Below are 139,839 nucleotides of genomic sequence, written 5' to 3'. Positions count from 1 at the left end.
AACAAAAATAGGGATCAAGTACAGACCACATGCACAGTCACTGCTGTCTTATGCTTTCTCAGTCTGACTAAATAGATATGATTAAGCTCTCCATGGATACAAAGCTTCTAGTAGTGTTGCTCCAAGCTTCAGCTCAGCTTACAGACAGTATCATTACATTTTGGAGTGAAAGGCAAGGAGCTCTGAGGTGAATTTCATCAATCCCTCTGCTGCTTAAACTCACCTGCATGAAATCACATCATGCATCATTAGATATCCATCTGCTGATCACCTCCTATCTGGTCCAGATAGTAACACACAAGGACAGAAGAAGTGAGTCAGAGTTTGAAGCTAAGTAATTATTTTGTATTTTATAATTTGATATGAGAGCAGGTGCCTGCAGCTTTAAATAGTGTATACAGTTATCCATAGCAATTTACTTTCATCCTGTAAAACAGTACTCTAACTGCATTAAGCATTTCAAGATTCAAGATTCAAGATTCAAGATTGTTTATTGTCATTCCACCTATATATATATATATATATATATATATATATATATATATATATATATATATATATATATATATATATATATATATATATATATATATATATATATAAACAATACATATAGATGAATGAAATTGCGTAAAATAAAACTACGGCATACACATACACACTTAATTTTTTTAAAATCCCTAAACTAAGACAGACATAAAATCAGAAGTGATTAATTCATATTTATAATTATAATTTAAAAGTCAATTTAATATATATCTGACATTCCTTGATGTACTGCCATAACTTTGCACTTCAGAGAGGGGATGAGTATATCAGCACTCTATAAATCAGTTATAGGAAGAGTAGAGATGAAGCAGGGTGAAGTCAGATGTGTAATTTGAAGTGTTTACAATCAATATTTTTCATAAAAACTCAAATGGCAGTTTGTAATATCAGACATCACTCTTTGTGATGAACCCACAGAAAATGATCACCCAACTCTAGAAAGTTTTATGACAAGTTTCAGCTCATTGTTTATTTGTCTGGACCAAAACGTAACTAATTCACTCTCATTGCTGTCATAGCGTTGTTTTCTGGCACTAGCAGGCATCCATTTCTAGAGGAAAAGCTCTAAAAATCTACTGTACTCTACCTGTCCAGTACCAAAAAGCAGGCGCAGATCTATTTACATTCATAATTTTACTTTTGAGCTGTTGTCTAAAGGTAAGATCCAATAGCCCCCAGTTTGTGCTCACCTCATTTTATGTCACCTGTTATTGCCTGAGATTCAAATCTAGGCATTCAAATATTCAGAAAATGTTCCTTCATTGGATTTATACCCATATGCAAAAGTTACATACTCCAGCTAAGCATTTTATAGCAAAGTAACTGAACTGTCCATCAAAAACACAACATCTCCCCTGCTTTGAAAACCTAAAGTTTACTCTAACCATCGAACATCAAATTTGGCAACATTTAATCAAAACTATGATCTTTTATTAACAAAAGAGCTTTTGTTTCCTAACCCTAACCACAGATAGGATTCCAGCTCTTTTTACGCATATTTGAATATTCACATAATTTAAAGGATACAGTGTTGTAGCATCAGACAGAGGAGCTCCCGACCGCCACTGGCAGCATAGAGTTCAGTCTCGCTTGATCAGCACTTCCGGCAGTGAGCAAGGAAGAAATTATGCGCTATCTTGATTTGCAGTTCTAATTGATTTCAGAGACTTTGCACTGTAGAATAGCGTGCCTTTATATCATATGAAACTATTGAGCACTGCATGTGTGAAATGGCTGGTTCACTCAAATAGCAATTCAGAAAGTAGTATGACTGTCTGCTTAGAAGATTCTTGGTAACACTTTTTATGATGCCCATGTCTTTAATGTATTATAATCTGCTTATAGCACTGTATTATTATAGTAGTATGATATTTGATAATGTTGCTGATGTTGTTATGTTAGATTATAATGTACTCCAACTAAGAGAATATAATGAACTATGATCCTTGTCAGCCAACAATTATGATACCTGACATTATGATATTATATAATGCTTTGATTTGTTTGATTATTGTTATAAATCATCATAAATATTCATGAATCCTAATTATACATAGATATAAGCAGATTATCATGCATTATACGTATGTTTACTGTGTAATGCATCATAGACATGAGCGTCATAGAAAGTGTTACCACCTTTTCTTCACCTCCGAAACTATTCGATTTTTAGTACAGACAGTTGAACAAAGACGTTAAAGAAACGTTGAAATAGGTTTTCAAATTGCCAATTTTATATCTTGCGGAAAATTGTGAAATTGTGTAGGACGATGGGTTTCCGACGTGTGAATTGGCTCTGTATTGGACCTTTTTATCTATGTTGTCACTTCCATTTCTATATAAGTCATGGACTTATTGATGTTATTGAAATTCTTGCTCTATACATGTCTTTATAGGTCTGTCCTCTCAATACCATAGCATATAATGTTACATGGGTCCACTGGAAGAAAAACACTATATGTTTGTGGTCCACCTGTGTGCATAACACATCTGTGCAGCAGTTCATACTTTGAAGCAATAACTATAAAAATCACAATTGTCAAAAATATAATGTGAGCTTTGATGCTCAGAAGAAAAAAATAATAGTGTTGAGACAACAACACTTTCAGAAGTTGGACATCCTTTTATATTTGTTATATTTTTAAACCACAGTATTTGAACTGACTAGGTAATTCCAAATGGTAATATGAGAAAACAGCACATCAGTCATACTAGCTCTCACACTCACATGCCCATAGGAAAAGGGCAGCATTTACACATAACCCACTGGCTGTGTCTGCTGTTAGGAACATCCCGTTACAAGTATGTTTAAGCTTCACGTCAGCATATTGACCTTTTGAATGTCCTCAAGTAAAATGTTAAAATGTTTGGCCTTTCTGTAGAGTAGAGAGTAACAGTAAGACAATTGATTTACATGGGCCAAAGAGTGTGCATGTTTTTTGGTTGTCTGTTTTACAGTAACTATTGAGGACTATGCCATGTTTACTTTAAAAACATCCCCATAATAATGCCATAGAGCAGGGTTGTAGTGAAAACAAGTGGTAGACACAGTGCTGAAAATAAGCATCACCTTTGCTGCCACATTTTGAAAATTACTAAGTCGCTTCCCCATATGTCGTTACACTCTGCACAGCTGTCCTTTCAGTCCGCACTACTTATTCAAACACATTAATGAATGATAGGATACACAAAAGTGCACACACAGAGCTCCTACAGTGGTGTTCTTTTTTATTACCTAGTTAAGTGTGAACGTCTGAAGTCTGAATTTTAGCACATAGCATATTCTTAAATCTGATTTATACTCAATATGCAACTTTTCAATTTGGCAAGGAGTTGTCTCTTTAGTTCTGCTCTCCTTAATTGGTCCAATCCTAGCTCGAACTCTTATTACTCATCTTGGTGAGCTGTCTGCCTTGAAACACCATTGCCTGAGGGTGAGACAAACAGTATCTGAAACCACCACAGGAGCTAAAGGAACAGATGGTGAATGCAGGGGATCTGCAATGAAAGAAAAGGCAATGCTGTTATGCACTACTGTGTTGAGCAAGTCTGATTTGCTGCATGTTATATTGTGTCTGACATGTTTCTGTTGTTCCCAATGCTCACCTGTCTTTTATTCAGATACTGAATGTAAAAAAAGATCCACTGGATTTTAGCTTTAAAGCTCTCAAAAGCAATTTCACACATTGGTGGCCTCAAAGCAGCAAGTATGAAACATTTGAATTTTGAAGACAGCATTACCTAGAAATCTTGTAAAGCAAAGCCATAACCTGTGAATTTGTTGGATCCATAATTGCCTTATGATGGGGACGGTTGTGGTGGGGAAAACTGTTTTTTTCTTCTTACTAAAGCACTCACATACTTCTGTGAGGTTGTTTTTTTTGCTCTCAAGTTTCAGTTTACTAACTCATGTGCAACAGGTGGATTCTCCATCAATTATCACATACAATACCCAGATAATTCTAAAAATGTGGACAGTGCAAACTAAACATAAATCAGGCTATTCACCTACTCACTACAGGTTAGATGCACATGTGCAGCCATTATTTTATGCAGATTTAAACATTTATCATTTTGGAAAACAAATGCAGAAATCTGTATTATTTTTGGATCATTATTTAGGAATTGGCAGTCAAAATGGTGGCAAAATTCTTCAGTCAGTTAAAAACTGAAACCCAATCCTTGGCAGTGACCTATGTGACACTAAAGTGGCTTTTTGTGATTCTCAGTTATGAAAAACATATTTGTATTCTGCTACTATAAAAGCATGGGACATATCCAGATATATAGTCAATATTTTATGAATTTAGCTTGTCTTGGGTTTGGAAAAATGTATCAGTATTTTGCTCCACAATTATAAATAAAACGGAGGCCTCTTGTCATGAGTCACTTTTACCTTGACATTTTAATGTATGTCTTTAATCGCTGCAGAGCTTTACAAAGAAGCTTTTCATACAGTCTACGTTTGATGACTTCTTTGCTAAACATTTATATCTTTAAACCTTTTTCTCTGTCTGAATATGTACATTTGACAGTGTGTACAGTAGCTTCAGTGAAAAGCTTTACATTGTGGGTTATTTGACATTTGTTTGAGAGCTACAGTATATGCTGCTTCTGTCCATCACTACAACCCCCTTCACTTTAATGCAGAGCAAACTACCACCTGACACATGATTCACTTCTCTAGACAATTTAAGACAATTTTCTCTTCAATGTAGGTGACAGAAAAAAGACAACAGTTTGGACAGATTTCATCAAGGTCTGCCATGTTGACAATATATACAGTATCTTTCTTTCAGCTCTGGGGAAGAGCAGGATTTATGATGGAATCAACTGTATTTTCCTTAAATTGCAGAAGAAATTGCCAAAGAAGAATGGCAAATCATTCTGAAAAGATGTGCTTTGGGAGTACAAAATGTTTCTTCTTTATGCCTTCTGAGGATTTATGAAGTCAACTAAGAGGAAATCCTTAATGTCACTACATTATTTTATTATGTACCCTCCAAAACTCCTGGGAAAGACTCATTCTAAAATCATATTTTTAGCTGACCCCAGAGAGAATATGTACAGCAATAATAGAGACATAAATGATAATATGTCAGTGCTATTACTTTTAAATAAAGTAATGATAGGCAGGGAAAAAAAGAATAATAATAAATAATATTTTTTCAACAAACTGCAAGGTTTCAAATTGGAAAAAAAAGAACTCCAAACAAGTATTTTTATAATTACGAGATTATAATAAATATAATAAAAACTGCCCCAAATACTGTTTAAAATATTCATATTAATTAATGATAATTCACTTTGTCATTAAAGGACCATTCTTTATCTAATAACTATTGTAGAAAAATATATCCATTAAATTAGGAATATCAAATACTTTGCGCTCATAGTTCCACATAAGATATGTGTGTATACAAAATTAAATAGCAGTATAAAAACATTATATAACTGTGTTCCCTGCCTGGTGACAGTGAAGCAGATGTTGAGGCAAACTCAACTGAAATTGATCAAAATGTGCAATATACATCAAATATGCTGTATATATATATCTGAATCTTCAAGATAAGGTACATCAAAGGCTACACAACCATATTTAAAAGAATATTTATGATGGTTATACATCACATCTCCAATGAGCACAGTGGGGGGGGGGGGGAAATGGGTCAAAACTTTTTAAGTTTATTTTTTTCCATACCACCTGACTGTACTTTCACACCACACCACACACTGCACTCCAGCCAACTATTTCTTCTTCCATAACATCAATGGCTAAAATTGCAGTTTATTTCACTCATTTCTCTTGTCAGTCCTGGAGCTTGATCCCCAACAAAAAGGCCACAGGTTCCTTTTTAGTCCAAAGTCGGCTCCCTGGAGGGAAAACCACCTAAACGTTTCTTCATCTCCAGCGGACACAGAAGGAGATGGAGCAGATAACGAGCAGTAGGAGAGAGATGTACAGCCTGTCCAATATAACTAATCACTGAGACTGCTGGAAAACCTTAAAAGGATGAGTTCGATTCAAGCTGGATAAAGATCTGTCAGTTTTAATAAATTCAGTCCTCTCTGGACATAAAATAATCACCAACTGCTGTCAGCCCTTGAGGCCTCAGAAGACATAAAGTTGTAAATTCTGTCCCAGAGGAACATCTTCTACATATAGCCAATCAGAAAAGGGAGCAAATATAAAGATAATCAGATATTAATATAGCTCACACATGTGATGCATCTAATTCATAAATTACTAACTGAATGCTATTTATCTTTTGCTGGGGGATAGAACTGACACTTTGTGATTAGAGCCATTCAAGAGCAGTGAGAATATAGCAATAAATAAAGTGTTATTTTATTTAGTTTCACGGTGGTTAAAGCACATATTAACGCACACACACCTATGTACAACATTGCAGGAAGGTGCTGCATTACTGGATTTGTGACTGCAACTTTCCACGTAACCATGTATATGAACAAAGTCTACTTTGCTTCAACATCTTCATATTACAGTTTTTAATCGTGCATAGCCACAAATAGATACATTACGTTACTGCTATGCATCCAAGAAGCTGTCTTTAAATAAGAAAAAAAAAATTGTGTCATTGTTTCACTTGCTTCAAAATGAATGTATGCGCTAGCCAGATCAAGATTTTTACAACACCGGACAGAAGTGCTGATGGGAAATGCAGTTTTTATTCTGGGAAACAACCATATTTTAAAAAGTTAAAGCACAGCCCCCACTGAGGGCTTATTTGGCAGATTTTTCCTCCAAGTGGTAAAAAGAAATATGCACATTTAAATATGAGAATTTGCATTTTCCAGCAAAGTGAGAGTCATTTAAATAATGTAATTATAGGAAAGTCTGTCTCTATTCTCATGACTCAAACTGACATGCTCAAGTGTAAAATGTTTGCAGGTGCACATGCTCCTCTATTTTACTTATGCAAAATACTTCAGAGCCAGTCTCTTTTTATGCATCCAACTACACTTGTGTCATTGCATTCATTTAAAATCCTGTCTGCATACAGCATTAAATAGTGCACATTGTGCAAGTTTAAAATATAATTTGCCTTATTAGTATGCATACTTATGCACAGAGAGCACCTAAACATGAGAGCAGTGACACTGAAATACCTATGGAATTAGATTAAAGTTATTTTTCTGTGTCAAACCCACTACTGCACTCTTTCCCAAAAATCTCATTTGCTAATAACTTATGCACAAAACACAATAGACATTGCCTTAAAGGTATCTGTAGATGCTTAGACACATGACAGCATCATCAAACTGAAATATAAAAGTGTTTTCTTTCAGTAACTCAATTATAGGATAATCTCATTGATAGTAACTTCTAGCATCTACAATCTCACAATGTTGCTCATTAATTAAAAACGTATTCGGAGGGGAATCAAAAACACTTTTCCCCCCTTTATGCATATAAGTGTTTGAGTAAAGCATGTTACATTTCATTTGCTTTATAATTTTAACTTTTACTGTTACTTTTACTGTTACGTTTCCATCATCTGCTTTCTTTAGCCTGCATACATCCTGCCTGTGTCTCAGGTTGAAGAAGAAAGTGACACTTGAGAGCTGTGTCCTTTGCAGAGGTGATTTGATGATGAATACATCACTGTGTGTCAAACCTATTCTATTTCCACTTTTTCAAATTAGTTTTACTCTCTATAATATATTACATCAGGGTTTCATTTGATTTCAGTTTCAGTTTCAAGTTGATTAGTTTTGTGAACAATTGAGGATTTCATTTCATTTTAGTTATTTCAATCAATCTTTTGTCAGAGACCTAATTCAATTTAGTTTTATATTGATTAAAAGTAAAGTAGGTAGTGGGGACAAATGAAATATTTTACTTCCTTTACATACATTCAGTATGTCAAACAGAAAAAAAGACTTTATCATCAGTGCTCACTCTTCCCTCTTGTACATGTGCTGACTGGTTCTGACCACTTAGGCTGTCTCAAATTCTCAGCTATCTTCTGGACACCCTTTTATCCCAGAAGACATCCCACAAATGCACCTCAATAGCAATGTTCCAGATATGTTTCTTCATTGCATTATGATTTGGTTTATTCTCATTTGTGTTTGGAAAGCAGTGTTGATGTGAGACTAGTCAGAGTGTGTCTGAGAAGAGGAAGTTAGTCTCAGCACTGAGGGACTTATGGGACTCTTTTCTGGGCTCAGCAGCTCTTAAAGTTTGGAAATCTTTGGAATGGAGGGTTTCTAGGGGGCTGGATTAGAGGTGATTAAAAAATGTAAGTACTCTCTTTTGAATGTTAATTATCAGTGGGTATCTGCTTAATTCTGCTCTAAATGCATTTGTTGGTGTTTTTCTGTGTGTGTGTAAAATGTATCTGCAGAATACTGCATGTAAAGGTTCTGTTGAATTTGTGTTCCAATATGCCCACAACAGCTATGATGACTGAGTGAGTTTACCCCACACTTCATTGCCACACAGCACAGCAGTCAGGATGACACTATAGAATATTTTAAGACAGATTTTAATTGGAATTTGGAAATTATAAAATGTTGTTTTAATTGCATGTAGAGCTCTCTTAGTTTTTTTTCTTTTAGTGAATTCACTGCCATGTTGAAACTCCCTGATACTACTTGATGATAATTATATCAAGGTAATATAACAATATTATGAATGATAAAAATTATTAATATAGTAAATAAAAAATGGAGGGAGAGGTCAGTAACAGCACATTGATCCAATTATAGTATAATTATAAACACACTAAATAAAGTTGTACTTTAATTGCAACCCAGACAAACACATTTTCTATGTGTGAATTATTCAGTTTGTCTCTGGTGTAATCTGTGAGGATATATGTGGTGAGCAGTGCCGTGTTTTGGGAAGAGGCTAATTTGAATTTTACTCCAGGATGGATGTTCGTCAAGGAAATCTAGTATATTTAGAAAACTACAAAATAATTTACTGACACAACTGCTGACATAGATGCCATGGTAGTTACCAGGGTCTGAACTGGGCTCACTCATGAGTGGGGGGAAATAAGCCCTTTGCACCAGATGTCAGAAAAACATCCTGACTGTAATATAATATTGAATAACTCCAACCCTGAACCCTGCATAACTCATGGACCACAAGCTTTCCTTGGCCCCACAGATTTTGTCTGCCACTTTAGCCAATAGAAGCTATTTTCTAATTGTTGTTTTTTCTGGGTTTTTTTAATACTGCATACACATTTCCTGTATTTTCTGGCTGTATTCTATTAAAGACACTGATAAATAATTATATATGGTCTTTATAGCATTGCTTAAACAACAAATCTAATGGTGACGGAAGACTTTTGCACAGTACTGTATATCTGCGGACTATAACCAAAGTGATGAGGTGTGTCAGCTGGAAAGATGATGTGGAAATGTCAGATTTTTAACTGAATTTGACAGATTTTCCTGCTATTTGCAGATAATGGGGGCCGAAGACACACAGTCCTCTCTGACAAGTCTTAGGCCACCATTAGATTTGTTGTTTGGTTGGTGATGTTTTTTTAATGGACTTACATTCTTGATTAAAGTCACTTCCATTTCTGTTTTATAAGGTCAGTTTTAATAGCTGCCATATATGGGTTTTAACAGAGATAAGTCGTTTTTTCAATTTATGTGTGCTGTAGGCGTAATTTACTCTCCTACAACTGATAATTAATAAAATGTCATGAAAAAAGAAAATAAGTAATGTTTGAGGGAGCTGTCAATCTGAACAGCAATAAGTTAATTGCCTAAACTCAACTTAAAGATCCCTTCCAGACATGTCTCAATATATCTAAAAAATATAATCTCATTCAAAAATCCAGAACCTATAAATATGCAAATTGTGTTTATTTCAAAAGCTGAACTGACAAGCTGGCTCCTACTTAGTGTATGCATTGGAGGCTTCAATCATTGATCATGATTATCATGTGATGTCACAAATCGTGCTTTTAGGTACACATCTTAAACCCACACAAACATCCCCTATTCAGATGAATGCGGTTCTGCACATACATCATTCTGCGCTGAAGAGAACAAAATCCAACTGAAGAAACAACAACACATTTTTGAGTGGAAGGGGACTTCCGACTGATTTTTTCAAAACATTTGCAGGTGTTCGCCTGTGCCCAAGAATAGGTATTAGTGAAAGTGTTTTTATTGGTATATATATACAATTATATTGTTAATGTTTACTTTTGTGTGTGTACTCACATGTAGCACAAATGGAGACACATGACTGGATTGTACGCTGACTGCACCTCATAATGGTTCTACAGCGTAAACACACACAAAAAATAGATTTGATTTAAAAAATCACAGGCCCATCACTCTGAATTATAGTCAATTAGAAAAAGGAAAGAATAAGACAGGGATAATTACACATGAACAAAATTCAAGCAATAAAGGAAGTCAATCAGTGAAGGAGGATAAAGGAGGAAAATATGAATAAAGGATGGAAAAAAAGCAAAAGGAAGGACACAAACACAAAAATCACTTGGCTAACTGGGTTGAAAAGCACTTCAGTAACATTTACCAGACCACTTTTCTCAGAACTACTGATGACACTGAAGGGTTTAAACATTATAACAGCGTGCCTCAGATACACAATTTTTTAGGAGAATATTTTGGCTGAAATGACGTAACTGTATCGATGAGCCTCTCTGGAATGATTTTTAAGATTTTATTTTATGAAAAAAGTAAACAATTTGGCATGGGCTTAATTGGTTCTGTGACACCATTTAAGCCCATGTGTGCTCTAAATAAGCCCACGTCATGATTTATTTACAAAAAAAAAAAAATTAATGTTGTTTTCAAAAAATTAAAAACAGCAATATTTGTATTCAGTAACATTTTAAATATTAAAAGATGAGGAAAAAACCCTCCTCCTGAGCAAAATATTAGAAGTCTGACTTCAGATGCAAGCCCCTTTGTAATCATCAACATTTCCATAAGTAACTTTAATTTAATTACTTTTTTCGTTCCATGTTGGAATATTTGAGGGCTCTGTATAGTGGAGATATTTACAAACACTCAGCATTCATACACAATGCAGTGCGCTATGGTATCCGGACACAGCCCAGGTTTACTCAAAGTCTATCATTTTAATGCTATTGAAAATCATACCTTTGGGATTTCTAAATACCCTGGTGTACCATAGTACCATCAAAGCCTAGTTTCCAGGTGTTGGGAAGTTTTACTGCATGTGAAAAAAGTAGATTAAAGCCTTTTGTGTCTTTAGAGGGAGCAGTGTGAAATCTAAAAAATGTCCTCAAGTTATGCCAGTTGAGTCAGGCTGAAGACTACAAGTTTAAAAATTAAAAAAATAAAATAAATCTGGAAGCATTGAGGTTGTCAGATCACCTCATCTCTGCTTGAGGCCATTAGCCACTACTATGAGCGCAAGCGTAACACCTGATTGTCAGACCCAACTGTCAGCCATGGAGTTTCATTATGAGTAGTGTTGTGTAGTGTAGTGTAATGTAATGTATGTGGCATACTCTTAATGGGTTTGATTCCGACATGCCCCCTCGCTGTCTCAGCCAATCTAAAATCTTAATCAAATCACATTTAATTCAAATTCAAAACCCCATGTGAATGTCTCACATCTTGATAGGTGGAGGACACCGGGAAAACTTTTAAAAAAGCTACATTTTCTGGCATTTTCCAATGTTTTCAATTGTATCTTATAGTATTACCGTGGGGAAGTGTCAAAGAATGTGTGGTAGAAGGCAGACTCAGACTAAAATAAGATTATCTATCCACACAGTGAAACCAAAAATAGATGTGTATCATCACAGAGATGAAAAACAAACTCTATTTAACTGAGGAAAACTGACTCACTAAACATGCAGCATGCTCATGTGAACGTAGACAGATACTGCCCCCTCTCCCAACAAAAAACAACAACTCCCTAAAATAGGTCTTACAATCTATTGCCTAAACAGTTTAGTCAGAATTATATCTCTCTCAGGGGTATCTTTGACATAAAACAAGTAAATGACAGCTGATACTGTATCTGTACAAACTTGATTTTAAATATTCCTTTACAACTTGCCAAGATGTCAAATTATGCTCAATAAGCCACAATATCCCCAATAAAGATTTGATTCAAGCAGGAAACATAATGTAATGTGATGTAACTACAGATAGGGGACAAATTAAAGGAAAAAACGGTTCAGGTCATCAGATTTCAACCCTATTGAACACCTCTTAGAGAAAACACAAACAAACTCATCACTAGCAATGCTACAGATACATATTTAATCCTGGCTAAGCAAACACATTGCATGCATGGTTAAAAGTGTGTCAAAATGTAAATGGAGCAGGGGATTTGGTGTTTTTCAGAATTATACACCATATATACCCTGAAAAGCATTACATTTACCATTGTCCATTGTCAATAAGTGATGAGGCTCAAATTATTCTACTTAAAAACTGATATAACACCCAGCAATTTTGGCTCCTGGTGCTAATTATGCCTTCAAGATTCGATTGGGATGCAATACAAGTCCAGTTACTTGAATTGTGCCCTGACAGCAATTACTATGACCCTCCCTTTTTTGAGTCACCAACTGGCTGAGAGTAGGGAGTAAGTACTCAAGAACTAACTTATCAAGTATAGTTTTCATGCCCTTCCACAAGGCAGCATCAATTTGGATACTCAAGCTGGAAATCATCATTGCACAAAATCACAACATTCTGCCCCTCTCAGCCCCAGTTGCCCCATTATCTGATGGTGATATTCATAGCCATGTTTGAGGGTATAGGAACCAATCCTCCCCTCTAACTAAGTATGGACAACTCCTGTACTTGCCATTGTTCGGGCATTTGATTTCCGGAAGGCTGTCTCTTCCTACAAGGTGTGCATCCTAGATGGGGGGCATTTGGATTCAGCACAAATCCACCTGGAAAATGTCACTGCCACTGGCTCCAGCTCGACTCCTCTTTTCATTTCTTGTCTGGATAGACTTCTGTTTGTGTAGCACAGAGGTCAGACATTCAAAGTCTCAGCGCCTGGAGCAGACCCATTTAAAATTTGATGCAATTATGCGTTCAGATCATACCTCATGCCACATTTTACAGGTGTCTCATTTCCTCCTCAAGTCATAGAGCTTCATCATGGGGAAGCTTGCACCCTTCATAGACTTCAGACAGCTCCTTGGGCAGTACAGTGGAGTAGTAGCATGGCTGAGAAGGGAACATTGCCAGAGAGGACAGTGGTGCTCAGGGTCTGGTAGGTGAGAGAAGATCCATGTGGGAGACCACCAAATTCAGTTGGTTAAGTAAAGTAATCTGGCAGTTGCTTCCAGTTACTTTAAAATTTCCAAAAGGATAATTTGCAAAGAAGTCACATGGCAGAGGTAAAGGGAAGGGACAACAGACCTTTGGTTCAATACAATATTTTGATATATTTTGGTTTTCATGTGTCTTGGGTGGTTTAATTGTGTTAATCTTCAGGAAAGTAGCCGGTTTGGGGTTTATTTATAATTTATGTTTGGGGACATGCCAAGTCTGAGGTAATGACTGACATATAACTTAATTTGCTGTAATGTGCAATAGTATAGGAGGCCAATAAGATGTGAGCAGTGCCTGAGACCAGCTTTGCAGGTTTGCTGAATCCTCTCAGCTACAGTTGATAATTAATCTTGAAAAAAAACAATGACATAAATTGTTAAACAGTGATCTAACCTAATTGCACATATCCCAACAGACATGACTGTACATTATCATGAGAAAACAAATAACAGGGTTTCCCACAGGAGAGTAGATAGTGGAGCTGTTAAGCACCCTGAGGGAGTTGTCCAGTGGGGGTGTCTGTAACTATAAATGAACTGTAAGTTTGCCCTTTTGAACAAAACAGAAGCCTTGTCTTATAGCAAACGTATCTTAACATATTGCTAAACAAACTCGTTAGGGAGGCTCATTTTTAAGCATACTAGGTTTTGCCTTTGCCCTGACAGTGGTGGTACTGCTACCCTCAACTTCAACTGAAATCAAACCAAACCTGTTTGTAGTAAAGTTATGGCATTTGCTTTCAGACTCCTTCTATAATATTACATTCCAATGTGAATCAGAAAAGACTAGAAAAATTACCACTCACCAAATAAGACAACAAAAAGTTAACAGTGCTGCATTTGCTCCCCCGACGTATTACTGTATCACTGAACTGTACGGTACAGTTGGAAACTCAGAAAAAAGTATTTCCAAGGCAGTCTAGATAAAGGTTTACTGTATTTGTTAGCAGCAACCAAATCACTGTGAAAAACTTTAAATACTTTGAGCAAGAAGACCAAGATTAGTCTGGCAGTCAGCCAACTATTGTCAATTAGTGTGCTCTGTATCTTCCACAACAGCACTTCTGGATATAAATGTGAAAATAAAGCTGCAGAGGAACCTGCAGCATGGTTTTAATCAGCTACTTGTAGGTGGAAGATAAGCCAGTGTCTGTGCACACCTGCAGGGTTGGACTCAACACAAGTTATTCAACAGAATGCATTTCAAGACCAGGACCCCCTTTCCCCAAAGCAAATTTAGGTAGCAGTAAAATCCATCTTACAAACATTTTTGAGAAAGATGTTTCCCAAAAACATCATAATATAGATGCTCCTAGAAATGATCATAGATTGATGGGTGCCTTCTATTCTAGTATTTGTGTTTGTATGTGAAAGTAGGAGCAGGGTGGATATTTGTGTTTATGTGTACATTTGCGACAAGTGCATGTATTGGTATTGGTACCACAGCACATGCTTGTGAAATCACTGACAATCTTACTGTCCTTGGGCAGAGGAGAGCTGAGAAAAAAAAGGCCAAGAGCGGGAATTAAAACAAACACTACCCCTACAGGGTACTGTACATGGCAGAACGATGAAATGAGAAAGGGGCTCTCCATACAGTTCCACACAGTGGGTGGACATGCACAGTGAAATGCTTTGGATCCAGCTGGCTATTCTGTATGGCTAAGGCTCAGAGAGAGAACCTTCCTAATTCTCAAGCAATTACCTAAAGCCTATAGGCCAGAAACCTCAGTGTCATCTTTGACACAGAACTAAACTGCAAGGCTCATGTACGATTTATCACCTAAATGTCACGTAAATCATATAACCAAAGTGTGACCATCTTTTTGACCAAGTGTGACAAAAAGAGATTAGCTCATGCTTTAATATCCAGCAGGCTAGACTCTTGTAATGTTTTCTTATCTTTCATAACCTTTCTTATCTTTCATACCCAAAAAATCACTCACAATTAAGTCAGAATTGTGCTGTATGAGTGCTAACTGATATCAGAAGTAGAGAAAACATGATCTCTTTTTAAAAGTCATTACATTGGTTGCTTGTCAGTTTCTGGATTGATTTAAGAATTATTTCCTTTTTTTTAAAGCATCAGCCTACTTGTCTGACATGCTTGCAGTGTAAGAAACATTTAAGTCCCTCATGTCCTGAGGTACAAGTCTTTTACTTGTTCCAAAGTGCATGACAAAAACCTTTGGTGAAACAGCTTTAAGGTTTTATGCTCAGAGCTATTGGGCCTGAGGATGTGAAAACAGCTAAAAGTGTTGACGTCTAAAATGTAAAAACTACCTTTTCTGCCTAGCTTTTGATTAGAATATTTTAATACCCTAATTTAAAAAATGTCTCATTTGTTTTTAATCCCTCTCATATATTTTACTTTTCACTTTTCATTGTCTTTTTATCATTCCAATCTAATTCTTCAGTCATTTATCAGTTAAACCCACAATGAAAATGTAGTCTACTGCAGCTTCACAGTTGTCAGATATACTGTATATTAATTCATTAAGCCACCCTCACACATTTTTTCCCTTACACAGAGTGGATTCAAACTCAACCTGGGTTCAAATCTCATCACCAACCACAAAAGAGAAAAGTAACTGAAGGTCATTATTCCTGTGGAGGTTAAGGCCAAAGAGGTTATATTGTTGGACATGCTGATCATGCTGTGGCACACTTGATATGAACTGAAGCAATTACTGTCTTAGTGTTGAAATTCAGCTTTCAGAGGTGATCACATCCATACTGGGTATGTGCGTACAATGAGTGCATGATACTTCCCCTTTAAATAGGAAAACATTTCAGTTCATTTGATGTTGACATCATCACAATCAAAGCTGAAACAATTTCAGTGTGCTTGAGTACAGAGCCAACAATACCTGTCTCAATGTGCACTTCTGTCTATGTGTAAAGTGAGTGACAGTGAGTCACAGTAGTGTTCTGCCACATCTGAGCCATACAATTTTCAAATGTCAAAGGAATCTTTATGAAACACATTTCAGTTCAGAGGTGTAGCTGTATCTGATGCCAAGATTCATCTGCAGAGCTGCTGGAGATGAACCTTGAATTCTATAAGTTCCATACTGTAAAATAGTTGTATTTTCATAAACACCTGCACATCCATAATTTCTTTGCACCTGCACGCTGCTTGCTCCTATTTCTTCTTTTGGCCTTGGACATGAAAGCGCTTCCTTTTCTTTTTTTCTTTTTTCTTTTTTCTTTTTTCTAATGTAAGATGTATACATCACTGCAGTAATTATGTCTACTGTGATTTCCGTGATGGCATACACTTGGTCGAAAAATGTATCTATCCTTGTAGAAGATGGCAGAGGTCTTGCTTTGAGACCTTCATTCAAAGTTATATTATTTTTCTGCATGGGTAAAAGCCAAAATCAAAATTTTGTTCAGGTTATCAGCTACTATAATCTATCATTTGGAAACATCAGGGTGTGCATCCAATCAACTGATACACACAATCATCATCATCATTGTGTTTTTCTACCTGGTTATAGTAGTGAAGGAAAGAAGGAGTGAATAGGAAGTGAATTATGTGTTGGGTCTCAATAATGTGCAATTATTAGTGCAACTGCAAAGTTTGTAGGTTCATCAATATCAATATGTTAAAAATGTACATTGACAGCAGTAACAGTGGTGTTAACAGAAAGTAACACTACCATGTTAAGGGCATATTTTCCCTGTGTACCTTTATTGTTTGTTATGTGGCATACAATAGCTGGGATCCTGCCATATTTGTCGGAACAGCAGCACAATCTTAAATACAAATTGCATTTAATGACAGACCCTGAACCAGTACACCTTGCTTCACAGCTTTGTGTTGTCAAGCATTGGTCATGCTAGATGGGCACACAACGAGTATAAGAGTGTTGCAGAGGTTTTTTTCTTCTTTTTAAAAAAAAACATTGAGTATGAAATCATTTTTCATCATATCCCATCATAGTCATTCATTTGGGATAAATCAAAATGTTCATCACATTTCTTCAAGCTGGTTTAGATCATTTAGTCTGAAAAAAAGGAATGTCTCCACAAATTCATCATCATTATCTGCATTTTGCACCTGTGAATGTGTCCAACTAACTGAAGATGCATTGCATATGTGGGACTTGTTGTCTCCTTATCCTTCTTTTTGTATAAATCATGTTCAGTCATTTATATAACTACTACTTGCTACTTCAGATTCAAATACAGTGTAGTTATTTGAAAAGTTTAATTTCAAAACACCATGACTGGCTTTGGTTATCCCATTATCTTATATCGATTCCACCGCCATACATTTTACATGCTTTCAGTCTTTCACTTTCTCACAACACCCACAAAATAACCAAACCTACTGCAGTCTTCATTACAGTGTATACTCACTGAGTTTCAGCCTTTATTAACTTCTGTAATCAAAGATCTTCATTATGTAAATGTGATCTGTCAGTCAGCCCTTCTGCAATGCTACAGATCACTGCGTAAAAGATAAATGTGCAACTGAAGGCTGAGATTGTTTCGCTGTTCCAGCCCTGGTGCTTACTTGCAATCCCCTTATATCAATTTACATGTCCCCCTTATCTCTGCACCATTTGCAGAGATACCGGTAACACATTCATCCTTGACCTGTGTTCATTCTCCAGTGTAAGAACTGACTAGTCATAAAGAGTATGGCCTAGACTTGCTCTATGTGAAAAGTTCCCTGAGCTTACTTCTGTTGTGTTTTGGTGCAATATAAATAAAATTGACTTGACTTGACTCATACATTTATAAGTGCATAGAAAACATATGGTAAATGGACTATACTTATATAGCACCTTTCTAGTCTTTTCGACCACTTGAAGCGCTTTACACTACAACTCACTCACCCATTTACACACATTCATACACTGATGGCAGGGGCTACCACGCAGGGTGCCAACCTGCTCATCAGAGGAAGCTAATCATTCATACACCGTTGGCGCAGCAACGGGAGCAATTTGGGGTTAAGTGTCTTGCCCAAGGACACATCGACATGTGGACTGGAGGAGCCGGGAATCGAACCGCCAATCTTCCAATTAGAGGACGACCGCTCTACATCCAGATATACTGTTGGTATACTATACAAAACTTCCATAGACAACGAGACTAGATGGACTAGTTTCACTCTTACCTTCAGGTATATGATAACTTTTTAATTGGCCAGCATACTCCTGCAATTTTCAAGCATAATACATGCTGAGGACCCTCGTTCATATGTTTCTTTTGGAGAGGTAAAAATTAATAAGTAGAGGGGATTTGACGGTATAGCACAGGTATAGCACACTTAAGACTCTAAATTTGGGAAAGAGAGCGTGTCAGTACTTATTATTGGCTGATTATTTAGATATCTTGAGTTGTGGTATTGGAATTGGTATCATGAAAAGAAGTTGGATTATAAATCCCCAGAAATGTCATCAAAGCCATGTTCTCTTCAGATAAATGGTTATTCAATATACATCTAAGGTAATTAAATGTGGATTTCTCTACTATTGTGGTATTATTATTCTTATTCTTATTATTCTTGAACAATAGAATAACCCTATAAGCCTTCATTTCATTTGCAAATGTACCTTGTACCAGAGATAGGTTAATGATGTGTGCGACATAAGATGTTACAATTTCAGCAGCGTCCTTCAAAAATCTTGCTGAAATATTGTCGAAACCTGTTGCTTTGGAATAATCAAGCCTACATACGTTCTTTTGGACAGGTAACTCTCTTAAATAAGAAGGAATTTGATTTAACCCCCTTTTGGGAATAAAACTTCTGCACCTGTCTATCTCCAAATTGACAAGAGTGGATAAGAAGTTTATTAACCAGGGTTCTGGCAATGGTAGTAAAATAATTATTCAGACTTACGGCAACCTCTTTTCTGTCTGATGAGACTTTACCATTAATGTTGAGGCTTAAATTGTAAGACTTGATTTTACTGTTAGTACCACACAACCGCTTTAATGACTTTCACAGTTCTCTGGGATTATTTCTGTTCTCTTCAATCTTCAAATTAAAAAAGTTTTTCTTCACCTACTTCATCATTTCAACTACCAAATTCCTGTATTTGTTGTACTGAGTAAAATAATTTCCTTTCTATTTCATCTGAATGTATGAAAAAGAATATTTCTTGTAGATCGTGCTTGGAAGATATAATTTATCTACTTTGTTCTTTGTGTGATTCAAATTCTTTTTTCTGTGACCAGTTTATCAACTGTCTCTAAAAACATGGATTTGAAGGTACTCCAAGCCATATCCACTTCATTACACTCTAAAACACTAGAGCAGTCAGTTTTGCTAAGGCATAAGACAAATATATCCTTACTGTATCTCTTTGTGGATCTGGAGGAGATTGCATTATAGCAATTAAAACAACTCTGGACTTTCCTTGTACAAAAGATGATAGAGTGAAAAGAGAGTAATCAATTACCCCCCTGTTAGAAATATTTATAAAATTATATAAAATATATAAAATATTTGTAAAATTAAATCAATGATGGTCTGTGTGGACCTTCTAAAAGGCTTGAAGGTGCTACAGAAGTTGGTGGTGAGGATCTTTCTCAGTTAGTTATAATGTAACAGAGGTGCACGTGGCTACAATAGTATTTGTCTATTTTTTTTAAATGTACTACAGTAGTATGTTAATTTATATCTGTTTTTGCATGTTTCTATTGCACACAATGCCAGTTAAACTTGAATGCAATTTTTTTTTTTTCACAACTAGGAATGAATTTAACATCTGCACGAAATACTGCTAATGTTGGAGAAGATGCATGACCCCAGCCTGATGTTTAACATCATCAGCCAAGTGTTATTGGATACACATTCACCTGTATCTCCTGTCCTGGGCAGCTCTCCGGCTGCAGCATTACAACCAACAGCCAGCGATAGCAACTTCAATGTGCTGCTGCACATGGAGGCACACATAGGAAGGGAGTAGCTGAGCCTACAGACAAAGGGGAAGGCAATAGACACCTTTTGCATTTCAAGTATCTTGGTGTCCACCTCACCAAACGCCTGACCTGGAATATGCATACTGACATACAATAGGCAGTCCTCTACCCTGCACACATAATATGTACACTGGGGCAGCAAAAATAACTTTAGAAGAATGATTAAGTATCTCACCCCTGTGGATGGCCTTTTCTTCCTGCTGTGGTCGGACAGAAAGCCCCTCGATACACCAAGTCAGTACTGAGAGACTCAGGAAGAGCTTCTACCCTCATGACACTTATATCCTTAATGACGTCACTGACTAAGATAGATCATCATTCCACCTAGGATCAATTCCTTCTTTATTTTCTGTTGGACAAGAGTCATAATTATGTCCTGTTATTTTGTCACTAGAGCATAAGCAGTTGTTTTTTTCATTTGCTAAAACAACTAATACTGTCATTTTTCTTGAGAGGACAGTCTCAACAGAAACCACTGGATGTTGCAATGCAATGCAATACAACCATGCTGTAACTACTGCCTTTATGAAACATAATGTAGTTCAATATAGCTGGCAACATAAAACAGGATTTAAAAACAGACACTGCACACATAGCAGGTAAATTGGTCAGGCTACATTCAGTAACAGGAGGCAGGCAGAATCAGTTCAGTAGATCAGAAGGCAAACAGGTCATAAGCAACAGGTAATCAAACAGTAAATGGCTTTTAGGTTGATAGCAGGCAAGCATAGCAGGAAAGCAGGAACATGGTAAAACTGTGACAAACAATCATTGTCATCTATTTATAGAAGGCATGTACTGACATCACTTCTCTTAAGAAATCGCATTTATCGAAAGGGACATCCCTGCTTTCTCGAGCACAAGGACATTAGCACATTATTTCTTCTAATTAAACTGTATTTATATGTATTTAAAGGAAAGACATCAAGGACTGTGACTTTATGAATATTAAAACAGAGATAATAAAAATGTTTATTACTAAAAGACCATATTTAAGGCAGAAACAAAATCAGAGAAACTTTTAAATAAAATGTCCCTTTCAAGCTAGATACAGGACAAATTATACTAATTATTATGCACTTAAATTAATTCTTAATCATACCTGAATGAGCCAAGATGAAGAAAAAGAAGAAAGAAAAACAGTGAACAAACCCACACAGACAGAAAAAAGCACGATTCATTCGTCATTGAGCAAATACAGTTTGCCCAATCAGCTGCACTGACAAACCTCTAAATAATTGGTAAATAGAATAAATTATTCAACATTAAATTGAACTATATTTCATTTATCAAAGCTTTGGAGGGCCTCCCTCTTCTTGGTCTACCTGTATTATGGTAGACTTTGATCGATTCACAGGTCACTGGCTACGTATAGCTAAATGAGGCTGAAGTGGGGAAAGGAGATGATGCAGGCACAATAATGAGACAGGTATTGATTCAGCTCCTCTTTTAAAATTTGAGGGTGTGTACTTTGTTGTATTAGTGTTCATATTGTAAGATGGCAGGCCTTTTACTGTAATTTACTCACAAGCAATGCAACCACAAAATAAAGCGTCAAAATGTGTCATGGAATTGAACCAACATTAAAAAAGTTTTATGTTTGTTGTAGGGCTGTGCCATTTCATAACCTTACATCATATAGGCCTTGTGTGTGTGTGTGTGTGTGTGTGTGTGTGTGTGTGTGTGTGTGTGTGTGTGTGTGTGTGTGTGTGTGTGTGTGTGTGTGTGTGTGTGTGTGTGTGTGTGTGTGTGTGTGTGTGTGTGTGTGTGTGTGTTTGGTATAGCTCTCTGGTCCTAATAGCCATGAATTGCACATTATTACTCAAAATTACTTTCAGCACATAATTAAACCATATAAATGAGGGCATTGTAAGATGTGACATCACCAGTTGGTTTGCATTGGAGCCTGTCTGAAGGCCAGAATATGTACTCATGGAAATTAAAACGATTATCGATAGCTTTAGAATAATGACCCATCAAAAAACGTTAGCCCTATTGTACAACTACGTGCCTCAATGTACACAGGTAAAAGCATGGGGACGGGATAAACTGGGTCCTCTAGGGGTAAATTGTTCCACCGTTAAATGCTGAAAAAATCAAACAATTTTAAGATTATTTTAAACTTTATTAATGCCATTAATTTATCAAAGGTAACTAAAATCAACTAATACTTTTAATAAAACCATGTTCGTCCCCTGTTGTTCAGCATGTTACCGTAACATTTTCATACCAACATTAAACATACAGCATGTTTGTGCATTGCTTAAATTTAATATTAGTCAACAAATAGGTATTTTTTGTCTTAACATTTTAACAGTGTTCTTTTAACAGTGATCAGATATCCACCTGAACTTGTAACAGTGACACACAGGAAGTGTGTGTGTGTGTGTGTGTGTGTGTGTGTGTGTGTGTGTGTGTGTGTGTGTGTGTGTGTGTGTGTGTGTGTGTGTGTGTGCGTGTGTGTGTGTGTGTACAGTTTCAGTGTGGCACAGCACAGAACCACTGTGCCTCACTCCACACTGCACTTTTCAGCAGTGCATGGAAAGGTGTTTGATTTTCCGTCTAGTTGTTGTGCCAAAAGTGATTTTCGTGACATCCTCTCTTGGAAAGGTTCCTTCATCCATTGATTGACTGTGAAAGTTGGTTTGTCAAGCATAGGGCACACTCTGCCTCTCTTCAAGAATTTTGCCTCGAGCTTATCCTCTGAAACCTTTTCAAGTAACCTGTTGTGGTGATATATTTTAGATTTAGCCCTACCAGCAAATTTGACCACAACAAAATCCCCTACAGCAAATGTTGTCAAATCATCATCACTCAATTCTTTCGCACTTACATCATCTGTGCAGTCCTTTAGGACAGCAGTTGTGTCACTATCATTTGAGATGCTTTCTTTTTCAATAGTTTGCTTTCAGTCCTCCTTCCCCCTCTTCATAAATTGCGTCTCAATTTGTTCTTTGGAGCCTTCTAGTGTGGACTGTCTATCAACATTCTTGTTTTGACCCTTTTCTTCTCACCTTTTTTTCTCCCTTTGCAGATGATTTTTTTGGTAGTGGTATTATTATGGTGAATGGATTGGATTGCAGGGATTTGTCTTTGTGTTGTCGTGTATTTTGGCATGATGATTTTCCCTTCCAGGCTCAAAATCTTTCTTTTTATTTTAATGGATGAGATGTTTTCTGTGGACATGAGAATTTTTACATAATACCTCTATACACACATGAAGCTGGTGATCCAGGCCTATGCTATTTTGATCATGGCTGAGTAATTCCTTTGTATCCACCTTTATACTTGAATAGTGTGCATGGTCATATTTTCATTCAGCTTGTAAGCTTTGATTTATTTGTTTACATACATAGAGGCAGGAACTCTTTTCATGCATTGCAGTCACCAAAATCCAGCAATTTCATGCATCTGGTTGGGTTTTTGTATTTCCTTTTATTTTAATCTGACTTGGATATTGCCTACAATGTGGGTGACGATTTGCTTATTTTAATTTATTATTAATGTAGAGTAAAACAGTGCTTTTAGAAGGCTGTTCTGTTGGATTGATACAGAGAGAGCAGACTCTGTAGTGAGAGTGAAGTTTATTGTTTAGATACATTATTTGTACTTTTTGATGCTATTTTGTATTATATCTGAGTCAATTTCAGTTCTAATCAAAATGTCATCCCCCTTTACTTGGTTTAAGTTCCTTAATCCTAAGTGATTCCTCTAATTTTGTGCCCTGATTCTCTTGTAATAAATCTGATTGTAACCTGTTTATTTAAGTGTATGCAAAGGCACTGACTGATGGTGAGGATTTGACACTAATAATACATGTTGCTCAATGTTCAAAAGTTCATGATTTTCTCACGAGTATATGAAATTTGACGGCTTATGAAAAGCTTTTCCAAACAGATGTCTCTTTCATTTTTACAAATTATATATTTAATCCTGTATGAGAACTTTGACAACTTTTACTCAGCCCCATAACTGTGAGGTCATGTGTCATATTCAGAGCACCATCAGTGGTTTGTCAGTTAAAGGACATTTCAGTAGGGAATGACTGTGCCACAAAGGCTTCAGTATGCATCTTTCAGTTGATAGACAGCCTTTCACTCTTTATGGCACCCTGCTGCTTGCTCCCGCTCGCCATTTTGTACAGTGTGTTTCCCTCTAGCAGTGTTCTGTCTCACATTTCCATACATATTGGCCAAAGCTTATCAACCAAAACTTATCTTTGCCTCTTTGCTTGATTTTCTCAAGTGAAGACATTTTAAATTAACCTTGAAGATGCTACTTTCTCTGTCTCTCTCTCTCTCTCTCTCTCTCTCTCTCTCTCTCTCTCTCTCTCTCTCTCTCTCTCTCTCTTCTCTCTCTCTCTCTCTCTCTCTCTCTCTCTCTCTCTCTCTCTCTCTCTCTCTCTCTCTCTCTCTCTCTCTCTCTCTCTCTCTCTCTCTTTTCTCTATCTGCATATAAATCCTCTTTCAGCAATCAGGAGATTTTTTTTTTCTCCACCTAATGTAATTTATATTTTACGAAAGAAAGCCTAAAGTAATTTACCTTCATTTCTCCAAACAGAGCTGTCCTCAATATGAGGAATGTTAATGTAACAAAAACTAAAACCTAAAGTGAAACGTTACTGATGCATAATTTACCATTTACTAGTTTTCAAGTGTCTGTCTTCAAATGAAAAATAAGCAGACAATAGACAGTCTTGTCTTGCTTGATTTCTAAGACCCTGACAACCTTGCTGTGAAATTATTGCGTTATTGGTTTAGAGCGTAAACTGAGACACTGATGAAACAATTTTATATTTAAGTGCGAGTGTGGGCAATTTATACCTTCATAACCGACATATAATATCAACTACAACAACCTCATTGGAAATTCACTCTGGAATATTTGACAGCTGTTTGGTTTGTGTCTTGGGCCATTTTGTTGTCTGCTGGTTTATGTTTTCTTTTGTTACACCAATAGTATGATAATGGAGGTATTTTAACACAGCCCATTCAATCTGAGCCATTGAAACTGTGCTGAATAAACATTGGGTTTAGTGTCCAATAATAATGATCGGCGACAGTAGCCCTGGCTACAGCCATCGTAAACCAGAATGCAATGCCATCAGAACAGACATTTTCCACTTTGAGTGATGGCTAAATCATGTCTTCTTAGATTCATAACCTGCAGTGAAATGTTGTAAGACATTCCTGGGCATGAGGCTGTTCAAAATATTTCACATACACATGAAGAATATATATGCAGGCAATTTAAAAGAGTGAAAATAAGAGTGAAAATGCAAAATCCGTCACCTAATCCTACATTTTTTCATTAAATATAAAAAAAAAAAAAGATGGCATTTGGTGAAGATGAACAGTGCTATCGGTCACATCAGCAGATGTCTGAAGTGTTCCAAAAGTGCGTGACATGATAATATGACAGATTCATATTGAGGTTGCCCGCAGGAGACTTCATCGCTTTAGGCTTGTTCATAATCACTGTCTTGTCCATCACGTGTGTTTGCCTCTTTTTTCCGCAGCTTTTTGAAGTTTCTTACATAAAACCACTCATTTTTATTATTTTATTTTATTGTCACCATGTGAAGTCAGATGGAGAAGCAGGTGCGAAAGATTACAATAAAGGAACACAAAGAGGCACACAAAAAAGAAAAGTGAGGGGATTGTGATGGAAAAAGTGAAAAAAATAGGAGTTTGCACATCAAAGACCCTTCTTGGCTATTAGATATTACAATAGTTTGCCATTTTGACACTGAATCTGAAGTGTTTGTAGATCTATGACTTGTCTCTCTCTATTGTCCAAGCCTTTCAAACAGCCCCTTGTAAACAGAAGTGGTCCATACTGTATCACATTAACACAATTTCACTATAAATATGAATGTGCTAAACATTTTTCATATCATAACAACAATGTTGAGACATGTTGGCCTAATTAATTCATGATTGCAAACAGCAGCAACAGACAGCTGAAAAAGTTAATATTACTGCCAGCTCCACTGTGGAGGAGTTAGTTCTAAAATCAGGGAGAGACTTAGAAATGTGAATATAGATAACTAAAATAAACTCTGGTAACATGTAAACCTGTGGGAGGAAGACAGCGGCAAGGGGGCCAAATATGACTCTCCAACAAAAATATTTAGCCCTTAAAAAAAGTTAACTTTTTAAAGATTACATCAAACTTTTTACATGTCTGTTCATAAATCTGTAGTAGATGAAAATGAGGCTGCTGTAAATACCAGTAAATGTGACATTATAACATAAATCAAATCAAATCAAATCAACTGTTTATTTATATAGCACTTTACACACAACACAGTTGATCCAAAGTGCTTCACAGCGCAGATAGAGGAAGACAAAAACAAAACTTAAAGAGAAATATCTGGGCTGAATTAAGTTAGAGTTAAAAGCTAATGACTAAAAGTATGTTTTAAGTCTTGAAAATCTCAATAGTGGGGTGAAATCAGATGGTGGGAGGAAGACAATTCTGTAGTCATAAGGCAGCAAGAGAGAGAAAACCCTGTCCACATAAACTTTGTCCTGGATCTTGCTCAGATGATCTCAGCTCTTTGACAGGGTGATATTGGGACAGGAAGAGGGCACAAAGCCATTTAACACTTTAAAAACAAACACAAGGATGTTAAATTCAATTCTATAGCCAAAGTGCAGCCAGTGTAGGGAGGCAAGAATGGGAGTAATATGCTCTCTCTTTTTCGATCGTGTCAATACTGCATTTTTGGGGAGGATAAACAAGATAGTGATACCAAAATATAATGAGATTCAGTAATCAAGGCAGGAGGATATAAAGGCTTGGATGACTTTCTGAAGGTCAGAAATACAGATAATTATTGTTGTTTGTCAAACCTCAATCCAAAATCGAAAATTTGATTTTTTTTTTTTTCACTTAGGATTTAACAGAGCGAGCCATTCGGCCAAGATGAGGAGAAATAATGTTGGTCAAATGTTGCGGTCTAAAAAATAAAATATCTTGTTTTATTCTTTATAAGCAGTGTAGTGTAGTGTAGTCATTAGGCTCTAGGAAAAGGTAGATCTGAGTATCATCTGCATAAGAGTGAAGAGAAGTGATTGGTTTTTAATGACCTAGTGGCAGTAAATAAACGGAAAAGAGGAGTGGACCAAGTATGGAGCATTGGGGGACACCACAGAACAAAGGGACTGAAGAAGGAGATTAGTTGTTAATAAAGACATTGAAAGATCGGTTGGACAAATATGAAGAAAATCAGTCTAATGTGGAATTATGAAAATAGAATGATCTACAGTGTCAAGGGCTGCAGTTATGTCTAGGAGCAAAAAGACAGAGCAGCTAGAAGGCGTTCATTTGTTATTTTCTGTAATGCGCATTCTGTACAGTGATGAGCTGTGAAACCAGATTGGAATTTTTCAAAAATGCAGTTTTAGTATTGAACCCTAGCAATAAAGACAGCCAGTTGGTATTTCTCCAAATGATCCCTGGATAAAGAATTGTAAAAAAGTTAAAAACCTGGAGCGAAGAAGTGCAGGGCACACAGTAGCAAATCAAGTTAAAAAATGATTGCCGTGTCAGATTGGTGAAAAAAATCTCCGTCACTGGGTTGGAGATAAAGATATCTGAGGAAAGAACTAAATCAAGGTTGTGTTGTTTAACATGAGCTAGGCTATTCACAGATTGTTCAGACCAAAAAGGATTCAAGTAAATTAAAATCTTGGCTCATAGGAACAGAGGGACAGCAAATGTGGATGATGAAATCTCAGAGAATGAGAATATTGTCATATTTTGGAGCAATGTGGCAAAGGAGAGCAGAGAATTTACTGTTAAAATATTGGGCTTAGGGGGTCTGTATAGCAGTTGGCAGAAGATTGGTTGGGTGTCATCTATGACAAAAAACAGAAATACAAAAGATGAAAAGTAGCCTGAAGGAGTGGCTTCAATGAGAGGGGAGAGGTCATCAGGGGTAAGTCATGAGTCAGTAATGAAAAAAAAGTTTAGAGTTCGGGATTTAATAAAATTGTATTTGTTAGACGAGCGATCTTACATTCAGTAGCCCAACCTTTTAGGGAGGAAGAGGTGATGGAATTATAGTGCTTGTAATGGTAATAATATTGTCATAATTTTACTGAATGGGATACTTTGGAGACAGAATTATGGTGTCTGAGTATTGGACCGATAGGGATGTGATTTACAGGTAATGAGGGTTTAAAAGTTTTCTATGCCCCATTAGTGGTAGGGGATGAATTTGGCCTGTTGTAGAAATTTCACTACCAGTAGATTTATGGTGGCAATGAACATTTTGATCATGTGTGTGGATTACCTCATGGCACCATGGATTGCCTCAAACAGTCTGACAGGCATTTTGCAGGTTAACCAGCATGGTCAATGTTTGCAGAGAGCATCCTGTATGTTTGATGAAACCCATCATAATCCCAAGACACTCTTTAATGTATTCAATTATATCACGTCCTCCAATCCCACATCATTTTGAAGTGCCCATCTCTAAATGTCAGGATTTCTTAAATTTCTTTAGAGATAAAGTAACTGACATTAGAGCTAGTATTACTCCATCTACTAATAGTGTATCAATCTCCTCTGAGAACACTGCAGTTCTAAATTCTTTCCACTCCATCACTCTACCTGAACTTCACCATATTATTTCTTCTGTGAAGACCTCCACCTGTTCAGTCGACATCATTCCCACTAAACTACTCAAAGAAGTTATTGGCACCATTGGCCCCAGCATCCTCTCCATTATTAATAGCCCTGGAAACCAGCCATGTTCCCCAATCTTTCAAACAGGCAGTTGTTCAGCCACTTCTGAAAAAAAAGAAAGAATCTTGATCCATCGGTCCTCAAAACTACACGCCAATTTCCAAACTTCCTTTCATTTCTAAAATCCTTGAAAAAGTAGTCTTTAATTAACTATTAACCCACATGGCTCAAAACTGCATTTTTGAAAAATTCAAGTCTGGTTACAGAGCTCTTCACAGTACAGAAACTGCATTGCTGAAAATAACAAATGACCTCCTTTTAGCCGCTGACTCAGGATACTGCTCCGTCCTATTACTCATTGATTTAACCACAGCTTTTGACCATTGGCCATTATGTTCTGACTCACAGGTCAAATAAATGGGTAGGAGTCTCTGGTTCCTCATAATTATCCAACAGATCCTCCAGTGTTTCGATTGGTAATTCCTCCCCTTCTTCAGCCCCCATCTCCTGTGGTGTCCCCCAAGGCTCCATACTTGGTCCAGTCTTTTTTTCCATCTATTTGCTCCTGTTAGGCCATATTATCCAAAAACACAACATTTCTTTTCACTGTTACACAGACGATACACAGATCTACCTCCCTGTAGAACCACTACAATATACTAACTGATCTCAATAACTGTCTTAGAGACATTAAATCCTAGATGGCTGCAAACTTTCTCCAGCTCAATGAAAATAAGATTGAAATTATTTTCTGTGGACCACAACATCTAACCAACATCATTTCTCCTCATCTAAGAAATGTAACCCCCTCTATTAAACCACATGCAAAAAAACCTGCTGTCATTTTCGATTCAGGACTAAAATTAAACTAAAAATAAGCACATCAATAATAATAATGTAGTTAAATTAAGTTTCATGCAGCTTCGGATCATCTCTAAACTCAAATCATTTATTTGTACTACCGACCTGGAGAAAGTCAGTCATGCTTTCATATCATCCCGCCTTGATTACTGTAATTCATTATACTTTGGTATCCTGCAGTTTAGTTTATCCCATCTCCAAATCATTCAAAATTCTGCAGCAGAGTTCTCACAAAATCAAAAAAGAGGGATCACATTACTCCCATTCTCGCCTCCCTACACTGTTAAGTACAGAGTTGATTTTAAGTTACTAACAATTGTCTATAAGGCCTTGAATGGACGTGAACTTGTTCACCTTCTGTTCACCTTCTGGAGTAGCTGGCAGTCTTCACAGGGCATCGTAGCTCTAGATACAATCAGACTACTGTAAGAAATAATGATGTCAGTCTCACAAGTAGCAGACCACCACTGACACAGGGAAGAAGTGGAGTCTTGGAGAGATATGACCCAGTGAAAGTCTCTGCCAGCTAAGATTTTCTCTTGCTGCTCACAGCTGTATGGTGTCACTTGGCAGATGGTGCTCCACAATCAGTCTTCTCAGCAAGGATAAGAGATAGCCTATACTCCTCTCCCAGACAATTTTGACCAGGTGATTAAAACCGGCAAAACACTGGATGAAAAAGTCTGACAGAGGTACATACAGATGCTGACGCATTCACAGATAGACATTACGAGATGAATGACACAAGTACATAACATAATCTGACCAGGTCGGTTTTTTGTCAATAACAGTTAATTGGTTTCAACCATAAATAGAGCAGGCCATTGATTGTGTGTGATCAAGCTGTCAATTACATGTCTGCCTTCAGATGCAACCCTAAAACTATTTTACATAAAACTAAGAAATTACAAGAATAAACAGACATATAACATATTAGGCTATGTTTTCACCATGTATGTAAAATAAACTCAAAAAACAGTGCCAACAAAATTGGCTCATTGTTGAAAATAATTGCTGAGCTCTGACGTAAGCATTGTACGAAGTGGATGCAACGCTTATTTTGAAGTCCAAATAACCTAACAGACTTTGTCCACTGCTGCCTGCTTTCTGCAATGAATAAAAGTATTTTTTAGTAATTTTATCATGACATCACAAAACTACCCTGCAATGTTGGGGTATTATTTTTAGGCAATATTGCCTGCCGTACTCATAGGATGATTAAATAAATATCTTTGGGTTCTACATCATTGTGCTGTGAGACTGAAAAGAAACAAAGAGAGAACATATGAGCATGTTTCTGATGTTGTGCCTCCATATGTAGTGCAACATTGTTGTATTGTTCATCAATCCCCTTTGAATATGTATGACAATGACCTATCACCCCTATGTTTAGGGTTGGGTTAGCTAAAACTATTTGGTTTCAGTTAAGAAATGTTGTTGGCTTTTGCCTCTGAGAGACAACCACAGTCATTATTCTGACACCCACAAGAGTCCACGTGTCAGGAGACAAAAGTGAACATTTATTTTAAAAATGAAGAAAAGGACAAGTCTTGAGATTCCAGAGGAAAAAGAAAACTGAACTATAGTTTCTTATTAGACAAAATAGCCATTCATAACCATGGATACACTGAAGTTTAGTAGATATAATTTGATGGCTGATGTAGACAGTGTACAAACACAGTTCTCGTCTTCTCATCCCATGTCATTATTCCTGCATAAGTAGCAGCAGGCTGCTGCTGCCGCTGCTTGAAAAAACCATACATTTTTTGTATACTCCAGTATACTCCTTTGATTTAATTTGCAAAAGCATAGTAATTGTGTCTCTACAGAAGTAAGATGAGAATCCTCAATGAATGTTTCCTTTTCTTTTATTCATCATGAATATCCCTGAGGAGAAATTTCTCCTCACAGACTGCTGAATAGGAACAAGAGTAAGCCCATATAAATATAAATTCACAAATGTATGTATTGTCTTGTTTCTTTCAATTGTACCCAGCCGTGATTGAAGTTAGGATCCTCTAGCTGTTGAAAGCTGAGTGCAGTTCCAGATGAAAATGACGTGATTTGATTTAGTCATTCATGAGATTCATCCAGCTCAATAATCTGCCTCTCCATTTTTACATTCTAATGTTTCAGTTTCTCAGTTTATATTAGTTAGGCATAGGATGCTAAATGTATCCTGCCAAGAATCATTACCATATACAGTACAAAACTCTCTTGTGCAGAGCTCAACCAGATTAGCAGATCAAAATCTGCGGCTTTACACATTAGTACCACCCAAAATGCTTAGTGAATACATCCCTTAGTTGCCCTACATAAATGTCAGCTAAAGAAGAAAAGTATTTTCTAATTTCTGCTTTTTGGGTGACCCTCAACAGTCTGTATCTGCACATGGGTGGCAAACCCCTAACGTTATTGTTAGTGTCAATATTGATCCACGGACGGCCATCTAGAAATATGAGTGTGACTGAACTGCAACAGATCTTGATCAATACCGGTGATGATTTCTTTTTTTTCTTCAGTAGGTTACCATTGATCAGATTAGATGTGGCAGCCACCTGGAGTCCTGTCAAGGCTCATTTCCGGAGAAATTAGTTGTTCTTCTGTTATACAATATGGGGATCAACACTCTGAAAACATTATCTAATTTAACTGCCCAAAATCTGCCTTTTTGCCAGTGTTTTATTTTAGCACAGAATATAAAACATTTTGTTTCAGGGGTTCTTTGATTGGCAAGCTACATGAGAGGAGAGCTACAGCACTGTGGCAGTCTGCGGGAATCCAATTTTAGACAACCTGTGTTGATGGCACTCATTTTTATTTAGACTTTTTAGCTGTCTCCTTTTCTGAGCATTTCAACATACATACATGAATTAAATTATGTTCTAACTTGTCAGTTAGATATTGGTTAAATGACAGTTAAGGCCAGTGTCTGGCAGGTTACTTGAAAATTGCAATACATTAAGTGTGGCTTAATTTTAGTTTTGATGTCTTTTTTGTATCAGTGTCGGTTGTTTTGTATAGGTTCAGATAAAGAGTGCTTTATTAATCCCAAAGGGATATTAAAGTGTTACATTAATCAAAATACAAAAACAATGAGGTAGATAAACAACAATTTTAAAGGTTTTTTAAAATTAATTAATAATTTGCTTTTAAACACTTTTATTTATTTGGTATTATTTTATACCTGGGTTTTAGTAGTATTGTATATTTATGTTTAAGGTGTTGTAACAAATTATTCTTTGACTCTCTTTTTAGTGTCCAGACCAGCTGCATGGTTCCCCTTGTAGCTCTAAAGAAAACTTAGAAACCAACCCCCCCTTTACCCATCATTACATGAAGAGCAAATATAATTAACTAAGAACTTCTGTGGCATTTGTATCTCTAATTGTACAGCATTTTTGCCTGTGTAGGTGTAAAGAAAGCCTGTATTCACTCTTTAAACCAAGCTCACATGACCTGATTTATATATCTACATTGTATTATACACGTATATTACATATAACGTCTGTGCTAAGCAGGTAGTCTACAGCAATTCAATCAGAGCTTTTCGCTCTCAGTTAATGGTGTTGATGAGAGTCGTGAGACTGAACCAAACAGTAAAGCTGCATCCATAAAACCAAATCAATAAGTCGTCATGTCAGGTGATAATTATCTGCAGGTTACGTAATTAGGATGCAAACGGGTATCCAGGTACAGTTACAGAAAAAAAAGACGTAATCAAATTGCAGGTACATTTAATAAAAATGGGGATTACTAAACAGGGTTACACTTTTAAAGCACAGTTTACAATAAATAACGATATACCACCATGCACTGTAAAAGTCCCAAAAGTGAGCAGACCACAAATGAGTGGGCAAATTAACTCGCTGATCCACGATGGTGGGGATAGGGGATGATACCGCATGACGTTGTGCAGGCGCATGTCATTTGCGTGCACGTGAATTCAGACTCACATTGAACTTAACATTTTGGAAGGGGCGTTTCTTACGCCCTGTGGCCGTCCCAAAGAGTCTTATAAATGAGTTAAAAGAGAGCTTGAGTTTATGACAGCTTGTCGCCTACATTATTGCTCCCCTCCGATATGACTGTGTGTGCGTAACGTGTTCAAAGCTGACAGTGTCACTGGACGCCAAACACGTTAAATACTGAATGAGCCAAATAAAACTCGGACTCAGACATCACACAACCAGCAAGCCAGGCGCTGTTTCAAAAGAGGCTTTCCCTAAGAATGTTACAGCACCGTGAATTGCGCAGTATGCACCCGCTCTTTATTCCGTTTTATGGTACTAATCTGCAACTGAGAGCAACAAGCAGCTGTCTGTATGTCACAGCTGGCTGCAGCACTATACAGCAGCTTAAACGATGAGTGAGTCTCCAAACTAAGATAGAAGCTATGCGCAGTTACGCACGCGGTACAGGACCGGATCGATCAGGACTTGACGGTGATTAATGTTCTGTGTTCTGCTTTATATCTACACAGATCAGCTGTTACACACAGACTCAGGTATATAAGTGGGATTTATTATAATAAAGCAGAATTTATGGATGAACCCTGAGTCCCATCAGAGCTGTCAGGTTATTTTCAAGCCTTGAGAGAGAGAGAGAGAGAGAGAGAGAGAGAGAGAGAGAGAGAGAGAGAGAGAGAGAGAGAGAGAGAGAGAGAGAGAGAGAGAGAGAGCACAGTTAACACAAACCCTTGCATATTTAGTATTGAAGTAATCACAATGTAACGGAAAGTAATCAAGTTACATTACTTTCATTTTGCGATACCTGGATTATGTTACTAACTACATTTTTAACAGGTAACTAGGTAACTGTATCTGAATACATTTTTTAAATCCCAACCCTGATTATTTGTGGGTTCTTTACCATGAATGACTCCTTTCACAAGTAGTCATTTGATCTGTTATTAATATAGCAGTATTGATTGGTGCACATTTAAATTGTCAAGCATTCTTACATGTGTGTCTCACTTGCTTTAAAGATGACATAACATGGACATTTTTTTAAAGTCAGACAAACACCAACAATGGTCTATTGTGAACACTCAATAGTAGTCATATTTACTTACTTTTCCCTTTCTTTACATGAAACATAAACTCAATTTATATAAATTTAGCTCACATACATGTTCAAACATCAATAGGGGACACAACAACTGCAAACGGAACAACCTTAGCAACAAAAACTACAGACTTCAGTTCAATGAGGAAATAGAGGTATCTTTAGAAAGCACTCAGGCTGAAGTCATGGCCTTATTTAACATATACACCCACAATTATAACAGCATTATAAAAGCATTTTAGGTCTCCTTTAACAGACACAATGAAAGTGATAATAATAAAATAAACAATAAAACTTTCAGTCTAGACTTTAGGTAGATCTCAGAAGCTGGGATGCCAGCAAGAAAACTGTGCAGAGATAGTGTGTAAGGGTGGGAAAAGATAAGGCGAGCCAATAATCACTGGGAATCACATTTCAGGCATGAGTGACTGCCTGTCAGACCAAAGCCACTGCTTGCCAAGTATTTCATGTGAACACATACATAAACAGTGGCAAAGGAGAAGAAAACCTGACTGACAGCATCCCCTGGGCTTAATCTGTTGCTGATTACTTTGGAGATTTGAAATGTATAGAGCAGGGGAGAATCCTCTCAGGTAATCGTGCCTGGATTGTTTTGTTTTGTTTCCAAAGCTTCCCCAGGCAATTGAAGATAGTTTGCAATTCTCTTAAATGCGTCAGTGATCTGGACCCATAAAAAAACCCACAAACCCCCACCACCACATGGAAAGAGTGTTTTTTATAGTATCACCAGGGTTTATTCATTTTGTCTGACTACAACAAGCACCTAATGAATGGGAAAATCACAGTATTTGATAAACGGCATTTATCGGGTCAATCCCTTTTCTCCCCCCGTTGGAGTTTTTTTTTTCTTCTTCAGCACCCCAGATTAAATAACCCCGCCTCTTCTCCCTCCCTCCCCTTTTTGCGCGCTGCACCTGTGCTGCTCCCACTGCTGCTGCTCCTGCGGCAGATGATGGCAACTGAGTCTTTAGACAGCTCACTCCTCTCATCTGGCTGCACACCGAGTAAACCTCACAAAGCGGCTATAGGTCCTCCTCCTGCAGCCGCTCGACCGGCGTGTCTTCCCTGCACTGTCCTCGCGTTTTTCCACACAACAGCAGCACGGGAGCAAACTTTTGACGTCTTCTTTACGCACAGGTTCTCATTTTTTTTGGACAAACTGTCGAATTTATCGCTGCGTCTCATTCATAAATGTTAACAAGAACTTCAGGAGGTGCCATGCAAGTGTATGTGGCTGTCATCTTCGCTTATGGAGTGTCCGGTAAGTTCAGCAACTTCGCTTTCTGATATATTTATTGACTCTCATTCTGGCGCACGTTGTTTTTTGTTTTGTTATTTTGATCAATCAAATCAATACTGATTGTACAAAGTGTTTTAAGAAGTCGCCTTTTTCCCCAGAAGTATCCTTGAGGTGCTACCAAGCAGTTATCTTTTTTTCTTTTCTGCACCGATGACTAAAAAGAAGAGAAGGTTATTCAGATGATACATTTTAGGCTGTGGAACATTTGAGACGCTTTGTGCCGAAGGAGATGGCACTGTATCAGAGGGATATCAAACAACAGGCTTAATATTATTTTCAAATATATATTCGGCAAAGCCTATTGTTTTGAAAAAAAACAGGGAGCTATAGCTTTTGCCACACACTGTGCAATAGCTCCCCAGATATTGTTAAATGGTCTGGAAGGAAACACATTGCAATCAGTGGGAGGTACCTCACAAGATGTGTGTTTATCTGATATGAGACATCTTCAGTTATAGATTTTAACTGTGAAACCCTGTTTTAAAACATGTACATCATTCCTTTTTTCACACTTGTTCACATATTACTTAATGTCTTTCCCCTCCCTTGTATTTTGTATGTTCTGTGGATTAGGGATTATATCTTCTTCCATTGAAGCTTTCCCCAAGAGCCATTGCATTGTAGGGGTAGTGGAATTCTGCCTCCATCATTACTGTAACAGCAAATGTGTGGGCTGTGAAGTCACTGTCCAATAGGTCTGTGTGTATTCTGTGTGAAAAGCAACATTTTAATGAATTTCCTTTTAATAGCGCATATATCAAGCAAGGAATCTTTTATTTAGTGTTTACATCTTTTGTAGCTGTAAAGCAACAAATGGTCATGCTGACGTTTAAATCTGTGAGCATACGATATGAAGGACATTAGTTCAAATGCTAAGCAGAGTCACTGCAAATTCACAATTGACTAGAAACAGTTTGAATCACTGGAATCGGTGTATTCTATACATCTTGAATGACACTTGTACTCTTTACTCCTTCTGTAGTTTGGTTTAATTTAGTGCATAGTGCTGTTTCTCGAAGTTTAATACATTCATGCATATGTAGTCATGATACTGAAAGGCAATAGTCAAGACATGGTTATGTTACGTAACGGTTTACGCATAACCAGTGTTATAAAAATGTTTAATATTCATGGCTAACCTTGAGGGCAATAACATGTTCCTATGAGGACAATAAAGTACATCAGAATAGTTTTTTTTTTTCTTCCCATGATGCTTTTGGATTTGGAATCAAAGAATGAGAAGCTATTTCCTCTTATGCAGACACACAACATTCATGAATTCCAGCAATCAGCTGGCCAACAGCTGTAGTCTTTGCAGTGTGATCAAGTGCAACTTTTAACAAAGGACAGAAAGCATTTGTCTGTCAGTAATTGGCCCTGAAACACAAAACTGCTGGCCTAAAAGCTTCAGCGGCTGTCAACTTGGTCTGTTAGGGCTTGTAAACTGAGCAAAATGACACTTCCGAGTTTAGCCATTCATTAGAAATATTAGTCACTTTTTTAATGTCTTTTTCTTTCTTTCTTATTACTTATTGTAGTTGTTTTGACTACAGTCCTCTAAACTGCATATTGAGGTCTGTTGAGGTCATTACATTCACTGCCTGGAAAACACATAATCACTGAACTGAAAATGCAGTGCAACAAATAATTAAAGAAATACAAGAAACATTAACACAGCATAACATGTTGTGAATATGCTGCACAAAGTGATTTGCACTGTATGGGTAGCACATGCTTTTAATATTAATTTTGGAATGCATTTACAATGAAATTTCCACTGCTGAACAGTTATATGGAGATCTAAGACTTTTTAAAAAATGTTTTGTTGTGTTTTTAGCCTTTATAGCGTTTTACAGCTTTTGGGCCTGATATCGATAATGATATTAGGGAGTAAAATAATTCTGATATTGATAAATCGGCTGATAAAAACAATTTTTTTGCAATGATCCCTCAGATATGGTTATTAAAAATTGTGACTAAGATATGTAATAACTTTATTGTATAAAATAACATCAGGGCACTGAAACGGTTAATATCAGTGGGAATTTAATAATTTTTAAATAACTATTCAAAAAAACAATCAAATACACTTAAAATGCTGCCCATAATATCTTAAAAATATATTTGATTCAACTGAAAGCACCATACTGTACAACTGCTTGTAGACTAGGTATTTTTACCTTTTTATAATTAAGTTATAGTTGTTGCTTCTTAATACTCATACCCATAAAAACATGAGACACTTTCTGGTGTTTGATTATTTTGTAAACACATAATAAGTAGTTCTTGCTGTGATGGAATTCCTGGCTGAAATAATCTATCATGGTGCTGTAGGGGTTGGCATTGTGCATAGCAGATATTAGAAGATGTCTGGTTTTTAAAAGAATAGATATTTGCCAGGAATTTACTAGTTTATACTCCAGGGTTTATACTCCAGGGTGGTAATTGTTTTAGAATACAGACCTCGTAAAATATTCCTCCATCTGGCTTGGAGACAGAATAGCCTTGGTGTTGCTCATTTGTAGGACTCACGTCAGGTGGGACTTTCTATAGTTAAGTGCCAGCACTTTAAAGACTCCCCATTGTAAATGTGATATAAAACTTAAGAAGAGCCAATAATGGATGAAGATATCCTGTGCTTAAAATTACATTTTATAAGAATGGATTGCACCTCTGAGCATCAAGTAGCCTCTGCTTAGAAAAATAACAACTTACTGCAAAAAATATACCAAATGTATAATTTACAGGTAATTTTAAACCTTTGTTTGACCTTCGTTACACATCATTTCAGAAGTCTCATCATACTTCAAATTTTTTGTTTCTTGCTTTTCATTTAATTTCATTTTCTGCATTTCACATAATGTCAAGATGTCAACATTTAGCTTTCATTCATACCTGACCAGATTGTTTGAAACCTCTGTATTCCAGCTAATTATTATTTTTCATTACTGAATCTGCCAATTATTTTCTCAGTCAATCCATTAATTGGTTTGTCTTTAAAATTACAGAAATGTTGACAAATGGTGATCCCAATTTCCCAGAGCCCAAGGTGACAAAGTGCTTGTTTTGTCCAACCAATAGTCCAAACCCCAAAGATATTCAGTATATCAAAAAAGACAAAGAAAATCATCACAGTTGAAAAGATGACAGACACCATTCACGCTTAGATTCACAGCTACGGGCAAATTTTGAATTGCCAATCAACTTAAACTACAGGTTTTTGGTCTGTGAAGATGAGATCTGAGAATTCAATTTGTCGTTAAACAAGAAAAACGTTTTCTCAGGCATTGACACAAGTGGCTGTAAATTGTTTTCTCATGCTCCTTGTGTAAAATGAATGATACAAAAGTCACGCAAGTATAGCTGTAAGGGCTGATGCTGTTTTTTTTTTTTTTTAATTTGTAAATTTAGCTTAGTGACTCATTCTTGCTGCTTGCAGTTTTTTTTAATTGCACCACCTATAAATACTGTACCACCTACTTTAGGTTGGCAGTAAACTGAAGTTCAGTATTTCCCCAACAAATGATAAATTAAGTGAAATAATGGTTCTAAATCTTTTTTCTTTTTTTAAGGTTTATTTTGGGCTTTTCTGCCTATATTTATACAGTAATTGGCAGAGAGGCCGACAGGAAACAGGGAGAGAGAGATAGGGGAATGACCTGCAGCACAGGTCCCTGGCCGGATTCGAACCAGGGACTATGCGTCATGCACTCCAAGCTCTAAATCTTAAGCAAATGCATTCACTATGTCCTTGGACACCTGAGACAAAACAAAAGCAGTGTCATTATAATAAAGTTGGCACAGCTTTCTCATTTTTTCAGTTTCTGATCTATGGTGCTTCAAGGCATGGACGATCATGTCCAGTGTTAATTATGTAATACCTCGGCAGCACTTTGAATCTCATTAGCTTCCTGCTGGGACATAAGTTAAAAATGACCTGTTCACCACATAGTAACATGATGAATCAACTTAAATTAATGTGGGCAACATGTCACCTGACTACACCACATTATGGATTATTAGGGCTGCGTAAGGTGTATGTTTTTCCTCTGTGATGGATTTCTACTTAAATCACTGATTCTTTAAAATGGTGGGTCATGTAAAAAGTCTGGTCTCTGATTCTAAGGGGCCAACACATAGATCCAGTGTTTGTTTTTCATGTTTTAGCCAATCAAAACTGTAATACTACTGTATTACTGGAATTATATCACGACAACTTCACATTGTATTATGTCACCAATGTCTGAACAGTTATTCTCAGGAATAACAAAATGCACCCAGGAGCATGAGGCACATCACCAATAGCTTTTGTTTTTCTTTTCTTTTTTGAATATAATGGTGAGGCTTAACTTCTTTGACAGTGTTTGGTGTTTTTTTTGCAGTGAATGGGATGTTAAGACTGGGTGACATAATTTGAAATACCAATGTAAATGCCACTGAATCTGTGATTTTTATTGCACAGAATTTGTGGGACTGTGCAAGAAATGTCATATATTTACAGGTTGTTAAGGGTTGGATTATGGTATAAAAATACAGGTATTTGATATGTACAGAATGTCATCTACTTAGTATAAACAACAGAACAGTACGCCCTGTACAGGATAGGTAAACCAGCATTTCCACTTTACATTTCATCTTGTATTTTACTACAGACAGAAAGTTTAGACCTTCAAATTACAGATCGATACTCTGAGTAGTAGTAATGAGATATTCAAATTATTGCTTTAATGTAATACATTTTTATAAGTTGCATTTACTGAAACAACATGGTGTACCCCAAGCTCTTTATGCCAACTCCTAAGACCACTTCTTGTAGTTTGAAAGCCAGATACATCTGTGTAAATTGCTGATTTTAGTTTATTTTTCACAAAATAACTGCAATATACTATATAAACATAATGCACCTATCAAAACTGTGGTTACAAATTACTTCAAGGATGAAGACTGAGAATGCATTAAGAAAAAGTTACCTTTAGTTATTAATGAGTGGTAAAGAAATCTGAGAGGCCTCATTGGGACATAATGGCATGATAAATTGTACAGTTCCAGTCTGTTATCTGTCTCATAGATGATGAGGAGTATCATAAATTATATCCTTTTTTTGTAATTCGGATGCCAGTATAAATCTAATGTGTTATCTGCAGCTGGCTTATCATCTGCTTGTCTATTGTATTTAGAACCAGTGCCATGATAAGGCAGACTCCCTGTGGCACATTAATTAGGAATTTCAATAATCAAGGCAGGAGGAGATGAGGAAATGAATCATTTTCTCTTTCAGCTTGCATCTCATACAGAGTCTGTTTTGCGTTTGTCCGCCTCTACTGTTTGTTCAATGTCTCTGCATAATTTAGACTCTGAAGGTAAAATACAATAGCCCTATAAGACTGTTGACTGAAGAAGCATAGCAGCTTAGCATGGATCACAGAAAGAAGTCAGCAGGCGGCAGGCACTTTTCCTGTCGGGCCCTGATCATATGGAATAACCTCCCTGATGTCAGGCAATCCAAGTCTGTTGAGTCTATGGATGTGCATGAGCCCATTTGTTCATGGTCGACTAACTGGTGGGGATAGGTGACGACTAACCGAATATTCGCTGCATGCCGACATTGACGAGGGCTAAATAGAAACAACGTAAACAACGCTGAGCTGATCATTTACAATCATGTTAGCAATGAGAGACTTAACGTTAGTTTTCTCACTGCGACTTTCGTCACACTTTCGAGGAACTGTTACAAATGTTGATGTATCAGTTAAGTGATTACCGTTAGGTCCGTCTCCCTCAGTCAGTAGTTTTTCCACCCTGGACTTTTGTGTGGCTTCGTCTGCATCATGTTCCCTCTGTTCAGCTAGCCGGCAGGCTAACATACAACCAGGTCAAAGTAGCCAAGGGCAGGAGTTAAAAAATTCCCTCTATGTCACGTTCTACTTGAAGGTGTAGGTGGTTTACAAAAACTTAGACATCCCCCTAGTGGTTGAAAGTGAAAATTGTTCTCCAGTAGCTGTTAATAAACCCTTCATACTGGGCTACACAGCTCAACTTTTGATTCAAGTTTTTCAAAGAAAAACTTAAAGACCACAGCACAAAGGTCGCCATTAGACCCTGCAAATGATTATTAGACTATTCAGTTTCTAGATGGGTCCTTTAAATCTAAATCTAAAAACTCATCTTTTTGCCTTAACCTACAGTTAGTTGGCTGAAATGGAGTACTTCATGACCTAAGATTATTGATTATTCCAACTGTTCTCATTGTATCTCTCTAAACTTGTTTCTTTCTTTCACAAGCACGTGTGTCCCAGCTATGTGTGCCCCTCTCTCTCCTCTCCCTCTTTTTTCCCATTTTCTTTTCCTGTCCGCTGGTCCAGCCCCCATCCTGGAACCGCTCTGCCTCCCTGGCTGTCAGTGCCATTTCCTGTCCTCATTTCTTTTTTTCTCTGAATGATGTCTTTATCTTTCGTTCTCTTCTCCTGTGAATACTGTCTTTTCTTGTCTCTTTTCCCATGTATGTGAATGGTGTGATGTGAGTCACCCCTGTGTGCATGTGTAGTCTGTCCCCCTGCCACATGTCTATGTTGATGGATGTCACATGGCTCAGTTCCTATTCTGTTCTGGTGGCACCTGGAACCTGCTTGGCATCCTATTCATCATATTCTTCACATATACATCTTAATTTTGTTATCCTGTTCAAGACTGCATTCTATAAATTCTGTGATGTACACACATCTATTGCACATCTGTCCATCCTGGTAGAGGGATACCTCCTCTGTTGCTCTTCCTGAGGGTTTCTTCCATCTTTTCCCACTCAAGAGATGTTACTTACTGCGTTGCTGGATGTTGTATTGCTGTACATGCTGTAAAGCCCTCTGAGACAATTTTGTGATTGAGGCTCTTGGGCTATACAAAATAAAAATGATTGTCTTGATTTGGCAGAAAACACATCAGCAGTTCCCCAAAGCACTGATGGAGCCCATTTATGATGTGTGTTTGGACAAATGAACACAAAAGACTGCACATGTGTTGTGAGATCTTTACAAGACAACATGTCTCAGATAAAGATGACTGACGAAATTGTAAATTCATAATAATATGCTTAAATTTTCTTCTTTGTTTACAGCACTCAATATCACAGAGGAAAAGGCGATATGTCCCCTTGGATATTTTCCTTGTGGCAACCTGACCGTATGCCTCCCTCAGCTCCTGCATTGCAATGGCATTGATGACTGTGGAAATCAAGCAGATGAGGAGAACTGTGGTGAGTCATTGTTGTACTAATTAACTTATAATGTACTTGACACTTAGGCCAAACACTAGAGTTTCCATACATAATTCCACACATTGTATTTCCCCCTTAACAAGACAGCATATCGCACTAAATAAAAGAACATATATTTGAAAAAAATGGGTGCTATTGGTGGAGTTTTACACTGCTTGCTTCCTGCTCAGTCCTGCAATAAGCTCATTTATTTCTATGTTGGCTTTATGGTGTGGTGGCCAATTTTGTGAACCCATTCCTGTCCTACACTCGCACTCAATGCTGGATGGTAAATGGGCTGCATTTATATCGCAAATTTGTATTCCTTTGACCACACAAAGTGCTGTACACTACTGCCAGCATTCACCAATTCACACACACATTTATGCACTGATGTCACTGAAGTTTTAATGATCATTCATACATAAACTCACATATTGAGGGCACAGCCTTCGGGAACACTTTGGGGTTCAGTATCTTGCCCAAGGACACTTGGACATGTAGCTTGGAGAAGCCGGGGATCAAACCACCAATCTTCTGATTAGTGAACCACCTGCTCTAGCCACAACTATTCCAACATATACAGAAATGTTCCCTGCAAGTCAAATTCAAGATTCAAGCTGTATGCATAAACAGTCATCCATTCTGTAGCTTTTGTTGCTACGGTTGTTGAATGTGTTATTGGCATTGTTCACTCTCATATTTCAATCCAATTTTGACTTGAACGGATGTATTTGAGAAGTTGACATTTAGGGTAAAGAACAAGAAAAACCAGTTAACTCCCACCATTATAGTTTGTTGCATGGTTTGTTGACGTAGCCTCTGGAGCTGGCATAAATTTCCCCAAGGGCAGCTTCTGAGAGTTGGCCAATCAGAAAAGGCTGAGCTTCTCAGGAGGAGGGCTTTTAAAGAGACAGTAGCTACAACAGTCTGTTTCAGATAGTCTGAACTAAAGGGCTGCATGAAGGATCAGTATGAGTAACGTGGAATTTTTTCAACTATAAATCCTGCAAAGATATTCCAGCAGAGCCACAGATTGAAATTGTAGACCCGTAAATTTGATCTAAACTGTTGATTGGGATACAAATGTTAATCGGGTTGAACCGATCAAGATGCTCATAATTAATTAGGCTCAGAGTTGAAGGCTGCAAGTGTAGGCATAATAGAGTTTCCATCCTCTACAAAATCCTGCTCATGTTTTGCACAGCTGACACAGCGTTGGTACCTTCATTAATTATTGAACTCTTTTGACACAGCACCATAGTTTAATAGGAACTGACCTTCTTTACACATGGCTGCTCTAAAAGCTATTCAAAAACACATTTTTACTTTAAGCTAATCTCCATTTTGGAGATGTAGTGACCAGAAAACACTTTTGTCATTGACTATAAGAACTAGTGATTTCATGGTGTTGGATGAATGTAAAAATGTTTTTTCCATCATTTTTATTACATAATGAAATGTACAGTTGTGCATGACTGAAAGGGATTTGAAGAGTCAGTAACAATATAGTTATTAAAACAATTGTAATTGTAATTGTATGAGAGGTAACTCGAAAATGGTAACTTGGAGACACCTCACTTCTACTGATCCACAGCTCTAGTTCGACTGATCTCCTGAGTTTGTCTTACTTTTAGTTAGTTTTTTTTCTGGCGCTCAACACAAAATTGTAGTACTTATTTTGTACTACTTATGTACTCTTACTCAAGTAGAATATTTTTACATAGTGGTATACCCACAGTTATACCAACTTAGGTAAATGATCTGCATACAGTACTCCCTCCACCACTGGACTTACATTCATCGGTTGGACATAGATATGACTCCAAATGAATGCAAATGTTGCCCTGGATCTGCTGGATGTGTAAATAAGTTGTTTACCATATCAATTGTGTAAGGTGATAATATGGAAATGTGTTTACATCTTGTTGTGCTGTCATGTGTCTAGTACCAACATATAAATTATGAAGGATTACAGATATAACCCTTTTAGTCATGTTGTCATAAAACCTAGCCTAACCTTGCACTTTCAATATCCAGAAAAGAGGTAATGTCTCACAGTGCAAAATGCTTTAATCATAATACTGTTTTGGTAGTTCCTTTTTGGTTTGAGAATGAGGCTGAACTGATTTCCCCTCACAGCATGTCTTTCGTCACTGAGCACATGAACATTTGAGCTGTACTTCTGTTTTCACTCCAGTCATGTCAAACATTTATCAATCAGTTACAGACTACTGTTTTAAAAAGTAAAGCCTTTACAATATTTAAAAGCTTACTTATCTTAGGAAATATTAAAATGATAATTGAATGATTCATAACTGACAGGTTAGATCAAATATCTACGAGCATGTCTTAAAAAGAGTGATTTAATGGTGATTCACAGTAGGTACTAAGCAACAAAGTTATACTTTGAACGTTTTCCACATTAGCAAAGAGGATATTCACACTGAATTGTAACTCCAGACCTTTTGGATATTACGCTTGAGGAACACTTTGCTCACCATGGAGTCTGTCACTGATCTTTATCCTCCTTGGATAGTTAGATTGTGACTCCCCTTTAAAGCATCCCTGAGTAACTCATAAAAAGTAATAGTATAAAGTCCCAATTCACTGTGGATAAGTGTTATGGTTAAACAAACATCAGTCTCTTTAGTAGAGGTTCTGCAAAGTATTTTTCAGATGTCTTGAAATTCCCAAAGCTGCAGGCATGAAATAAGATGAATGTTTTTTGTCTCTGTCTTTCAAGCAGGCAAATCCGTCAAACTACATTCTGGTTTCTGAATGAGCCAGCAGACTTGAAGAGGGAGGACATTATTCTGTAATTATGGGCTTTCCACAGAAAAGTCTAATGGTCTCTTGATTCCATTAATTTTAGGGTGTTTCAAAGATTTAAACTCCTGCTGAAAATAGCTGCCTGCCTCAGGGGTGTGAAAAGCAAAAAATGGTTGTCCCACTTGAAGACTGTGATCAGTGGCATACTTACATACAAGACTTTAGTCAAGGCACGTTTATTTGTATAGCACATTTCAGCAACAAGGACATTCATAGTGCTTTACATAACACATTAAAAACATTGAGACAAAGTACATTAGAAACAAACCATAACATGACTTTTGAATTTAATCAAAAACAGTCATCAAAGAGCTAAGGTAATAGAAAACAAAAATGAGCTCAAATAGAATAATACAGGTATGAAACACAAGAATAAAGTTGCAGTGCACTGTAACAATTGAATAATTATTTGATTTAATAAAAAGCAGTGGCAATCATAAATGCCTTCATCCTTGATGTTAAATTAACTGAGAATTGTAGCAGACAGGCAGTTTTCTGGGAGTTATGATCAGAATGAAAACTGAACGTTGAGTCTTGACTCTGGGAACAGAAAGCAGACCTCTCCGAGATGAACTGAAAGTCTGGATTGTTCATAATGTAGCAGAACAGACATGTATTTTGGCCCTTAACCACTCAGTGCTTTATAAATCAATAGTTGTATTTTAAAATCAATTATTTGACAGACAGGAAGCCAATGTAAAGTCCTGAGAGCTGGAGTGATGTGATCCACTTTCTTAGTGGTCTTAGTGTGGACTTGAGCAGCAGCGTTCTGAATCACTTGCAGCTATATGATTTCTTTTTTTTGGGGGGGGGCAAATCCTGCCGAGTCCTAAGTCCTTTAAGCCTTGATATATTCTTAAGGTGTTAGTAGGCTGACTCTGTAATTGTCTTAATGCGACTGTTGTAATTCAGGTCTGAGTCCATGACTACACCAAGATTTCTGGCTTAGTTTGTGGTTTTTAACATTATCGATTGAAGCTGGGCACTGACTTTTAATTGTTCTTCCTTGGCTGCATAAACGATCACTAGAGCTTTATCTTTGTTTAATTGAAGACATTTTGTGCACATCAAAATGTTTCAATGCATTTACTCAAAGCTTGCATTGGACCAGAGTCCCCTGGTGTTATGGTTATGTAAATCTGTGTGTCATCTGTATATTTATGATAACATATGATGATGTTTTCCATAATCTGAGCGGGTGGGAGCATGTGCATGTTGAACAGATGAGGCCCCAGGACAGAGCCTTGGGAATTACCTGTAGATACAAAGTAGTCCCTGTCACTTAAGTAGAAATCAAACAGATTTAGTACTGTGCCAGAAAATCCAACCAAGTTTTCTAGTCGGTGTTGTAACATGTTGTGGTCAGCTGTTTCCAACGCAGCACTGCGATTCAGTAATACTCAGACTGAAATTCTGCCATTGTCTGTGTTTAAGTGGGTGTCATTGAAGAATTTAACAAGCGCAGTCTCAGTGCCTAGGGTCCTATAACTGTTGATTAGTGAGGTGTCTAGATTGTTCTTTTTTAAGAGTGGTTTCATGACGGCAGTTTTTGGGGCCTGTGAGAAGATACCTGAGAGAAGAGATGTGTTGACAATTTGCGGAAGATCTGATATCATGCAATATAAAAGCATTTTCGAAAAAAAAAACAACCTGTTGGCAGAATATCAAGACAGTAGGAGGAGGATTTCAGATGTTGTATAATTTCCTCCAGGTTTTTATGGTTGATCGAATAAAATTGTGTCATGGTATTTAAATTGAATAAAAGTGGACACAGGGACAACACATACCCTGTACCTGGTATAAAGGCACTAGTGAAGAAGGGGGCAAATTCATTATAAGTAGAAGTTCAGAGACTAATGACACAAGAGGGTTTGTCATCCTGTTGATAATGGCAAACAAGACATGTGCATAATTGTTTTTGGTGAGGTCAATGAAGGACCACCTTGCATTTTTCAGCACAAAATTATGAATGCAAATTATCTGTTTATAGATAATGAACCCAGAGCTTTGTTTTTTTGCCACCTATGTTCAGCTTTTCAATGCTCACTTTTTTTCTATTCTGACCAACGTGGCATTTCTCTATGGAGATGTTTTCTTACCAGTGACAATTTTCACTTTAGTGTACGCAAAGGCATCGATAACAAATAATAATACATGATCTACAAGCTCAATGACAGGATGAGAGAGAGAGAGAAGAGAAAGCCTGACTAAATATTTCACTGGTGTTTTCAGTGATATAACATTTTGTCATTACTTCTGTTTGAACATTTGTTTTCACGGAGATAGTGCTCTCAAAGAAAATACAGAAATGATGAGAGAGAAAAACATCAGTCACCAAAGCCTTGGAAATGTTCGGACATTTGGAGGTAATTAAGTCCACAGTGTGTCTCATGTTGTGTGTGAGCTCTGTCACATGCTGAGTCAGTCCATAGTTATCAAGAATAAAACACCGTTATTTGGTCCTTCTGTCCTGGGGGATGTCAACATGGATGTTAAAATCAACAAGAATAAATACACACTCAAAGCTGATACAGATTATAGACAGCAGTTCAGCAAAGTCATCAAAACAATTGCACTGTATTTAGATGTTTAAGAACATGCACTCTTCACCCTTAAACATTAAGTTGGGAGGGGTTGACACGAAAAAAACAGCTGCACTGCAATATTGGTCTAACCAAGATTTAATTAAAAAGATAAAATCAATACTGCTCTTGATAACACAATGATTGATTCAAAATATTTTTCCTGCCAGACACCTGACGTTTAATTAAGCAAGATTTAGTGTGTTAAAGTGTGTTATATTCAGGTGGTCTGATGTCACTTAATGTCCACACACTAATAAGTATACAGAGAAAAGCAGTTGAGAGCAATGTCCTGATTTTTTTTGTTATGTGGTTCTGAAAATAATTTAAACCTTTCTCTTTTTTGGGATATACAATTGTATTCTAAAAAACAAGAATGTAAGTTGCACAGAATCTTGCTCCAGAAGTTGCTGATTCTGTCAGGTCGTGTCCACATGGAGAAAGCAGAGATTTCTTCTGTCATTTTTCCAACTTTTAAGCTGTAATTAACAACTTTTTTTTCCTGCACAGAATAATGGAGTGAACTGTACGCATCCATGAGTTTTCACTGTAACTTAAAGAGTAGATGTAGGTGTGTTTGTAACTAAAAGAGTTGTACAGTAAGAAAAAGGTTAAAGTAAGACCTTGACACTTTCTGGTAACCTTCATATTTATATATAAAAGGGGTAGTCACCGTAAAATAATTCCCTTACAATTGTATACAATTCAATTTTGTGGCCCTGAAATGATTGCCGTGGAGCAAGAGGTTTTTATCCTTTTTTTTATTTTTATTGAACTCGTTTCTTATACAGTTAGTTCTTCCTGTCATTCCTATTGTACCCACTAAAAGCCTGTATGAAATGATTGTGGCTGTTTTGTGTTTCAAGATAGAAAATGTGAAAATATGTTTCATTTATCAGAAATACAAGTTTAACTATTTTAATAGTCAACATTAACAAAGCTAAATTCCTGAGTACAAATATGCTGATAGGTTAGGGTTAGGGTTAGGGTTAGTCATGTTTAATATCTGACTGGGTTGAAAATAATCAAAATCAAATAAAACATTTGTGTTGATGTATTTCTTACCCATTGAGCAGCAAAGCGGTGCTCCTTCAACATGGGTCGTTTTGGAAATCTCCAGTTATTGTGACCAAAATGCATAGCTTGGTTTGTGTAGCTTGGTAAATTTGACCAGCAATCGGGAATGCTAAATTTTTTTTTTTTTAAGATTGATGTGAGCAGCCAAGTGCCCCAATAATGATACATTTTGAAGGGAATGAGTTGGAAAAAAATATAATTACATAGTACAATCATTTTAATCAAAAATGTGGAAAAATAAATTAAAATGATTGTTTTTTTTTTGTTTTGAAGAAAAGCAAAAGTCCCCTGCAAAAATATTTTAATTACAATGGACTAGTGTCCAATTGTCCCTTCTTGTCCTGATTCTACATTTTTCAACACAGAGTTTAGAAAAAAATTAAAGTTTCTGTGATCTGATGACCAGTGGATATGACGGAATATGTTAGTCTATAAATCTTCATTTTTCACCGTGCATTGGAACAGATTACTTGCAATCTCCGTTAATCTGACAATGCATGAAGTTGTGTACTGCACATTTTCAGACCAATGACAAAAAACTGAAAATACTTGAAAGCAGCACTCCAGTTATGATATTAAAAATAACTTCTCTTTTTCTACCCTATTTTCCTCATCCTTCCGGTGCATAAGCAAGAAGACAAGCTGATATCATTTTAACACAGCAGTGGTTGTAGTAGAAATTGTCTATATTTATGTTATGTTGTATTTCTTCTATGAAGCACTTGAAGCACTGTTTCTATTCTTGAAAGGTGCTATATAACTAAAGTTACTTACTTAAATTTAATCTTACACAGTAACTTGGCAGCAGTTCTTCATATTGGACCTTGAAGAGTATTACCCCTGATACCTGGCATGTCAGCATAATAAATGTGGTATATATAAAGTTAGGTTACAGAGCTCTTCAAATTAAAACCTGATACCTTGATCTTATTACAATAGCTTCATAAACAAGAAAGTTAATGTATCAGCATTGCCAAGTAGGCTGACAGGCAACTGAGTCAATCCTGGCTCACTATGTACCGACAACGTCACAAGGAAAAAGAAAAAGAAAAAACAAAACAAAGTAATGACTCATCTGCTTTAAAAGACATAAAAATACTCCCACCTTTCTGCATCACATCAGAACTGCTTCATTAAAATAAAAAAGTCATTAAAATAACTCCTACACTGTACTTTATACTTCATATTGTACATACGTAAAGGCATATGACTCAACAGCTGTCTTTGGATAATCTTGACTCCTGCTGTATGCACTACGATATTTTGCTGGCTTTCAACTATTAAATATCTGAAAGTGAAATGACCTGGAGGTTTATGCACAAGCAAGAAGAATGAGAGAGAGCTGTCAAATATGAGAATAAATGTTTTTAAATTTAAACACCGTAAAAATGTATTGCAGAAAGATTGAACATTTCAGTTGTATTTTCTTTGTTTGTTTTTTAAGTCACCTCAGTGGAAAAATAAACGCATGCTTTCGAGATCTACACCAGCACTTAAAGGTAGAGTCAATAACGGGAAAGATTTGTTCAGTATACTTTTTGTCAAATACAGTAAATATCCCCTCATGGTCCACTACCTGTCCATTTTGTGTGTGTGCTGAAAAAAAATTGGGTGTTCATACACACCTGTGTTCTGTAAATAGGTATGTAAACATAGTGGCTCGGAGAAAGCCACACAACAGTATTCCAGCAAATCAGCAGGAGTTGTTTGTGCTTTTGCACTGGACAGGGAGAGGTCATCAGAACAGCTGTCTGTGTGAGGACATGACACTCTCCCGTCTCCAGTCCCTGTTGAATGATGGGGCAGACAGAGCCTGTTGCCAATTCACATAGAAAGTGATTTCTCACTGAGCAGATATGCTTGCATTTTATTAAATGTGTCAATCCACATTGAATCCCAGACGGACCCCACCTCAGTCTATTTCTGTGGTGTTTAATGAAGCATAATCTCAGCAGGCAGCTGTTTAACTCACACAAATATCCTGCTGTATATGTGTTTTGATCTTATTTACCGTATCAATGAATCAATAAATATAAACACAGACAGGCAAACAATTTTGGTTGAGCAAATTTGTGCTGACATTCAACATGGTGAATGCAGTTTGGCTGGCCGCTTTTTTCTCTGCTGTTGACAGACGGCTGCTTCTGTGGACAGAGACGCTGAATGTGCATTGAATGAGAAGTGGGGAGGCGAAGAATGTGGATGGACTGTTGTGCTCACATAAAGCCTCTTATTTTTCTGCTTGTGATTATGTATGAGAGAATCAGAAGTAACTCTACAGCTGACACTTCGTTCTGGATTCTGCCATATTACTCTTTTGGTCGTTGTCTTGGCAATGTGCAACCATGAATTTTGAGGGCTTTTTAAGGAGCACGAAGGGAGAGTCGGAGCTGGATTGGTGCATGTCACTTGAAGGGAACGTTAAATGTCTATTGAGTGTGTTAGTGTTGTCTGACTGGACTTGAATGTTTTTGAGTAGACATACTGTAGGCGGATGATTATTTCCTAGCTTTCATTAAGAGCATAAAAAAGGATAGTTTCTTTATGATCTTTCTCAGTTACCAGTAGTAGCTGCTTTCATAATAATGTAAACAGACTTTCACCACACAACAAACAAGCTGAACATACTGAAAATAAAAATGGAACATTTTATATTACAGCAAAGTCAGGCTGAAGACTTTTAACCTTGTCATCAGTGTGCCTTGCATTACCCATTTCAATCAGGAGAGACCAGAGATGAAGTAAAATAATGTTTATTATGTAGATGATTTTTGAATCGAAGGACGTAAGTCCTGAGCATCAGCATGATAGATCCCCCCATGAGTCCAGACACTGGTGGTGGTGGCTGATGACTTCGATCAATCAATCTCGGGCCAAATCACAACAAGTCATCTTAAGGCTGAGACTGATCGGGCTGAAGAAGTTGAAGTGTTGCTTTGAGGAATCTGAAGACTGGGTGGTGATGGGGAGGTGGTGGGTTGCACAAAACAGCATCAAAAGAGCACCTGAGCAGAGAGGGAGAACATTTAAATAGACAGCTGCAATATGATAGGCAGACAATGAAGGTGTGTCACCGTGCTATTGGTTAGACTTGACCAGGTGATGTGAACAGCTGATGTGTCAATTGATGCTCCAGAAATAACAGCAAGGTAAATATTAGCTTTGACAGAGATCAGGATGAGCTGTAAGAAGGATCAGGATTACTAAAGAATGAGAAATAAAAAGAATGAGCATACAAAAAGGTGGTCTTCCCGTCTGAACTTTTGCTAAGCTTCATTTTGGTGTGTATTGCTCCTGTAGAAAGCCATTTATCAAAGGAAACCTGCAGTCTGGTAGTCATGTTGCTCTTTAAGTGGAGTTTGGTAAAGGAACAAACATTTATGTGTATGCAGCATCCTTCCTTTGTAACTTTTGTGAGCTTCAAGCAACTAAAACCTTTTCCCAAAGCCCATTAAAATTTCAAATAGTTTGCTTGAGGATACACTATTGGTATAAATGGCTACAGCTCCAACTGTGGAAAAGAACTTGCTCCAACAGGACAACATCTACTGATCTGACCTCTACATTCCCCATGTAGAGGTCAAGAGTCAATCCCCATAGATCTGTTGCAGCAGAAAATTATGTAAACCTTATGCCTGGTACAAAAAAACAGCTTTGGTCTCTATAGCCTATTTCCCCATTCATGACAGTTGTATGGAGGGTGAATTTGAACTCACCCATTTATTATTAAATTATTTAGGTTAAAGTTATACATTTTTAAGGGGGTGGCCACTTTGAGTGACAGGTGCTTGGTTGGGTAACCTAGATTCACAGACTACAGGTGTAGTTGTAACTGTCACTGTTCCAGTGTGTTTTCAGGTCATGTTCAAAGCTTTTTGTTTTGGATGTTAAAATTTAGGATTAATATTAGCCTATCATGGTTAACCATAGACTTTAAATACAATGTGTTAACCAAGCTAGCAGCTAGTATTGGGGTCAGCTTCACCCTCTACTCCAACTTCTGGCTTCAAAGAGTCCACAAACCAATGGCTGGCGTTACGGTGGCTATGTCCATTTTTTTCTGGTGTTTTATTCTATGGCTGTCACTGGTAAAATTTTGCTTCACCCAAGCAAAGCAGTTCTCCTTTGAGTATTGTTAGCAGTAGATTGGTGTCATCTTTCACACGATTGGCTCTTTTGCCAGTCCAAACTTGATTTGAAATATCATATTTTTCTGACTCATTGCATGACCATTATTTAAAGCGTAACAGCTGTTCAGTCACTGTGATGTCGCCCTCAGGTTTTTTTGCATGAAATTACTAGCAGGAGTTTGTAGCAATATTTTATCCTACAAAGAAACAGATTAACAGCTCGCACAGTACAGAGCTCCAACATCCATTTATAATTTATTGCACCAAGATGACGTTTTGAACACTACTGCTCTTAATCAGATGAGGAGAAACTTCCCATTCCTCATCTCTGAAAGTCAACAAATCATGAGCTTATTCCTGGCACTTTCCTTATTGAAAATACATTAACATACTTGTGGTGATAAAAGTAGCCCTGTGCCCCAGCTGTTTCCTCCCATTATGTTGCTGAGCTTCAGCAGCCGTGCAGTTTCAGATTAGCTGTAGCACAATCATACTAGGTGAACTATTTATTGTATTTTAGTAACAACATTTCACATTTGTTATCCTCTCAGTTCCATCCCCTGGCTGGTGAATGTGCCATCCTTCCACTTGCATTTGGTCTTAACCCTTGAGGCGAGTTGCAGTCGTACAGAACTTATGAACTGAGAGATATCTGAAATGGATCTGCTAAAAACAAAAAAACTGGGTGATTACAGGTTGAGACATAAACCTTTACGGACAACGACACCCGGTACTTCAGATATGGACACAGTATTGGCTGATAGTGCTGCACAACCTGTGGAAATAATTGCCAGAAATCTTCTCAATACTCATTATTTCTACAGCAAAAGGCTCTCCCAAACTGCTAAGATGGGTGGTGGGAAAGAGATAGAAAAAAGGCAATGCATGTACAATACATCTCATGGGCACAGGTGCATAAACTGCCTGAGCAACAGAAAACTTTTTATAAAGAACTGCTGCAACAGAAAGAAAACATTTTCAAAGTTTGTGTGCACAAGAATTGATTCCATTTTGAAAGAGCTACAGGAATAAAAAGTCAGCATCCAATTTAAACAAAATGAGGTAGATGACTGAAAGCTGCCAGTACCAGTCTGTCATCAAAGTGTAAATCAAATGAAGCTGACATGCACAAACTGGCAGACTCAGTGATTGTAATGGATACCAAAGTGTCTTGATGGTCAGTCCAGGCATCACAATGTGATTATTGATTGTGTCCCTGAGACTGAGAGTGAAAAACGGTCAGAATCAGAGGAGAAAATGGTGACATATTTCAAATAAACTGGACCTCGATCATCCCCACACCTTAGGGATAGATTTAGTTCGACAAGCTGGAAAAGGTCTAAAGCAGCAGATGGCATCCCTGATAGACCTCGACCTGTAATGGTGAAATGTCTAAGGCTAAAGGACAGAGACAGATATTTTTGGCATTACAAAAGAAAGCTGAAAGGATCAAACATTTTCATATCCTGATTCAGTTTGGCAGAGGAGAAAGGAGCCAGAAAAAGAAGGAACATTGCTTTTTTATGGTATGACAAAGGTATCATCCACAGACAGCATTAAATCCAAAGAAAGGGAACTTTAACATGTGGAAATAATCTGCCAGAAATCTTCTCAGTACTCATTATTTCCCCCACCAAAGTTTCATGAGGGAACTTCAAACCAATGACATGAACATTATGGTTTATTTAATAGAGACAGATACAATATACATAGACTGGCTGAAACAGCCGTCTGATGGAAGTGTCGGTTTTTACAGCGGATGCTAATTTGCAACACACAGAAAATATATATAAAATTAGATCAGGGTGTGAGACATATTTCATGTCTCATGTCTCTTGCTGCTTTACTTCCAAAGAAAAGCTTGAAGATTTGAATATTTGTAGTTTAGGAACAAAGTGTATGAAATTACTTATCTGTTGTTTTCAAACACAAACATATTTGCAATATATGTTAGATAATATAATATATATGTTTAGGGACGGTGTCATGTGTAATGAAATTGAGGTATTATCGCTTCAAGTTAACATACTGTATCTCATATTAAATCTACTATTAGTGGTCTGCTGCTATAGGCAACCAAGCTCAAACTGTAATTATTTAGAGGCTATGGGTGAGATGCTAGATAAAGTATTTGAATTGAATATGGACGTTTTTCTACATGCATAGCTCTTGTGCAAATGACAGATGACTGGTACAGAGAGCTGGACAACAAAATGATCTGTGAAGCAGTCTTGTTAGATTTTACAGTAGCATTTGGTGTTATTGACCACACGCTTCTTATTGAAAAGCTCGAGTATCATGGATTCAGACCATCTGCAGCTGCCTGGATGGAAAGCTATCTGGAAAATAGATTGCAGACTCTTCAATAAAGGAAGTTTCTCAGATAGAGTAAGCACAATCTCCAGAGGAGTCTTCAATAAAACTGCATGAGCATGACCACAAAGGTTAAATTATTTGCAATACTCAGATGCCTTGAAATACAGCCAATGCCTGATATCTTCACAATCTCTCCATATCCATCATCTGTTCAATATGCTAGAGATCCTTTTCCGATTCTGGGATCTGATATGTCCTATGCAATACCACAACAAGCAAAAAATGAATGGAAATTAAATGCATATTTCAGCAAAATGCAATAAAGTAATCCTGAAATTAGGCAGCAAGAACAGCCTTCATAGACAACATTCTTTGGGAAAATACCTTAATTGATCAAAGTTCAACTTCTATGTGCACTATACAGTGTCCAACATAATCAGAATGTCCTTGCGAAGCTCAGCACTCGCTATTGTTATTGGTTTAATTCACTTTCCGGCCAGCCATATTCACTGTAAGCTGGTTTGTGCGAAAGCATTCCCCAAATAGCATCAATCAAGACAAGGATTAGGAAAATTTGACTTGTAAAATGCACAACTTTTAAGATGATAAGCTAATTGCAAGCCTGTCAGCAGTATTTTAATTGGAACAGTTCCTACAAAAGAGGCTATAACACAATGTTTTGTCTAATAACCATCACAATTTTAATGAAGAGAGAAGAAAAGAGACCCCCGCTATCTTGAGCAGCCCAGATTAGGACATCTGAGAAAAGCTGTCCTACTTTAATTGGTAAATTATGTGTGCAGTCACTTTATTATTATAAGTACATTGCCAAAACAGGGTGTTAAAGGTGTCCTGTGTATTTTTTGCTGGTTGGCAGCTATGGAGCAGTGTTTTCACACACATGCAAGTGGATGCATTCATGGGAGAATATGGTTGATAGGACACAGACCTGCTGCTGATTTCACACTATTCTGCTGATCAGTTGTCGGAGGAATTAATGTGTAAAAACACAAAGAAGAGATGGCAAAAGAAGACAAGATAGCAAACATGGATGTAAACAATGCAAGATGTAATTATAATATTCAATAACCCAATGCAATTAATATTTAACAAAACACCTTTGTTCCATTTCATGAGAAAGAAAACACAAACACATTCATTCAACACATTTTTAAGGCCTCAAGGATAAACTCAATTGTTCCAAAGGGGATTCACCAAATGCTCCTGACTGCAAAAACTTATAGTAAATTGCTTGTTTCAGAATGAAGAATGCCACCTGTTCATGAGTAGTAGCTATAGATCTCCTCAGCATATTTGGCAACCCTAAAATTGCCGTACAGTTTTTAAGACTATCTTTTCCAGTCCATCTGTGGACACATTTCATTCAAAAAAATTTAATGTAAGTTTGAAAACACAACTTTCACACAGTGCAACTTCATGCCCCCCTTTTGGAAATCAGCGTACAAAAACATAACAATTTACTATGGTTTTGTTAGGGATATTGGAGGATAGAAAACAAATTAACAGAAATAAAGAGAAAATGGTTTGACATGAAGTAAGATACTGAAAAATGTCTTTCCAAAACCAAAAAGTGATGTCTAATATGAGCATTGGTCAAGATGATGTAACAGTCTTAGAGATATTAGAGCAGAACATATTATAGCCTGAGGTAAATTTATATTACACTGTCAGATGCAACGGAAGGTGATACTGGACATGGACTTACAGAAAGACCCTGAGGCAGCTGTGTAAGAGAATTTGTCAGACAGCTGCTGAAATATATAATTTGCTGTGCCAAAACATGCAAATAAAAATGATAAAATCCGAAAAAACTCTCAGTAAATTGTCAGCCATGATGATTAGAATATGGTAAACAGAATATTAATTTAGTATGAGCTTGTTTCAATTATATTTGTGAAGGCATATGTTACGCAAATGCAATAATACGTATTTATTATAAGTTTCAAATAGACTTTTGTCTCTCTCTTTTGCACAAAACAGAAGTTATATCATGTTGTGGCTGCACAGTCGATACTTAATATTCATTGCTTGTTATGATCTCTCTGTGAGAATTGCTGATAATACCAGCATTATCCTTTAACCTGTGTAAGACATTTAGATTGTGGTTTGGAATTATAATGGTTATTTTCATCAGTATAAGAAAACATTTATTTTTTGCGTGTACCTGTTTGTTAGTACCTTGTCACACACCTACAGGCGAGGCTATTTTCAGTATTTAATTGCCTTCTTCTACAGACTGTCAGTCTATCCCAAAATAAGTTTTGCTTTTTCCTACAATAAACTGATACAAGGAACATGAACTGTCTGATCTGTATGGTGAAATTTCTATGAATATCTGCAGAGTCATTTATTACTTGTGTGATGAAGTTCTGCATCCTTTCAGTATTGCCTTTAAGTGTCTTTTGTGAAAAAGTTATAATGATAAATGATGAATGAAAGTATAGTTTGTATTTTACTGTGGCTTCTGTGTTTTTCACCACTTCTTATAATAGTACCTCACCTGTTATTTTGATTACTTTTAGCACAGTACAACTCCTGCCACTGTATACATTTGTGAAGATTGGCCTTGTGAGGTCAATCATATTATTATCTTAATTTTGATTAATGCATTATACCTTTAGTACCCTTTGTGGTTTGGTGGCATTCCCTGTGGTGCCTTTCCTAAAATAACCCATTGATTAATGGCAGCTGTAAGTTGGTGTGGTTTATAATGAGATACCTGTTCCTGTGAGAAATTGTGCTCAAGCCTCAAACCAGAGTAATGAAAACATAGTAAATAACCATGTGGGCCCCAAAGAATTGCTTTCGAAAATGTTATTACATTTTTGTAAAACATGAATTAATCATACAACCACTGACAAACACTGAAGGACAGTAACATACAGTATGAGGCTGCCATGTCCAGACCCATGGGTTTAAATGACATTTGTATTGAATGTCTCTTCGAATTTGTGCATATTATTCACAGTATGACCTCATGGCTCTTCATAAATGTTTCTTCTGATATCAGAAACTTTGGAAAGATATTTCAATGCAGTTTCCTCAAATCTGAAATAAGCACCTATAGTTGACATATATGCAACATATATATTCTCAGTTTCCATTTTGGCCCTGGATGTGAAAGATTTCTTAACATTGTATCAGCTGTGGCTGTTTGTCAGAGTTTGCTGGACATCAAAGCCAAAATATTCAGTATCTGAAAGCTGAGCTGATGTTTTCACCCAGGGAATTGATGAGCAAAGAGTACTTGATATGGGATCAAAGTGAGGAGGATAAAACAATGTTACATTGTGTTGTCACTAAGAGAAAAAAGAGAGTGAGTAAAATGCTGGGAGGTTGATGTCAGCGATCTTGTCAACAAGGTTCCAAGTTTGATCGCAGCAAACTTAATGTCTTATTTAAGCATCCCTAAGAAAGATACTGAATATTCATCCACTTGCTACAACTACCAGGAAAACATACTGTGCAACATAACACATAAGTATATGTCTCAAGAGACCGCTCTTTAAAATCATGGCTAGATAGATTTGATCAGGGTATTATCCTCCTCCAATAATGACGAATGATACACAAAAGGATATATCATATCTAAATTTCTTAAACAAGTTAATATTTACTTGATGGTTGAATTACTAACTATTGGGAAGGTGGTGATTAGTTTCAGTGGCATGTGTAGATTTAATGCTAGAGCCAAAGAGTGGCATTCACATCACGAAGGCTAAAATAATCTAATTAAAGACACTTCTCTCATTGTTTAATTAAGTGTGTGTATGTTCAAACATTGCAAAACAATGAAAAGTCAATGATGCAAACAAAAACACCCTTTGAATTTGGTCCTTGATTTTCATAAAATGCTCGTTACCCCATGTTAATAGGAATGTGAGGTCTGAAATTGCACTTAATGGGAACCTTTTACAGTCAGTCTCTAAATAATGGTTTTAACTCAGTGTGACCTAATGTTCTGATGAAATGAGATGTTATTGTATAACCAAGTGACAATCTTCACTAACGAGAATATACTGACTGATAAATGATCAAATGTTTTACTCCAATGTTTTACTGAAACATAGTGAAGTCATGTTAGGTGTAGCTATTAATCTTGTTCTGCTGGGACAGTGCTACATTACATTATAATAGTAAGACCTTTCACAGTGAAATGTGTATTACAGTGTATTTACAGTTTTAGACGTTTAATGTAATGAAACAACCATACAGGATTTGTGTTTAAATATCTTGAAATATATAGGAATTATAGGCAACCTGTTTTTTTTTTGTTTTTTTTAGACTATATTTCAGTCAGGAACACTCTTGTTATAGATCAAACCATTTATTGGAAATTTAGTTTTGCTTGGTGTTAAAGGCTCCACTCTTGGTGCTAAAGGCTTTCTGGATTAGCCCGCAGTATGCTAAGATGATACAAAAGCAAAAGCCCCCATGCAGAGTGGGCCGAAAGCAAGACATGATTTATGCAGATTGACCCTTGAGCCATGATTGGACACTGAACCAAAAAGGTGGAGGCAGGGGTGGTGGAGGCAAGCTGCAAGGAGGGAGGCAATGGTGTAGCATGATCAGTGTAGGTGGGTGTCATATCTAAAGGGACCACCTTGTTGTGAGAATGACTGTGATGGTGTGTGACTGACAAGGTATGCTGATTGATGTCTAAATTAATGTTTTGGTCTGAACGCTAACTTGAAGCCAAAATCCAAACATGCACTGCACACTCTTCTCTCTCTCTCTGTCTCTCTCACTCTCACTCTCACTTTCACTCTCACGTATAGTCAAGTCAAATCAAGCTGGTTGCATTTATTTATCCCAAAAGCACAACTGTATCTATACTTTCACATTCCACCAACTGTCAATACTGAGACAAATAGGGTTTATATGACAAGCACACAGTCTATCCCCACAGATAGAGCAGACCCTAAAACGATCATAAGCAAACCAGCAAGCTTATTTATACATTTAAAAAAACTGAGAAGAACACGATGGCATTTTCACACATTCTCCAAAATCACACCTTGGAGTATCTGTTATATATGCTGAGTGCCCATTATGTTCCCAATTGCACTGCATGCCTATAATCAGCTTCAACAGGCTAGTTGTGTTGCTCAAGAGCAGCATTTGTTATTTCTGTCATCCTCAGCTCCAGCGGTAGGGTTTTTCCATGATCCCCCCCCCCCCCCCCCCCCCCCCCCCCCCCCCCTCAAACATACACTTAGCTTTCTCTCTGCTGCCGGAGACCGGAGCTATGTTTTTAAAGGCTCTCTGTGTTCTGACTCTAAATACCTTTGTAGCGTCTAAATGGATTATTTTATCTGCTATGGTCCTGTCTGTACTTTCAGACATCTGCTTTATTTTACTGTTGTTGGATCGCTTTAAGCTGTATGGGAGCTGCTTTAAGTTACCACAGATGAAATTCCAATATTTCCTGCTCCATTGACAAACTATATTTGGAGCTTTTTGGTCAGTTAATCAGTTCTAAATACTGCAGGGAGGAAAAGTTCAAGTTGAACCAGCCACAGTGAGATGCTAGATGAAGAGCCACAGGCTATCAGTGCATTATCTGCAAACAGCACACCTCCAACAGATAAACAACAGCTTTTATCTTGCTGTGCTGTCTGAAACACACTTGCACTGTGCCAGCATGTTTGCAACTATCCCAAAACCATGGAAACATCCTGTAGATCTACCACACCAAGTCCAAATCTTGCCTCTCAAACCTGACAGGTTTGTTAGAAATGTATTTATTCAACACTCCTGTGGTGTTTTAGTGCTGAATCCCAGTGTTTGCTCTCTCTTTCTGTTGCCACTTAACTTCTTTCTTCTTGGGTTTTCTTTTCATGATTTGAGTTTTTGTATGTCTGTCAGCCATTGTTGAACAGAGCAGAGGTATGCTCTTTTATTCATCTTAATCTTAGTTATTTTAGTTGGCCTTTCTGCAAGGTCAGAAGCTGCACATTTCAGAAAACCAGCTTCAACGTGTGTGCTCACTCTGAAGGTAAGCATAGAAACTGCAGTCAGTTTGTTTCAATGACTAATTTTGTCCAATGAAATCTATTCAAACAAGACGATTGTGTTCTAAACTATGTCAATAAAAGACAGAAAAGCAACATTACTTTGTGCAGTTTTACAATGAACAGAGAGTAGTGAAAACAAAAGAAAAATAAGCAGCCACAGATGGCTGGAAGACAGAAAATATAGTCTGTCTGTCCTGCTGTGAACTTTAGTTTCACACAGAAGTCTTAATCAAAACGACTGTTTTAGCCCTGACGGAAAATGTTACTCGAACAAGCACTACATTTTATAGCAGAAAGAGCAAGTGGATATATCAAATTGATTGTCCAAAATCGTTTTGACAATTGTTAGACGTTGTGACTCAACAAACAACATGTCGTAGAACAATTAGAGCCGACTCTTAAGCTGCCAACAGAACAGTGTGTGGAGAAGCGGAGAATGTGCTCACACACGACATAACAGTCCTGAGCAGGTGAGCTGAGGCCAGACTTTGTTCTTAATGTGCCATTTCCAACTAATAATTTTATTTTCGGTTTGGATGGTCAACAGTTGACAGTTTCTTTGAGTCTTTTCTTTTCACTTTTCTACACAGTTTGGAAAATGTTCTGTGCAGAGTGAAATGTTCCACTCCACTTTAGAGTGCCAGGAGTTTCAAAGCTTTTTCTCAATTATAGGGACAGGTGGTTTTAAGAGAGTATTTTGTGGCATATCAGCTCTATAATGGAAACATAACTCACACTGACATATAATTTCAGGAACATTGTGGATCAAGCTGCATGTGTGAAAAGGGCTTAAGTGTAAAACCTGGGGTATTTAAGTCAAATCGCCTACTGCTCATTTGTTCCAGATTGAAAATGAATTTGATTCTGTTTTTTAGCTAAACCTTAATGCTAGTGGCTCAGTTCACCAGTGTGACACTGGTCTTAGCAGGCTAATCCTCCTAGAGAAGATCAGGTTCAGTGAAGTGTGAGGTCACACTGAGGTCTGCTGTGCCTTTAGTTTCCATGGTTCCGTACAGTTTGCATCATTTTAAGCCTGTTGTGTAGTATTCGTCATTTTGAAATGAAAATCAAAGGAATGCATTTGCATCAAAGGGGATAACGTGTTTTGTTTTGTTTTTGTTTTTGTTTTATTATGAGAATTGATACACTCCAATGTCCCAGGTTACTTTGTGCCAGTGCAACATTTATAAATGCTTTCCCCTGCCACATAAATAGTAGTTTGTATATAATAATCCTCTTCCGAGATAAAGTTTGAAGTGTCTTGGGTTATCAAAGATGTAAAGGCTCCCACTTGCCCCAGGCAGAAAGTCGTCTTCTACCGAGCATTGTGCATATAGGGTACAACTCTGCTCATTTAAACCTGACTACTTTACTCATCACTTGAGACAGCTGTTTTTAGTTTCCTAGAAATGTGAACCAGGTGCAATTATGATAAGAAGTGGTTATACATAGCTATCAGCCAATGGGACACACAGTACTGCTGCTGTTCTGTCCAACCAGCTACCTAATTATATTTACTAGGCGTCTCACGTAGTAGCTTGAATAAAAACCAGTGTGGGCGCCAGGTTGTGAGAACCTGAATCGAAGACTGAGAGCCACTGCTTCCCTGTGTAATTCTAATGCAGGTCTGTTTAGGATGATGCCAGGAGCACTGTCGATCACACCTATTGTTTCAAATCACATTTCAGTATTCTTTCGATAAATCTGGAGGGTGTTCTTTTATCATATTCACAACAAAGTGTTCCAGTCCACAGATGAGCATGTAGCCTAATTCTACTTTGTTTAACACACCAACAGATGGTTGAAAGGGAGATTGTTTTCAGTAAGAGGTGAAATTGTTTTTTTATTTCAAGTTTTCTCTGTGTATCCGCAAGCGTGTCATTTTAACTCTTTGAGTTTGACTTCAAATAATGTGTGGGTTGCATGGCAGTTTTCCCACAGAGTTTGCCTCCTCCTCATGTTGTATCACTGTGTTTGTTGATCTCTGAGCTGCAATGACACATTCAGTTTTCAATTATTCAACTGATTGAGCATCAGTCTATTTGTGTAGTTTAACTTATGTCCATCATCACGATAATATAATGAGTCACACATTAATCTGTCTTTGAAGGCAAAGTTCAAAGTGACTCAGTGAAATTGTGATAATTTCACTTCCATGGTTTATCAAACCGTGGAATCACATCCAATGTTTTCTGCCCCTCTCACTAATGCTGTCTGAAGATAATATACACTCAATATAATTTCTCACTAGATGGAGTGTCAACAATAACTAATTGTAAAAATGTAAATCTCCCCTTGGATGTGGTCTTCATCATGCGTGACTGGCAGAAACAGAAAGTTTATAATTCAGTAACAGATTGAAAAATAACACAAAAAAACATTAAAACTTTGGCCATAGTTTGTCTTTTTCCTTCTCTAATGAAATTAGCAACTTCATGGTAAAAGTGATGCTGAACATCTTCATGCATTATGTAATAAGGGACAACCATAGCGACGCTTTCTAGGAAGATGAGTATTTTTTCTGCCGGTTGAAGTATGTGCAATGAGGCTGTGTGGTTTCTAATTTAAAGGAGCAGAAATACAAAAGTGTGGCATATAAAGTTCAGAGCCATGCAGTTGCACTTCAGTGGTTGTTCTGTCTCCCTTAAGATTAGGTGTGTGCGCTCTTGTTACATTAGTGTATATTTTTAGGGGGTTGGATGCGTGGTATTTAGGGTGGATGAGTTTATGTATCAGAACATGTGGGTAATGATGGTGTTATAGTATCTTCTCTGTCTCTCTCTTATGTGTGCCTTTCTTGCTTAATTTGGACTCCCTGCATTCAGACCAAATCAGGCATGGTGGTGAAAATGCCAGTCCATTTGTTTGAATGGGGGTAGAGCATTTAGGCTGCAGGGGTTTTGGCTGCAGCAGCGCTGTGCTGGTCTGCAGGGACAAAGTTGATCCAGAGTCAACATTTTGAAAAACACAACCTGACATCACGCTGCCATAATCACAACAAGCAATCAGACTGATCAGAGTTGTACAACCCTGCCATGAGGTAGCACAAAGACATGACAAAGAAGAAGGGAGGACATTTGTCTTCTTTTGATAATGTTAAAAATAAAATTAGACTTTGATGTTGACTTGCTAACTCATTTTAAAAGCTGGGAGAAAAAGAGAGGAAGGGAAAGCTGAGAGTTCAAGCGAGAGTGAGAGCAAATGTGGGTCGGGTGAGCTAGATAGTGAGTGAAAGGAGGGATGGGGTGGTAACGAGAAAGTAGTGTCAAGATCAATAGATCGTTATTTTCTGATTGTTTCACAGCAGTTACATTCTAGAGCACAAAGAAACACTCCCACACCCCCACACACCTCTGCTCAACCATGCAGTGGTTTGATGATTTGCTCTGCATACATCCTCAGGGGACATGGTAAAGGGTTCTTATAACCCTCAGCTTGTTGTCCAGTATATGGTGAGATTCAAGAAAGGAGATACTGATTGTTGTGAGACATATTTCAGTAGCCGGGCTTCCATCGTCTCTCGTAACCACCACAAAAAAACAAGCCTATTGTCTGCTGCGTCATTTTGATAATTTAACTTAGTACGTTAATGTGGTCCATGATAGTTTGCACTCCGATTGTGTTATGTATATCTGAAAAGTTTTGTGTGCATGTGCTGTAAACAGGGCAAAACTGGTGAGACATCATGCTGCTCTAGTGGGTTTAAATAAGTCCATCCATCATTGTCATCCCCCCTCTCTGTTTGTCCTATCAAATCAAACTGTCTTTCTTTTCCACATAAACACTGGTTTACACTTTAAGATTGATTATTCTCTGTCTTGTTACAACAGGACACATGTCGCATTAAGGTACAAAAAAAGGTTCCATCTCATGAGACCTTTAATGACACACAGGTGAGCCGATATGTGACAACAACTTATCAAGGATTAAATGGAAACCCTCTAGCAGTCCACTCTGTATGGATTTAGCTCTTAACATGACCTGGATGACTGAAAATCCTCATGGACACTGAATCCTAATTTTATTTTCCAGACGTCTGACAGAACTAGGATAACAGAGACAAAACACAAATCAAAGACTGATGTCTTTTATAAAAGTTTAACAACTCACTTGACCAGTCATAAATCATACATCCCCTGGCTCCTGCCCAATGCTGCTTTCAGTTGGTAGAGCAACACCTAACAAACGTATAGTTCAGATATACAGCTTTCTTGGTAAAATAGAATAAAAAAGAATCACCCCGAAAGTAAGGTGAGTTACTATTTACTACTATTTGAACATGAGGCACTCAAAAACACGTTGTTTTTTTTCATCATTATTTCGCCGCTTGGCAAGCATAGCATGAATATTTCAACATTTCATTCCCAAAATCAAAACTGAAATCTTTTGTGACACATGTCTACAAATATTCTGTGTACTACCTTTTTGACATTTATTTTTTACCCTTGGTGATACTGTTTAATCTTTCTATACAGTTGTCACTTTACTTTGGTGTGGTGCTGCATTAGATTGCATCTGAAAAGTTTTATGTTTTTAGAACAAACTAACAAACGCCTCATCCTAAGTCACAAATTTGTTTCAAGGTGTGGCTCTGTGAAACCCAGCACCAGTGTAATAATGCAACCAGCTCTCAACATACTACTCTATTTAAGCATGAGGATTTATCCATTTATCTTTTTTTTTAATTTAATGCAACTTTATTGTCAAGACACAGACATACAGGAAGAGTCATTAATGACAAAACCAATCAATATGAAAATACATACTAGGTCCAGAAAGCTGTCATAACATGATCCAACATGTACTAATGATTAAAGGATGAGGTGCTTCAAAGACATCATCAATCACCAGGAAATACTTGAGTCCAATTAACCATGAGAGTTTTTTTTAAATCAGCCCATGAGAGGAAAGGGGAATTGAGATGAGTTAAATTACATCACCAAGCCTGAGTCTTTGGCTTTCATGTTAATGAAGCTAACGTAGCGTAGGTCACAGTTTATCAGAAATTACATGCTCACTCCTTTAAAAAATGTATAATCTCTATTTATAGCAAATATACGTATTTGTAGCACTGTGCTCGTGAATCTGCAGGCCTTGCTTACAAGTGCTGTACGCTGTCTACATATGCTTTCTAATTAGAGTGTCTTTCAGCTTGCCAGACAAGCTAGTGATATGGTGGAGCATCAATTTTCTGCAGCAGCTTTATAATGTCGAGTGCTAAGCTGCAGCACAACTGGGAAATGCACTCATGAACCTAATCTCAAGCCAGATATTCATAACCTCAGGGCCACTGTGCTCATTCAGAACTGTTTAATTATGCAGGGAAGTATAAACAATTATAGTAACGTTGCTTGGAGGTTTGAACAGACAGAGTATTGACTACTTTTGAAGAAATTCTTACATGCAAGTTACATGCATCTATTTAAAGTTGTGTGCTTTTCATATCATTCCCCTGAAGATTTAGAAGTGGAAAAATGTAGCCTATAAGTTGTAGGTTGTCCAAAATAAGACTAGGGCTGCAACCAAAAATTATTTTTTATTGATTAACTGATTACTTGTTCAGTCTATAAAATGTCTGAGAATGGTGACACTCGTGGCACTGCACCTAACTTCATCAGCATTGATAATAACATCATGTAGGTGTACCCAAACTTTTTCACCCCACCTTTTGATGCCGCAATAACACATATGAAGCATCACCATTTTTGACAGTTACCATACATATTGATAGTGTCTTAACACATTATGTAAATGACTGTAAACAGGAATAAAGGTGCAAATGTTTTTCTTCATTTAAATCACAACACACTCAACAAGAAATCACATTAACCTCAATTTAAAAATACATTTAAAAAGTCCTAATGCTTGACAAATTCAAATAAATAAATTAAACTCAAATAATACAAACAAAAGTGTGTGCTTCTGCCGGGTCCCTATAGAATATCCCCTTCAGTTGGCCCATGAACCTCAGACGAAATGGTCACACTGTGTGTAATCTGTCACCAGTCTGTAACTGCTTGATTCCACAAGACATGTCTGCATTGCGTTGCATTGCAACGCGGCCATCGGAGCTGGTTGCTGTCACTTTAGTTAAAGCTTGTGATCCCACCAGATGTGCTGCAGTGCATTTCAGAAGCATCCCAGAGGTGGCTCTCCGCTCCGCTCTGCTAAACATATGTACGAGCCAAGTTTTGTTTTGATGGAAGCTGCGTCAAGCTGTACAGAGCAGATAAAGCAGAAAGTCCGACACAGGAACAGCACAGAGCATCCGTTCAATAGTCAAAACATAGCACCCTGTGCAGACTCCCGATTGTATATCACATCAATACATCATAATTACATTATAACTAATGGCACAAGGCCAGTCAACCTGTCAGAGGATATTTGTCACCATGGATAATGAGAGATTTGTCTTGGAAAGACTTTTATATGACACCAATGGTGCCATGAATTTATCGGTCCTAGGCTTCCTCTCCTGGTAGAGGGGTGGCTCTATTCTCTGAGGTGCTGCCAGAGCAGATTGCTCCACTTCTGAAATGTTCCAGGTCATGCCATGCATAGGACAACAGTTTAAACCATCTGAGGCCTCACTTTCATTAATATGACATCTATTTGCGGAAAGGCCATAATATTGGTCAGAAATGGTCTCTCAGGAGGTCTCTTCAATCTCCATGTTGTTGCATTGTTTTGCTTTTTGTTAGTATCCGGCCATCAGACACCTACTTGGCAAAGAGGCCAGTTCAGGGTCCAGGGATGAGGCACTCTCCTTATTATTCATATCACCTACTTGATTTGAGATTAAAGAAGGGTTGTTTCATCCAAGAAATTAAAGATGCTGTGCCCTACCACAGGTGACTATGGCACTGGAGGTAGAGCAGATCTTCCACCAGTCAGAAGATTGGCAGTTCAATTCCCGGCTCCTCCAGTCCATATATCGAAGTCAAGATACTGAACCTCAAATTGCTCCCAAAGGCTGTACCATCGGTGTGTGAGTGTGTGTGTTAATGATTGGCTTCTCTTGATGAGCAGGCACCTTGCATGGCAGCCTGCCATCAGTGTATGAGTGTACAAGCGCTTTGAGTGGTCCGAAGACTAGAGAGGCGCTATACAACTGCAGTCCATTCACTATTTAACAGTGCAGTCCCAGCAAGGCATTATCTCCAAATGTTATAATGTTGGGCTTTTGGACAGATAATATACTGGCTGAGACCTGTATCTGAAAATTAGGTTTTCATGTTTTTAATTGTTGCTCTCTGTGATAAAGAGTTCCCGGGGTATATCTCACTTTGCTCAGTGTTTGAAACTTGTGTGTCCTATATGTCACGGAACACATTCACATTGATGGGAAGCTTATCAATTAGTTCCAGGAGCACTATCTTTTTTATCATAGCTGCTTTTGTCACAGCTGATGGAATCACAGCAGCACTTAAAAAAAAAAATTGCATTTCACACCCAAATAGCAGCGAATGTGTGAGAGACTTCCCACCACCTTTGAAGTACTGCTACCAACCGAACAGTGAAATGCTAAACATAAATCTAAATGACAGAGGGTGGGCAAGGTTTCACTGCCCCACCACTCTTACTTCAGTGGCTTTGATCACTAACTTCAACAAATTGTTAGTGCTGCTACACATTTTTGGTATGTTTCACAACAGTTTCACGAATTGGACTAATCCTATGCATACAAAGGCTGGATAGAATTATGAAAACAAGACATGAAAAGACTTAATCTTTGAAGTAACTAAATCTCTAAAATTTGTCCAAAAGCATAAACTTGTAGATTCTTCTTCATTCAAGAATTTACAAGTCTAGCTGCTCTTGATCACGGATGACTATGAATCAAAGACAAATCATTAAGATAGTTTTTAAAAAGCGAACTAGAGTTTAACCAATGTTCAGTCACTAAATATAGCAGATGTCTTGTTTTTTCATAAGGATCCAAATTCCCAAACCAACATTTTATGCATATGCATTCTTAAAGGTACCCTGCAGAGTTTTCATTATAAACAAATGGCTACCACTGCACTGCTAATAATTACACAGTGAACTAGGATGCATAACATATACAGTCGCTAAACATAGCAGATCTCTTGTCTTTTCATGGGCATCCAATTTCTTAGCCTGGCATTTTATGCATGTGCATGTTTTAAAGGTACCCCGTGGAGTTTTTATTACAAAAAAACTGCTTTATTTACATTCAACAATTCTCACCAAAACACCTGTGGTTCCTAAAGTCCCAGCAAACTGGACTTGTGTGATTTGTACCTTATAAAACATTTAAAAAGCCTTTTTTTGTTTGTTTTGATCAGCAGTGGTCTTCTCTTTCTCCCCTTTTATTGGTTGATTCCTATCTTTTTACTACCACTACCTGTTATTACACTTTTTGCCTGAAGCTTGTGGTGTACATCCTTGTATGCTTCTAGAATACCTGATAGACACAATATGGAGACCCACTTATCACATTTGCAATACTACTGTATGCTATTTAGCCTACTTTAACTCTAGTCAGAATGGGTAAATGTGACACTGAGACCTGCTGTCATTTGCAATAATCACAGAAGTCATCCTTGGGTTCAATTTGTCTTGTCCAATCTGCAGCAAATAGAAATTACCCTGGAAATAATCGCAAAATGGCATCAGATAAAATGAGTCCACTGTTAATCAGCATCTCGCTAATTTGGGGTCTGTTTTTGTTAATGGAGCTGTAGCGCAAAAATTAAAAGTTTCAAGAGCATTTTGGCTGCAAATTCAAGAGGCTCATGCAGCCACTCAAGATAGAGACCTATTTGAGGAAGGACTACACTCCAATTAGTAAGTAATTATATTTCACTGAAACAGACTTTGTGTATTTTGTATTCTGTGCGCATTGCACAGATGTGAAGACTGGATCTCTAATTCACATGAAGTTCCATGGTAATTCTACTTCAGTGTAGTAATATCAACTCAAGGAACATACTATACACACAGTTATGGGGCCTGTGGGTGTCAACGTTGGGACCCCATGGGTGTCTGGAGCTCCTGACTGCAGTCATTATTATTTTCAGTGGTGATTGATTGTTTGTCACTGTGCCACTCTCTCCTCTCTCCCTCTTCTGCCTTTCTCCCTCTTCTCTTTCCCTCCTTTTCCCTTTCTCTCTCTCTCCCTCAACCCCAACTGGTCAAGGCAGATGGCTGCCCACCTAGAGCCTGGTTCTGCCTGAGGTTAAGGGGAGTTTTTCCTTGCCGAGTACAGTCTAGACCTGCTTTATGTGAAAAGTACCTTGAAATAGCTTTTGTTGTGATTTGGAGCTATATAAATATTGATTGATTGATTGATTGATTGATTGATTGATTGTGGCTGACAAATGATGTTTTAAGAATATACAGTTAGAATCTCTGCAAAAAGTTTTAGATGTGTACAATTAAACACCATGAATTCAAAGAAATATACTGTACACAGTGCTTCATACGGCACAGTAACCACCACTGAACTGTAAAACAACACACTTGTATATGGAATATGGGAATACTAAGTTCCCATATTGCCCATGATAAATATTCACTGACAGAAGAAAGATGTTCCTGTTTTTTGTGTTTCAGTTTGAAAGTGAACCTGCAAGCTCTAAGCAATATTGTTGATATCCAGTCTATGGTGTTAATAACTAATTGGACACAAACTCCAACATAACTTAATGTTGTACATCATGTGTACCATCAAGCCTGGCCCTGTTTAGTTCAAAACCAGCACAGTCTCTGTTGGTTGGGTGTAGAGCCATTCATAGAATTCAGGTCAGTGACAGCTTGTCAACTTATGGCCTATATTTGTTGCCATCCCTCTGTTTTTTGCCTGACTTCCTGCATGTAGAATCTACAAAAACAGAATCAAATGAGACCTACATATACAGCATTAAATACACTTATTAAATCTTTTAGGTTTACCTTTCAGAATTTGCAATTAACCAAAGTGTAAAATACCTAATCATCTTTTGTTGACAGAAACACAACCATTTTTAGTGACAGCCTAATTAACGGTTACGACCTTTATGTAAAACCTGAAAATTAGATGGGCAGCATTATATAATAAGATGTTAATTATTTGTTTCTGTCACATTATATCAACAACTATAGCCCTTTGTGCTTCACCAGCCACTTACTCCAAATACTGACTAATGATTCAGAAATATTAAAGTGATCAGATTATAATGCTGATATAAGTGAAGATAAATAAAGTTGCACTGGGATGTGATCAGTTAGTCTCTTTAGAGAAGAGTCACCACTCTGTGAGACTGTAATCCACTCTGTGTCATGCATTGGTGGTACAGATTAATGTGACGTCTAACTTATAATCGTCTAAAATAACTTAACAGACAAACCACTTAATTTAGACGTTACACAATTGATTAGTTACAGCTGATCTAATATGCCACAAACGAGTGGTCGGCAAAAATGAGAAGCCTGCTATCTCTGTTTTTTTGTTCATGCCCCTACAAAATAAATATCTAATTACTTTGCTGATCGCTTAACTTTCACATCTAGCATTACAGCAGGTCACAATTTTAATGCTTCCAATACTGCTTCATGAACAAATATTTGCAAAACTAATGGCATTCACTTTGTGCTAAGTAGCAAATGTTAGCATGCTAAACTAAGAGGGTGAACATAGTAAACATCAGCATTTTAGGATTGTCATAGCGATCTTGTTAGCATACTGACCTCAACCCTTAATACACAGAGCCAGTAGCGTGGCCCCAAGTCTTGTTTATACATTCAAGAGCTACTAAATTCATGCTGAAATCAAACCGGAGCACTTGGAAAGTTTCAGAGGGTAAATGGGGTTCCTACTGCTTCATGTTTCATATTCAAATATTGTTCTGCATTATCCAGTTTGTGCTCCACTTCACTAAAACCACAAAACCCTCATGCAAAATAAGAAAATTAAAAAAAAAAAAAAAATGTGTTATGGAGGTTTCACTCATCCATAAGCTGGATATAATTAGTACATAAAGTGCTACTTGGAAGTTTGTGAACCCTTTAGAAGTTTCTGCAAACAAATGACCTAAAATGTGATCAGTGCGAGTCCTAAAACTAGATAAAGAGACACCAATTAAACAAATGAGACCAAAACCTTGCACTTGCTCATTTAGTTATTAGGGGAAATGATCCAGTGTGAGGCAACAAAAGTATGTGAACCTCTAGGATTATTAGTTAATTTGAAACGGGAAATGGAGTCAAGTGTTTCAATCAATGGAGTGACAGTCAGATATGAATCTGGGAAGCACGGCCTTATTTGCAGAAGATAAATCTGGGCCTTCACTATCAGTGTCTGAGCTTTACAACACAGGTTTGTGGAAGTGTGTCATGACTCAAGCAAAGGAGATGTCTGAGGACTTTAGCAGAATAGATGCTCATACTTAATTAATTCTGAGTCTTTACAAGCTAATTCTACAGGAATATGTCATGTTATCCATCTGTGAACTTAAGCTCAATAGACAGTGGGTCATGAAATAAGACAATGACCATAAACACACAAGTGGCCCTACCAAAAGATGGTTAGAGCGGAAGAAAGTCAATCTTTTGAAAAAGCTGAATCAAAGTCCTGAAGTAGGTGGTTCATGCCAAGAAGCCCATCAACATTCCTGAGTTGAGACTGGTCTGTAAGGAGAAATGGGCTAACATTCCTCCAAGCCGATGTGCAGAGCTAATAAACAGTTACCAGAAACATTTGGTTGAAGTTACTGCTGCGAAAGGGGGTCGCACCAGTTATTGAAAGTAAGGGTTCACATACTTTTGCTTCACACAAATAAATAAATGAGTTGAATGTTTTCATCTTGTTTGTTTAATTGGGTTCCCTTTATCTAGTTTTAATACATGTGTACATGTGTAAAAAGTTGCATATTTATGCAGAAACAGAGCAAATTCTAAAGGGTTCCCAGACTTCCAAGAACTGTATTTCAAATGACAACATGTTGAATTCTAATACAGACAAAATTCAATAAGAAAAACATTGATTTTAAAAGCCCTGTCCTTAATGGTGTAGAGAGCACTTTGTACACCAAGGTCACATAATGGAGGAGTCCACTAGATCCGCATTTCAACTACACTCCATTGTAAACCGGCAGGTTTTTTAACCATGTGAACTTCACGTGAATTTAAATCCAGCCAATTCCCAATTGTGTTATTGTTCCATGGTCATGTTGTCTCTGCCTATAGAGGGATAGAGCTTTGTCCAAGGACTGTACCTTTAAATCAATACTGCCTGATTGTGCTGCAGGGGAGTCTTTTCATGGGGCAGTTTCTTTGTATTTCACTATGAGCATTATTCTAGTTCATGTTCATGTTTTCAGGCTCAAATAGTGATGTGTAGTGAGGTTTATAAATAATTATTGTACATTTCAAATACAGAATTTGTCATGTTAATTTAAAAAAAACAGATAGCCCTTCCTTCAGGCCACACAGGACAGTCTGATTCATGGTGTGGTTATTGTCAGTGCCACTGTGAAGTTTTTTTTAAGAATTAAGTTATTGGCGTAAACAACCTTCTTTTCTCAAGGATGCTGTTCAAGGGCGGTTATTTTATTTAAGGCACGTTTAGACTGCAGGAACTTTCCCCAGGGACTAAGAACATTATTTCCTCTGCCTGCATTTTCCCCATCCACACATTTCCAGGGTTTTGTTTTTTTACTCGGGGGGGGGGGGGGGGGGGGGGGGGGGTGGTAGTGGGAGGTGCTTCAACTTGTATACACAGCTTCATTCATAAAACGCAGAGGTGCAGTGGTATCGATTTAGGACAAGAGAACAATATTTCTCTTCATTTGTTAACTTTAAAAGTAAAGTGAGGTATTGTTATTGGCTTCCTGACTCATTATGAAAAATAGAGATAGATAGTGCGACTGAGCTGAGAGCACGAGTGACAGAGGGAGAGAGAGAGAGGCATGGTGGTCAATGAGCTAGAGAGTATAGAGTGACTAGCGGTCATGAGAACAAAACCGGTGTATGAGATAAAATGAAACATTCTTTTCTGATTGTTTCATGGTCAATACGCAGAAATAAATAACTATGAAAACATGATTTGCTTCAGAGACAGACATTTAGTTTAAGTTTAATATTCCTCCTATGGATTTCTCCTTTTCAATCATTAATTTAGAAAATAGAAAATACTTTATTGTCATGTCCTGCATGAAAATTGTCTTTGGTGTCACTGGTAAGAATAGTATATAAAACACAGAGTACATAAAATAAACACATTCATTCCATTACACATAGACATATGTCCGCGAGATGGACCCAGCACATCACATGTACCTCATTCCTCCCAGCCCCCACACATATGCATGCGATTTTTTTTCCTTGCCATATGTACTTTATAGCGCCACCCTGGGGGAAGCAACTTGCACTCAGAATGGAGGGGGTGGGTGTCATCATCAAATATTTTCATAGTTTTTCTGTGTACTGCAGTGCTGTGTAGGTTTTCTAGTGTTTTTTGAGGTCTTCCTATAATGTTCCCTGCCATTTTGACAATTCTGGACAACTTGTTCTTGTTAAATAAAGTCAGGTGACCATACCAGACAGAGATGTTGTAACTAAGGACGCTCTCTATCATGCTGACATTTGTCCTTTCAAGAATATTACAGCTGACTCCAAAGTCCTTTAGTATCCTAATTTAAAAAAAAAAAAAAATGGTTGGCTTTTTTGCATCTAGCATCAACATTTTCAGTGAAGTTCAGCTTATCATCAATGTGTGTACCCAATTACCTAAAACAGTTAACAATCTCCACAGTTTGACTGCTTAGTATCAGTGGTGTTGGAGAACCTGTTTGATTAAGAATTAGCTCCTTTGTTTTACCTGCATTGATTAAAAGTAAGCTAGTCTTACACCACTGTTTGTAGCTCAAAAACATATTCAACATAATCAGATACGCTGTCATTCTTGTGGAACTGTCCCACTAGTGCCATATCATCTGCACATCCTTGAGGAGCCCCTGTATTAAGCACTATTTCATTCGAGGCCATGTCCTTGACGCAGACTCGCTGTGGGCGGTCAGTTAGGAAGTGCTTGATCCAGTGCGCCAAACCCCCATCCACCCCTAAGTCAGTAAGTCTTTGCAGGAGTATATAGACTTGCATTGTGTTAAAGGCTGCAGTAAAATCAACAAATAAAATCCAAACATAAGTCCAATACTTATGTTTGTTTTGCAAATATTTGGAGACTATGTTAACCATGGTGAGAGTGGCATCCTCAGTTCCTCTATGAGGCTTATAAGCAAACTGTAGAGGATCAACTGAGGATCAATTTCATCCAACTCATGCAACAGTAAATAAAAAAAAAAACAGCAGGATAAATCTGTGTTCTTTCCTCGTGTGTGAATGCTATGTTTCATGCACCACCATCATTTTTAAATTCCTCATTGGTCTCATTTTCATGATCTATCTGGTTCCTCAGATGTGGCGGTATAGGGAGGACAGCTTTGTTTGATTTTGAATTCCACAGGACAAAACCTTTTTTTTAATTCCACAAAGAGAAAAGTTTAGTGTTTTTTCCAGAGTTTCGGATGAGCCCTTTTATCTCTCACAGTCTCACAGTGGGAGTGATGGGAGTGATGCTGGCCAGACCAAACACTGGGCTCTCAAACCCCCTTTAAGAGACAGATGTCCTGAAAAAGATAAAGAATCAACAACAGGTTGCCAAGACATTAAAATGACTTATTATTATTATAGCTGGATATGAGATTGAATACACATACCCCTCTTTTCATCCACCCCTCTCTCTGTGTCTACACACATATTACTCAAATGCAAACAAATACACGCACGCACGTACGCACGCACGCACACACACACACACACACACACACACACACACACACACACCAATGTAGCACACAGCTGGACCCCTGCTGTTAGATTTAAAAAACAAACAAAACAAAAAAAAACATCAGACTGTAAAAAACGAAAGAATAAAACCAAACATGGACTCTAATGTATAATGTCTAAGGACAGACACTTAATATTGCATGTTAATATATCTAGTATGTAAGCCGGCAGTGTAATTTTGTATTGTGTAATTAACTTAGTGTTGTCTCTAAGTCTGTGCATCTAATAGCAGTATTGGAAATCCTCTTAATGGCTGATTAGCCACAACTCACATGCTGTGCAATGCACCACATTATACACATACAAAATACACAAAGAAGTGCTGCCAAACAGTGAGTTTCCTGAATATTTCATGCAACATGCTTTTACCTACAATTTATGATAGAATAACTATTGACTGGGCATAGTGATGGTTAAAATATGTGAATTTTTGTGTGTTTAAAAAAAAGGGGGAAAAAGTATTAGAGCATTTAAGGTTGCGGTGCAAAACACCTGGCTGGCCCTGATCTCCGCTCACCAAGGAGAATTGCTTCAGTTATCTCATTTTTTCGATGACGTCTTCCCTTTTCTTCGTTTGTTTCATAATTTTAACCTTTTTCTAAAACAAGCCTTTGTGCAGCTCAGTATCAACTGGAGGAACTAGAGAGAGAGAGAGAGAGAGAGAGAGAACCATAAGTTGTTTTATTTATGTATGTATTTAGTTAATCAATCAATAATTAATCAATAATGTCACCCACAACTGCTAGTAGTTCTGCATGTGTGCAAGAATGAGAGGAACTATCTATTGTTGTCTGACAGAATGGAACATTTGAACTACCTCTATATAAAACATGTTAGGTTTGAAGGATAAATGGGTTGTAAACTGTGTTTTTGTCTGTCTTATTTTCTTTTTCCAGGAGATAACAACGGATGGCCCCATCTTTTTGACAAGTATTTTGGAATGCCCAGTCATAACACTGGAACCAAGTCCAATGTATGCCGTAAGTATTTTGCTGCAAATAAACTGTAAACTGCAAATTTCAGGATATTTTTTGCTTAATTGTTGCTCATAAATATAACTTTTATACTACTCTTCAAGATAACATAAGTGTCACTGGAAAGGCATTGATATGAATTTTTCTCCTTCCCTTTGTTTGTCTTTTAAGCTACAGTGGCAATTAATGCTTCATGCTTTTGTCTCTATGTGATTTAAGTACAAATCACTTTACATAGCTTCCTGTGCATCAGGGTTTTTTTCTTAAAAAGACTCTTCCAACATTCAAATTTAGGGCAGCAAGAAGATAATAATAGTAACATAGTTGACATTTATAAAAGGTCAGTATTTCTTATGTATTAAAAGAAACGGGGCAGGTTAAAAACACTCCACAGAGCAACAGTTTATGCATGATCAAATACAGTAGCCTGTATTTGCTGGTGAGAAGTCAGTGAGGCATCATGTCTGGGTGATTCCTACTAGTTGATTGGGATGTATTTGTGGAGGAGATGGGGTCAGGAGGTAAATGCACAATGCTCTCTTAGTGAAGCCTCTCACTGACAGACAAAAAGAAGCACCAAGAAGTTTATAAAAAGGCAACCATCCATATAGGCAAATTCTTAAACACTTATAATTCTGGATGTGGTTGTTCAAGACTGGCATATAGCAGGGTGCACATTTAGCTTTGTGAGCAAAATCAAAAAACAAATGTGATCGAATGGACAATTATTGTGTGATTAGGAAATTAGCTTTTGTTTTGTTTTTTTCCATCTCTTTATGCTGTTAATTGACTATTTAAGTGAACCTCTCAGGCTCATTCACTCTCAACAATCACATTTTTCATCAGAGGTGTAAAAATGTAGCTTCACCAATTGTCTCATTCATTAAAGTCATATGAAGTGTTATCTATTAGAGCCCACATGCTGGCAAACATAAGCCCGTCGAGTCATGAGACAAACCAACAGACACTGACAGCAGCTACTGAAAGACCTTGACAAAACTAATAATAGCAAAAGTCTTGTTGAGTATCTACAGTGATATAAGAAAACATGAGGAAAGAAAATGAGCAAAACCTTTAGTCATGATGCTGTTTAACTGCAATTCTTCACACAAGAGAAAACAGAAGAGACAGTGAAGCTTAAAAAGGATAAAAAATACAATAACTAATGCACTTAATATAATATGATTTAAAAAAAACTCAATTTCAAACAACTAGAAAGTGATGAAAATGCATTACATTAGTAATTAAATGGATTAAGGATTAAGACAGACTGTGCTCATATAACCTTACCTCACTGGCCCAGGAAGAAAAATAATATCAAGTGCACTTGATTTGGTTGTTTGTGCAAACTAAATACGAATTAATCCAACTCCGTAATGAAAAATAACTGTGTGTAGTATATAGTTTATTTTCTCCTCATGACAGCTCCAAGATTGGTCCTTAAACATTACAGAGAGTGTAAAAGCTACATTTTGTGTGGTTTTAGCAGGTGGAGGTGCATACTGTATACAGATCTCTCCTAAATTACAAAATGCCTTTCATGTATGTTGACTGTAGCTGTTTTTGCAGAGTCTGTAATGCATCGATTATGATTATGGTAACATGCCACTGAATAATCCAGGGTTTGAGTACTGAAGACACTAGAGAAATGTCAACATAAAATTTGCCAAATTCATGTTACCAAACACAATATGTATATACAGTACAAATAAAAGGTGAGTATACATGGATTTTTGGGTTTGGATGAAATTTCTTCTAAGTGTATTTGCTGTAGCTTATTTACATGTAATACTTCACAAATAGTAGTAGCATGGAGCAAAGCCACGTGTCCCATGAGTATCTGTTGTAGTGCTTTTTGCAGGTTAAAAAACTTTCTGTTTACCTGCTTCCAGCAACTGTAGCAGGTGTGCAAATTAAATTAAAGTAGTATTAGGACTGCAATCACTTTACATTATTTTGAATGATTTTTGCCAGGGACATTAAATCAAAGGTATTTAATTTTGATAGCTTTAAAATTAGCTGGCCATTGATTTGTCAGACTTGATTTGTGTAAAGATAAAAAGGGAAGCATGGCCTAATTGTTGACATAATTATTGCCTTCATTTGCCATCTGTACTAAATTACAAAGTCCCAAACGTTCAAACCAAAACAAGTCAGAGGAAGTCAAACTGTCACGTTTGGTTTGGCCATACCCATCAAGTTTTATGAATTTTCTCCTCACGGTAAAGTTCAAATAAATTTCTCTCAGCTCAAACTCTTTGGCTCTCGAACTCCTGTGACAGCAGTTTGAAATGTAACATCCATACTGTGTTCACTGAGAATCCAAGCCATACATGGAAATATGTACAAATGTGTGACAAAAATGCACATAAAAAATGAACAAAACTTTGTATCTCTAAAAATAAAGCCCAGCAGGTTTTGCATGATGTGCTACACGGGGGAAGATGATCAAAAGTCTGTGTCTGTCCAGATGGTTGGTACATGGAAACTAAAGACAGCTTTAGTGCTTGTTTTTATTTTTATGTTATATTTATATCCACCTATCTATGAAATGTTCTCTGTCATTGCTGTAATTAAGCAGCTATTAAAAACACACTCCAACCCTAATAGCCTGCACTTTATAACTTAACTAATTGGACTCTCCAGGAAAGCAATTGTCAACTCCAAGAAGCAATGAGATTGAATTGGCAGATGATTTCCTTCACAACTATTTGAGGCAGTATGTTATGTTCTGGTATAGCAGTCATGTCAATATTTTCAATTACTTTCCATCAGCCTTCTCCACAGGGAATAACTCAATCAATGGACTATCATTCCTCATCCTGTTGTATCACATCATAGCCGTGGACTTTATACACAGAGAACTTCTCTCTTTGAGATTCTATGTGTGAAGCATTTACCTCGGTAATTATCTTAAAGGGGACATATGCACATTTTCAAGTCATGATTTTACAATTCAAATGTGCTTGTTTGTCTTATGCAGCCCCTCATTTCAACCTCTGTCTGAAACAGGCAATTTTAGCTCCTATCTCTTTAAGGACCCCCTCTCGATGAGCCCACTCCGTTCTGATTGGTCAGCTCCAGGAAGCTTCCCCTTGGGCGACTACTAGCAGCTCTTGAGGCTATGTAAACAAACATTAGTAGTAGGATTTCACTTCTTTTTCTCACTATTCATTCAAAATGGAAACATCTCAAATGCATCTACACACGTTCAACCCCAAATACAATCTGAAATATGGGAGTGGACCAAAAGGGTAGCTCTGGGTCTGAAAACTGAATCCAATGTGGAAGTGACTTAATCCTGTATTATCTCTAATGGCCAGCAGGGTTCAAGTGGCTCCAAAAAGAGGTCTGTGTACATGACCTCAGGGGTCAGCAATTAGGTTCAACCATCGGCCAGATTTTCTTCACAATAATTATTGGGGGGACTGATGTTAAACTGGTACGATACAAATGGGTTTTCTTTTAATGTTTTTGGTGGTTTATTTATTTTGATTAATTCAAGCATAACATTGACTTATTAAACACATTTAGGGGCACAGCAGTTTGTGTTAAGACTGTTTTGGCACAAAAAAAGGACTCGTAAACATGAACATATCTTCTGTGTTACAATATGATTGAATATCTTACTCACACACAATAAACAGCAGTCTGCTTCATTTATGGTTGAAGCAATGTATTGTCATAGATATCAAGATACCTGTGTCATAAATATCAGAAGTTAAAGATGTGAATAGGTCATATTGTTGAATTTACACAAGCCTTGTGTTTACATGGTTATCTACTGTAGATTTATGAAGAGTCATGCAAACAATTTGATGTTAAAACATCATCTTTTGTTAGGGCGCCACATATTTTTTGTTGGAGAGCAACCCATGGAACAACCTCAGCAACAAAGACTACAAAACACACAGAAGTTTGTGGACATGCGGAAACAATCTGATGCCATCAAGGGAAGGAAGTAGAGACATTTTTCATACCTTCACCTCAATTTCTGAAGCTTTGACCATATTAAACATAGACATTGGATATTATAAGAGTATAGAAAAAGTTTTACTTGATTTTTTACCTGTGAATCAATCTCAAATGTGTTCTGCTTGCTGATATAGACCAGAAACATTACAGTGTAGACTTCTATTGTATTATCTGTGTAGGCAGCTGAATCTGTATCTGGAAAGAACATGACGCAGAATGTGCAGAATGTTTTTGTTCCTTTAAGAACACAGCTCCACAGGGTCACTGATGAATGCAAAGTCCTCAACCATATCCATTATTTCATGGACGTGATCTCTGAATAACGTTTTCCCCGATCTCTTTTCTCCTTAAACTGAAAAACAATCTTTATTCTGGTTTCCAAGTCTGAGAAAAAAACTCAAATGTCCTTTTAGCAGTCCATTTCCTTTATTTGACATCTTACAATTTGAAAATGAAGAGACATCCTCAGTCCCTTGGCTGCCATTTCGAAGCAGACCTTCTATCACATTGCACAATGCATTTGTAATCAGCTTTGTTGATTAAACTGTTGTTGCGTAAATATCATTCCACTGTTGTAGCCAGCGTTTTGTTTCATCTCAAAAGACTGCTCCGTGTGGACCTTAATAGAAATAGACTTGATGTATTCAAAGCACATTCACAGTAATCAACATTTACTACAAAGGGATGAAAAAATCTATTAGAAACACCAGTGTTAGAGTCAACCTTTAAACATGTTGAAAGCCCAACTGGTCGATGTGGGAATTATAGGTGACCCTTTGCTTTTGGTGTTCATTATACTGCATCTGTTGTTTTCCTTTTTTTCTGTTTATCGGCATCTATTAAGCTTGGGTTTCCATGAATATGTCACATGCATACTGCAGAGATGTATTTTCATGACAATACAAAGATCTTTTTGAATATATTCATATACATGTTTCTGTTTAAATAACCTTGAAATGCTTTCATCACTGCTGGAGTCCTGGAGAAGTGCCGCAACAAGATACCAATTTCATGCTTGAAAACTATATGAAAGCCAGAAAATAATAGTAATTATAGAGGACCAAAACTTCTTCTCTGGCAGTGACATTCATTACTGATTTACTTCCTTGAAGATTTATTTTCATCTTTCAAATGACTTCAAACTGACAACTGTAACATTGTGTGATCACAAGGATATCTCGAATCGCCCATCTTCTATTATCATCTGCATGTGGATGCTTTTGCGTGGTTCTTTATACCGGTAAAACTATAATAAACTACCAACGCATCCCATAAAATGAAAGTCCGATAAAAGTCATAAGCGTTGGCTAAATGGAATATTTTATTTTCATGTCATTCAGATTCAGCATAGCAAAGCAGCATTTACATCAGCAGATACGCAACACATAAATACAGTTTGACTTATTTTTGTCTCGTACTGTTTGACCTGTGACCCCTAAGAGCAGACAACCTTTCAGTTAAGGGTATCCTGTCCTAAAGCACAACAATATGATGTTGTTATATAATATGTTTTATGGGAAGTGCCATGTTGGTGGAGATATATTGAGATCTCATATCTCATATTTGGTTAGTGGAATAAAATAATTTTAAGCAAATGGTCTTTTCATTAACATAATATGTGTTGCATCTGCAGATTTTAGCAGAGATGGACACAACATTAGCTTTTTTGGGGTTTTTTTTTGTTTTGTTTCCCCCAAGCATCTTGCATTGCTAAGTGCCACACCCAAGACATACTTTTATGAATGCTTGAATCTGCTGGATTGTGGTTATTTTATTTTATCCACGCTGCAGTTGGCTTATTGTTGATCCAACCTGTAAGTTAGGAGACTGTGCAGTGTTTTAATGAAGTGCAAATGGGATATATTAGACAGCTGGCATACATGGAGTAAATAAAAACAGCATTAGTAATGAACTTGGCTGTATGTGGCCAACACATATTAATCAAAAATACCTGAATCTCTGCTATCATAAACATGCAGACCGGTTAAGGACTTTCCAATTAATCAGATATATACTGTACTTTTTAAATGACTGCCCTCAATCAATACTATCTCTGAAAGCATTCATGTTCTCAGAGGTAGAAAATATTCTGTTATTAACTATAACTATTTTTTAATAAATTCTGCTTTCTTTTTTATTTTATTTATGCTATAATCTCAGGACTTATGATCTCTGTAATCAGGACTAGTTTGCCATTCTTCCAAACAGCTCCTGTCTTGACAGCAGTCTTGGTACTTTGGCAGAATGACCATTTGATTGACATGTCCTCAGATGTCCCTTCCTTCTCCACTCCGTCTCTCCAGTCCTGGGTGTCGTTCCAGAGCTCTGCCAGTGCCGAGACCTTGAGCTGGACTGTGATGGCGCACAGCTGCAAGACATCCCAGTGGTGGCAATGAATGTCACCATGATGTGAGTAGAAAATAACCCCCTATTTTTTTCATCATTGCAAAGCTCCAGAATCCAACAGGAAGCTTCCGTCCCTGAGTGTGACTGTCACAGCATGTGAGATGTGTTGTAGCAGATCCCCCCGCTGCAAAACCCCTGCCTGCCACTGTGAGTACTTGTCATTGCCACAAGAAGAGTGAGTAACTTACTTTAAGCCAGCATTAGAGATCAGTCTCTGATGGGAGTGGAGACTAATGCAACCCCTTCGCATTCAGCTGATGAATGGTTTATACATCTTTGAAGTCTTGCAAGAATAGGCATCACACACTTGGCTTGGTTACGCCTGGGGAGTATTTTGTCAAACATGTATAAGTCTATTTAATTCTTTTGAGGCAATAGTACAAAATACGTTCTTTGTCTTCACAGTATATGACAAAGATATATAACCTCAGGGTTATTACAGAATATTTCAATATTTGATCAAAGTACATTACACTTTTTCAGTCTTTATAAATCATTTTAGTCAGTTTTTATGGAGTATTAACACAATTAACAGACAGATTGGCCTGTCCTCATTATCTCATAGTCAGCTTTGTCATTGGCACTGCATCATCTTCTTTGTGATATATTTGGGTTGTTCAATATTTTGTAGCCGGCTCCATTTTTTCTTACTTCTGGATCAAATACTTTTCACAGAGCTTGCTTCTCTGTGAGGTTCAAATACAGCCAAATGGCTTTTGTTATGCATCTAAATTTCAATTTACAACAAGAAAGCACTCAGTAGAGCGCAGACTTCTACCAAAGCCTTATCATCTCACTCGTTAGATATTTCTTTCATTGTCACTGCAGTGGGTGAATAACAGAATAGATGTAAAAGGGCAGCTAAAAGTTGGTCTGATAGTGGTACAAGAGGAACGCTGATAGGGAATTCAAAATCAATAGTTTTCTTCCTATTTGGAGCATGAACACCCAAAGCAAACGTTATGACTTTACGATTAACTGGTCAGGAAAGCAAAGATAACAGAAGAAAGAAAATACTTGTTGAGAACTGAGCCTCATGGAAAATACAGACCTCTTGGTGCTATGTGGTGTATGCTGGAGTCCTTTCTTCTCCTCACTTCTCTGAAATAGCCTGTAAATCAGCTTTTCCAGGACTGTGACATATCTTATGCTGTTTGCACTAAACAATGCTGTACTGCTGGACTTTTAAAATGCATTACTACACATTGCTGTGTTAGGGGATTAAGAAAAACTGGGTGTCTGGAACAGCACAAAGTTAAATTAATTAGTTGGATTATTGTGTTATACTAATAAGATAATACAAACTGCAATAATAATAAACATTTAGTGGGTGTTTGTTTATTCCAGTTAGTTCCCAGGAAGCTATTCATCTGCTCCACAATGCACTGTTTTGTTTACACCCAGCAGCATTGTCATGCAGGCACAGTTTGCTATCAGGGTTTTTTAGCATACAAATATTTCTCTTCCAAGTGGTGTCGATATTCATAAAGTTCCCCCAAACACTCCCCACTGTTGTCATCCCTTTACCATGCAGGCTTTAGATAAAGTGGATCTTATCTGTGTGACCTTATAGTTAAATAGAGTCTGCGTCCCGGCTGAGGTGGAATGAACTAACTGGTTGGTGAGAAATGTCTTAATTATAATAACTGTATTGAGAGACGTGAAACAAATTGGATATTTTGTCCCGAAAAGTGGAGGTCATAAGATATATATAAGGACATTTTCACAACAGCATATGCTTTGTTTGAATGAAGCAGGCATTAGCTTTAATTGTAAACTTTTATATTGGGGGTTGTTTATAGTCATAATGATGATAACTTTGCTACCTGTCCATTATGTGTCTTATATAGAATATTTCTTTTTGCATGTGTTTGTAAAAAAAAAAATAATAATAATAATAATGTTTGGGTCATGTCTACTGTTCAAATGAAACATCACTGTATGATATAACTCAGTTTCATTCAGTTTCCCATTTCTTAATGCTCCAGAGTAAGTAATGTACCAATAAATGAGTAGAGGAGGACTAGCTGATGTTTATAATACAGATTCAGAACAGAATCAGTATACAAGTACTGAACATGTTTGGACTGCTTATGTTACATAGGGGTAGGAAGGTAGGAAATACATTCAACACGGTTGGCTATAAGCATACATCTTGATTTGACAAGAAACATTAAATGTGAACAACAGTACACATGCTGCTCTTGTGATGCCACAGTGTACATTTATTGTTACCACAAAAATGGACTAACTAATGGACTAGTCAAACCTATAAAGTGGCCTCAAAGTACAGTGCCTTGAGATGTGCAAAAGGAATACGGTGTACTGCATGTTTTTAGTTGTTGTTGTTTTTGTTTGTTTGTTTTTTCATTGTACCCACACGCATAGTTCAAATTGAGGTAGTGTTCATATTCTCAGAGACGGCTGGTAGAGACTGCAGGTTTGTTTCCCCGCATTTCTACAAGGAGACCAAGTGGTATAGTGGTGCAAGCACCTGCCCAATGTTCCTCCCACTTTATAAATAGAGGCCTGGATGAGGAGTTTGTGTTGATGCTCACTTGAGTTTGTCATGTGTCTTTTGAAAATCCCTCATTGTAAATAGCACCCGATCTATTTTCATTTGGATTATGATGAATTTTTGGGCCATGTTTACTCTTCAAATGAAACATTTGAAGTAGTTTAAGTTTAAGAAGTTTAAATATTGATGTTTAGTATATTGACATATATTTAAGTATAATGAGGAGAACATTTAATTTAATTTGCTTAATAGTACTGTGATTGAGAATGTCTGGAGCTTATCATTATATGAAATATGATTTATATTCTAATTTGCAAGTATTTAACATCATTTTAAAACTGGATTTATAATGTTTGGGCAAATTTGTAATGTGTTTATTTTTCTTTTAGAGCCATGGCAATCAACAATGGCATCATTCTAATTTCAATACTGACACTATTGTGGAAATAAACATAAAATAATTGATTGCAACCTATGTTTCCTGGTGGTTTGTGGCTCCAGGTCAAACCTTTATATCCATAACAACTGTTGTATTGATGTTTTTGATATACACTCACTTGCCACCCAGGCAAAACTAATACAAGTGTGTACAACAGCCCTGTAATAAACCCTACCCTTCATCAAGGTTACAATTATAAAGTTTTTGTTGACCCTGAGGTGTGATTCAACCAACCAATTCAAGATGTGTTTTCCAGTTATCGATATAAGAAGCATCTGTCATTAATAAAGGAATACAATATGACAGCACCACGAACTTCGCCCTCAAAAATGACTATAAAGTTGAAAATGATTTTTTTTTATGGATATACCTTCTATAAGGGTATGATGTTACTGCAGGGTGGTCCAGTAGACTGCATTAGTTTTAGATAGGTCTATCTAATAAACTTGCAGCTGAGTGTATGTTGAAAGTGGACATGGTCACTTAAATGTTTAATAGCTAGAATAAAGTCCCGCTAATTAAAATAAAACACACTTTATATTTTAAACTCTCATAATCATCATCTGAAGGGGTGAACTGGTCAGTTGTTCAGATGCTGCAGTATTGAGTCACAGTGAGATGGTGTAAACCTCATCCTCTATTCTCATTTTGTGCCTCCACGTTTCTCTCAGGTCCCTACAAAGGAACCGGCTTCAGAAACTGAGAGCAAACACATTCTTCAAGTACCAGAACCTGCAGAAACTGTGAGTTATTTGTGAAGTATGGATGATATTTACTATGTTTTTATTACTCTTATGTAGTGTTTTTTTGATTTTGTTCCTTTTCTGTGACTGAAAAGCACCTTGTATGTTAGTATTATTAGCACGTATGAGAGCCTAGACTTCATTCAGTTAATGCTTTCATCATGCCAATGAGCCAAATTAATGGCGCTCCTTGAGTGACACATACAACAAACAGTTTTGCAACTACAAAGCTGATATGTGTAAGGCTAAGAGGGCTGCTGGGAACACTGACAGAGCGATTATTCTCTTCTGCGTACTGATCCATTCATTGCTGACTTATGTTGTTTATCAACCTCACACAGTACCGCTGACTGTGGCAGCAGGAGAATAGGTCTGCTCCTTAGCCAGGAAACATTTGGCTATGTTAGACTCTCTGCTTTCAGCTCTGGAGGTTTTGACCAGAATGAAAATTTCCCCAAGATAAGGTTAAAAAATGTAGATCATAATCAATCACCAGGTGTACAAAATACACAAAGAGATAAGACACAGCTGTCAGGGGATGTTTGTTGAGGTCACAGTGTGTGGTGTCAAAGACGATGGCAGGTAATAGACAGATGATGGTTGTTTATCAAGTTCAGTTTCTTAGTTGTTGTGGCTTTTTTTCCATTAAATCAGCAGGATCATCTCAATAGTTGTTTACTTTTTATAATAATTCATAATCTCTCTTTGTGTTTGTTCATGTAGATATCTCCAGCACAACCGAATCCGAGATGTGAGCCCCGATGCATTCAGAGGGCTGCACAATCTAACAAGACTGTAAGTTTGTTCATTCATAATTGGGGGAAAAAATGCTATCAAATCATCTTTAACTTTTGTTTGTGTCTTTTCTTGCAAATGAATTACACTCAAAATACGAATGTAGGTAGGTGGAAAGACGATGTGTAACCATAAGTGTACAAAAGCGTACAAAAACAACTCAGTAATTAAGCAACCCGATGAACTGATAAACAAAAGATCTGCAAGGTGTGTGTGTGTGTGTGTGTGTGTGTGTGTGTGTGTGTGTGTGTGTGTGTGTGTGTGTGTGTGTGTGTGTGTGTGTGTGTGTGTGTGTGTGTGTGTGTGTGTGTGTGTGTGTCTGTGTGTGTGTGTGTGTGTGTGTGTGTGTGTGTGTGTGTGTGTGTGTGTAAAATGGAAAATTGAAAGAAACAGAGATGTTGGATTATTTACACGATATTATTACTGTATGTGTGCTATTATCATGATATCAGTTGTTCATTCATAAATATCTCAAATTATTGTCCATACCAGTATATTGCGACACCCCTTATATACATATACACATACATAGATGACATACACAGAAGATGAGTCAAACTAATACTGTAAATAAAAACACACAGTTACATGTACATGAAGTCAGGTCCATAAAGAAATTGGTTTCAAATTTGCTGGGGAATAACTTGATCGGCCTGCATGCATCCCTGGAAAGCTTTTCAGTAGAGCAGCAGAGGAAGTCATTGTTTAATATGAATGCATATTCTTTTTCTGGGGGACCTTCACTGGCTCTCCATCACACAACCCATTCATCTCAAAATCCTCCTTATCACTTATGGAGCACTCCACAATATGGCTCACCTCCTGCCTCACCAATCTCTTCCATCTTCACAATCCTATATGAAATATTTTCTTCTTTTTTACTGCATTTGTTTTCTACTTGTAACAATGTCTCTCCTGCTGCTCTGTTTTTGTCGTTGTTGTGTAACTTCTTTTTATCAATTTGTTTCTCTGTCTAGGTGTCTTTTAGTGCCATTAAAAGCACAGTATAAAACATATGTCTTGCATCCAGTATGGGTGTAATAATGTAATATTTTGGTGTCCATATACTTTTATTAATTTATTTTGTCCTGTTTTCTATCATTATCAAAGCTTAATTATATGCATAAACATAGAACATGGAGTGCATTTGCAGTAGTAACCTATTGAGACAGCTGTTGAGAGATAAGCACAAGCTACTAAATGCTAGCAGAATCCTCGGTTAAAACTCTTTAGTCATTAGCTACATTTTAGGAACAATAGGTGCCGACTTTTTCTCATCTCCAATTAGTTTGTTTGACATGTTTAAATACATTTTCTTCCCTTTAGATATCTGAGCTACAACAAGATATCTGTCCTGATGCCGGGGGTGTTCAAGGACCTGCACAAGCTGGAGTGGTTGTATGTTTTCTTTCTACTTAAATAAACATATCGGAAGAATATAAAATGTTGCACGCTTAGTATATGAGGATATTTTGCTTTCTATAAATACTGGTTTGCCATTGGCAGAGAAGTCAGTTGACGTGTTAAATAATTCACACTGACATTCACAAATGCATGTTGTTTTCTTTTTCGTGCACGCTTTTTTCTTTCTTTTTTCTGCATACAGGCAATACATCACACGTGTATCAACTGAAGCTGTTTCTTCTGAATGAACATTCTGCAAATGAAAACTATATCGTGTTGTTTTTGTTTCTTTGTGTGTTTTTTTGTAGGATCCTAGAAAATAACAATATCCATCAAATATCCTCCATGACCTTTTCAGGGCTGAACTCGCTTGTTTTACTGTGAGTCTATATTTCTACTCTATTCTACAGCAGACTTTTTTTTCTATTTTACTTTGGTGTAATGTCCACTCCTTTTAATAACAGCCTTTGTTGATCTGTTTAGATTGAATGAGTGTCCTTAATTTGAACAGTAAAGGATATGAAATGCACTACACTTTGTTACACTGTGTCTCACTGATTTACAGGGTTCTGTTGAACAACTCTTTGACAAAGCTTGATGACATCTGTCGTGAAATGCCAATACTGAACTGGCTGTGAGTAGGATGTCAAGAAATCAAAAGCTGTTTTGTCATAGGAGTGGAATGTCTTTTGATTAGTTTATTCTGTGTGTGTGTGTTTGTGTGTGTGTGTGTGTGTGTGTGTGTGTGTGTGTGTGTGTGTGTGTGTGTGTGTGTGTGTGTGTGTGTGTGTGTGTGTGTGTGTGTGTGTGTGTGTGTGTGTGTGTGTGTGTGTGTGTGTGTGTGTGTGTGTGTGTGTGTTTCATACCATGTCCTTGCAGGGATTTGGAGGGAAATCTCATTGAAACCATTGGAAATGCCTCATTCTGCTCATGCAGCATGCTGACAGTTCTGTAAGTATAAATGTACATAATTGAATCCATTATGAGAGCACAGGTTTTGCTTTTAAAATGTTATTTTTGATGCAAATAGCCCCTTTTCAAATTTTGATGTTCAGGCATTGGCTAATGTGTGCAAACCATGTAGACGGCTCATTAAAGGGGATGAAGAATCTCAAACAGTAGTCATATGATGTAGTATGACAGTAGTATGATTGCATTTTTCCTGTATTTATATACTCTACAGGGTTCTACAAGGGAACAGGATCAGCCATATACATGAACAGGCTTTCTCAGTCCTTCAGAAGCTTGGAGAACTGTAAGTTCATTTTGTTTAATTGTGCAAACAACCGATTTGGAAAAATATCACAGCTTTCAGGATTTTTCCAAAGCGTAGCTAAAGTGATTTGGATCATCAAATATGTATGATGACTTTAGAAAGGCAGACAGAATGCACAATTGCCAGAAGGATTTGTGGACTTCTTGATAAAACCGGATTTTAGTTGTAATTGCTACATGTAGTCTAAGCTTGATTATATGATTGTATGAGGGTGTAAAGCACTTTTTGTTACATAGCATTTGTATAAAAAGTGCTTGATTGATTGGTTGAATTGTCATATAAACTTGAGCTATTATCAGTGTTGAGCATCCGTGCCTTCCTATGTGGTGTACTTTAATGAACATCAATACTCTTCAGTACTTTTCCTACTACTGACCTGAGTATTTTACACTGTGCTCTTGATATGATCTATGTAGTATACCAGCTTTGCCTTTCCCATTTGAACACTGAGGGATTTACTGTTGGCTAATAGAAGTCTTTAGAGTCTTTACAGACACTTCTGTTGCCATTAAAAGGCCCATGACCCTCAACAACTCTTGTCCTAAGGTCTCTTATGGGAAATGATTGATTGGCACCTTTTAGCCTCAGTGGATCTCTGAAAGACAAACTTGTGTGGTAAATTTATTGTAGACAGTGAAGCTCAATAGAAAAAGATAAACTAACTGTAAAATTTAACTTCTACAACCATTTGAAATATTAGTCTATATCTAAAAGCCTCACATAGTTTGCAAGGCTAAACAGTGAATGCTTTGAACAATGTTCCAAACAATCACACATGAAGAAGTGTTGTTGTCTGTGTGTTTTCTTATAGAATTACTGAGATGAGGGTTTACTCACACTGTTGCAGGAATACAAATATTGTAATTTACTAAACAAACTATTTTTCCCCATAAATGTAGAATAAATCTTTATATACTAATAAGGTTAGGTCTTCTGTTGTACTTTACTTTAATTTAAGATGTGTGTTTTTTTTTCTACTCGTCATATAGACCACAGTTGAAGTCACCCTCCAAGTTTGTATAATTAGTGGGTATGGTAGTCTAAAGTAACATGTCCTAAAAATAGATCCTATTCACAGTCTCCAGAAAGGAAACCTGCTATTAAAACAGATCTTTTTCACCTTTATCTGATAAAGTTTTATCAATGGTGAAGTTGAGCTTTTTATGAATTCATATTTCTACTCCCCTACTCTTAGAGTCATATGAGGATTTTTAGGCTTCTCCAACCCTTTCCCTTGTAATTTTTAGGTTTATAGTGTTGGTGAGATGTGTCTCTTGTAACCTGCAACGAGAAAGTTGGACTAAATTAATAAAAAACTAAAGGTTATCCAAATGCTAGTACAAGGCAGGTGTGATATTAATCAATTAACTACAACTTAGGTTTCCAAAACTAATCAGACCAAAATAAGGAATAGAAATTATTTACAAAAGCATTACATGTCATCTTAATCCACTTATTAAAAAAATATATATATATTTCTACAATCTATATCATGCATTTGGATTTAGTCTTTCCAAAAGTACAGCAAAACAATCAAGTCCCGTGGCCAACCTGAAACATGTATAACACCTTGGCTGTTGGTCCTTTCCATTAAACACATGGCCGCATGTAACACCAGCATGATGATGATGGCTATGTTGATGATGATATAAGAAATCATGTAACAGTCCAATATATTTAAGTCCACTGTGTCCATCCATCAAAGAAACCCAGGGAATGTCTCTGCTTCCTTTGTGCCGCACACTCTGTTGAATTCAGTGTGTTTTTTTCTTCACAGCTGAAGAGAGATCTTGGTGTCTGTTCTTGTAGAATGATTACCACTGGTGCTGGAGACTTCGTTTAACCTTGACTACAGCCATTATTTTGAGTTTGTATCTTAAGTCATGGAGTTTAATTACGACCAAACGATTTTACTGCTCCCTTGGTGACAGACTTCTTTAGCTTCTGTCAATCTTTATTCAACCTGTCTCTATCACCAGACCAAGGACCCTTGGGATCCAAGCTCTGTTACACACATTAGCATTTTCTCAGAGTAACTCAAATTTGGCATTCAGCAAAAAAGTCAAGTAATGATATAGAATTGCCATGCAGCCTTACTCCTACCTATTACATTATCTTTAACCAGGATGTAAATTGGAAGAAGCAAGAAACGGAGGGGAGAGGTGAACAGAATTAAATATGTATAGTATGTATATGTATGCAGTCAAAACAGACTTCAGCCCAGTAATTACAGAGGTTTAAACTTTATAGAGCAACAAAGTCACAAAGGAATTAGAGTTCAGGGAAGGAGGAAGCATTTAAGGGTAATGGGACATATCCTGTATCCTTATCAGCACGGATATGGTAATCCTAGCGCTTACCCTCTGACTCACAGGAGATGAACTGTGCACTCCATGTATCTTCATCAAACTTTGATGCAGTGCAGCCACAACATGTTGTGTGAGGACTTGGGTTCTCACTTTTATATTGACTCTAAAAAAATCACACTTTCCGGCAGTTATAGTATGATCATTATCACCATTGTTGTCTCCATTTACACATGTACATTGTTGAATGCAAGTAAGTTCAAAGCTATTGGGACTGATGATACACATGGGTGCATCATAAAGGTGAATGACATAAACTTCACAGAGGCGGTATTTATTGCAAGGTTGTTGTTTTCTGTGTGCCTGTTATGAAATCCACCCTCTTTACATTAAAAAGTGTTACAGAAGAGAGTTTTTTCAGTCTATACACTAACTGTTTCTATACACTTATCATTGTTTGTGGTTTTGTCTTTCTGGGAAACTGGTTTGGATTTGTCTCGCCATGCAGGGATCTATCCAACAACAGACTGGTGGCAATCCCTCCCAATCTCTTTGTCTTACTAGGAGATTTGCTCCAACTGTGAGTTATATTTACACAAATACACTCAGATCTACAGTACTGCATGCAAGCATACATATCCCATTAATATGTATTTCTTCTATATCGCTTATCTTGTAACAGAATAGCCATCGGCATTTTGAAGATAACCAGCTATTTAAGTTTTTTTGCCGAGATAATTTCAATGAAATTAGTAAATATGAAACCCACTTTGTATTTGGGCACACTGCATCTTTTGTGAGCTATCTGTGAGTTAGTGTCATAATGAGTCTCTAAACGCACATAAAGGTGGGTACATGACAAGATACTGATATGAAGGTGAATATGTTGAAGTTTAAAAAAAAAAAAAACTATAAAACTTAGATAGAAAATACAAATTTACATGTAGTTACACGTAATGTCACCAATGTTACATCTATTTTCAGGGAAATGGAGCATTCAAAATTGCTCCACCATGTTCTTGCCCTACTAAGCATACTATGTTATGTGGTGTAAATTGAATTATTTACCATGTAAGTCCATTGATTTTCACTACTGACCTTTTCTATGGCCCTATTTTCTAGGAATATATCATACAATCCCATCGTGGAGCTCCAAGTTGACCACTTTGACAAGTTACATAAACTGAAATCACTGTAAGTACACAGAGCTTATTTGTCTCACCACGCTCACTAGCATGCTGAATGATTTATGTAACCTGCCTGTTTAATAGAGAAAAAACCACCAGACCTGTTTAGTGTTAAGAGGCATTTTAAGAGGCCGCCTGTCATGTTCAAAGGTGCAGAACAATAGCAAACATACAAGCACAGCGTGTGATGAATAATAAAAAGGAAAGGAAAAAGGGAAAAAAACACCCTGACAAGCTAGCACAAGGTTATCCCTTTTTGTGAGGGATACAGCCAGGGCTGCCAAATTTGGGTACATAATTGGTTAGGTGTTTTCCGATAGAAAATAAAGTAATTTAAAACCCAGATTTCCTACTTTTCTACACCTTTTCTACACCTCTGGGATTAAATCAAGAAACAGTCATCTGCAATAGTCCAATAGTCTACATTAGACAGATTGAAGATGCTATAAAAACCATGAATGCATCAAGAGCAGTATATTGCGAGGAAGATTCAGAACACATAGAGCATCACTGTAACCATAGTCACTCACTCTCACTCCTGCCTGCTTGCACACAGTGTGAGAGGAGGAGAGACTCTGTCCTGCTCCCAGAAGAGCCGCTGAGATGACTGTGAGCTGCATGCATAGGAATAAATTACAATATAATAGATTTGTGTATATTTCTGACTTTCCCCTGATGATCTGAATAACACAGTGCTGCTGTCACACTGTGCTGCTCTGTCTAGTCTGTCCACGCGCTGTCAGAGTCCTCTTTTCACACTGCGACTTTATCAGTCATAAATTTGTTTTTTACTTAGTGAGACAATGTATATGTCATGTGAGAAGTGTCAATTGCGTAAGCCTCATGGTCAACGTGTGAGAGTTGGCCACCCTGATACAACATTTACTGAATGATGTTTTTCAGTGTTGTTTGGATAGTGTGTAGTGAATGTGCTGTTCCTTTTGAGTCAAGGGCATCAGTACAAATTCTTGTCATTTAGTCCATGAAAGGCGAGGTGACGTGAACCTTTGCTGAAAGCCGTTTTTGTGCTTTTGAAGACTCTTTTAATGGTCTATAAAAAATAAGTCAATATACTGTGTCTGTCTGTTTGTGTGGCTTCTGATGAAGACAAAATAACATGTCTTTATATTCTCCAGGAGCATTGAGGGGATAGAAATAGGAAACATACAATGCCGGATGTTTGAACCTCTTAAATACTTGACTCATATGTAAGTATTCTGTATTTATATTGATCTATCTTTAAAATCTGTATGTATTCATTTAATCCTTATACTTTGGTCTGGATTATAAGGCAGACCATTACCTTTCACACTTCATTTTTCTAGAGGAGTGTCCTGCACTAGGCTTATCAACACTGTCAGGCTTCTCTTCCAACTGGGAGATGATTAAGCCAGCTCAGTGTAATCTTCTCTGTGGGTAAAACAGCTCAAGATACACTCATGCAGGTCTTGGAAAGGATGCAACAGCGAGAAAATAAATGCCCTTCCAGCCTTGGATACAATTGTGGAAAGCTCTTCAAGGCTCTTCAAGGCTCTTTAAGGCTCGTCCTTGTGTAGAGCATTAGTCTATTTCCACTAAGATACTCCAACTTCAGCTTAATCTTTATTTACACACACCTGATCCAAAGTGCTCTATAGTACAGACAGAGGAAAAACGAACACAATGAGGAGAAGATAAATCAAAATGATGATAAAAGACAGACAGCAATAGTAATAATAAAAGTAATAAAAGAACATACACAGAGCATATGACAACAAAGACCTTTAGGGACTTGAGGGGAAGCCTGAGCTGGTTATGTTAAAAGCTAGAGAGTGAAAGGATGTTTTATGTTTACTACTGAAAATCTCAATAGTGGGGGAGCATCAGATGGTGGGAGGAAGGGGATAGAGAAGGCCCTGCCCCCATAACACTAAGTCCTGGATCTGCAGACAGACATAAGTCTGAAGAGACCCTTCACCCATTTGTTTAACCTGTGAATACGAAAAGAATGGTCAACTGTATCAAAGGCTGTGGTTAGATCTAGGAGCAAGAGGACGGAGCAGTTACCTGAGTCAGCAGCTATAAAAGGTGGTCAGATTTGTGTTTAAGTTTGCTCTACTTACACCACATAATTCTGCAATTTTTCTAATCCAAATCAAATCCAGAGAGCAAATCAGCAACTCTTTTCTTCTGTTTTCTTTATCCCATCAACATTTTTGCTTTCCTGCTGTCTCAATTCATAGAAACAAAAAATATCTCTAAAACAGTATAAACTGCAAATGAAGATTCAAAACTTTCTAGCAGTAAATAATAGAATAATTATTATCCCTTGCATAAATTCATACTTTGTTTTAATCTGTTATCACAGCTACTTCAAGAAGTTCCAGTATTGCGGCTATGCTCCTCATGTGCGCAGCTGCAAGCCCAACACTGACGGCATCTCGTCCTTCGAGGACCTGCTCGCCAACATTGTGCTGAGGGTCTTTGTCTGGGTGGTCTCTGCCACCACCTGCTTTGGCAACGTTTTCGTCATCTGCATGCGCTCGTACATCCGTTCCGAGAACAAACTCCATGCAATGTGCATCATCTCCCTCTGCTGTAAGTCATACTGCATTCAAAGTAGAAATGCACATAATGAAAGTATCACAAATTTAGACTTGAATCTGTCCGATTTATTATTATTCATTACATTTTCTGGACACCATGACATAGAGGAAATTGTTTTGATGCTGCATTTCTGAGAATATAAATGTATCTGCAGCTACACAATCGCTGTTGGTCAAATTTACAGTTTACCAACATTTATATTTGTTTATGTATAACTGACTTTCACACTGCCAAAGTGGAAATGACAAATTCTGAAAAATCTTCCTGCTTTTGAGGTAAACAGGCTTCAAAAGTTTTCAAAGAGCCTGATGCTATGTATCATCAACCAGTTTAACTTTGCACACTGTTCAGTCAACACCAGAAATCTTGTTCTGACGCTGCATCTGTCATCTGAATAAAAATACTCGTATTATCTATAAAAATGATTCAATGCATAAAATTGAAGCAAATTATGGTAATTGCTCAAGATAATCCACCCAGTTAAGGTCATCGCTGACTTAATTAGAACATCTTCACTAACTAGACTAGACCAGACTGACTGCACAGATGGTAAATTATATCCTTCAGATGATTTGTACATACAGTTTTTTATGTTAATGTGTTTTACACTATACATTTACAATGTATAATCATCAAGTTATTTTTGCCTTGTTGCAAAAACAACTTCATATGGATGTTTTAACTTATAGAAGTTTCATTTTATCAACCGAGTATAGTCGTGTTTGATGTGTGTATTCCCATGTAAATACAGGAAGTTATTTAAAGAAAAAAATATCTGGTACCACACAGATGAATGTTTGATACGAGCCGTGCCTAAAAATCATGTAATGCATTTTTCTTCACATTTTGGCCTGTGGTATGATTGACATATAGATCCCACCATCCAATTTTAAAGGGGACATATCATGCTTTTTGTGATTGTTACTTTTATACTGCTATAATGTTGGATGTCTATGTAAAACATGGCTAAAGATCAAAATTTGTAAACATTTGTAAAAATGCTCCCTGCAAGTCAAAAGCTCAGGATTCAACCTGCTCTTAACACTTTGTTTACAAAGTTACCTCTATTTTCTTCTAGTGATCATGTCAGATTATTTGCACATGCCCAAAAACAGCTTTCCTTTTCATAGTTTTCTATAAGGTTGTTCCATGGGTTGCTCACATTGTCCTCCCACTCACATATTTCAGATCGCATTTGGGCTGCAGGCAGGTATAAAATAGGGTGTGTACATTATAAAGCAGGTAGTGCACAGTATGTTTATGTCTGTCATTCCCAAGAGAGTGATAACTGCACAGAAAAAATACATACAAGCACAAAATCTTTGTAACAACATAAAACGATATGCTTGTGCTGTGTCGACTTATAGATACGCTGAATATCTATAAGTCGATTATTAAAGACCCTTACTATAAGCCTCAGAGCTGCTGAGATCAAAGACCTCAGAATATGCAAAGCAGAAATTCTATTTTATGGCGGATATCTGCTCTTGTTCACGCTTTCTTCACAATGAAAGCCTTGCCGAAGATTGCAGCTCACCTGCTTAATCTGTCGACCTTTAAAAGTTCATTACTTGAATGTCAGTGGCAGAGTCATTTTTGGTGGCTGGTACTGAACAAGGACAAATCATAAGGTCATTAATACAAGCAAATTATGTGGATATTATTTATTATTTGTTTATTTTGAGCAATAATGGATTATGTGTTATGTAAGAAGGACATGTCTGCATGTTGCTATTAATCCAGTTATTAAAAGAGTGGAACAGATCTGAGTCTGGAGTGAAAGATGTCAGTCACTGTTTTTTTACCATGTGGTCAGATTAATCACCCATTATTCTGTGTCTAAATAATTTTTTTGCCCAACACATTTTGTAAGTTATTTCTCAGAAGGTAAATCAACTCCAGTATCCACACAAAGTCAGTGAGACTCAAGGTCAGCTACCAGAGGTCAGCTTTAATCATTTACACTTGTATGTACTTGTGGGAATTCAATATAAAATTATAATTACTCGGTGAATGCACATATTATTTTCAAATAAGTAAGTAGCAATTCCAAAAGCTGTGAAAAAATCTAACAGTATTACAGTGCATGGGATTCAGAGGTTGTTTTTTTTAAAATTAGCTTTTAAAGTTGAATGAGAACCATCCAGGTTATGCACATCAAAGGAATCTGTCCCCATTCAATTTCCATATGACATAAAAATACTGTAAGCACGTACCATCTGATGACGATGATGATAGTGTGTAAAATTAAAAATGCATGGGTATGTTTCCATATCAAAAGAATTACTATAAAGAAGGGTTGGTTAATTGGTTAATAACGTTGCTATATCATCAAAGAAGCAGTGGCTGATGAAAAAGTGGACAGTTCTTCAGAGCAAGTAGTTATTAATTAAAACATGTTGGGTTGGGATTCGATCATATTTTTTGTTTTTGTTTTCAAGACATGAGTTTTGAAAATAAACAAGTTTACTCAGAGGCTTGGGGCCAGATGCATAAACATCTGTGTAGATTAAATATTGTGTGTGCATGAAAGCAGAAATAAGCATATATTGTCATTCCACCAGATTCAAGAAAGTAAGTATTGTTTTATGACTTAAATTCCAGTCATCGTGAAATGTTGTGTACATGATTAATGCCAAGTCCACAATTATCCATAAATAACCATAAATAGATGCTGTCAACTTTTGACAGCGTGTTTTTAGGAGAATTTAGTCATATCTAATCCTCTTTGGTATGACATCTTGAAACAGTTTTAAAGCTGCCATTGACTGGTGACATGAGAACAGGTGACCGAGGTGTGTCTCTTTGTCACATTATTTAATGTTGATGATATTAATTCATATATTAATTTAGTTCAACATTTTTCTAAAATACAGTTTTTCAATTTCTTGTTGAGACTTGAGAGTCAGATGAGTTGCCAGGAAGTCAATGCTCCAGGTCAAGAAATGGTCTTAAAAAAAACGGATTTTGATTTTAGTCTTCAGTTTTTGCATGGATTTAACGAACAGTATGTCACCTGCAAATATTTGATTTTAAGAGGCGCTGGTAGGTCAATTTTATCTGACCCTTGATGTGTAAGGAGAAATGACAGTTAACGCACAATTTCAATTCTATATGTATGAGTTTCAGGCTTTTACTTCTTCAAGATTAAAATCAAATGTCACTTGTGCTCTTTGCAAACACTAAGTTGAATAACAAAGAGCATATGCATTATGATTGTAGCATCAGACATACAATTTCAGAGTGTATGAATTTCTATGCATGTTATTTTAGATGTGAACACCAGTTGCATTGTCATTTCCCTACTTTATTGATCGTAACAGTTCAGAACACATAAACGAAAAACTGAATATTTGCATCTAGTGCTTGGTTTGTTCTTGATTGCTTCTCTCATACATGGATGTCAAAGGGTTGAGTGGCTGCTGTCTGTGGCTTATAATTATCAATTTCCATATCATAGATGTGTAAAGCCTTTCATGTAGGGCCATTTCTGTTCTTGGGTTTTATTGTATTCTCACTTCTAAGAAATCACACTGCAGTTCCCTTGGAAGAGAACTGCTTTAAAAAGGCCTTCTTTATCATCCACGTTCAGTTTGTTTATTTGGTGTTCAGTTACATTCAGCTATACATTGTGTTCATGTCTCAATGAACAAAAGTCATGTAGTAAATACCACAAAGTTTGTTTAAACTGCTCATAGAATACTGTGTTTGAATGCAGATGTTTAATTGTATACTCCAGATGTCTCTAAAATGTATAGATCCTCCAAATATGTTGCAAAATCGAGCTCTCCCTTCTTGCAGGTGCAGACGGACTGATGGGCATCTACCTATTCATGATCGGTGCATATGATCTGAAGTTCCGAGGCGAGTACAACCGGCACGCTCAGGCCTGGATGGACAGCAGTCAATGTCAGGTCATCGGCTCCTTGGCCATGCTGTCCACCGAGGTATCTGTCCTGCTCCTGACCTACCTCACTCTGGAGAAATACATCTGCATCGTCTATCCCTTCCAGTACTTGACACCTGGCTGGCGACGAACTGTAACCATCCTTCTCGGGATATGGGTGTTCGGTTTTATCATTGCCTTCCTGCCTCTTGCTTGCAAGGGCCTGTTTCGAAACTTCTACGGGACCAATGGTGTTTGCTTTCCGTTGCACTCTGAGCAACCAGAGACGCTGTGGGCTCATGTTTACTCCATCGTCATTTTCCTAGGTAGGAGTTTGACATTGCAATAGTCATTTGAGGATTATTTGTTTTCTTTATTCACTTACTCTATTAACAGAACTATAAAAGCAACATCTCATTATTCAGTGAGTGTATTTCTATCTTTTTGCATGTGGATGCATACTTCTGTTATAATTTTACATCCATATTGCTAATATGGCAATCAAGAAAATAACCTCATATCTCTCTGCAGGTCTGAACTTGGTGGCGTTTCTCATCATTGTCCTATCATACGCAAGCATGTTTTATAACATTCAGAGAACAGGCACTCAAACCACGAAATACAGCAACCACATCAAGAAGGAGGTGACTATCGCCAAGAGGTTCTTCTCTATCGTCATTACTGACTCCCTTTGCTGGATCCCAATTTTCATCCTCAAGATCCTGTCACTGCTGCAGGTGGAGATTCCCGGTATAGTAGAAGTGCTTTAACCATTTAAAGGAACACTCCACTGAAAATCTGACTTTTGAGTATTAAATGCTCGCCCATTGTAAGTTTGTAGCCTGCTGTTTTGTGCAGCTGTTTGGCTTTACAGCGTTAATTCCACTGGTGGCCCAGAGTCATGGCAAAAATTGCACCTACAGAAATTTAGGTTCAGAGCTATGAGAAGGCATTTGCAGGACATTGAAGTAGAGTCTAAGAAGTTGATCTACTCTTGACACACAATGTGTCAATGTGTGTGTTTAGAACATACAAAACATATTAATCAATAACAGGGAATTTGATTATTGTACAGATGCGATTTGAGAAGTTTCTGTGACATTTTGACATGTTTCAGTGTGCTCTTTGCTTTGACTCTGTTGCCATTGGAAGACTTTGTAACTGCTGTGAAACCAAGCTCATGCCTTTAGAGCTACCTTTGAAGTTAAGGTGAGTACCCAAAAGATAGATATTCAGTGGAAGTATTCCCATTTGTGTGTTTTTAAATCTTAAAGTAGCCTTGGTTCCACGATGTATGAAAATGTTTTTCAAAAGTCTTTTATTACTGAATGAAGTACACAAACCTAAAGCTACCATAGTGCATTTTGCACTGAATTCTCAGATGGCCGTTTAGTGTTGTGCAAAATTCATTACATACATAGCTTGGTGAGCCCTGACTACACAATTAGGCCCCCTATAGAGATGAAAAAGAATAATTGATTGTATAATTTGCTTTGATAGAAGGCTTTTTAATGTTGAAGTATACTCCTAACAACTGTTGAATCTGTATGTACCAGCTTTTTGTTTTATGTATTTCTTTCTTTTCTCTACCGGCAGGTACCATCAGCTCCTGGGTGGTTATATTTATTCTCCCTATCAACAGCGCCCTTAACCCCATCCTTTACACGTTGACCACACGGCCTTTCAAAGAGACCATCCTGCAGGTGTGGGCTAACTACAGGCAGAGGAGGCCTCTGCTCAGTGGTCATCCAGTTCATCATCCATCACTCACCTGGCAGGAAGTGTGGCCCCTGCAGGAGAACAGCCAGGGCCTCAACCCCGGGCACCCACTGGAAATGACAGGGATGCTAGCCAAGCTGACCCCTGTGGAAAATACCAACGAGGGATACAATGACATTACCGTGCGCCCACAGCAGCAACAGAAGCAACATACAGTCCTGTCTGTATGCTCACAGAAACAAACAATGCCACATTCACTTTCTCACACACACACATACAAACAAATGAATGAACTCATGTAGGTGTCTAACCGCAGAGCTCTGTGGATCTGTTTGTAATTTCATCAACCAAAATATCAGGTTCATTCATCTCACCAATTAAGAGTGTTTAGCCTATTAAAAATACACATTTTAGTCAGATTTCTCCTTTGTGGTTTATACAATAATGTTTGTATATCCCACAGCTGTTTGCTGATCTTACCCACACAGCAGCCTTTGTAGGAAATGGAGAAGACTTGAGTCTGGTTCTAAAAGGATATTTTAAAATATATATTTCAAATAAATATCTACAGTAACTATTACAGTGAAGCACTAACTAGTACACTACATCAATGGACTATTTATAGTGGAATGTCCAGTTAACTCTTCAGGCAAAGCATTTGATCTACTAGCTTGTATTGCTAATGAATCAGAAATAGAAGAATATTTATCTACAGCTGTGAACAGTAAAAAGTGGACACCTTATCATTTAAACAAAGTTTATTATCAGCATTATTCAACTACAGCAACCGTTGCTGTTGCATATGTAGCTGAATTATCACAAACGACTTTACATTTTTCGATTAATTGGAGATCCAATTTTACTATCTAATGCAGTAGTAGATTTAATGTGGACAAAAACTGAGAGACATTTTTTTAAAAAGACCCATGTGAGAAACCCTCTATGGGAAATTATATTGAGTAATGGAGTTGGCAAGAGATCTGTACTAGAGAACGAAATCTGTAATAGTCCAAATATAGATTTCTCTAATGTGTATCTTTAGGCATTGTTTGGAACATTGCACCATCAAGGAGGCACTAGGGGTTAAATGAAAGTATAGTCTGGAGGACATTTTCTAGACTGACATGTGTCTCTGCCTATTTCACTCTGTTGTCAACAAACCCAACAAGAAGTTTAAAAACAACCATGAATTGATGCTTCTAACAACTATTGTATGTGTAGCCAAAGCCTGACATAGCTTTGTGCCATGCAGATTCTTTGTTGACCAATGAGCCGCACCAATGGACACGGTAACAGGTTTTTTCATTACTGTGAAGAGAGATTTTATTTTGAGTCAGTTCCACATAAACCCTCCTCCTGTGGTAACTACTCACAATTGAGCATTAGAAAATAGCAACAAACATTGTTTACCGTTGTTGGAGTAAATACCTTTTATGAAGACAAGATTTGTAATGATACATGTTCTCTGTTGAAATAAATGGACTTTGGGCTGAAAGCATCAGAGTATCAGACAGGGCTGGGAAGCTCGAAAGTATTGAGAGCTGGACTAATGCATTATCAGTTTTAGTCTTCTTGCAATTTGTTGACAATAACAAGTATAGAATCTCCCCAGCCTTATCATTTACTTTCAACCAAAACATTATCCCTTCAAACCAAATGTGGGTTTTCTGGCTTAAAGATAAACAAACATAGCTTCAAAATGTGAAAAATAAGTGGTTGGTATCACAGAGTCTAGAGTACAGCCAGACAAGGTTCAGGTAACTCTTTTTATTAAAAACAAACAAAACTCACACAGCCCCCCCATGTGCTGCTGTTGCCTTGAAGCTCTTCAGCTTATTTTTGCTCATTTGGCCATCTATTAATTTGTGTCTTCTTGTCCTCCATGTGAATGCTGGCAGAGCTACGCTTCTGTGGGCACATAAAATCTGAAAGTTGTCCCAGGTGAATGATGTAACATTTATTTATTCCCCCTGCAACTCTGACACATCCCATTTAGACAAGTTACAGAAGGTTGCATGCATCCAGTTGTACTGCATATCCCATGTCATATGGCACTAATTAGAAAATAAATAAATAAAAATTGTCCCACAAGTAAAAAAAATAACAAGTAAATTTGGAGACTAAACTTCAGTGTAAAATAATCTACATGTTTTATAGCTCATTAACTTTGGTTTAAATTGTTTACATTTTTATGTTTTCCTACCTGCATTTACACCTTGGTGTGATTGCTCTGCCTTTTTTCGAGAGTTGTAAAATTCCCCAAACGGTTAAGGCAGGAGAAATAATTTCAGTGGTCAAACGTTTTGTTTGGAGCTATGTTGCCCAAGTGTAAAATGAACAAAGCGTATCAGCAAAGGATTCATTAATGGATGAACAAACTCTGTGAGATGTCTGCCTATTTTAGCATTTATGATCATCCACTGTTTCTAGAATCATCCATAATTATTTTATTATTTACAACATTGCACTAATTATCCATTTTTTTGCAAGTCTCTTGAAACACATAAATCTGTTTGTACATTTGCAATTAAAAAAAACACATCATTTGCCAGTTTTATTATGAAGAATTTACTGAATATGATCTTAAGCTCTCATGTGCAAAGCCCATAAGACACACTGAGTATGAATGCTGGGTGAATGCTGTGCTTCATGTTCCTAAACCTTTAAATGAGTTTAGTACAAATTGTCTAAGAGAATGTATCTACTGTAGCAGCATGGGGGAATAGTTACAGATGCATTGAGGATTAAAAGGACACACGCTTACATCTGAGGTCCAACTCTGTGGGATGTATAGAAATTAGTTTGTGCCAAAGATTTTTCTCTTAAGAAGTCTATTCATGGAGCAATGAGAATGATGTTGGTAGACACACAAGTGGATCTGTGATGCACAGATGGATTTAAAGTGATAATACATGTGTTTTTGTATATATAAATGCAAATGTTGTTGCTATCACTTCACCATTGTGAAATTGCTTACAGATTTGTTTTTACTAATACTAATGAGGAGTTGCCTCATTTGTGTGGAAAAAATGTGAAAATTCCTCTTGGAACTGTGTTTTTCATGATTCTAGTAGCAGCTAACTTAGCCTGTTGGTGACAAACAGAGTAATAATCATGCACGTAGTGTGAGTAGAAACAGCCACCATAGCCTACCAGACGTAGGAAACGCACAGTAAAATCAGGCCGAGCCAATACAATCTTAATGCATAACCAGCACACCGGCCTCAGTCCCTCAACACCTGTCAGCAAGAAAAGTATAACAGCAGTAACTGCTGTGATTTTGAAATTTGCACCATCTGCAGACAATACATGATTTTTGTTTTGTTTGTTTGTTTGTTTGTTGTTTACAGCTATGTGTTTTCAGGTGTACATTTTACATTTTAGACCTGCAAAATAGAAGTGCTGCCTATTTCTGGGAATGGTGCAATTAGGGGTGGTCCTAAATAAATGTAATTTATCTGATGAATTAAAAAGGAAGGGCATATGTATATTATCCACTGCAGGTTGATGTGATTCATTTCTGATCATTGTATTCAGCTGAGTACAAGCAAAACATGTGAAATGTAAAATATCACACACAAAAATAGTAGTTACGAAAAAACGAACATAACTTAGACTGTACCTTTCATTGCCTGCAGGTGGTGCAATTGTTATAACCCCAACAACTACTGATTTTTATCCTGTAGGAGGTGATGTAAACTTGTCCATATCTGCAGGTGGCAGGGGTCGGCATGCTTAGAACTGGTCTGCTAATAACATAACAGCTCCCCCCATATGGAGAATCTGCAACCCGTACCTCAGATTCTTTGCATCTACAAATAAATGATTTAATTGCTCACAGAAAGGCATGAATTCAAAAATGAATTCTCTTTTCAATATGACAAATTGGTTTACTTAGAACTAAGCAACATCTAAAGTTATGTTGGTCATCATGTCTATGTTTAGCTTTAGCGATTATCTATGTACTGTAAGCAGTTCTTTTCTTTAGTCAAAATTATTGGTTGCATATTTTGTTGTGATTAATGACTGTAATACTTATGTTGTAAAATTGATTACATATTTTCATAAAAGATGTTTGATACATTTCAGTGTTTATATTACAATCTCTAGACCATAATGTAGTTTAGACTCTGGTATAGAGATTTTGGGAAATGCAGCAATTCCCATAAAAACCACCAAAGATGTTGTTTTATTGTTTTGATTTATTTTATTTTTTTAAACTTTGGAAACAAAAAGGAACATTTTTACTTTAAAATCAGAACCAGAAACCATCAATATAGGCATCTTGTGACGATCTGTGCCCTGTGATAGACCAGCTTTAAACCATCTGCATCATGTCATGATCAGCTTGATATTTCCTTTTCTTTTGTGTGTCACTTGTTACTGAGCAGTTCTACTGAAGAGGTTTCTGGGGTGAATTTTGTTGTTTTCCTTTTTTCAAGATGGAATAGGCATATCAGAATGTATTTCACTCTGTACTTTGCCAATTTAAAGCGTCTGGTTTTTCGGCTTGAAATAGAGAAACTTCATATACAGTATCAAAGTTGAGTGTCTCATTAAGTATCCACAAAAATCTGAGAAACTATTAGAAAACCTAGTTCAAAAACAGCTTATTTGGCTGCTCAAACCATGTTTCAAGATTGTGGAGGCGTGATTGGTTCACACTTGACTGACAGCTCACTTTGACAGCTCGACTGATTGACAGCTCACTCTCAGCTCAAGTGACATTTTATTTTCCATTCAATCACTAAAACAATTTTGTTGCCCTGAAATAAACTACCAAATGTATCAAATGGACCCTACATGGCTAGAAATCTTGACTAATCAGCTAACTGGCAGACTAGCGTAGACCACACACATCTATGTTTTATTGAATTATCTCTCCTGCACTAAGAAAGCTTAGCATATTTGTACCTTACATATTTGAATGGTGTACCCTAGTCTGCCAGTTAGCGTAACACACTAGCTTTCAAACCATGTCAGGTTAATTTGAATTCAATCTAGCTAAAAACAAAGAACATTTTTGTTTTGCAGTGGGTGAGATAATTGGAAGTAATGTCATCAAATCATCTTTCTCTTAAATATGATTGGGCAGATATTTATTATGTAAGTAAAGTCCTTGCTTACCCACACCTAACTGCAACCCAGTAACAAGAGAAGAGAAAGAAACTTCCTAAAGGATTACATATCTATGTCAAAGGGTATGTTCTCATATGTTTTAGGTGTATACTATATGCACATTATGAGTTGCCAATCATGAATTTGTCTTTCCAGGGGCTTTAATGTTTTATAAATTACATGCAATCATACTTTCTGTAAAGAACACATTTTAAAAATCAGGTTTACCTTCTAGATTCAACATTCACTCCGTCTGCTAAGGAGAAATACTTTATTTTATGTTATTTTATTGGTCTTAAGTCACCAGAAGGCTTTGCTGTGCATCTGCCACAAGAAAAAGAGAAGAAAAAAACATGCAGTAGAGATATGTGATGTATGAGGAGTTCAACAAAGAATGTATTTAATAAGGGCACATATATGTGGGTTGCAGCTACACAGGCAGTAATTAAAATTGGGGAAGGGAATATTATAGTCTTTTATACACCACCTTGAATTTCCCAGCAGGTCTGGGGGTTTGAATTGGACACAATCTCACCTCACAAACACAACAGATCCCACTATACATTTTTACACCCTGATCTCTACAGTCAAGACATTTGTACAATGAGCATAATCTCTTCTGTGCATAGTTTGTTAACTGAAGTACTGATTCCTGTGGAAATTGACTTTTTTCAATTGACAATGTAAATGTATGAATGTATAGCAAATGTGCTATAAGTTCTTATTATTATCTGTGAATATATTGTATGTACCAGTTTGTGTTTGCATTGTATTCCTATACATGCTGAAAAGACAGATAATCCAGCAGTTGCTTGAGATATCTGCAGGCTTGCATTTAATGTTAATTGGATTTTTTTTTTTTTTAAACATTCATTTAATTTATTGTATTAACTGTCTTACAATAAAATGACTAACTGAGGTAGTTTCTGTGATTTTGTTTTTCTTGAATGAAATCTACAATAAAAAATGATCATTTACTTATGTAGTAGAAATTCTGCTTTTTATAAAAAATATAATACTACTATGTACAAATACTGTCCCTACTTAGGTAAATCCAGCATTAAAAGTCTTAATTAAGTCAGCAAAATACATCTGGTGTCACTGTGTGTGTACGTTCACTGCTAAGAAAACCTACAATCAAGTAGAAGACGTAGCAACTGTGAAACTGTGAAAACAGTATTAAACAACACACAGCAATTACTCATAATAACTTCACATAACATTCCATAAAAATAGTGACACCAGCAGTTTTGTAAGAAAAACTAATTGTACAGTAACAACACAACTGGATTAACAAAAATATTGACTCGCAATTTAGTTACATTATCAATCATGCCAGAAGGAACATAGTGAGAAAAACACATTAATAAACAGTATATTTGCAGTTAATGCTATATAATATGTTGTAATTGCAACGCAGATAGCTAGGTTAATGGCTTGCTTGAGTCACAGTAATACACAGATACACAGATGACAAAAAAGCCAAACTAGCATCTGAAATTGTGAACAACAATAACAACACAATAAAAAAGTCTACCTGTTCTACAAGAGTATATGACCAACCAATAAAAATGGTTGTCAGTGTTTGCTCGGTCACTGAACTTACAAAACACTGAATTTACAAAACGCTGTCAGTTAAACTGCAATGAAATTGTGCCTTTAGGTGCTGCTACTGTAAACAGAACTGAAATGTAGGTAAATGTACTAGTAAACAAAGATATAGAGAATGGGATCAGTCACGATGAGTCACGATTGGTGACTTAGCTCCAACACTATTGAACTTTGCGCAGTGCCCACTGAACTCAGGCACACTAAGTCTATATAGCTATAAACTTATAATAATGATAATAAGAATAATGATAACAAAATGAAGTACAACAAGATTTTAAAACATCAAAACAAATAGAATAGACTAAAAAGACAATAGAAAGTCTTAATCAAATGTATTATTATTATTATTATTATTATTATTATTATTATGATTATTATTATTATTATTATTATTATTATTATAACGGCTATTGTTGATCTTCTGCTTCTTACTCATATTAATAATATCAACAACAAATTATAGATAGTATTACGCTTGCGCAGTTACGCCGCAGCAGCAGCAGCCGCGCAGCTTTTGGACGCTCCCCAACGTCGTTGTTATGAGACGTGTTTTGTAAGGTAACTCGGCTCAACAACATTTGTTTGCAGAGCGGCGGGGGTTTACACAAGCTGTGCTGTGGCGACGAACTGAGCACATTTACAATTTCACCTTGGCTTATTTTATTTTTTTTAAGAATAAAAAAACACTGCCTGCTAGTCAGCTTGCACTAGCTGACACATTATGTTTCCAGCTAGCAGATACTCCAGTAAAGGTACGTTGGCTAATAGCTTTTTATGTTGTTGCCAGTGCTCACTTTCCTAACAATGTTGTCAGCGGTCTATACACGATGTGAATGTTTGTTCACCTTTTAACAAAAGAACCAAATGCTGTATATTTCTCTCTTGTGCCTAACTCTATGTGTAGAAGTTTTTTAATAATGCTAACTAGTCCAGCATTCCCATTTATGTTAGCATCAAGCTAAAATGTAGGTTAAAGTTGAACCAATAATATAGGTCACATTAAGAGTGCCCTTGCCCCTGGGTTATATTTATATTGCGCTTTTCACAAATGTACAGGTGTTGTAAGTAACTTGACATTGTTGTTTAAGTTACATAAAGGTGTTTTTGCTATATTTAAAGGGATCATATTCACAGCATTGAACTTTGTATTTAGCTTAGCTGTGCACATACAACTCTGCTAAGTTAGCATGTTGCTACTGCTGCAACTTTCACTGTGACAGCTGCCTGGTATTTCTTACCACCATATTAGCCACCAGAATAGCTTTTGAATTAATCTGTTGTCTGTTATGTGTTTGTTGAGACGTGTGTGGCCTTTTTAATTAATTTAAGTCCCTTTGTTGTATTATGCTTTGACTTTACTTTCAATGTTTTTGCTATCTGGAAATGAGATTAGGCGAGCTGCCAGATGGGAAACAGCCACATGCCCACATGTTTGAACTGGTCTTAACTGGGAGTTCTTCTCTCTCTTTCTTTTTTGCAGCCCACAGGTGTATCAGGGCACTGAAGACAGTACAGGCAGAGCATGCTTCCCCTCAGCTGTACACAACACTACATAGACGAACATGCTCTTCAGGGTCAGCACCTCGTATCACAACACACTACACCATCCACCCTCGGGAGAAAGATCCAAGATGGGAAGGTAAGGCTTTAGATTTATCCAGAATTCAGATAAACTTTGAATCAACTGTGGCCCAGCCCCAGATGCAATTGTGATGCTCTAAGCCAGGAAATTTATGTATTCATACCCACATAACTTGATGATATTTTAATTTGTCAACTTTTGCCAACTTTACTCAGCCTCTGTCTCTGTGTCACTGGGTCATGCGTGTTACCATATGTAGGAGGTGATCACATGGACTCAATACACCACTGTAATTTTAACATTGTCCAGGTTTCTGACCATCTGTGTCAGTGTAATTCACGCTTTAATTGTTTCACTTCTATACTGAGTCACAGGTGATATCTATATCAGGCTTGGGAGTGTCCTAGCAACAATGAGTTACACCCCTGTGCAATATCACTAAAATGTGACTATATTTAAGATCTACACCCTTCTTGGTATCACAGGAGCTGATAAAAAAGAGAGTCATTAAGTCCACCATAGAGGCTTCAGAGAAGGTCTCTCTAGGTGATGATTTGGATCATTAGGTCCAAACTGCGGTCTGATCAACCCTGGCTGGGTCGCCTGAGTGAGTGTGATTGATATTGTGAGCCCAAAACATCCGATGATCTCAGGAACATCACTGATTATGTGTCCCAGCACATCCTAGGATGTATCTTTACACCAACATTGCATCATCTTACAATAATTGTAGTATTCTTAGGGTGGAGTGCAGGGTATTTTGGCCTGGGTTGTTTAATGGTCCAAGGCTCCACATGGCAAGGAATACCATGAACAAGTTTGAAATTACATTGTGAGATCATTAAGATCAAGATCATCATTCACATCACATCATTAATCTACTGAACATAAAACCAAAACTGAGTTGTATCAGTGGTTACAAGGTACAGGAGGACACATACTACCAATATAAGAAATTAACTGACATTAACTGGTCATTCTCCAAAAATGATGGGACACAAAATTCACTATTTATGCAGCCTTGCATCGAAAAACAGACAGACAAGTGCTTCTTTCTTGGCACAAGGATTATCTGTGGACACTAGTGTTTCATTGACTGCTCAGATAGTGACTTTGTATCAAGTCGACCCTTATAGACAACGTCCAAGATGGCACAAACTGCAAGATTGAGCGATGCCAAAGAACATGAAAAGAAGCCTAATGAATTGGCAACATGTTCTTTGGTCAGATGTTGAAATAAATTTGTTTGGATCAGATGGAGTCCAGCACATTTGGTGTGGACTTGGCCAGAACCACCACAGTGACTGCATAGTGCCGACTGTGTGACATGGAGGTGTGCTGATATGGGACTACATGAGTGCAAAAGGTGTAGGCGAGATTACATTTATAGATGGCACCATGCATGCAAATTTGTTTTCTTAAATACTGAATGAAAAGCTGATCCTAGTCTCAAAAAGGCTGGCAGGAGAGGAATTTTCTGACATGACCATGATCCCAAACACACTGGAAACATTGCACAAGAGTTTTAAGAAGGAAAAAAAGCTATGACCTTGCCACTGACTTGAACACCTGTTAGAGTATTTTAAAGTGGAGAGTAGAGCAGAATAGTCCCTCAGCAAAGAGCAGCTGAAAATTATCATCTGTGAAGAATGGATCGATGACCAGGAGGATCGAATCTGTCCTCTGAAATAAGTCCTACAAAATATTGAGAAATGATGAATGGTGTGCTATTTTTGTTGCATTTGGTTCTATCCTTTCTAAATTGGCTTATATCTTCCTGGGTACTGTCTAAAAATAATTACTCTTTTAAATGGACAGTATTCATAATTTAGTGATATTTACCAGGGGCATACTCAATTTTGTTGTATGCTCTTAGTACAGTTTACACTGCAGTAGGACTGCCTTTTACAATAGTAAAGCAGTTTAGATATGGTTGAATAGCTCTGCATTAGAAAAAAACAAACAACCTGCATCACTGATTGTTTTTGCTATATTATTTTCTAGTGTCCTGTTGTATTTTGCATTATCTTTGTGGAAAGAAGATTCTTATTGCATATCTATTATAGTAGGAAAATTGAACAGGGTTGATACAATCACTTCAACCCCAGAGTGAACAAAATGCTAAAGTCATATGGCTGCTTTTGTGACTTTTTTTTCCCTTTTGTCTGTTAATTTGATTAGGCCTATTGTTTAAATCAGTGGTTTTCAAAGTGGAAGGTGGGCCTCCTCATGGGGCTCTTAACAGTTTCAGTGTAGGCTCAGTGAATGAAAGTGAAAATATATTACATCAGTTATTAAAAGGAGATCACATAAAATACACTGAATGTGTGATTTGGTTAAAGAGATAGTTCAGAGAGAGTAGTTTTGTGGAATTTGACTGTTTTCCCACTTTCCCAGAGTCAAAAACAAATAAATGTCTTCAGACTGACCTTCAAATTGTGAGGAGAAAAACAAATCACATAGTTGTAGTTTGTGTGGCTCCGCTGTGAATAGAGCCATCCTTTAGTCTATTTGAATGTGATACACTCTGTCATGATTTTCTTCCTGAATAGTTCTTCCTCATCTTTTCCACCTTCACCAGGGGTCGAAATGGAGAGGTTTGCAGATGAGGCAGATGTGGTGATAGTCGGCGGGGGCCCTGCTGGCCTCTCAGCAGCCATTCGTTTGAAGCAGCTTGCCAACGAACACGAGAAGGAGCTGCGAGTGTGCCTGGTGGAGAAGGCCTCTCAGATTGGAGCACACACCCTGTCAGGAGCCTGTTTGGAGCCCAGCGCCCTCAGCGAACTCTTTCCTGATTGGAAGGAACGAGGGGTGAGAGTCTTAATTCTGATTTGACATTTCTTCTTTGTGATCATCTTTTTTAGCATTAAGGGATGGTTATATCAAGTGTTGTTGTGTATTGTGTAATATATAATGTGACCTTTCGTAATAAATGCCACTTATTTATTTACATATATTTGTGTGTGTGTGTGTGTGTGTGTGTGTGTGTGTGTGTGTGTGTGTGTGTGTGTGTGTGTGTGTGTGTGTGTGTGTGTGTGTGTGTGTGTGTGTGTGTGTGTGTGTGTGTGTGTACAAGTAAGTTGACAATTTTCCAAATATTTTTTATTCTGCTATATTTTTTATCCCACTTGAGCGCATCTGGGGGTGAAAAACTGAAAAAAAACCCACAACATTTCACAGAAACACAGAGTAGCTGCTACTTAAAGAGCTTACGGTAGCCTTGACTGCAAGATTCAGAGATGATTGGAGAAACAGAATTTTGCCTTCCCCCTGAGCTCCAAACAACAAATGCATTATTGGTGAAAATGTAAATGGCAGTTAAAGAATAAAAACATTTCTAAATAGATTATAGCGTTGAACATATTCAAATATTTAGTATTCAGGAGTTAAAAGTTTGTTAAAAGTCTTAACTGTTCAAAGTGTGTGATAATGTTGAAAAAATTCTCTTTGAAGTTTTTTAAACACATTATTCTATCAAAGTCCATTTATGTATTACTGTTTGATCAGTATGCTTTTGTAAACTATGCCAGTGTATTCTCTGTTTTCTTGCTATCATTGGCCTGAATGAAACCTGCTGCATGCATACCTGCACTGTATGTGTATGCGTATGGATGTATTTCTGCTAATATTAGAACATGTAGATTTAAATGTTAATGCAAAGTGTGAAATTGTTTATTTATGTATTCATTCACAAACACAAATCTCTGTTAAGTCAAACTCCACAGTAACATAACAACAATCTTTGTGCTCTCTTACCTCAGGCACCTCTCAACACCCCAGTGACTGAAGATATATTCAACATTTTAACAGAGAAACACAGAATTCCTGTCCCCATGCTGCCAGGTAAAAGCCTCTTTTATTATGTATTGTGAGTAATAAAGATATGCTCCCTCATTTGATAAGCAACACTATCAGCCTGATAAGGTGATAATAAGATTCTGCCCAACAGTGAGGGTGCTATATTCCTGTTATAGCCGTGGTGTCATTCAGATATTTGAAGTGCATCTTTAACCATTACTGTGGAGGAGGACAGTGGCTCAAAGCAGGTCACACTTTAGGGGAATTAAAGCTGACACAAAGGATGTACCCTCTTTTCTGTGGCTGTTAAGTGGTGTATAGTATATTATGAGTAATATCTGATATTTTACCTAAGAAAGTGTTTTGATGTAGAAACAAGCTTTAATGTTTAAAGAATGTCACAATTCCACCAAATCTCCAAACATAGGAAATCTGACATCAGTCCATTTGTTTTATTTACAAAAACTCTTGAGCACAACTAAATCTATGTGCTTATTTTATTCTGATACTATTACAGGTTTGTTTACATTACCAAAAGCTAGAAACAGCAGTAAAAGCCTGTGTTTTGAGATATAAATATTTTCGAAAAACCTGTTGTTTTACTATGATACAACAACTGACAGTGAGGTTCAAATCTTTACTGTTTTAGGCACTTACCATGTTGACAAAAAGCCTGAATGTCTTTTTCTTGGCATAAAACAAGGTTTTGTCATCCAGTTTAAGATGGAACTTTTTACAACTTGGCACTAATTATATTTTCTCGCTGCTTGCAGCCTTGTGGGGGAAAAAAAAGTCTGGACTGTAGTTTATGTAAAGTTGTCTTGACTTTTCCTGCACAGGTCTGCCCATGAGGAACCATGGTAACTACATCGTGAGGCTGGGGAACTTTGTGCGCTGGCTGGGCGAGCAGGCAGAGGAGATTGGAGTAGAGTTGTACCCTGGTTACGCTGCATCTGAGGTAAGACCTTTACATTTCTTTTCATGTGCTGTACAGTATGACAAATTGCATAGCTGGTTTGATGTTTTCCCATGCAATGAAATGTAGTGGGCAGGATGACCATGATGTGTTTGTGCATGAAACACAGTATCTCAAACATTACAGGTATGATTTTTGCATAGCCTGGGTGGTTAATATCTTCAGGATTTGTGCTGTTGTTTGGAGAAATTGCGCTCTCAATTCTTAACATTACACCACTGCTTACTGCACTGCTCTGAGTTGGAGGAATCGGGAAGACATGTAATAATAATTACAGTGCCAAATTGGCCCTTGTTCAGTCAATTTAATTTAACATCTAATTTAACATGTTTACAGCCGTGTCCCCAATCAGCTACAAGTATTTACTGTTACTTGTATTATTTTTTCCCATTCAGGTTTTGTTCCATGAAGATGGAAGTGTCAAGGGAATTGCCACTAATGATGTAGGCATCGCGAAGGATGGCTCACCGAAGGTACATTCATATAATAATACTATCCAACTGTAGTACCTTTGCACCTGTTTAATGGAAATTTGAAATGTAATATGTTTTATACAGTATGCAATACGCTCATGAATAGACTGAATACATTTTAATATACATGGGAAAGAAAACAACAGTAACAATCAGCCCTTTTTTTTTTGGTTTATTTGTTTGTTTTGTTGATTTGTTTGTTTTCTCATCCATTGTAAAGCGTCCTTGGGTTTGTGAAAGGCGCTATATAAATCTCACCTATTATTATTTTTCAAGATGTCACAATGATCATTTAATTTCTATGAATCGAGTTCTTATATACATAATACATGGATACGTGTAATGAATCAGATTTGATTTGATTTTAAGGATTTCATACCCCTTACAGCAGGGGTGTCAAACTCATGTTCAAGGGCCACATACAGCACAATTGGATCTCAAGTGGGCCAGACCTCAAAAACCATAGCATAATAACCTATAAATAATATATAATATAATTTTACCATAATAAACCATCTACTTTCAAAACAGATGAACAGCCTGAGATGTCATAATAAAAATTAGGGCAATTTCAACATTATGTCTACATTATGATTATTTTGCCTAGAGGCTCCTAACTGGCAACATTTTGCACAATTTTCAATATATGAATGTTTTAAATATTACCACAATATGTATTCATTGTATTCTGCTCAGGGTGGAAAAAGTTAGGATTAGGAAAATTGGAATCACTTTTCTGAAATTCTTATATTTTGCAAACTTATCCAGTGGGCCAGATTTGACCTCTTGGTGGGTCGGTTCTGGCCCGCGGGCCGCATGTTTGACACCCCTACCTTAAAGACTCAAGAGAAAATGTACATTGTATATTAATGTGTCTTGTTTTCCTCTCTTGCTTCAGGATGTTTTCGAGAGGGGAATGGAGCTCCATGCTAAAGTCACGATTTTTGGAGAGGGCTGTCATGGCCACTTGGCTAAGCAGCTTTACAAGCAATTCAACCTGCGTGAGAACTGTGAACCCCAGACATACGCCATTGGTCTGAAGGAGGTAGATAACATGCACTGTCCACATGTAGCTAACACTGGAGAGAGACTCTGTATGAGGCACAAATTTTGTCCCCCCCCCCTTAATCTGGTTTGACTGATTATCCCTAATGAGTAAAATCCATTCTGAGGAGACTGATAAATGTGCTTGCTTTAATGGTGTGTCTACACAGGGGTTCAACACTGTGGACACACATATGTACATTCATGCAATATAATTTAAATCAAAGCATGTGCTCAAAGCAGAAAACAAAAATGCAATAATTAAACTTAATTCGTATTTATTTTTGTGATTAAGACAAATGGTTTATGGAAAAAGGGCTGAAAGCTGCCACCAAAATCTACTAAAGTGGGATGTACAGGGTTACCGTAGAAACCATGTAGTAACCTTATAGTATAACTCTCAGGTAAAATTGTCCTGGCCAACACTACTCAGAGACTTAAGTCTAAAACAGTAGATCAATACCCATCATCAAACATATACAGTGTGGTCCAAAATTCTGAGACCACATTGAAAATCTCTTTATATTTTCACACAAACCTGGACATAATCAGAAAGTTTGAGGATTCAGAAACATTTAAAAACTCAAATGACATGTGAAATTAAATGCACTATTTCCAACTTTACTCCTTTGTACAAAAGGTTAGATTTCCCTGAGTTGTATCCTTTCCACTGAAGCATGCATTCAGATGACACTCAGGTGGATTTGATCTACTCATCACAGGCTTGTTCAGGTAACTCTACTTGCAGCCAGTGTTCACCTGTTATAAATATGTCTGTGCCTCAAGTTTCCTGCAGATCATTGCTTACTAAGTAGCAATTGTGATAGTGGGAAACATGGCAACAGAAGTAAGTGTCAGATGTCAAATTGTTATTTTAAGCAAAGAGGGGCTTTCTCAGTGTCATTGCACGGCTAGACTAAAGGTTACTAAAGGGGCAGCACAGGGAAAAAAGTCTACAATGCTTTGCAGAAACTGGATCAGTTGTATCCAAAACACAATCAGACAGACCAAAATTGATCACACTGTCAGATCAAACATCAATACATCAAGCTTAGTTCCCTGAGAGATAGAAAAGCAACTCCAACTCCATCACAGAATTTGCTAAATAAAGAATGCAACACTCCCATCAGCAAAAGAAACCCTCTGCTTGTTTATAACTTGTATCTCCTTTCTTTTTCTCTCTTTTTTTTTTTTTAGGTGTGGACGATTGATGAGAAAAAGTGGAGGCCAGGCAGAGTGGAGCATTCTGTGGGCTGGCCCCTCAACAGGAACACATACGGTGGTTCCTTCCTGTATCACCTGAACGAAGGAGAGCCGCTGGTGGCTTTGGGCTTTGTGGTGAGTGGCTTTGTATACATTGTGACAGTAATACTTACAGATGTGGGGGTGCTCGATGTTGTGCAGACAGTAAATAACATCAGGATCATTTCTGAACTGAATAGATCATGCGTTTGATCATGTGTTTTGTGTCTGGTTGTGTATCTGTTCACTGTTAATTTCACACACTAATGGACCCATCAGCCTAATAATATCATTTTGTGCAGCAGGGGCCACAAGTGATCAACAACTGCTTCAGTTTGTAACCTTTTTTTCATCTAGGGACAACCAATCATGACTTGTTTGCCATATGAGTTCAGTCAGTGCCAAATTTCTGTTCCATGAGAGTGGATTGTGTTGTGAATAAATATTGATAAGATTTCTTATGAACTTATCAGTAAGCTCAGACTTTTGTTGCCTTTTCAGCAGTCCTCGCCATTTTATTTATACGTCACAACATCGCAAAAGGCATTTACGGCAATCGAATAGGCTAAAAACAAGACTGACCTATTCTGTTGCAGGCCACATTATGACCTTTTTCGTGGCTCAAAAACTTTTGGTCGTCTTATCTTGAACTGGAGCAGATTAATTCCATACTCAATATGTTATGATCCAGTAAAGTTAGGCATGATATGAGATAAATAAGCCCCTGTTTTTGTTATCTTCACGCCACCTTGACTGTACATACCTGGTGGAGATCTGCCCTCTACTGACGCACTCTTCTAGCATTATTCTGTGTCACTTTAGCTGGAGGAAAAGATTTATAAAACCTGCGGCTGATTATTTGCTTTTCACTGTGAAATCCATAGTTGACATACACACACAAATATAATCTTGCAAAATGAGTGTGATTATGTTGGTGTGCGTGCTTTAAATATTGAGACTTGTTTTTTTAGTTACAGATCATTTAAAAAAAGAAAGATTTTGACGTCACGCTACATACAGTCACCCTAATTACAAACTACACATGGCTATTATACATTTTTGTAATTCAAACTAAAAAAACATCTATGTAGATTCTGAAGCACCACTGATCCTGCAGCGGTCGCACATTTAAATCCTCTTCCACATGCTTGATACCTTTCAAGCTTTGTTTTAAGTGTGTGTTTTTGGTTTAGGTGAAAAAAAACTGTATCCCAGTAAGAGGGTGCTTTGTTTTTAAGCCAACTTTTTAAAGCCCCCTTTGTACTCTGCAGTCATTTTTATCAGTTCCTGCCATCTAAAAACATCCCCATAGCATAATGTAGCCACTAATATTTAACCATACCTATGATATTAGCAAGGTGATGAGAAGTATGTGATCTTCTTCAACAGGCATAGGACTTTGCATTCAGGCTAGATTAATTAATTAATTAATTTGCTTTAATCTTTCATTGGATGTGTCATGTGTGTGTATGTAGCCTACGTGTACATATTTAGCTGTTAAATGTATTTTATGTGTATTTACCATCTGTAAGGGCAGTTGCTACTATGCACTACGCACTTTGAGTCCATGACAAATATCCCATAGGGGACAATAAAGTATATTTTATTCTTCTATTCTATTCTAGATGTATTTATTTTTCATCTCATTTAGATCCAATCCATTCAGAGTCAATAAATGGCGCCTCACAGAGCCACTACCACCTGGCAGCTTTCACCCCTCTGAACTACGCCATTCTTGTGCAGTCAATGACTTTGACCAGAAATCAAACTTTGTTTGCTTCAAACTTTTTCAATTTTTCCTCAGATTTATAGCTCATCACAAAGTTAGTTCAGAGGGCTATGCAGGTCCTTGACCGCATGGGATTTTTACTTTGACTTTCATTGTGAACTTTGGTGCCAGTAGACTGTCAAGACAGGTTAATGCCTTTCTAAATTATGTCCTGTAGTTAGAATTTGCTGTAGGAGACCTTCAAACAACTTCCAGAGACATAAAGAATGATAAAAAAAGGTTTTTGGTGTCAAAACCCAGAGACTGAAAACATGTGCATTTACTATTTATTTATTTTAATACATGTACATATACAAGGTGGGGTGGAGTGACAGCAAAAACACAATTTTAACATATAAGAAAATAGAAAAAGATAAAGCTGCTATGTTCTTTCCTAAGCCAGAGTGACTTGATAAAGTCATTTCAGACCTTTCCCTTTTCCATCTTGAACTTGTCTGGAACGGCTCAAATTTAACCAGCAAAATCTTATCCAATCCCAGGTTGGCCTAGACTACTCCAACCCTTACCTGAGCCCCTTCAGAGAGTTCCAGCGCTGGAAGCATCATCCCTTTGTTGCTGCTACTCTGGAAGGAGGCAACAGGATTGCTTATGGAGCCAGGGCCCTGAACGAGGGAGGATTTCAGGTACGTGTGTACACCACATATTTTCATTATCAATAAGAACAATTAAAATATATATTTATCAAACTTGTCTTAACCAGATAAAACGATGAGTTGTGAAGGGCTTTTGATATTCAGTTCAACTCAGTTTTATTTATATAGCACCAAATCACAACAAAAGTTATCTCAAGGCATTTTTCACTTAGAGCAGATCTAGACCGTTTAATTAAATTTATTTTAAAGAGACCGAAAATTCCCCCATCAGCAGCACTTGGCGACAGAATCAAGGAAAAACTCTCCTTTAGTGGGGGAAAAAACCTCAAGCAGAACCGGGCTTTCGGTGGGCTGCTGTCTGACTTGATCGGGTGGGCTGACAGAGGAAGAAGAAAGATGTCATATAAAACCATTAGCACCCCTGAAACAGACCAACTGATGTCAGAGAGTGAGTGTATGCGCTGCTATTGCTGGATTGTTTAAATTTATTCAAACTCTCATATTTAATTATAGCCATCAGCAGAGTTTAAATTTTAGGAACTAATTTAGTCGGTCACAAATTAATGTTATAGAAGAATGACGACAAAAATGAGCAACTAATTAAGTTTATTTCGTACCACTGATACATTAGTGTGCATTTGATTTATTTATTGGATATATCAAATGTGTTTGTGAACCTGTGATGTGGTTGGTTAGATTTTTCTAACATTTTTTAACTATACGACAATTTTTAATACACTAATGAAATTCTACTATTAAAAAGTTTCATTATTAAACTAATGTGACAAGAAAATAGATGTGATAGAAATGGGGAGCTACTTAAAAGTGTTCCCCTGGGAAACATTCATTGAAATCAAATTGATGCAGTGCAACGTGAAATATTTTACATGTGTAATTACGTAAATATTCATAAATTACATAAACGCTCTGAAAGGCCATTTGACATGGTTGCCGGATCCTTCCCTGTGGAGGTTTTTCCAGACATGTCCAACTGGGAAGTGTGCTTGTTGCAAACCCAGAACAAGCGGGAGGGATCGTAAATGGCACCGAGCCAGGAATCACCTCAGGATCCCCCAGGACGAGCTGGAGGGCGTCTGGGTCGCCTTGCTGCCTGATCTGCTTTCTCTGTGACCCAGTATCAGTTAACTGGCAGAAAATGGATGACCGGCTATAAATAACTGCCCATTTGGTTCTCCTTTTTCATGAGTCATACACAACAATAGGTTTTGCTGATAAACACCACGTTTTTCGAGTAATTGAATATATATTATGTGTTATGATATAATGGGGTTATTGCTATAATATCAAGAAATAGTGTATTTATGGACATACTGGTCATAGATCAGACTGAACAGTGACCAACGTCTTGATATCCAGTCGGAAGTATAAGGTCTGAGAAAGTAGAGCGCAAGTCTAAACTGGTCATGAACTCTCGCTTCTTTCTCTCCAGTCTCTCCCAAAGCTGACTTTCCCCGGAGGGCTGCTGATTGGCTGCAGTCCCGGGTTCATGAACGTCCCAAAGATCAAAGGAACCCACACAGCTATGAAGAGTGGCATGCTGGCTGCTGAGACCATTTTCCCCAAACTCACAGCAGAGAGCCCAGATTCAGAGACGGCAGGTACAGAATTTAAGAGCCATTAATAATGATGACTGTTTGTATATTACTTACTCCTGGACGGGTCATATCTCATGAAGGCTCACTCTGTCAAATTCAGAAGCCACACTGAAAAGACTGCAGACAAAACAATATTAACTTCTCATGGGAAAATGTTTTTAACTCTGAAGGTACATATTCACAAACAGTGCTACCAGTGTGGGTCCTCTCAGGTCGAACATCATTTGTTAGCCATAAAGTCAGACAGTAAGACTTAATATTAGCTTGCAAAGGAGATAGATACTTTGTGCTTAAACTGCAAGTGCATCAATCAAAAAGTTAAGTTAATAAAAATGTAAGTGGGAAGTCTTGAGAATCACTCTTGGAAGATAGAGGCTGCTTTGAGAAACAGCAGGTACAAGTACAACTTTATTAAAAGGGATATTGAGCTGATGCACAGGAAACAGTGCCAAAGATTGATGAATACACCCATCATCAGAATTTGATCCACCTTTTGTAGCACTGTGCTGACTTAGATATTTCAGGTTTTTTCAGGTGTGCACTGCAGATGGCTTCAATTTTATACCACTTCTGCCACCACCCCAGTTTGACTGAGGTGAATGCAATAACATTCATGTTGATCTAAACATTTGAAAAACTCAACAATGTATCCCAAAAAAGGGATAATCCACTGACCCAAATGAAGTGTTTTTATAGGGGGCAGTCAAGGCAGTTTTATTTATATAGTTTATATAGGCTTCTGCTTAAAATGAGCACGATGACAACAGCAGAGCTGAAAGGAAATTACAATATTCAGATTTGTATCAAACATTAATCCTCCCAGGACTCCACGTACCTGAGTATGCTGAGGCGTTGAAGAAATCGTGGGTGTGGAAAGAGCTACACGCTGTTAGAAACATCAGGCCATCCTTCCACAATTATTTTGGCCTGTACGGTGGCATGGTCTACACTGGAATTTTCTACTGGGTTTTCAGAGGAAAGGAGCCATGGACACTCAAACACTGTGGTGAGTATCGGAGAGCAAAATTATTTTACATCATTGTGCAAAGTTCCTGTTTGATAAGCTCTTTATTATGAGGAGAATAAAGAGGCAGAAAAAGAAGGATAGTTTAAAACATATTTTGATAGTGCTCATCTTAACAAAAGACAGTTATGCAATCCAAAAAGAATATTGCATTAGGATAAATCAGAGTGGTGCCTATGACCTCAACTGAGTTTAGAAAGAATATTACATGTACAGTGTAGATTGTCTTTGTGGTTAGCTGTGCTGCTGCAGATACTGTAGGAACACAACGCCAGTGGTTTCTCTGAATGAGAAGTATGAGGTAATCTTATCTCAACAGAGAAAATCAACATTTCGTAACTGTCTGTGCTCGATATGTTCCAGGCCTTGATGCAGACCAGCTTAAACCAGCCAAAGATTGCACACCGATCGAGTATCCCAAGCCTGACGGCAAGTTAAGCTTTGACCTGCTCTCCTCTGTGGCCCTGAGTGGCACCAACCACGAGGGAGACCAGCCTGCCCATCTGACCCTAAAGGATGACAACATCCCGGTCGGTAGGAACCTGGCCATATACGATGGTCCCGAGCAACGCTTCTGCCCTGCAGGTAACACCATCGACTCTTATGAAGAACATCCAAACAATCTGTCAGGGTGGAGATAACAGTAAAGATAAGATAACTTTATTGTCTGTCACAAAGCAGCAGGAATTCTTCTTTGACGAGGCTCATCAATGTCACTTTTGGGCACATTGCATACATTTGCATTCATTTTCTGGAGACTTAATCTAATCATAAGCGCTACTTGCCTTACCCTAATTTTAACCGCTGACCCTAAAATCAGTTTTTTCCCAATTGGGGACATGGCTTTTTTCCCTGATTGAGGAAAAAGCTGCCCCCAATTAGCTGTCTTTTCTCTGAAATGTTTCCCCTGAGAGTTGGATAAGTCGCATGCACACACACACACACACACAGACAGACACAGAAAAGGACCAAAATTGTTTAAAGTGGAACTGTCAAGAGCAGTGTCAAACAGGTCAGAGTAAAAGTGTCTATAGTGTGTATTTGTTCACAGAGGGAATAAAAGTTTTGTAGATGTTTTTGTGGGCCACTGGGGCTTTGTAGCATCAACCTGATGGCAGTAATTGGGAGGATTTGTGAAGGGGTTGAGAGGACTCCTGCTTGATCATAGTGGCTTTCCTAATTATTGACCGGGTGTACAACTCAGATAGGGGAATTTATGGTGAAGCAATTATTTTACCAACCTGATAAGTCATGCGGCAGAGTTTTGTTTTGTTTTTGGTGGCGAGGGTATAGTACCAGGATGAAATGTTGAAGGAGAGTATAAATTTCAGTAGTGTCCCATAAACCGGGGTTAACATGTCCTTGCTGACATTCAAAGTCCTGAGCTTCCTCAGCAGGTTCTGCTAGGTTTTCTACCTTCGTCCCAAGGTGTTTAAATGATTGTACGTTTACCAGCTGGCTTTCACCAGCTCCTAGGTCTTGATGATGTTGGCCTCGAGGGAGTTTACTAGGTTGTTTACTACCTGGCAGTATTCAGAGCATTGGTGCCACTCAGTCATTCCTGCACCGCTGCAGGAGATGTTGGTGGTGTAAACAGAGATGACCCTGAGGGATTAAAGGCAGCCATGAGGGAGCCCTGTGTTTAAAATACTTACTTGGAATAAAATACTTACTGGTCTATCTTGGGGGAAAAAAACTGTCGGGTTGACCTAAAGCTCACTTTAAGAATAAACATCTGATAAGAACATAAAATGGGGCACAAAGTTAATGAGAATGTTTCATATCTTCTCGTATTCTGTTTCTTAACTACTTTGTTTCTCTCCCAGGTGTGTACGAGTATGTTCCCTTGGACACAGGAGATGGTATGCGGTTGCAGATCAACGCTCAGAACTGTGTCCACTGTAAGACCTGCGACATCAAGGATCCGAGCCAAAACATCAACTGGGTGGTGCCTGAGGGCGGAGGTGGACCAGCTTACAACGGGATGTGAATGTCTGCAGTTTTCTACCTTTTTGTCTTGAAAGATTACTGTAAAGTACAACCTATCAGGTTTACTTGCCAGCGACCGGCAGATGTGCCTAACTATACAGCTTTTTTTTAGAGTATGAAGAAAATTATTCACAAAAGTACGTTTTCAAAATGATGAAAACAAGCCTGGCTTCTGTCATAGAAGATATTTCTTACAATGATGTTAAAATGCAACACAGAACTTACAAAATCCAATTAAAATATTGGACAATATAAAACTGATGTATGGTTGAAGTCAATATTTGCATATATGTAGCCTTTGCATCACTGCCATTATGTACTTAATATAGGCATTGAACATAGTGTGAGTCAAGAGGCTCTTATGTGTACTTGACTAACTCTTGATAATATATTTCCCTCAAAATCTGTAATTGAACAAGCAAACCAGCTGTTCTTAAATTAAGGTTTATTTCAGCATTATTGCAGGTATATGACAGCCTTTGATCCACACAGTATTGTACATAATATCAATAATTAATAAAGAACACTTGACTGTTATCCTTTTCAATTTATTGACCTCTGTAAAAAAAACAAAAACAACATAAAAACGAATGGATTTACTAAATGTGTTCGAGGGCACATTGATTAACATTAAATGGTATAACAGACACAACTTTGTTTTGCTGAACTGCATCAAAATCCCAGAACAAAGACCAGTGTTACCCAGTATTTCAACACTCAAACTATCCATTTTGGGTGAAGACTCTTGTCAGAATGAGGACAGGCCAAAAGCTTACAACCGTTAACTCCCTTGTAAAGAATTCATAAAAGTGAGAAATGTGCCAGGTGGAAAACATGAACGAACCTGCAAAAACACTGAAAACACAGTATATTTTTCACCTGGTTACAGACTTCAAATCTGGGCTAAGTGCAGCTTTCCGTGTAGAGATGACTTCAAATATTGATAAGTGATAACTAACAATTCAATGCATTCTCGGGTGAAATGTTCAAGCAAACATTTTAGCATAGATCTTCTTCTCTTTCTCCTTCTCCTCCTGGACTTTAAGCTGGACTCTCTTCATCTCGTTGATGATAGCTGTCAAAAGAAAACAGTTTCAATTAAAAGCTCAACAAGTGGATCAACTGAAAACAACTGGTTATGTACAGTATGCACTGCAGAAGATGGCACCCACATGTCTACTCTGGCACATTTTGTCTGTCCTGCACACTGTCAGATCCACTTTAAATACAGCCTCCTCCTTGACACGAGCATGAAGCATACTGATAGCTCTTATCTCTTAGCCAGAAGCCCCTAAACTGCATCTTAAAATATCAAAAGAGCAGTGCAACACTGTCAAAAATCAGAGAGGTGCTCCAGATTAGCAGAGAGCCTGATCCCACCCAGTGAACTCAAGCTTTTATGCATCGGAGGGATGCGCCGACTTCAAATGGCTCGCCTTAACCTCCAACGGAGGCATAATAACAACTCGCAAGCAGTCTAACTGATAGTTAAAGGACCAGTGTGTAGGATTTTGTGGTATTTAACAGTAAGGTTATAGATTGTAATCAACTGAACACCCCTCCCTTCCAAACATGTGGAACCTCTGAGACTCTAGAGCCAGTGTTTGGTTTGTCCATTCTGGGATACTGTGAGAAAATGATGCAACATGGTGGGCTTCGTGGAAGACGACCCACTATTTATGTAGATATAAAGGGCTCATTGTAAGGTAACGAAAACAGGACAGGTGGCTAATGAAAACATCCTTTTTTTGTATTCCATTTCTGCCAGAAATATGGGTTAGGGTTAGGGTTTTGTGAGGTGTTCAGGGCACGTCCCACCGGTAGGAGACCCCGGGGAAGACCCAGGACACGCTGGAGAGACTATGTCTCTCGGCTGGCCTGGGAACGCCTCGGGATCCCCCGGGAAGAGCTGGACGAAGTGGCTGGGGAGAGGGAAGTCTGGGTTTCCCTGCTTAGACTGCTGCCCCCGCGACCCGACCCCGGATAAGCAGAAAGAAGATGGATGGATGGATGGCATTTCTGCCAGTACATCCCCCTAAATCTTACACACTGGTCTTTTTTACAGAATGAAATGGCTTTTTTTTTTTTAAAGGCACTTCAATGTACTAAAATACTCAAATACATTTCAGCACAAAGACAGCATTGTGAGCACTGCAGAGTAACACTCAAAGTAGAGAGACAAAAAGGGTATTCTTTAAAAAGCAAAAATTGGGACAGCATAAAATACTAAGATGTCATTTTCAGTCAGCTACATCAGATTTCACCCACTGGTTTTAGTAATAGAGCAGTGCTGTTACAGTATGTTTGTAGTTTAGTCAGACATTCTTAAAAATTAAATTCAGAGTCGATTCATTTGAGATCTTGGGAAGATACGTTTTGACCCCACAATGCAGTTTTAAACCTATGAAGTGATATTTCCTCATTGCAGAATCTTGTATTGAAGAATTTGACTGGGAATTTTCTATATTTTTATTACTGTCAACAAAACGAACTGATCTACTGACAAGTATTATGTGTGTATTTAAAGCCTGATACAACCTATTCCTCTGTGCTGTCGACCCCCATTGTTGTCCAGAAATTCTTAAAAACACATCGTTGTGCCACACTGCTGCACTGGATGACATGTTATAGAGGTTGCTTTAGAGAAGACTACAAAGACGAGTCACAGCAATCACATCTCAGTCCAAGGAGAAAAGTTTCTTGTACAGTAGACGTCACAGTGCTTACACAGGAATCGGTTCCATTTACAACAAGTGTGCGTGCAACTTCTTGACTTTGTGAAACATACATTGCTCAAAAACCTTCAGCACAAAATCAACAAGCTGGCGTAGGCTCACTGACGTTTTTTCAAGTATTTGGACAAAAACAAAGCTCTGCAGCACAGAGGAATGAGATATATCAGGCTTTGAATACACACAATAAAAATATAGAAAATCTCTGTAAGAGTATTTTATCCCACACTGGCAATGAGTATAATGACAACAGCCTGTTCACAATCCATCATTCCAATAACTTGAGACCTGCCAAAGCTATTTATGAATGGGTAATCATAGTTTAAGTGAATTAACATCATTTCATAGTTAAAGTAACAGAGTGGTTGACAAAATAAGTATCATCACACTCTTGGTGTTAAGGTAACATTGTCTCCTAAGGTAGAATATAACTGATTCAGTACTGTTCTGCGTTTGAGCTTTCATGAATAACTAAACTGATTATTACTCTATTTCCTTCATAAAGTTCAATTAGGAAGAATAACTAAGAAGTTTATGGAGAAGAAAACCAATGACTTTTTCCTTGCATTTTTCTTTCACAATGTGAAAATGCAAATATGCCATGATGTTCTAAATATGCAAATGTGGGACGAGAAGGAAAACGTTTTGTTCTCGGCATGGAAAACAATTCACGCTGCACAAAAAGAGAGAATGAAGAGGACAAAAAAGCCCCACCTTTATCTTCTGGAGCTACTCCCTGAGCTTTCTTCAGGTCAGTCTGTAAAAATAAAAACAACACGGTGAGTTAAACAGCACCTGCTAAAAATACTCAACACCTCCAAAAATGAATGCACCTGGATTTGGTCCAGTAAATGAGGACATTTAGGCGTGAAATTACTTTGTACAGTTACTTCCATGTGCCAAGTTCTCAGCTACAGTCCTGTGCTCTTCATGTTCAATGAAATCTTAAAATAATCCACTGTGCATATAAGGTGTTGTGGTGTTTTACAGTATCTGATACAACATCTCAACAGTCACTTAAAGGACAGCGATGCTTCTGTGGACATTACCATGGCTTGGCTGTATTCCTTTAACCCCTGCCAAGCCTGGGCCCTGCGGAAAAGGGCCTTGGTGTTGGCTTGGTCCAGCTCCAGAGCCTGTCAGAAAAGAATACACAGAATATACAGACACGAAATTCATGTTTTTTGTTTTTTTAAAAGGTGTCAATATTTGATTGTATTTATAAGGGCTCATTATATTCCCCGGACCACTCATTAGGGTACGGTGGCTTGCCATCCTGCCAAGACTAAAATGATGTTCACTTTGAAGTTCACCATTTTTGGAAACTCACTTGCTTTACTTTAATCTCCACTTGTTTAATCTCTACTTATTGCCTTGCAACCGGCTGCTGGTTGATGCTTCATATTTACCGTACAGACAGAAGATTACTCTTATTAAACTCTCAGTAATAACACAAATAAGAATATTTAAAAAAAAACAAAAAAATAATTATTCCTTTAATTCAAATAATAACTCAAAAGATTTGTAATAGCCCTTGAAAATAAAAAACGTATTATCATTTTAAGACTTGTGTAAGAAACTACATGTCTTGCACAGGGAGCCTCAGTGGTAAGGGTTAGGTTATATTTGGTTAGAGCTGCAACGATTAGTCGATCAACAGAACATTAACCATTTTGATAATAGAAAAAGTGCCACAGTTTTCTAGATTTGGCTTCTCGATTATTCATTTATTTAAAAAAAAAAAATCTTTTATGACAATAGACGGACTATCTTTGAGTTGTGGACTGTTGGTTTAAAACAAAAGATTATAGGTCTATAGATTTTGCGCTTAAGGAAACAACAATTGACATTTTCTGACATTTTATAGACCGAACACTTTGATTAATTAAGAAAATAATCGACAGACGATTCAATAATGAAAATAATTGTTAGCTGTGATCAAGTTTACCTCGTTGCAGCTTTCCACAGCTCCCTGCCACATCTGCATCTTCAGATTGCACGCTGCTGTGTTGAGGAAGCAGCTGATGGCGGTGGGCTCCAGCTTCTTCTGCACTTCCTCCTCCACGTGATCTCCACTCATCTCCAAATACCTACAAATGTACAAATCAGGCTCATCAGGACTCATGCAAGAAGCACTCCAACGGATTTGAAATTTGCGAGTGGTCCACACATGTTGGACGTGTCAGGAATAGATCATCTATGCCATCATCATCATTTTTGCAAGGTTATTTATGAACAGCCCTTGAATGACTTTTTTATTATATTTATTACAAAACCAAAGTAAGATCATTTTGAACTTTAAATACCAGAAGATGAGTCTGATACACCAGAGACATCACAAAGTTAATTGGACTAATAAAACACTGGCTTCATATTTACAAAATGTCTTTAGTCTTAATAAAGGAGAATTTAGATGTAAACCACACACACACACTGTGGTGCTGTACGTTACCTGAGGGCTTTGCTGTATTTTTGGACAGCGGTTTTCCAGTCTTGATTCTTAAAGAGGTTGTTCCCAATATTCTTCACATCCTCAGCAACAGACAGAACTTTGTCAACCTGAAAGCAAGAAATATATTTTATATTTATGTATTTATATTATTTATTTATATGAAAAATAAAGGACATACGTTTCTTTGTTTTTTGGGTTATGATATCACTGTACTCAATGTGGAGACCTTGCTAAAACAAAGTGTGCTGGGCGGAACGTCAGTTGTTCAGACAGGTTTTAAACAAACAAAAAAGAAAGTTAAATCTAATGTGAGTAAACTTGAAATATGTGTTATATGTTTTGGAGACAAGCTCTTGAATTTGTTAATGTGTAGTATCCCCCGCTGCCTCCAGTGTTTGCTAAGTTGAGCACGCCTCGGATTTCGATATTAAGATTGCTATCGGAGCACACTGGTAGCCGAGTGGTTACTGCGCCTGACGAATATATCTGCAGCGTCCTTGATTCAAAACAACGGTTGCATGTCGTACCCATTTCTCTCTCCACTTGTTTCCTGTCAGCCTCTTTGCCAGTAACTTCACAATAAAGGCAAAAACTGCCCCCCAAAAAAAAAAAAAAAGATATTGATATTCTTATCTGACATGGGATAACACACTGATCCTTTAGCTGATGCCTGCAGAGCATGCCAACTGATGTTTTCTGCCAAAGCTCATCCGCCTCCTTGAAGATCAAAGAGCCCACACTGATACTTACATCTTTAAAGTCGATATCAGAGTCCTCTGGGAAGTCTGGGTGGGCGTCTCCTGACCCATCGCTTGGCCCAACACCCCAGTTGTCCCCCTCCTTATGCTCGCCGCAGTCTCCAATGACACACGGCTGAGAAGGTAGACATGAGCGGAGAGACGATTTGAGACAAAAATAAAATGTATGAAGAATTTTAGTACATTAAATGCCACAATGTTTTACAAATATGTCATGACAAGTGTGTAATTATGATTAGTTTGATTTTATCATAAACAAAGGAACCCTGCAGTTATAATGCTGCATAAAAACCTAACCTCCCTTTGCTGTGATACACACCATCAGGACCTCTATGAATCTCTAGCTAAAAGGTTAGTCGAGGGCTAATTTCAAAGAATATTTAACATGTGTTTTGTAAAACTATGAGACAGCTTTCTTAATTCATAACTGTTGATTAGGGATGTTTTTGAAAGCTTTTACCTGTACAGGAGCGTCCTCTGTAGTATCAATGGACTCCAACATTTTCACTATGCCCATCCCCTTCAACACTTGTCCAAAGACCACGTGTTTGTCATCTAAGTGCGGTGTGGGAACCGTAGTGATGAAGAACTGTGAGCCGTTGGTGTTCGGCCCAGCGTTGGCCATACTTAGCAGACCCATTTTGTCATGCTACGAGGAAAAGAAAAAGGAATCGTTACAAGTTAGAAAGAATAGCAGATATGGTGGAAATGAAGAAAGAAAATACATTAGAAGTGAAAAGAATGAAAATAATAGGATTCATTATTTTCCTCCCTTCTGCCTTTATTCGATTAGAGGAAGTCTGCAAGTAGTGGGGAAAGAGAGATGGATAATAGCACCAGTATACTCCTCAGCTACATTAGGACCTACAGGACATTCTAGGGAAACTGTATGTCTTTGATTACATATATACCCAGAGTCAAACTATTATCTTGAAGGGCCCCTTAGTTAAACCACAAGCAACGGCTCACACGATGGATGAAGAACGTTTAATGTTTTCTATCTGCGGGCCCAGATAAGGGGATTGTAGTGATAAATGGTTTCACCTTGTAGTGGAAGTTTTCATCCTCAAACTTCTCGCCGTAGATGCTCTCACCCCCGGTGCCATTATGGTTGGAGAAGTCGCCTCCCTGGATCATGAACTTCTTGATAACTGCCAAGAACAAATGCAAATAAGGTAAGATAAGATTTATCTTTATTGATCCCTCTTTTCCAGATCAACCAGAATGAATATCAGTGTTGCTATAGGCTCCTTTAACTCAAAAGGTAAAGATCTAAAGGCTAAATCAACCTTAAAATCAAGTTACTTTTACATTATTTAAGTGCTGACTACATGTGTCGTGTGTTCAGTCATATTCTCATGTGTTGTAGCAATCTTTCAGTTATTGCTATTGTGTATTTCTATTGTTAACATGAATAAAAACCTACTTTCCATTACAGTGCAATAATGTTTCAGCAAACATTCCTCCATATCTGTGTGTAGGTGTAGCTCTGCCTTTCTGATTGTGCAGTCTGTGGAGCTCCAACTAACATAATCGTTTTTTTAATTTAGCCATGCAGATACTTTCAGTTTGATTTGCCAATGATTTTGTGACTCACTCTTTAAATAGATTTTATATTCAAAGCTTTGTAAATCTACTGTTGGTCGAAGTGACTCAATGCATTCGCTGCCCTGTCACTAATTTCCATACAGGTGTGTACACAGGTTTTAAAGCAAGAAAGGATTTGTCAGGCTGAAAAGTTGTCCAAGAGGAAATGTGTGAAATGTATTGAATTAAGTATTATATGAATTTAAAACTGCTCTACGCCTGAAATCTTTGTACGTGGGTGAACTAAGACTTCAAGGTGTCCTTCCAGACTGAAATGTCACAGTATATGCATATGTCAGTGCTATTTACTTCTGTGGAACGGGCATCCTTTGAAGTGCAGAGGTTTCCCAGTCGATGTGCCAGTGCCTTTCTCTCCAGTGCAGAGGGCCCGGAAATTTTCAGCAGTCTTGGGGGTGATATCAGCAAACAGCTCCATAACTATTCGGCCAGCTGCAGATAAATAACAATTTGGTTTATTGCATGCTCAGACACAGATTTAAAACACCTTAAAGTCTTCCTGAGAACAAACAACATGTTTACTTCCAATATAAACAATATTAAATATTTTAAAGGAGACTTTTTCCTTATTAGTCTTAACAAAGAAGTCAGGTGCCCAAATTAAAATGGAAACAGGGTTTTCCTGCCATAAATATTCCTCCTGTTCATACTGACAATTAGACGATCCCTTCATAATGCAACTTACAATGTAAGTGATGGGGGCAAAGATCCAGTGTGAAAAAATGTAATCAAGAGTTTATCAGAAGCTAACATTAAGATTTAACCATCTAAATTAGTCAAAACAAGTAGATACTATACTTCTACGACAGCTCAACAGGGAAACACTGTCCTAGGAAACAGAAAAAAGGAATTTGATGCTAAAAAGACTGTAAATGGGGGAGATATCCACTTGATTTGACTAACTAATACTTCTTAAGCCTCATATACTGTAGGCTTCAGATACATTTTGAAATGCATGTCTACATAAAAAGACTGTGTGGACTCACAGGACTCACAATTGTCCCCTGTCACTTACATTGACAAAGCATTAGACAGGGATATTTTAATACATAAAGAATGATTACTGAGAGGAAAACTTATTTCAGTGTCCATATGGGCACCTGGCTGTTATTTTGAGATATGAAAAAAGACTTTTAAAAAACTGTGAACTTATCCTTTAATTCTCAATATGAGGAACAGGATATGCAGTTATTGTGGAAGCATTGTGAATAACTTGACAGAGTTTAGCATAATCATATCAGAAGAGGTCGAGTCAAAACACAATAAATCACCATGACTTGGTAAATTTCTCAGCTGCATGCAGTCAAATGGATATAACCAACACAATTACATAAACTAACATTAAGAGCCCCACACATTTGATTCACAATCATTGATTATAAACGCTAGATTACAGTAATATAACAGCAAAGTTAAAGATAGCTAATGTTAAGCTTATACATCTTACAAGACATAATAAGCACACGTGGTTCCTGTAACATTACTGTCAAGACAAGCCGGGACAATCTCTCTAAATTAACATTTAGCCGTTTTATACCAGGTTCACAATAAACATTAGCAATCTACTACAAACACAAATACAGATATTTATTTTTTTACCAAACGGACTTATTTCTAACACAGTAAAATCTCTCTAGAAGCTGGTAAATGAGCCAATTTCTATAAAACCAGGGTGGTGGCGCTAAGCTAACACCAGGCTAATACAAAAAAAAATGACCTGACCTCTTCCCCCACCAATGTCTACATCAAAGAAGACACGAGGGTTTTCAGAGTTTGAAGGCTTGGCAGACGGTGTTGGGTGAGACATGTTTAAGGACCAGGCGGATTTAAGACACTTAATTTAAGCAAAGATAGCAAAAAACCGGCCGCCGGCGACTAGAGCGACTGGAGCAGGTTCAACGGCTAAAAATGGGAATGACAGAATTTCCGGTCAGAAACTTCAGAATAAAAGCAGCGTCTTCTTCTTTGTTGGTTTTGGAGGCGGTTTGCATTCAAAGTCTTGCATTACCGCCATCTACTGGTTTGAAAATAAGACTAAATTCCTACATTATAATACACTAACTAACCACTTCTTTAGGTACACCTGTGCAATCTAATTCAATCCAATACAACAGCTCTGCTATAAATTATACATTTATGAAGCTTATACAGATTTGCCAAGTGCTTGCTCATGGGGGAATGTTAGGTGTCTGTAAATTAAATTACAGAGTACGGTCTAGACCTGCTCTATGTGAGAAGTGCCTTGAGATGACTTTGGATGTGATTTGGCGCTATATAAATAAAGATTGACTGATTAATTGATACATTTTTAGTTTTTGTTGACAATGTCAATAAGTTGATTATTTTACTTTATGTTTATTATTATTTATTATGTCCTAGTGGGTGATGGTGATATACTAGGGGTCAATATGATGCACCCCAGTACACCACCACCACTTAGTACAACCTCAGTAATAAACATAAAGTAGAATTATCTTCTTTTTTTGGCAATGTCAGCAAAAACTGAAAATGTATAAACTTGAAAAAAGTAGAATTTATGGCAGAGCTGTTGTATTAGATCAAATTAGATTGCACAGGTGTACTTAATGAAGTGGCTGGTGACTGTATATCATATAAAAGGAAAAAGAAAATAACAAAATACATTTAAATACAATACATACAATAATAACAACACAATAAATGTATTACTGAATGAAGTTATTTGTCGCCCCTCATCTTATTCTCTAACTTCTCAACCTAGACTCTGAGAGGGCCTGAAAGTTTCTCTCAACAGCCCATCACCAGTAATTTTTCTACAATATCCATTCTCTCGGATTTCCTTTCTGCATCAGCGGCACAGTTAACTGTGGTCAGAAATGCTGAGAACATTTTCATTGTGCTTCCGAGGTGATTTGTTCTCCCTTACTTCTTGAATCTTTTCATTGCTAGCTGTTTCCCCGTGGCTCAGCCTTCTCTTGAACCTGATCCTCCTGACTTCCATCCATTTCTTTCTCTTTGGACAGTCTGCTTGCCATCCGTCTTTACTCCCCCACACTGATTATAGTTGGGTTCTTTTCCACAGTTTCTGCTGCTGCTTTTCTCATCTTTGCATCTACCACATACCCCCATACCATGTCCACTCACAAGTGAGCTCTGTTTAAATTTCCAACAACAAGCACTGAATGAGTTTGGGAACAAAAGCTCTTACTGGGTAACTGATGTGATCTAAGAGTGGTTTGTCAGGCATGATTTCCAATTTAAAATGCAACATAGCCTGTCTTGTTTCATACTTTTCTCCATCACTCATCCTGATCATTCTATGACTGTCAGCAACTTTATTACCTTCTTTAAATGTTCTTGCATTAGCCACATATGTTACTTTATCAACAATGCCCCTTACTGGAAGTCTTCTATGAAGTGGGAAACATGACACTTGTTAACCATCTAATTCAGATATCTCCAATACCTTCTTCAATTGTTTCTGTGACCCACATCCATCAATGATCAATATGCTTCTTTTAATATCAACTAGGTTGGCATTGACAAGTTTGTCCATCAATTTGTGATCCCAGGACTTATATTCAGATAAACGTTTGCATATAATTTGTTTGTTGTTTTCCTGCATCGCCCAGAATTACCGTCAACTGCTATCAGAGACAGATACTTGTTAAGAAATGCCATTGAACAATAATGTACAGAGTGAGTTACCATAGTCTGGCAATACAGAAGGGCAGACACAGGTAGATATGTGCTGTCATTGTAAAAGAGGGAGTAGTAGAGGCAGAATTATACCTTTTAACAGAATGTCAAACCTTAGAAAGGAATTCTTTGCAAAATGTTAAAAAAAAACACAAAATCTGTCAGAAAGGGAAACATTATATTCTGGGGGAGGGACAGTGCTACATATGCTGGTAGGAAACAAACCAGTAGGACCCAAACATAGACAGATAGACATCTTTAAATGTACTTGTGATTTCCATATTCTACTCTCCACCACCATCTCCTTTGTTATGTTATTTATAGACTAATGACTGAATTGTATTATCCCTCCCAATTAATATCTCTTTACTTTATAAGTTGTTTAACACTTGCATTGTTTTTGTTTATCTTGCATCTTGCAATATTACTTATATTACTTTATTACTATACTCCTTAACAGTGTCTTTTTGTAATTGTTACTGTGCTTTGGCAACAAATGTCAAATTTCTCACCAATAAAGCCCACGAAGCACATAGATTGCACCCAGACTGTCTTGTAAATGCACACAATGTTCTGTCTCAACAAAATTCAACAACAACATCCCTTTAGGTGCCACTTGCAGTGATGGTTTTAACCAGCAAATTGTAGCTGACCCCAAGAAATAGATGTCTGTATGGCTTGTTATATGAAACTTTTTGGATTGAGCTTGTGGTAAGCATTCTGCGCAGTTATCTACACCAGACTTAAGTGGATGTGATTGCTTTACCCCTCGGGATGGATAACCAGGTGCGTCTCATATAGGAATCAAAAGCCTTCATTTATGGCACTGTGAAAGGGGTGAGTGACCTCTGATAATAGACAATTCCTGCTATTATCTTTGAAAAGAGGATCTTCAGTTTGAGAAATAGATACCACATATGACAAGATATACCATTTCAAGCAGCGTTTTAACATGTTGACAATGAACACTGTTTTGCCCTGTTTATATTGTCAAAGACTTCAGAATTCAGAAAGTGCAATAATTACAACTGAAAAAGTGGAGTTATACACTTGGTATTAGCTTTCACAGGTAGGCAAAAATATCACCCTGCTTGACAGCAAAAAAAAAGTGTGAGAATTATTCTTGTATCATTCAGGCTGGATGGTGTGAAAAATGAAATTGTAGGAAAGTCAGCATGTTACGGGGATTAAAAGATGCTTAATCAAACTCGACACATCTCATTAACAGTTAGGTTCTCCAGCCGCCGCGGGTGGCAGAATGCCATCTGCTCTTAGTTCTTCCTGTTTCGGTGAAACTTGTTGTGAGTCATCCGTCATGTTTGTTCTGAGAGAAAACAAATAAAAAGCCATTAGAGGACGCCAAGAAACATTGAGAGAAATAAATGAGGCAGGATTGCAGTTGACATCACTGACCCACAGGCAAACATACATGGTATGCTCTCACACATATTAAAAAGTAACTTTTCAGAGTCACTTATTTGTTACCTTCAGAATATCCCATGAAGCCCTAAGTTCTAAAAAAAAACTATTTAAGAGATAATGAGTTTGTCTTTAAAGTGTGATCATCTTCAGAATATTTGCCTTTTTTTGTTTTAAAGGTCATATATTCAGATTTCATGATTAAAATCAAGAAACAAATAAATGCAATGTAGTAAAAATGATATTTATCAAATAGTTTTGGCAGACTAGGTCACAGACAAAACAATTACTGTGCAATACTTGAGCCTCACTGACTGGAAAAGCCAACTTTTCAACTTAAAAGTGTGTTCATTATTTCAAAAATGACTCATTGTCATTTTAAAATGCACCCATTCAACCATATTGACTGTGGCCTTACAAATACACTTCTATTGGAGGACAATGCAAAACAACTTACAATTTTTGAGGAGGATAGATTTTTTTTAATGTTGAGCTTGTGAATACTGTACTACTACTCAGGCATTCTTAATTACACAGTTATTAAATAACAGCAGTGATTGTTGTGGATTTAATGGCTGGGAAGTTTGAGAGCCTGGGAATTTAGTAAAGGTCACTCACAGTATTTCCTGTATTTTTTGTGACCCAGCTGATGGATCTGTGTCAAAACAGAAATGGACTGGTGCTCCTTCCCATAAGAAAAACATTATTCTGACCGTGTTTTATAGGGCTGACTGATGTTTGCTTCTCTTTGAAGCAGTCCATATCTGATATTCTCTTCAAGTGTGTCATGAAATGAACATCAATAAAAGTTT

General features: G+C 37.3%; 3 protein-coding genes across 3 annotated transcripts; 2 read left to right on the top strand and 1 right to left on the bottom strand.

Annotated features, from left to right (window-relative positions):
- Window positions 1-36,158: 36,158 nt before the first annotated feature.
- rxfp1 (relaxin family peptide receptor 1) lies at window positions 36,159-103,870 on the top strand. Its single transcript, XM_062425636.1, has 18 exons — window positions 36,159-36,201; window positions 43,352-43,489; window positions 78,211-78,294; window positions 84,567-84,672; window positions 88,298-88,369; window positions 89,093-89,164; window positions 90,491-90,562; window positions 90,877-90,948; window positions 91,134-91,202; window positions 91,448-91,519; window positions 91,752-91,823; window positions 94,659-94,730; window positions 95,273-95,344; window positions 96,474-96,545; window positions 97,685-97,914; window positions 101,725-102,135; window positions 102,341-102,559; window positions 103,406-103,870. Exons 1-18 carry the CDS (start codon window positions 36,159-36,161, stop codon window positions 103,828-103,830), a joined length of 2,373 nt encoding a protein of 790 aa, XP_062281620.1. The 3' UTR covers window positions 103,831-103,870.
- Window positions 103,871-110,784: 6,914 nt separating this feature from the next.
- etfdh (electron transfer flavoprotein dehydrogenase) lies at window positions 110,785-126,762 on the top strand. The gene is made up of 13 exons (XM_062425072.1): window positions 110,785-111,009; window positions 111,738-111,896; window positions 114,421-114,650; window positions 115,601-115,682; window positions 116,477-116,595; window positions 117,009-117,086; window positions 117,985-118,131; window positions 119,328-119,468; window positions 121,641-121,784; window positions 123,205-123,373; window positions 124,194-124,376; window positions 124,758-124,979; window positions 126,221-126,762. Exons 1-13 carry the CDS (start codon window positions 110,979-110,981, stop codon window positions 126,382-126,384), a joined length of 1,869 nt encoding a protein of 622 aa, XP_062281056.1. The 5' UTR covers window positions 110,785-110,978; the 3' UTR covers window positions 126,385-126,762.
- ppid (peptidylprolyl isomerase D) lies at window positions 126,404-135,823 on the bottom strand. The gene is made up of 10 exons (XM_062425073.1): window positions 135,653-135,823; window positions 134,222-134,362; window positions 133,370-133,476; window positions 132,786-132,974; window positions 132,318-132,440; window positions 131,568-131,674; window positions 131,064-131,205; window positions 130,165-130,251; window positions 129,830-129,872; window positions 126,404-127,458 (listed from the first exon to the last, which is right to left on the bottom strand). The coding sequence occupies exons 1-10, from the start codon at window positions 135,735-135,737 to the stop codon at window positions 127,370-127,372; spliced, it is 1,113 nt and encodes a 370-aa protein (XP_062281057.1). The 5' UTR covers window positions 135,738-135,823; the 3' UTR covers window positions 126,404-127,369.
- Between the last annotated feature and the right edge of the window lie 4,016 nt (window positions 135,824-139,839).

Source organism: Scomber scombrus, chromosome 9 (assembly GCF_963691925.1).
Source record: "Scomber scombrus chromosome 9, fScoSco1.1, whole genome shotgun sequence".
In the NCBI taxonomy this organism is placed as follows: Eukaryota; Metazoa; Chordata; class Actinopteri; order Scombriformes; family Scombridae; genus Scomber; species Scomber scombrus.
The sequence above is the reverse complement of the archived record's forward strand: the minus strand, read 5'-3'. Positions and strand labels throughout refer to the sequence as shown.

Coding starts and splice junctions, on each gene's coding strand:
- rxfp1 (XM_062425636.1), top strand. CDS start 36,159: ATGCAAGTGTATGTGGCTGTCATCTTCGCTTATGGAGTGTCCG. Junction 90,949..91,133: donor CTGAACTCGCTTGTTTTACT/GTGAGTCTATAT, acceptor ACTGATTTACAG/GGTTCTGTTGAACAACTCTT. Junction 91,203..91,447: donor ATGCCAATACTGAACTGGCT/GTGAGTAGGATG, acceptor ATGTCCTTGCAG/GGATTTGGAGGGAAATCTCA.
- etfdh (XM_062425072.1), top strand. CDS start 110,979: ATGTTTCCAGCTAGCAGATACTCCAGTAAAG. Junction 121,785..123,204: donor TGAACGAGGGAGGATTTCAG/GTACGTGTGTAC, acceptor CTTTCTCTCCAG/TCTCTCCCAAAGCTGACTTT. Junction 124,377..124,757: donor ATGGACACTCAAACACTGTG/GTGAGTATCGGA, acceptor GATATGTTCCAG/GCCTTGATGCAGACCAGCTT.
- ppid (XM_062425073.1), bottom strand. CDS start 135,737: ATGTCTCACCCAACACCGTCTGCCAAGCCTTCAAACTCTGAAAACCCT. Junction 130,252..131,063: donor CTGTGGAAAGCTGCAACGAG/GTAAACTTGATC, acceptor CTTTTCTGACAG/GCTCTGGAGCTGGACCAAGC. Junction 127,459..129,829: donor AGTAGCTCCAGAAGATAAAG/GTGGGGCTTTTT, acceptor TTCTTTTGACAG/CTATCATCAACGAGATGAAG.